This window comes from Octopus bimaculoides, chromosome 18, assembly GCF_046866305.1.
Source record: "Octopus bimaculoides isolate indiv1 chromosome 18, ASM4686630v1, whole genome shotgun sequence".
Taxonomy (NCBI): Eukaryota; Metazoa; Mollusca; class Cephalopoda; order Octopoda; family Octopodidae; genus Octopus; species Octopus bimaculoides.
In genome coordinates this window covers 27,182,555-27,307,554 of record NC_142945.1, presented here as the reverse complement: position 1 = coordinate 27,307,554, position 125,000 = coordinate 27,182,555, and the positions used below count along the sequence as shown (strand labels likewise).

At 36.3% G+C, this 125,000-nt stretch overlaps 2 protein-coding genes across 3 annotated transcripts; both read left to right on the top strand.

Moving 5' to 3' along the window:
• Positions 1–9,521: 9,521 nt before the first annotated feature.
• LOC106872045 (polycomb group RING finger protein 3) lies at positions 9,522–107,815 on the top strand. Of its 2 annotated transcripts, XM_089365926.1 has the most exons (10): positions 9,522–9,633; positions 65,993–66,074; positions 75,651–75,736; positions 82,462–82,596; positions 85,885–85,981; positions 94,699–94,754; positions 99,688–99,753; positions 102,265–102,494; positions 106,534–106,614; positions 107,632–107,815. In XM_089365926.1, the coding sequence occupies exons 3-10, from the start codon at positions 75,667–75,669 to the stop codon at positions 107,674–107,676; spliced, it is 780 nt and encodes a 259-aa protein (XP_089222052.1). In that variant the 5' UTR covers positions 9,522–9,633; positions 65,993–66,074; positions 75,651–75,666; the 3' UTR covers positions 107,677–107,815. The 2 variants fall into 2 exon arrangements, with proteins under 2 accessions (XP_089222052.1, XP_014774369.1); XM_014918883.3 differs by lacking the exon at positions 75,651–75,736.
• A 12,192-nt stretch (positions 107,816–120,007) lies between these two features.
• On the top strand, positions 120,008–121,810 carry LOC106872044 (protein FRG1). The gene has a single exon (XM_014918882.3). The coding sequence runs from the start codon at positions 120,950–120,952 to the stop codon at positions 121,724–121,726; it is 777 nt and encodes a 258-aa protein (XP_014774368.1). The 5' UTR covers positions 120,008–120,949; the 3' UTR covers positions 121,727–121,810.
• The last annotated feature ends 3,190 nt before the right edge of the window (positions 121,811–125,000 follow it).

Below are 125,000 nucleotides of genomic sequence, written 5' to 3'. Positions count from 1 at the left end.
ACTGCATTGGGCTCGGTATGAAGTGGCTGATAACATGCACGCATGCATTAAGGCTGTGGTATTTATTGAGATGCCTGGGCGGGGAACCGGTGTTGAGGGTTGTCTTTTTTTTTTTGAGAGCATCTCCCACATTTCGTTTCTTTCACAGAGCTATAAGTTTTGGGTCAACTGAAGATCAAGTATGAGTTCCTGGCATTTGGAATGTTGAGCAGAGAAATGATAGCATCTGGAGTGTAGGTTGAAGACTGTTAGCTGAAGAGGATTGACCCTTGGTGGTTAGGGTACTCCAAAATCTGTGAGGTTTCTTGATTAGCCTTACGTGACTTCTTCTTCTTCTTCTTCTTCTTCTTCTTCTTCTTCTTCTTCTTCTTCTTCTTCTCAACAGAGTTCTCGTTTAGAAAGTAATTTCTACCCCCTCAGCATACCGAATGAAAAACTGATTTTTGTTCGTTTTATCAATTATGGGCATCGGAATATTTAAATATCCACCCCGTTACATATATTTTAGACATGTTCTAATCGTGTCATTTCAAAATGGTCCCTTCTGTGATAGTGGAAGGAGATGCTACAACAATGGCAACTGTAATCAATAAGCCATTCCACAATTTTTCGAGATACAATGGCAGGTTATAATCTTAGTTCCAGACAACATAACAATTACACAGACACAATTTTGAACAAACATTTGTAGTTACAATATGAAAAAGCACCTTCTTCCAAACAACTTGAACTTAAATGACAAAACATTCTAAACAACAACAAAACATCAAGAATGACTCATCTTTTGCTAGTGTTTCGAGTAAACGTGAGATATTAAATGAGTCAAGTCCTGGAAATACATCCACATTAAGTTGGATATAAAGAGGGTCTTTTGGTATTAGTACTGCTTCTGTCGTTAATGACAACACCAAAACGTAGGATCAGTCCCAACAAGATGATGTAAAGTTATGATTCAGGTTTTATACTTGGTGTTTGGGAACGGTTTTTAAAAGGTTCAAATTCTATTCTACATATCGACATGGTACAGATACATAGTGTGGCAGAGGTGACTTCTTATCCAAAGAAATTTCCCTAAAACGAGCAAGGAGGTAAGTGTATCTCCTTTCTCAAAGAATTTACCGAAGAAAGAGCAAGGAAGGAAATCACACACCTCTTTTTTTCGTTTATTTATTTTTTCTTCAGAAAAATAATGTAGAGAGGGTTCTATAGACTAGCGAAAGAAGAGTCGGTAAACCTTGGTCGATGTGTATTAGGATATGTGCTCCATTGATAAAATAGGGTATAAGGAAGAATGTGTCTGTTATTTGAAACCGAAGATGAGGCAAGAAAACAGACAGAGGTCGTGCGTTATGTACATCTTCAACAATGGGAAACTGCCGCAGTACATGAGCGGGATAAATACAAAGATTACAGCTTGAGATATTGGTATCGATGTGGACCCAGGGCTCGTCGCACTTTTGTTGCACAGCATGAGTAGTTATTGAGTATGGGGTGGCCTGTGCAACATGTGACCAGGTGGGATCTACTAGAAATCTAGAACCTAATATCTCCCTAAGATTACATGATTATATTAGAGTTATACTTCTTTGTGGGAACGGAAAAGTCAGCAGACAAGTGATGCAGAGCAAAAGGCTCAGCTACTGTATATATCATACTAGCTGAAGAGGGGATTATTTCCAGTTCCCGTTACACTGTTTCATGTCCTATCCCATTCCCTGTTCAGTTCCCGTTTAAATTACAAATAGATTTACAAATACTGGCAAGTAATACACTTGAATCATAAAAGTGATTCATTGTAATGCTAAGGTAATATCAAAGTTGGTGGGTGGCTGGAAGGATGAGAGGACTGACGATGTGCGACTATGAAACGATTGATGGTTGATTATTATCAATTTTGCAGAGCCTTTTGATATACATTTTTGGTCTTGCCCTCTGGAGCATAAATAAACAAATGATTTGGATTGACTCTTGAGCATCGTACATACAGTTTGCCATGGGAAGAAACAGGTTCTGCAAGGTTTAGGCCCACTACCTCCAAGGACTGCCCCTGGGCCTTGTTTATGGTCATTGCAAAACTCAGTTTTACAGGAAATGGCAGTCGTTTGAACTCAAATAACATGTCAAAGGGAATCAGCGGAATTCGTGGTATGAAGGCAACCTTACCACTTGCTTTGCCAGTGAGAATGGTCGCCTCTAAGATACTTGGCATCATCTTGTTGATTGTTAGTCCATTGCAAAGCTTAGGTGAGTCCAGGTTTCTTAAAAGCATCACTGGTGCGCCAATCTTGAGGTGCAAGTTGTGAGGTGAGAGGCATGCATTAGGTAAAAATTAAAAAAAACAAAATACTAAAATTCGCTCTTCCCTTCAGTAAGCACATTCTCTATCTCCCGCTCTGTACCTGTCTCTCGTTCCCTCTGTCTGTCTCTCACATTCTCTGTCTCTCTGTCACTTCTCGTCTCCTCTCCTTCCTGATACTGGGGTTTAAAGTTTAATCGATTTTACCTAATCAGAAAACAGGATTTCGAAACTGGTATTTTCTGAATGATAGCTGTCTATCACAAAATGAAAGCAAAATCATTCCGATGAATTAAACAAAGGAAAGCAAAGCATTACAACGACCAAAGTTGTAAGAACTTCTGAAGTTTTAATGAATAAAGTCATTGGAAACGTTTGAACAAACATGTAAATTATTAGAAAAGGAAAAAGATCGTTAAGGAAATTTTTTTGCGAAAAATTGCACAAATATGTCCTGATCAAAAGACCTATCTGTCGAGGAAGGCATGGTCTGACATGGAATAAACCAAAATTATATGACATTCTATTGTAAAAATTGCCCGACAACGACGGCCTATTCATCTATGGAAGAAAATGAAAGACATTATACATAGTGTTATTGCTTCAGTACGTTGGTAAACTTTTAATAAATCTTAATACGGTGATTTGAAAACAAATGTAAAAGCACTTTACCTTTCACTTGTTAGTTTAACATCTGTTGTTGGACATAATGTAAAGGTTTTTACTGAGAATACGATAGTTAATTCACAAAAGCGTAAGCGTTAAGTGATAGGTAAAAACGAAAGAATAAAGTATTAAAATTCACTCTTCCCTTCAGTACACATGTTCTCTCTCTCCCACTCTGTCTCTGTCTCTCGTCTCTGTTTCTCACATTCTCTGTTTCTCACATTCTCTGTCTCTTCCTGTATCTTTCCCTTCCCTGATATCAGCCACCCTCATTATGCCACCACATTTCCCTCAAGGGGTTATTCCTCTATGGAAGAAAATGAAAGACATTATTTTATAGTATTATTGTTTCAGTTCCCTGTGTCTCTGTCTGTTTCTGTCTCCTCCCCTTCCCTGATATCAGCCACCCGCATTATACCACCACATTTCCCTCAACCTAACAGTTTTTGCATTCTTCTCATTTTATCATATAATAGCCCAACTCCCGTAGGGGATCCATTATCGATTTTAATTGAAATCCAATTAGCCTATAATTGAACTGGATGTTAGTTCAACATGTATGCAAAGTTTGGTGAAAATTGGTTCGCTGGTACCGACAGCAAGATGGTAACAGACAGACAAACGGAAATTGTCATTTATATATAAGATTAAAGGCCATTTGAGGGTCTTTTGTGCAGAAGAAAGAAAACGTGAGGGTAGTTGCAGAAAACAGCAGAAGTGGCAGTAACAATAGGCTCTTCGCATAAATATCATGTCTACTGCTGTCTTAGCTTCCACAAATTCGTTAGTGACATTTCTGAGAATAGACCAACAGAAGCAGAAACAAACGGAATTGTCTCAACTTCAGTAACACTAATATCGTTAACCAAATGGTAGGATGCTGAAATGTCAAGGTATTTTTTCTACTAGTACAGTAACATCTAAAGGTTCTGAGTAGCCCGTCTGTAAGGAAGGAAAAGGTGGGAAAAGGCAAAAAATCACTAAGAGCAGCAGTAAGTAAATAAATACATAAAATTATAAAAAATTAAAGAACAAAAGAAAACATAATGAAGCCAAACTAACAGCAATTACTGTGTTGGAAGTCTCTTAGAAAGAGGCACTCAATTAAAAGGAGAAACAATGGGAAATGTGTGACACAAAATATTGGGTAAATGAGTTTCTCCAGGAAAGAGTGAGAAAGAATGTGACATATCTCTGTTTCCTTTATGAGAAACAATAGCAGTGAACTTCCATTGCTCCTTGAAGGAAAACTTAGGAGAAGCTTTGGCCAATGTATGCAGGTTATATGGTGAAGACCAAGGACGAGGTGAGGAGACAAGAAGAGCAGATGTATTGAGCTCCTGGTTACAAACTATAGCATAGGGCAGGGGCGGACCCAAGTGGGGTGGGTCTGAGGGGCATGTGCCCCCTCAAGAAAGGAAGTGCACCCTTCTAAATAATGTTATTATGCCCTTTTCTCCTGGAATTGTATTCCCTGCTGACCTTGTGCCCTCCCTTTGAAAAATTCCTGGGACCAGTTCTGTAGGGGACTCAAAAATAGTAGGATTACGACAAGATATATTAGCATAGACATTGACTCGTATTTTGTAATTACCTTTGTGCAACACTATAAACATGGGATCCAAAAGGTGATTTGCAACAATAGGTAACTGGATGGGTTCTGTATGGACATTCAAATCAGTCCTAATGGATCCTGAAGAGGGTCGTTAGGACCTGGCAATCTCAGAGTTACATTGCATTTAGAGACTGGTAGTGCAGGGTGCAAAGCCAAACTGCTACACATGTGGTTGTAAAGACCTATTATCTGGAAGAAGAGCAAAGGATAGAGAGAGTATTGCAGAGTCGCTATTACAACAGCACCCACCCATTACAGTTTCACAAATGGCCTTGGTGCAAGCAAGATTGTCTCATTCTTAGTGCTATTAGCACCAGAGACCAATAATGGCTAAAAAACCGTGGGATCTCTTCTTCAGCATAGAACTGCCTAGAGACAACCACTAGCAGTACCACCCCACCGCATGACAGTAATGAGGAAATGGAGATTAGAAAAGGGTTGGAAACTACAAAAAAAAAACAAAAAAAAAACAGTGGGAGTGGCTGTGTGGTAAGTAGCTTGCTTACCAACCACATGGTTCCGGGTTCAGTCCCACTGCGTGGCACCTTAGGCAAGTGTCTTCTACTATAGCCTCGGGCCGACCAAAGTCTTGTGAGTGGATTTGGTAGACGGAAACTGGAAGAAGCCTGTTGTATATATGTATATATATGTATGTGTGTGTATATGTTTGCGTGTCTGTGTTTGTCCCCCCAACATCGCTTGACAACCGATGCTGGTGTGTTTACGTCCCCGTAACTTAGCGGCTCGGCAAAAGAGACCGATAGAATAAGTACTAGGCTTACAAAGAATAAGTCCTGGGGTCGATTTGCTCGACTAAAGGTGCTCCAGCATGGCCACAGTCAGATGACTGAAACAAGTAAAAGAGTAGAAGAGTAGTGGACTAAAAAATTGAAGAGCCTAGACAAATGGCAAACAAGAAACAGGAGATCCTTTATGGAGAGTAGTTTATCCCCAACGAGTGCCATAAATTTATGGTAATCTGAAATAAGAAGATTGGCCTGCTTAATCTGATACCAACTCTGGAAGAGAATTAATTGGCAAGAAGATTCAAGCACTTCCTTTGAAGTTCTACATATCAATTGTTGCCAGTCAGCAGTAACATTGATAGCACCTTTAAATTAGTGAATTCCAATGTTCTGACTGTGGCATGGATGTTAAATTTCTTCATATGTATATAAGCAATCTTGAAAACGCCCCAATCTTTAGTACTAGTGTAAGACTGGAATATTATTTTTGATGCACGTTGGAATAATACAGTGCATACCTATAGATGAAAAAGCCTTGTGTAAAAGCCTTTTAAATATGCACTGACAGCTTAGATTATTTGAAGGGGTGCTGAATGTATCAGAGTGGTGGTGGAGTAACTGCACTGAGTCATTCAGATCATGTCTATATAGGTTATTTGTTAGATCAGCAGATAGAGTACTGTGTCCAAAATTCCAACTGGTTGCTTCCATTCAGCACAGATTTATAGACTGCACAATCACCCTAGATAGAATGCGCAGACAAGGAGCAAACAGATTATTGAATTTGTGGGTTGGTAGTGACGGGATGATTAGAGTGAAATTGATAGGATTATGAAAAACAGCAAATAAATAAGAGAAAATAGATAAGAAAATTATAAGATTATTGTAAATTTATAGAAAACTATGACATACTTAAATACTTTTGAAACTGCATTTTTAAAAATAAGTATTTGATTCTTGAGATGGAGTGGTGCAAAGCTTAGGAGAGAACATCTTTGATAACTATAGTCTTTGTTATACACATGTAGCCAGTAATGGAAATGGAAGGGATATATTCCCATCTGCCATGTGGAAATCATACAATGTTTTTTCTATGTGTCCATTCAGCAACCTTGTAATTTTAGGAAATAAAATACAGACATTAACAGATCTCTTAGAAAAGATTTCCAACAATTTTCAAGAATTTTTAACTTTAAAATTTTCAGAGACCAAACTCTTTCAGATGTATATTGTACATCTGCTGGGGAATGGTGATCTACAACTTTTAAACTCATGAAAAAGAGGATGGGCTTTATGGTGCCTGCTTCCATATCCTTGCCAACCTTGGCCACATGGACCTTATATCTCTAGTTCCTAAAAACTTTTTCCACTTCTGTCATCTCTTCTTTTTTTATGAAAGTTATTAACTATCATTTATTCATTAGGGTCAAGATGGTTACCTAAAACAGGAGGGGAAAGCTGTGAATGTTGAGAACTGATATGGTGTTTGGGAGGTAACAGTAGATCTTTTAGGGTGTGAACACCTCTTTCCAATATGAGCAAGGAAAAAGCCTGATATGGCAATCTGATTGAGGAATGTAAGATAGTCGACCTTGTTGAATAAACTGTTCCACATGAGGACAATATCAATGCTGCTCAGGTTAGGAAAGACAAGTGTTATGAGGTGTGACTAGAAGACTGTAAAGATGCTCATTGGAGTGTAGTACACTTACTTGTAGAAGATGGGCATAGAGGCTTTATTGGAACTGGACTTAGACAGTGGCTGCTATCAGTCAGCATCAATCATCATCAAACACCATCTTGAAAGAAATCCAGTCAACAGTTGAAAGAGTCAGCTACTGGATATTGCTGAAAAGGGATGAAACCTGGTTGGAGAGGTATGTGTAGGTGTGAGGCAGGGACCTGTTTGCCTACATTGCAAATCAGTCCTGCATGACTCCATTATTTGAATGTCGTGATGATCCCAAAATGGATTTAGGTTGAATACTAGTCAGTCAGTTCAGTAGGTGGAGCCTCATATCAATGATGGGGTGCCAGTGCACTGTAACACACTGAAAAGAAGGACCCCCAAAAATGTTCATTCTCCCCTGAGGATTTCTAAAAACGTACAAGCATCTGATATCTAGATGTTTTGATTAACAACACCTGCACAAGCAAACTGTTTCCAATGTGGTAAGAAGCTTGCTTCCCAACTGTATGGTTCCTGGTTCAGTTCCATTGTGTGGCACCTCGGCCAAGTGTCTTCTACTATAGCCTTGGGCTGACCAAAGCCTTGTGAGTGGATTTGGTAGATGGAAACAGAAAGAAACTCGTCGTATATATATATATATATATATATATATATATATATATATATATGTATACATTTATGTAAATGTGACTTTGTCTGTGCTTGTCCCCCCACCTTCCCTTGACAACTGATCTTGGTATGTTTACATCCACATAACTTAGCAGTTCGACATGAGAGACCAATAGAATAAGTACTAGGCTTACAAAGAATAAGTTCTGGGGTTGATTTCTTCAACTAAAAAATCTGTTAAGGCGCTGCTCCAGCATGGTTGCAGTCAAATGACTGAAACAAGTAAAAGAATAAAAGAATTATTCTAAGGTAGAACTAATTACATTGGTAGTTGTACCCTCATTAATGACCTTGTTACTGTTTTAGTTGCAGGTTCTCTAATGTATCTATACTCCTACTTCCTTTGTACTCAGACCTCAGTAACACAACCTCACTAGTTCTTGGCAGGTATACTCTTTTACTTGTTTCAGTCATTTGACTGTGGCCATGCTGGAGCACCACCTTTAGTTGAGCAAATTGTCCCCAGGACTTATTCTTTGTAAGCCTAGTACTTATTCTATCGGTCTCTGTTGCCGAACCGCTAAGTCATGGGGATGTAAACACACCAGCATCGGTTGTCAAGCAATGTTGGGGGGACACACACAGGCACACAAACACACATAACATGTACATATATACGACGGGCTTCTTTCAGTTTCCGTCTACCAAATCCACTGACAAGGCTTTGGTCAGCCCGAGGCTATAGTAGAAGACACTTGCCCAAGGTGCCACGCAGTGGGACTGAACCCGGAACCATGTGGTTGGTAAGCAAAGCAAGCTACTTACCACATAGCCATGCACATCTTTCATGAGAAGAAACTGTTAAAACAAAAGTACAATGGAAAGTTGGTAACCTGCTTCTTTCAGTAGAATGAAAAACCCTAACACTTATAACTCCATCATTATTATTTCTCTATAACAAACACTTGAAACTATCACACATCCTGCACAATACTTTACAATATCTGATGACTTTTTAAGGCAAAATACCTCATATACTTCATTGATCTGTATCATTAATATACAATAAATAGTTAAGGTTTGAAATGCTACTGATCCCCATATAAAGTTTGTGAAACACTGCAGTACTGTTCAGACAACTGGCATGCTGAGCCCACATGCCCTTTACTCACCCCTATTTTTTTTGCTGTCTGTCTGTCTCTCTCCTACACACATTCACCTACTCTGGATTGTATCTTGAAAACATCCATCCAGCTATTTGTCAAACTTTTCCTTTCCCTCACAAATAGTTTTCAATTGTACACAATAGTTTGAATTTGTCCTCTCTCTCCAGCCACTGCTTCAGCAATGACCTCTCATCTTCTTATTGACTGTATTATCACTGCTATCTAAACTTAATAGTTTCACTGTTTTCCCATTCTCTTGGCCTTTCTATTATTTTCTTCCTCAGAATCTGATCTTTCTGAAACTAACTTTGTGTATGTTTTTCTTTCAATTACTCCACAGTTCGAGTTCAAAGTAAACATTATCTTTGAGAATGTCACTTAGTTATTCCTCTTCTCATATTAATTTTACCATTTAGACTGATGCAAAGGAAGTAATGCTTCTTCTTTTTAAACTTAACAAAAGTTTTTTTTTTTTACAGTCAACTATCACAAAGAAAGGGATTAGAAAGTACTTTCTCAGTTTACTTCCAATTTGTTCTGCAATAATCAATAAGTAGAAATTATATTTGTAAAGTCTCTTCCATCCATAAACATATTTGAAAGAACATTTTTAGGAAACAGTCAAAATACAAAAATTATGTATCATTTTTAGAGATGGAAAGGGGAGTCTTCTCAAGTTTGAGTTGTCTTATCTTCCTTTACTACCATTATATGTCAGTTTCTCTGATTGGTTGAAATTTTGAGATTTCGTCCAATCAAAATGTCCGACTTTGCCAGCAGTAAAGAACATGGCCGTCAGGTGTTATGGTTTTACCCTCATCCAGTATGTTTTTGATGTTTTCAAGGTAAGTTAGCTGTTAAATGTCGTAATTAAAGTATCAAATCCTTGCTGATTCCTTTCTCAACATTTATAGTTCTTTAGTCTTCGCGATAGGTTCGATCTGATGGTATTATTACAGATAGAATTTGAGGAAATTCCGTCTCTCGCTCTTCTCTCGAATGGCATGCTACTGCTACCACTTCAGTGTTATGTATGTGTACGTATTTATTTATGTATGTGTGTGTGTTAAAGAGATCGGTTTCACGTTAATTTCTGCATATCTGTTGGCCTCGATATCAGAGTGTATTACTTTTTAATTAAAATATTGTCATAAAACAATACCCCCATTCACTAACAATCTGCCCGGAAAAAGCTATTTTTGAGTGATGGGGTTAAATGCAACCCCTTGCTTTGTGAACAGTTCTGCGAGTAGCGTGTATATATGTTGCATGGGGACCTGAGAGCGTTTTCATCGCTACATTATATTTGCTTTACAAACACTGTAATTTTAGTTTAAGTTCGATACAGACTAATTTAATAAAGTCTACAAGACAAAATAACTCAAAATTGATCCATGGGTAAATCTGAATTTTCAGTCAGAGTTCATATACGGTGGAAATATGAAATCAACGATGGGACGGGCTCTCAATTACAAATGATGTGGTGTGCGTGTATACACGTGTGTGTATGTGTGTATTTCTGTTTATATAATTGTATTTACAAAATATGTAATGCATATATATATATATATATATATATATATATAAATACATTCAGATAGAAAGTATTGCCGTATATTTATGCATACGTAACTATATACTCACGCATAAGTATATAGAGCCATACACACACGTACAGTGTGTATATGTGTTTATAATTGTGTTTGCGTGTATATATGTATATACAATTATAGTTGAGTGACTTGTATATATAAACCGATAACTATGCAGCTAAATACACATGCACCTTAAACGGAAATTGATTAAATAATTTCTGCGAAAATTTGTCAAAATTTTATTCTGTTGAACATTAATACCTCAGATTGTTTCTATTTGAAAATGTAACGATCCATTCAATCAGTTAGGGCCGAGAATACATGCACACATATTCATACACACCCAGGCACAGGCGCGGACATACATTTTCATCATGTCTATGTAGTCATTTATACAAACACACATATATACACGCACACAGATATATAGTCATATACACATACTTATGATTATAGACAAATGTATATCCGACGTCTGCAGTCCCTCGGGGTCGATGATTGTTTACCAGATATAATTTCTTTGGACCCACATATACAGTAATACACACACACACACACGCACGTGTGTGTATGTGTGTGTGTGAATATATGTTCCGATAAGTCTCTATATATCTATGACTCGCTCTGCTGAAGTGAAATATTAAAATATATATATACACATTCCGGTAAGTTCCTACATATGTACGACTCTGTGTGTGTGTGTGTGTATATATATATATATATATATATATATATATATGTGTGTGTGTGTGTGTATATTATAGCCATACATTTAGTGAGACTTATCGCATACACATAACTATGTGTTTATATATATTTATGTAATTTAATCATGTTTTTATTCCATCATATGATGCCGTGAAATCTTACATTTGAATTGAAGCAGGTGTTTTGTACGCCTTTTGTAATTCCAGTCTGTAAACAATGAAGTGGAGACTGTACCATTTTTATCAGATGTGGAATTGCATCGGCTAAATATCTTTTCATAAAGCTACCAGTAACTTTTAAACATATGGCCTTGTACTTTGGGGACAACGCCACCGTCTTACCACTAATTTCTATCCATAATCGATGAATGTATGTACATGGATGAACTTTGAAAATGATATTCTCTTTAGTTTAATTGAACAATCTTTCCTTATTTCATACAAGGATAACGTCATTTATTTCCATATTTACTTATAGAATTAGGATTTGTTGAATTGATATATAAGAGTTGTGCTTGTGTTGCACATAACAATTACGATGAGAAATATGATAAATCAAATCATATATTTATATAAATTACTATATTTAAACTTTTGGAATAAACTGTATTGTTATCGCTTTTGTTGGCGTGAATATTTTCATGTATCTTTAGGACGGGCTATTTATAATATTCTATAGAACAGCGAGTAACCATCAGTCTGAGTGTGTATGCGATCTGTATGTGCATACATACACATCCACACACAAGTGTGTTCGTTTATCTTCGTGTTTTATGAGATACTCAGGTAAATAAACACATGTGTAAATAATCTAATGATGCATTATCAGATTTATATTCAGTTGTCAAGTCTGACATCAGGTTATTGTAAACATCTTAATTTAATCAAACCCTAATACTTTATACCAAAACATCCATATGGTCTGTATTCTCTCGAGCAGTCAAGGCTGAATATATCTATCATTGCTTCACCGAAGACTGGGTCTTTGGATTCGCTTGAATCAAATTGCAAACAGTGTTTGTTAATTCTCCTCCTTTAAACTCCCATTTAACTATAGTTAAGTTTCATTGGTTAACTAACACCACAACGCTTTATTAATGCCAGAATATGAAGAAGACTGCAAATGAATGAGGTGCCATCCATCTCAGGAAACCTAAGGGAGTTGTCGCTAGCCCTGTTAAAATAATGGTCATATTTCCTCTCAAATCATACGCTGCCGTTTTCAGAAAGGAAAATGTTCTAGATATGTTTTGATAAACAAAAAGCCATGGTAGGTAGGACTGGAATGCCTTTGTCTCTGTAGATGTACTCGACCAGAGCTTATTTGGGTTTAAACGACAACAAAAATGCTTGCGAGTAAACACGAATAAGTGTTGCTTATATTACAGTTTAATAATGTTGAGCAGTGAATTGATAGGGAAGTTGTCTCGGTTTTGAACTAGTTTGTATGTTTAACTTTATTGTATTATTTCAACACATGACAAGACATACATTGTAGTCGCAATTCACTTAGCTGGTGGTGAATGGAGAAAAGTTAACTGACATTAGTTCATAAAAGCAACATTCAACCATTTGTTAGATTTTTCTGGAAAGAAGAAAAAAAAAATATTGATTCCGAATCACCTCATTGGGGGTTCTTGTATTATTTTAAAGATTACTTTAATAACACATAGCATATAATGTATACAGTTTGCATGCATACACCCATCTATATATACCCTGTGTATATGATTAGTTCACTAATATTATATAATATGGTACATGTCTGAAGTTGTTCTTTGGCCTTTGCGATGAGGATCATTCATGTGTATGCATATATATATATCATTTTCATTTTTCATTTTATCTAGTTTCAGCTCATGAGCTGTGGCCATGCTGGGGCACCGCCATATATATATATATATATATATATATATATATATATATATATATATACACGCATACCTGTATACATACATACGTATATATTAAGACAAAAAACATTTTTATATGGGTCAGTATTAAATATTCGTATTGATTGGGAATTCGTTTTCCGAACCCTTACAAAAAGTTATTTTAATAATACCGACAGTTTTTATTGTGTAGCCCTAGGTCATCACTGATGAAGCAGACCTGTGAACAAAGACTTCTCTGTGAACCACCCTGTCTTTTTCCTGTGCTCAAGGAATCCAGTACCTCATTGCACCTTTTCTAAGACGGTGGTGGTGGGGTGTCATTTGAGTGAGTTTTGGCTGCTATTTCTAGCAGGTTACGCGGCCATATAGAGGCTTCCTTGTTAGCTTGATCCCGACATATTTGCATTCGCTAATTATGTTCTTTAATTGCAACTATTTATCGAAGACTAGTTTGTGATATTGTTACGTTGAAGAACTCAATCAAGAGGGCCCATACAACGAGAAGGAAGGGGCAGATCCGTGCCGTCGAGAATTACAACCTTTCATTTGAGATTTCATAGGTTGAAGGGAGTCTTTTTAAATTTCAATAATTTCTTCTTCAGAATTAGCTTTGTTACGAGTATATATATATATATATATATATATATATATATATATATATATATACATATATATATATATATATATATATATATATATATATATATATATATATATATATATATATATATATATATATATATAACACAATCTCAGATATTTGTATAGTTGTTTGTATCGAACTCAGTGTTCTGAATTTTATCGACCCTGAAAGGATGAGGATGAAAGACTAAGACTGCTAGGGTTCGAACTCGGCGGGATTTCGAAGGATGTAACTATAAACTGAAAGCTTACTTGTTCACCGCTGTACACTTTCTCCTATCTCGACTGCCTTTAAAGTAATAATTTAAAGCATTTACAGTTCTACAGTGCATGTTAATTATCCCCAATCAAATCCGATAAAGGTATCGTTTCATCAGTTTGGCAAGGTACAACGTTGAAGCATTGAATTAAGGCTTCTTCCACAGGTTGCCATAATTTGTTGTATACTTTTGTTTTAATTAACCTAACTACTCGTTTTAGTACTTACAGGGGTTTAGGTTCTAAGTCTCATAGAACAGACAGGGTCTACTCACAAATAGCTACTTCAATTTCGTCGTGGCTGAATTGGACGTTTTGTTCCAGTTCATTTATTTACATATTTAGGAAATGTAGATGCTTGAGATAGGAATATTGTTTGGGATAAAGCTGGCGGCTTATCCGAGAGGTAAGTTATCTTTTACCCCTGGCTAAGTGTGAGGCAGCCCTCTGTTCATTTATTATAAGTACAGGTTGTTACAGATTTTATGCTTCCATTGTGAAGATAAGTGAGAAGGGAATTGATGCTGTCAATAGGAATTGCAAAATAAATATTGGTCATATGAAGCTGTTCTTTTCACAATCCTGTATTGGAATAGTTTTATTTCGATAACCATAAGGCAGCAAGCTGACAGAATCGTTAGCACGCCGGGCAAAATGCTTAGCGGCATTTCGTCCGTCTTTACGTTTTGGGTTCAAATGCCGCCAGGATCGTCTTTGCCTTTGATCCTTTTCAAGGCCGATAAAATAAGTACTAGTTGAGCACTGAGGTCATTTAATCGACTTAGTCCCTCCCTCGAAATTGCTGGCCTTGTGCCACAGTTTGAAACCAGTATTTCAATAACAGTATTGAAGTTGTTGTCTAGCTCCAAATCAACTCTGATCGGTCAAATGCATTCTAGTTGTGACCATCTCGTCTTTTTAGGACTATGCAGGATTATGTTATCTCTCTAATATGTGCTTTCTTTATCTAAGAATGCCGTGGAAGTTTTGGTTGCTGTTTCCCTCAAGTCATTGACCGCATACCGATTTCTTGGAAAGTGTTTTTGAATTAAGTAGTACAGCTATTTAATTCAATATTACACACATGCAATGCTTCACATACACACATAATAGCAAAAACATTCGGTGAGCAGTGACGTGTGGCGGAGAGGGCAGACAAAAGGGAAAATTGATTTCATCGTTTTCTAACGACTTTCATCGCTTTGATTTTATTGAAAGCAAAACTCTGAAAATGTTTTAATAAATCAAGAGACATTTTATTATTATTATTATTATTATTATTATTATTATTATTATTATTATTATTATTTGTGATATGATAAAAAGTCAGCCAACAAGTGAAGAAATTTATAATGTTTGGTTATTGGATTTGCCATATAAAATTATCAGGATTCTTCTCCAATACTGACGTAATGTCGATTGAAGCGATAAAGAAATAAGAACAAGCCTGTCTAAATACGTTTTCTACCTTGAAACCTGTTCTTCACTCCTATGTTTATTGTCTACTGATGACATACGTTAACACAATTACCTATATGCTGTTAGCACCTGTTCCCTAATGTAAATTGTATTGTCAGGCACACGCATACACACGCGCGCTTACAAAGAGCACAGGCGCAAAAAAAAAACTAAAAGAAATAAAATATATGAATAAAATAAAATATAAAAAAAAATAATCGCTCAGAAGTAAATTTTATGTATTAATAAGTCGGAAATAACACAACCTGCTTTTCTGAATGATCCCTGCGCAAATCTGGATATATTTGTTGATGGCGAGGGAGCTGCTTTCTGTTTGTTCAACAGCACGGCACACTGGCGCACGCATAACATACACTTCAGATACATCACACACACACACATACATACACGCACGCACACACACACACACACATGCATATTGTCGTTCGAATGCAGTAGCAGATGGCCACATTCCTTTCCCACCCATTGCAGTTTCCTTAATCAATTACACACACACACACACACGTACATATTACTTTTATTATGTTATAGTCGATTGATTAATTGTTATCTAGAATTTGTAAACACCATTCACAACTAAATTTTTCCATGAGAAGTATGATTCTGTTTGTATCTACAGGTTACATATGTATATGGTCTAGTTTTATACTCCAGTTTATATGTGTACGTTCCTATATATATATATATATATATATATATATATATATATAAAATCACAATTTTAATTCAGTATAGTTCCGACTGCCCTACGAAAGACAACGTGAAACTCTGAGTAACAGTTTGTGAAGATTTTCGCAGCTTTAATAAAAGCATATTACTCTACCTTGGGTATTTGGGTACTACTTGTTTTGCATTTGTGTTTACTGGTGTGTGTATACACATATGTATGTATATATGATCATACTACTACTACTACTACTACTGCTACTACTGCTGCTGCTGCTACTACTACTACTACTACTACTACTACTACTCTTTATTGGCCACAGAAAATGATGATACACAAGATGATGATAAACAAACATGTTGGGGTGTATATAAACAATAAGCGCAAAAGGGGCAAAGTGCATTGTACCATAAGAAAAAACAGATTAAGAATTCATCGTTTAGAATGTAAACAAAGATACCACACCAAAAGGATGGAGTGCCGTCAGCTAAGGGGGACGAGGAAGACCCTGATCACCTTCCCGGCTGGGCACTTGCCCTCTTCTAGCTGTCATCATTTCCAGAGAGAATTGAAGTCGTGAGTAATAAACAACATCGTTTGAAAATATGCTAGTGAATTTAGGCAATAGTATATAAATGATTGCATTCAGAAACGCATACACACAAACACACACGCTATGTAGGGACATAAGCATAAGGTGCCAGATTTGCATTCACTTCCTGTCGGAACACGTAAACAAAAGCGTACTTGCACGGTCTAATCAATTAGTGCTAATTACTGAATGGCATGCTTGTTTCCTATCAACAGTGTTGGTGTTTGAGTATTTACAGAAACAGAGCAGTTGCTAATGGGGCAGAGAGCCTGTTCTGTCGATTCTACATATAATTGACATCACTGTGTGTATCTCTCTGTTAGCTACAATTTCATAACATACGCACATGCACACACACACAAAATCTCCTCTTAAAGGAGTTTTCAGGTTTTCAAAAGAACTCCAGTTGTATGTAGAAATATCTATCTGTCTGTCTACCTACACTCACACAAACACACACATCAAATGTGAAATGCAGACAAGTGTAGTGTTATGTTATATGATATTCTTGTTTAGTCTCAAGACGATCCTGACCCAGCTGTGACCAAGCAATCCATTTTAAGACATTGTGTATCTTGGAGTACATTACACAATTTGTCCTACCTTTTTTTAAGATAGTGGGAAATGTTTTTTTTTTTGCTATTGCTAGCAAAGTGCACAACTATGTTTGCTTAGGTTATGTTGTGCAATGAAGACCTCTATTATGTAGTAGAAACAGATAACTAGATGTGTAATACAGAAAGGTGTGTTGTGTTAGAAAGGCAGATGGATTGTGTAGTGTAAATGCATCATCTAGGTGTGTTATGTAAACAATGATAAATTTCAATTTATGACATGTGATAAAACTAGGTGCTCAGTGTAATTAGTGATAAAAGAAGGCGTTGGATTAAATCAGTGGTTCTCAACTATTTTTTATCTATGGACCCCTTTGATTCCTATTTTACTCTGGTTGGACCCCCGTCGCTACTTGGAGTTGAAAAACTATTTTTATAGATACTTTCAAAATTCTTATGTTGCCTTTCACATATTAACTGGTGTAGATTGAACCATGTAAAATGTTAGAGAAAGTAACAGCTGTTTCTTGCAATAAATACATCTAAAGCAGAATTTTTTCATGGACCCTTAATATACTACTATGGGTATCCAATTATTTTGCTTGCATGGCCCCCCCCCAATTGAGAATCACTGTGTTAAATAATGTGGGGTGTAGATGCAGCAGTAGATGTCTATTCACAATGCAAAGCTGGTGGTGTAAAGGGTCTGTCCACACAACTAAATCTCACCTTTTACATATTATACAATATTGAATGTGGTGTATCATTATGTTATAGTTGTATATTATTATTATCGTTTTGACATCTGCTTTTCCATGCTTGCATGAGTTGGATTGAATTTGTCAAGCCAGATTTTCTACAGCAGGATACCCTCCCTGTTGTCAACCCTTATCTGTTTCCAAGTATGGCAATATTTCCCCATGGCCAGACATGTTTTCATAGAAAATTGAAAACAAAAGACACTGCTTGCATCATGAAAGTGACACACATTTACATCACATGAAGTTAAAGCAAGGAGACAGTAACACTCACTCATACATACGTACACATACAGGGCTTCTTTCAGTTTCTCTCTACCAAATTCACAGGGCTTTGCCTGTGGTGCCATGCAATGAGACTGAACTAGAGTCTATATGGTTGGGAAGCAAACTTCTTACAATGCAGCACCTATGTAGTGTATGATAAAATCTGCACCTATACAATGTATGATAAAACAATGTTTTAATCTAATTACACAAGGTGTGTTATGTAATGCACAGTAAAAACAGAGCGCAAGTATAGTCCAGTGATTGAGTTGTTTCTCAGGTATCCCATTGTATGTCATCATTGGACGAGGATTTTCTATGTTGGGTTGACTTAGCTTTGTGAAATTAGGTTTATGGAAACTGACAGAAGACCTTTAGACAAACTGTGCCTGTCATTTGAAGGGTCAGCTTCATCACTCATAGTGCTGTTGCATTTCTGCCTTAGAATTATATCAAGGATACAAGTGTCTGGAATACTCAGTCACTTACAATGCAATGAATAGGTATTTCTATATGGTTTATGCTGTCATTATTTCAGAGTGTCATGGTTGTCTTGTTCTACTGGCAAGTTGTTTTTTTTTTTAATAGTATAGGCGTGGCTGTGTGGTAAGAAGCTTGCTTCCCAACCATATTGTTCTGGGGTCAGTCCCACTGCATGGTACCTTAGGCAAGTGTCTTCTACTATAGCTTCAGGCCAACTAAATCCTTGTGAGTGCATTTGGTAGACTGAAACTGAAACAAGTCTGTCGTATATATGTGTGTGTGTGCATGCATGTGTTTTTGTGTGTTTGTCCCCTACCACCACTTGGCAACCAGTATTGGTGTGTTTACATCCACATAACTTAGCAGTTCAGCAAAGAGACTGATAGAATAAGTACCAGGCTTTAAAAAAAATTAGTAGTGGGGTTGATTCATTTGACTAAAACTTCTTCAAGGTGGTGCCCTGGCATGGTCGCAGTCTAATGACTGAAACAAGTAAAAGATAAAGATAAAAGGTAGCATTCACTGAATGTTACATGTGTCTTTATGGGACTGAACCCATGACTGTTCCATGTGAATTAGTTGAAGTGTTTTTTGTTTTTTAATTTTTATTTTGTTCTGTCTTTCAATGATTTGGTTTAGAGGAAGAGATGATAGCTGTTGCCTCCACAGGTCCCTGAGATGAGGAAAATTGATGCAAACGATGTTCTTCTTGACAACTGTTAAGTTAATGATTACAAGGAAAATATTGGCAAAGAAGAAAATCCAAGAGATAATCGTCTGGTAGATCTGGACATTGGGATGAGTGTAGGATGTGGGGATGAGATAGTAACTGTACAAGGGATGAGAGAAGTAGAAATAAGTGAGTGGCTGAATGGAGCTGATAGGAGGCAGGGTCAAACAAACCAACTGTGAGGAGTTTAGCAGTTAAACCAGTCATGTCCAGTCCAAATCTTTTACTTGTTTTATGTTCAAACTAGCCACTTCTTTCCTCTCGCACTGACACCACAATGTCATTGCAAAAATAAACAATTGCATCATCAACATTTCAAAGCTATGAGACAATGCATGATTAATTCCAAATGGTGTGAATAGATAAGCATTACATTAGACTGAATAATCTGAAAACTAAAGAGTTAAGGTAACAAACTCACAGACTGCATATGTATTGGGCAGTTTACTGATGTTGGGTAAGACAGGGAAATACAATTGATGAAGGGGGATGTAGTGACTTTTCTGCTGAAACAACTGAGTTTATAAGTTCAAGAAATAATTCTTTGAGAAGTGGAATTTTGTTGTTAAAAAATAAAACCAGCAACAGCCGATGCCACCATTATTATTATTATTTTAGTTATTATTATTATTATTATTATTATTAAGGCAGTGAACTGGTAGAATTGTTAGCACACCAGGCAAAATGCTTAGTGGCATTATATCTGTCTTTATGTTCTGAGTTCAAATTCCGACTAAGTCGACTTTGCCTGTCATCTTATTGGGGTTGATGATTAAGTACCAGTGAAACACTGGGGTCAATGTATTCAACTAGTCCTCTCCCCGCAAATTTCAGGCCTTGTGTCTTTAGTAGAAAGGATTATTATTTAACTGAAGAAGGCAGCGAGCTGACAAAATCATTAGCACGCTGGGCATGCCCATTTTTATGTTTTGATGTGAGTGACACACCCTCAACATAATCCCAAACAGATTCAACTTGACACAGTGTTTGACAAAGTCGAGCCTTTGAATTACAGGTACAATCTATCTCTGACTGGCTTCAACACAGTTTCCATCTACTCACAAGTTTTGAGTGAACCTGAATCTATAGTAAAAGACACTTGTGCATGACTGCTATGCTCTTCTGATTGTGAAGATATCTGTATAGGCACAGGCATGGCTGTGTGGTAAGGAGCTTGCTTCCCAACCACATGGTGTGGGACCTTGAGCAAGTGTCTTCTACTTTAGACTTGGGCTGACCAAAGCCGTGTGAGTGGATTTGGTAGACAGAAACTGAAAGAAACCCCCATATATATATACATATACATATATATATATGTATATATCATCATCATCATCATCATCGTTTAACGTCCGCTTTCCATGCTAGCATGGGTTGGACGATTTGACTGAGGACTGGTGAAACCGGATGGCAACACCAGGCTCCAATCTAAATTTGGCAAAGTTTCTACAGCTGGATGCCCTTCCTAACGCCAACCACTCAGAGAGTGTAGTAGGTGCTTTTACGTGTCACCTGCACGAAGGCCAGTCAGGCGATACTGGCAACGGCCACGCTCGAAATGGTGTCTTTTATGTGCCACCCGCACAAGCCAGTCCAGGGGCACTGGCAACGATCTTACTTGGCTTGCCGGGTCTTCTCACGCACAGCACACTTCCAAAGGTCTCGGTCAGTAGTCATCGCCTCGGTGAGGCCCAATGTACGAAGGTCTTGCCTCACCACCTCAGCCCAGGTCTTCCTGGGCCTACCTCTTCCACGGGTTCCCTCAACTGTTAGGGTGTGGCACTTTTTCAGGCAGCTATCCTCATCCATTCTCACCACATGACCATACCAGTGCAATCGTATCTCTTGCACACCACATCTGATGCTTCTAATGTTCAGCTTTTCTCTCAAGATACTTACACTCTGACGGGTATTCACATTGACATTACACATCCAACAGAGCATACTGGCTTCATTCCTTGCGAGCTTACGTATGTCCTCAGCAGTTACAGCCCATGTTTCACTGCCATGTAGCATGGCTGTTCGTACACATGCGTCATACAGTCTGCCTTTTACTCTGAGTGACAGTCCCTTTGTCGCCAGCAGGGGTAAGAGCTCTCTAAACTTTGCCCAGGATATTCTTATTCTAGCAGCTACACTTTCAGCGCACCCACCCCCACTACTAACTTGGTCGCCCAGATAGCGGAAGCTATCGACTACCTCTAGTTTTTCACCCTGGAATGAGATAGAAGTTGTTTCCTGTTTGTTTACAGTGTTTATTGCACCTGAACATCTGCCACAAACAAAAACTAACTTCCTAGTTAACCTGCCTTTGATGTTGCTGCACCTCTTATGTGTCCATAGCTTGCACCGGGTACATCTTATATATATATATATATATATAAGTTCAAAAAAACAATAACAAAAAAACAACAAAGTGAGGACGTGATACGGATAGTATATATATATATGCTAATGATTCTGTATGTGTGTCTATGTGTTTCTGTATCTGCTTGTCCCATGCCACTGCTTGACAACTGCTGTTTGTGTGTTTATGTCCCCTTAGTGATTTGGCAAAGTGACTCATAGAATAAGTACCATGCTTTGCAACAAAAAATACTTGGCTTCATTTGTTTGACTAAAATTCTTGAAGACAGTAATCTAAAGACTGAAACAAATAAAAGATAAAAGATGTCTATATATTTATATGAATTTAACTATTCAGGCATATACATGCATAAAGATAGTTTTCATAACACATTTTTTCAAAATGGAAAAGAAAAGGTCACTGTGCTGATGTTCATACTCATGAGATGATGTAAGAAACCTTTTTTTTTTCTCATGTAAACTCAGATTTTTTTCATATAAATGAATGGAACAACTGTTTTAGTGTTTAACTTTGGATTGAGAGTACACCTGTTGTACTTGTTGAACCTCATGTCAGCTTGTGTTGAAGCAGACTATAGATGAGAGCAACTATGTTTTTAGAGATACTGACTGAGGTAGATGATGATATATCTTACTTTTGAGCTCATCACAGTGGACTTTAGAAGGTGGCAAACTTCTCCTGACACTTGTAGCCAATGGTGTAACGTTTTAGTCTCTGTTTGTGTGGAAACAGAAACTGTTATTTTGTCTCTTATTTTGTGATACCTTTGAACTTCTGAAAATGGTTGTTTATAATGCTCTCTCTCTCTCTCTCTGCTATCATAACAAATTGTCACCTCATAGGAAATGCTATTATGTCAAGAAACGGCATGAGCATGGCTGTACATAAGAAGTTATAATCCCAGTGATGTGGATTTGGGTTCTGTCCCCACTGCATGGTACCTTGAGCAAGTGTCATCTATTATAGCTCTAGACTGACAAAAGCCTTGTGAGTGAATTTGGTAGAAAGAAACTGAAAGAAGCACATCATCCATTCACGATGTATCTAGGACTACACCATCCAGTATGCATTTCTTTACTTAAAGGATTATTATTGTTGTTGTTATTATTTATTGCCTTTGCATAGCTTCTAACGCTGGAGATGTACTACAGTGTCAGCTGTTCACTACCAGTGAACTAAAGCAATTAAGACAGTAGGGCATGATTTGAGAGATTTGACTGCTATTTCTAGCAGATCAAGAGACCACATAGAGGCTCTTTTCTTGTCTTGATAGGCATAAGTTGTAAAAATTAGAAACAAGACTTTATTTTCTAGTGTGGCCACATCATAGGTTTTAAACTCACCTTTTTTAGTTCCAGGTTATTCTTGATTGAACAAGCCTTCTTTTTGAATAAAGAAAGGCATTTTGTGATGGGATGGTGGCTATGAAATGTCACCATCTACCTCCTACCTTTGTGTTCTCATTTCCGAAATAATGAGAATTACGAAAGGTTTAGTGGAATGATTCACATGATAAAAGATAATTCATTACATATTGAAATCTCATTTCCTTTCATGTAATTTCAGGCAAAGATTTTTCTGGTGGGTTGGTTATTGAATACACTAATGAGAAAACACATATGAAGGATGTGTGGTCTCTCTCTCTCTCTCTCTGGGTCCAATGATGTGGAGACATGAAGAATGTGACTTAATTTTGTGCCATTTTAGTGTGCAAACTACTTGATCTTTTACACTTTGGAGTACAGTTTAATCCTAACCTAGATCAGGTCATTCCACAGCATAGCCTATGGGTACTGTGGGGAACCACACACTGAAGCAGTACCCTTAATTCATTTCATCTTCATTTAATGTCCGTTTTCCATGCTGGCATGGGTTAGACAGTTTGATCAGAGCTGGTAAGATGGAGAGCTGCACCAGGTTCCAGTTGTCTGTTTTAGCTTGGTTTCTCCAGCTGGATGCCTTTCCTAATGCCAGCCACTCCTCAGAGTGTGCTGGGTGTCTTTTACATGTCCTATGTTCCAGTGTTCAGACGTTGCTAGGGTTAATATCACCTTTCACTTCTCCAAATTAGAAAATTAAAATACTAGCAATATACTGGAGGTAAAAATTACTGTGGGCTATCTGTTTCTTTTACAAAATATGATTGTACCTGCACGTGGGAAGCATTAGTTTCCTGTTTTTTAATGGCCATCTAAAGTGGACAAGGCACATATTTCCACCTAAACATACCCATGTATGGATATAAGTATACACACCTGTCTCTATATAGTGTTCTTAGTATATTTAAATATTGGTTTATAACACTACTCTTGTACCATTTTATATCTATGTATGCCTGTATATTTATGTTATGCCTTTACATGTTTTACAACTACAAGTCTTGAGTTAGATAAACTCTGATACTGGTATCTCTGTTGTATATGTTTGCGTGCGCCTGTTATTGAGTTTTTCACCAGAACCAAAAATGTAAGGTGAAAAATGTTGCTTCACAACCCATCAAACAGCACCTCGGACAAGTTGTCTTCTACCAGAGTCTTAGGTGGGCAATACCTTGTGAGTAGAATTTGATAGATAGCAAACAGACTTTTTGCTATCGGATAAAATCAGTATTGTCCGTTTTGCCCCTTTATGAGCCATAATCAGCAGTTTGACAAACAGAACTGATAAAATAAGTACTGTAGTTGGCTTATATATATATATATATATATATATATATATATATATATATATATAAACACACATATAAATATACACGCACACATACATCTATATACATGCATATATAGATACACAAACGCAAAAACACATTTATATATACAAATAGGACGAGCTTTCGAACTTTGTACGTATATGACGAAGTGAAATAACCTGCTTGGTACAGCTTATATATATAACCTCGTGGGCATCGGTACCATTTTCCTCTTTCTCCGTTCTTCCATTCTCCGAACTTTCCATCTTTCCTACGAAGGGCTACGCCCGAAACGTCATACAGTCTCTTTCCTTTCCTGAGCGTCCAATAATACTATCCATATCACGTCCTCACTTTGTTTTTTTGTTTTTTTTAACTATATATATATATATATATATATATATATATATATATATATATATATATATATATATATAAGAGTGTATGTGTGTGTATGTAAGCATTGTATGTTTGTATGGCCTTATGCATTACATGTTAGTATCCGGCATAACTACATTCCAGTTAAATTATTAAAAACAATGAAAATATATGAATAAACCACATTTTACGAATTGCTGCGTTTATTGTCGATTACTGCCCTATCGAATTGTTCCGATTAATTAGCGATTGTTTGTTTATTCTTTATTTGGAATTGGTACAGTTTGTGTTTCACTTTTTGGCCGTCTTAATATGTACAGAGTTCAAATGATCACCATGTGTGTGTGATGTATAAGCTCAGAATACAAACCAACGACCGTCAGCTATGTCATGAAACCATGTGGTTCTCCATATTCTTCACATGTAGCTCCATTATTTGCTGGTTTGTCTGATATCTCTTTATATATATATATTTGTAAGTATATATACATATGTATATTGTGTGTGTGTATATATATATATATATATATATATATATATATATATATGCATTTATATACATGTATATGTATATATTGTGTATGTGTGTTTGTGCACACATATATGGTGTTTGTGTATTCAGTGTTATTTTCCTTTGCTTACGAATATAAATCTGTGTAAATAACAAAAACAGAATGATAGAGAGATGTTTGCAAATGAGTGTATTGTTAGGAGCTATCTGTGTGTTACGATATGTCGTCCGAGCGTTACGGTGAATGTCCAGTCTAAACACTACACTGCGTGCGTGAATGTGAGTCTATGACAGAGAATGTCTGTGTATGAGTGAGTGTATGTATTCTGTTGTCAACACTTCATCATACAGCTGGCTGGCTGATTACTTTGCTGGCCTGCTTTTACTTGTGCTGGCTGACTGGCTGTTACAAAAGCTAAGCTGACTGCTTCCAAATTCGTTGTTTGTAGTTCTTAAAGGTGCCCGCGCTCTCGAAATTGTTTTTAAATCTTTCTTCCCTTCTTTTACAGCTGTCAGCCCACAGCAACTTGCTGCTACTGCTGACTGGCAGGTTACTCCCCTGTCCCCGCTCCTATACAAGGGGTTTGAGACAAGGTCTTAGCTTGACCGGGTACCCCCTTAAACCCACAACCTTTCTCCCTACTCCTTTTCTCGCCATCAGTACATTTATATATTCACCATCCAGTGTTTGACGTCGATCCAAAGCAATGAAGATCCTTCTCTATGTGGCCGTTCGACTTGCTAGAAATAACAGCTAAAGCATTCTTAAAACACGAAATCAAATCTTGCTTAAAAAAAAGAGAAGAACGCATCGGGTTATTGTTTTCCTCGGTACACAGTGTCTTTCCCCCTTTTACTTCCTTCAGTCATTAGACTGCGACCATGCTGGGGCACCGCTTGAAGGATTTAGTCGAACAAATCGACCCCAGTACTTTTATAAGAAACTGGTGCTTATTCTGTCGGGATATTTTGCCGAGCTGCTAGATTACGACTTGCATCGGTTGTCATGCCGCCGCTGTAGGGGACACACATACATATGATAGGCTTCTTTCAGTTTCCGTCTACCTAATCCTCTCACAAGGCTTTGGTCGGCCCCGGGCTACAACAGAAGACATTTGCCCAAGGTTCCACGCTGTGGAACTAAATCCAGAACCAAGTGGTTTGGAAGTAAACTCCTTACCATACAACCACGCCTTGGGTCTATGAAAAAGAAAAAAAAAACTGAACGTGATGGTTACGACTGGCCCCTTTATTAATTTAATGCAAAACAACAATCACAGTTGTTCGTCAGCACAAACGAATCCAACCTACACCGTCACGTCCCTATCTTCACACTTCCGAAACATAACAACATATTAATTTAGTCATCATTACTGCATCACACAGTATTGTTGAATAATGTGAAACGTAAGACATACGTATCATATTTTATAGGAGTTTAGCCTTGCTGTGAAAAGTAAACAAGAAGTCGTTACACCATAATTTTTATTTCTCCGAGGATGGAAAAATAGGGATCGATTTGATTGGTTCAAGGAGTATCAGACCCGTCTGGCTTTATGGGTTGAGGTGGAAGCATAAACTAGATCTCACGGGATGGATAGGGACAGTTATTCATTAGAAAAAAAAATCTATTCATAATGTAGGTCGGTGTAGGTCAGCGTAAATGGATAAAAGGGTCGATATACACTATAACAAGTTTATTAATAATAAAGAAAAGAAAATATATGAGGTGTTGGCAAAGCTTGTATACAGAGATGTGTGGGGGAAAAACTCAAAAGCATGGTGTGTATATATATATAGTGGCTGTGTGGTAAGAAGCTTGATTCCCAACCACATGGTTCCGGGTTCAGTCCCACTGCGTGACACCTTGGGCAAGTGTCTTCTTATAGCTTGGGTCGACCAAACTTTGCGAGTGGATTTAGTAGACAGAAACTAAAAGAAGCCCGTAGTATGTATATGTGTATATATATATATATATATATATATATATATATATATATATATATATATATAAACACATATAAGTATATACATATATGTGTGTGTGTGTCCGTCCTGCTATCGCTTGACAACCGATGCTGCTGAGTTTATGTCACCTAACTTAGCGGTTCGGAAAGAGAGACCGATAAAATAAGTCCTGGGATTGATTTCTTCGACTAAAATCCCCAATGCGGTGCTCCAGCACGGCTGCATTCATGATTTATATATGTATATGCAGGTGTTGTTGTATGGTAAGTTTACTTCTCAACCACATGGTTCCATGTTCAGTTCCATTGCATGTCTTCTGATATAACCTTGTATATAGATTTGGTAGACGGAAACTGAACGAAGCCCATCGCATATATATATATATATATATATATATATATACCAGAGTAAGCACAAACTCTCTCACACACACAAACACACACGCAGCCCACCCGCAAATACGCAGAGCTTATACGTCAAGTGGTCGAGCGCTGCTTTTGTTTCATATTTGAATATATATATATATATATATATACACCAGAGTAAGCACAAACTCTCTCTCTCTCACACACACACACACACACACACACACACACACACACACACATATATATATATATATATACACACACACACACCAGGGTAAGCACACACTCACATATACTCTTTAGTCGAGGAAATCGACCCCAGGACTTATTCTTTGTAAGCCTAGTACTTATTATATCGGTCTGTTTTGCCAAACAGCTAAGTTACGGGGACGTAAACACACCAGCATCGGTTGTCAAGCGATGTTGGGAGGGGGGGCGACAACCACACACACACATATATATATACATATGCATATATACAACGGGCTTCTTTCAGTTTCCGTCTACCAAATCCACTCACGAGGTTTTGGTCGGCTCGAGGTTATAGTAGAAGGTGCCACGCAGTGGGACTGAACCCGGAACCATGTGGTTGGTGGAAAAAAATAGTACTCGAATACCAGAGGTAGAGTAATATGCTTTATTGATAAAGCTGCTAAAACATCGCAAACACTGAATTCCACATTCCCGTTCATCAGTTTTGGTTGAGAATGGAATGCAGCTTTATGAATAAAGTATATATATATATATATATATATATATATATATATATAAATATAGATAGATGTGTGTCTGTGTTTGTCAACTGGTGTTGGTTTGCTTACACCCCTGTTACTTAACATTTCAGCAAAAGAGACAGATTAAGTATCAGACTTAGAAGTACTGGGGTTGATTTCTTTGACTAAACCCATCATGGTGTCCAATGACTGGAACAAATAAAAGATAAGACTTGCATGGAAAAGTGAATGTAAAAACAATGATGACAACTTCTATGTTAAAAATCTAAACTAGAATCACGGACCATTGTGTTTCTTGTTATTTTGCTGTATTAAGTTCTGTGGTTTGGGTCGTCAACCCTGTTTCACTTCTAGCTTGGAACTATTTAACACCCTCTAAAGTGTTGCTAATGAAGGATCAGTCTCTTGGCTCAGATATTATACACCCCCTCGAAAAAATGCTCCACAGTATTCAGTCTTTTGGTCTGCCATGTCAATAAGAAAAAAAAACAAAAAAAAACAAAACACCTTTCAGAGTAAAATAACTACCGGTCAAATGTTATATTTTTTTCTTTTTACTTGTTTTTGTTATCAGACTGCGGCCATACTGGAGTACTGCCTTGAAAAATTTTAGTCAATTGAACTGACCCGAGTGCTTATTTTTTTTTAAGGCTGCTACTTATTCTATCAGTCTCTTTTGCTAAACTGCTAAGTTATGTGGATGTAAACACACCAACACCAGTTGTCAAGTGGTAGTGGGGGGGGGGACAAACACACACACACGTCAGGCTTCTTTCAGTTTCCATTTACCAAATCTACTCAAAGCTTTGGTTGGCCCAAGGTTATAGTAGAAAATACTTGCCTAAGAAGCTACACAGGGGGACTGAACCTGGAACCATGTCGTTGGGAAGCAAACTTCTTACCACACAGCCATGCCTTTGCCTATTAATAATTTTTGTTATTATTTTCGAAGCAGTGCCCCAGCATGGCTGCAGTCTAATGACTGAAACAAGTAAAAGATAGGTCCAGGCAAGGCTGTGTGGTTAAGGAGCTTGTTTTGTATTCATGTGGTTTCAAGTTCAATCACACTCTGTGGCACCTGAGGCAAGCATATTCTATCATATAGCACTGGCCTTGTCGGTAAATTTAATAGATAGAAATTGTGAAAGCCTGTTGTATACATACATACATCATCATCATCATCCTTTAATGCCCGCTTTCCAGCTAGAGAGCTGCACCAAGTTCCAGTCTGATTTGGTTTGGTTTCTATAATTGGATGCCCTTCCTAATGCCAACCACTTTACAGTGTGTGCTGGGTGCTTTTGATGTGGCACCAGCACATGCATATATATACTTATATATATATATACATACACATATATATGTATGCATGCATGTGTGTGTGTGGATAGGGAGGGAGTTGTGTTGTCTGCGTTTGTCCCCTCCTTACTGCTTGTCAACTAGTGTTTACATTTTATAGCTTAGCAGTTTGGCAAAAGAGATAAAATGAGTACCATGAATTAATATTTGGTTCAATTTGTTTGACTAGAACCCTTCAAAGCTGTACCCCAGCATGGCTGTAGCCCAGTGACTGAAATAAGTAAAAGAGGATAAAAGAAGATTAAAAAAAAATTATTTAAAACATGGAATTTCTATTCCCTTGGTTTGGCAGAATCTTAAGAGTATTTGACAAACTGCCTTCCCCATATACGTTCAGAGATCAAATTGCTCTGAGATAAACTCTGTCATAATAAAATTATCATTGAAGTATTGGGGTCAATATAATCAACTGTTCCCCTCTTCTCCTTGTGCCTATGTTTGAAATTGATTTAAAATTTTGGTGGGGATGGTAAGTCAATTATATTGACCCCAGTGTTCAATTGGTACTTGATTTGTTGACCCTGAAAAGATGAAAGGTAAAGTTGACCTCACTGGAATTTGAAGTCAATGTAAAGATGAACAAAATGCCACTAAGCATTTTGCCCAGCATGGTAATGACTCTGCCAGCTCACCTGTGCTAGAAATTAAGGGCATTGGATTTGCAAAATCAGTAGAGTCTTGCAGCAGTATTTTCTTCTGGCTCTATATGTTCTGAGTTCAAATCCTGCTCTGGTCGACTTTGCCTTTCATCCTTTCAGAGTTGATAAAATAAATACCAGTTGAACACTGGGGTCGATGAAATTGACTGATCCCCTCCCCCAAAATGCTGCCCTTGTGGCAAAATCTGAAACCTTTATTACCTCCGCCTTACTAAAGGCGGAGGTTTTGTTTCCAGTTATGTTTGTTTGTTTGTGGACAAGATATCTCAAGAACCACTGATGAAACTTTCAGGGATACTTGACCTCGTGACTGGCATGAACTGATTAGATTTTGGGATCAATCCGATGGAGCAACAGAAAACAAAACATTTTGTGATTTGATATTTAGTTACATCTGTTTATGAACTGCATTCAAATTCCACTGGTGTGGATCTTAGGAAGAGCATCTACTTAAATGAATAACTATTTAATTTTGTCTGTTTTGAGTTGAAATCATACAGGATTTTACTTTGACTTTTATTTCTCTGGAGTTGATAAAAGAAGTACTAGTAACATAGTTAACATTCAAGGACAGTTACCCCCCCCCCCCCCACCACACACTGTCTAAGTGAAAATAGAATGAAAGAAAACTCTGAAGGTTGAGTAACATTAAGGAATGCACAGGAAGATGGAGCAGATGAGGTTGGATGATGATGCAAGGAGAAGTTGGAGGCAGTTACATCACTTTCTGTGTACCTATGGCCACTTTAAGTTAAGGATTTTAATTAATTATCATTAGGTAAAAAACTTTTATATTTCAGGCACATTTATTTTTTTGCTCCACCAACTTTCTGCATTATTGGAAGCTTTCTTTATTTCTCTTTTCTTTTTCTACTTTTGTACTACAATGTTTCAATTGAACTGCAACACTCTTATAATTAGGTCAGTTTAACTGGCTGCATCCTACCCCCAACCTTTGTGTCTTAGTTAAAGAAATCAATATCATCCTGACAAGTGGCAGTGGATGGCTGAATCTTGGCATATTTGAGTACATTGAGAACTGAAGAATTCAAATCTCTGTGGAATTGAATTTACTTCTATCTTTCTTTGGTCAATGAAATAAGTACAATGACACAAGGTGTGGCTGTGTGATAAGAAGCTTGTTTCCCAACCACATGGTTCTGGGTTGAATCCCACTGTGTGACACCTTGGGCAAGTGTCTTCTACTATAGCCTCAGGCTGACCAAAGACTAGTGGTAGACAAAAACTGAAAGAAGCTTTGATTGGCCTGTGGGACTGAACCTGGAGCTGTGTGGTTTGGAAGCAAGCTTCTTACGACATAGCCATGCCTCTACTTATAGCTGTCTTAAATTGATATCCATTACTGGTCTTAGTTTGTTTCCTCACTTCTCTCTGCAAATGTGTGGTCTTGTGCTTGTGTTAGAACTTAGATGTCCTGGCACATGTTTATTGGTGGTAGTAGAAAAGTGGACAAATGGGAGAATGTTCAGTTTTGTGACCTGAAGATTGGTAGTTCAAAAGGACCTCAATGATGAGCTTGGGCTCAAAATCCTGCTGCATGTTGATTAAGAGGGTGTGATACAAACTTTGTTTTTGTAGAGTTTTGATCAGCTGGAATTAATCAAAAGGTTTTGAATAGGTCAACCATTGTTGCAGTCAGTTTTGATTCTCACTACAATCGGTTTTGGTCCTGTTTTCAGAGACCCATTTCTTTGAGGTACACTGGCATCTGCTTGGTGGTCAGACTAAACGGCTATCAGAATTATTTTGAATCACATGCTTCAACTATCAGAGATGACTTCTCTCATCTCTTCTCTATGTACCAACTCTTGGAGTCAGTGTATTTGTGTACAATGAATACTATTATTATTTTTTTAATCAACAAATTTCTTTGTAAACATCACATGTTTTGTAATCTGTCCCTGTAGTGCCTTCCTTGTTTGATACCCTTGTAGAAATAAATGAAAAGACTGTTATTGCTGTCATTATTACAATGAGATTGCAGAAAATAGAGCCAGTGTAGATATGTTATCATACCTAGTTCAACCTTTTGCTGATCTGAATTAAAACCACACTAACCCATTTTGCTTTTTATTGTTACAGGATCACTAAAATAAATATTAGTAATATACTGAGTTTATTGGTAAGGATTTTTTGTAAAGTTGAGTTGAGTCAGTGATGCAGACTTTATTCCATATGAGCCATTTTTACTTAATTGTTCCTTATATTGTGACAAGCCAACAAGGAAGCTTCTATATGGTGACTCATCCTGCTTGAATAGCTGTCACATATCAAATCACTCCAAACAGTAGAAAAAAAAAAAGAAAAGAAAAGGAAATGGCATTGGGTGATGTATATACATTATGTCTGAGAAAAAAATGGGATGGTCATAACTAAAATCCCTTTGATCAGAGCATAATAGGAACCAGACAGCAACAGCATCTGTGATTTAAAGCAGGATATACTGGCCTTGATAACAATAGGCTATAACAGGCCTGTTTTATTTGTGAAACACTGCAGCAGTGATTCTCAACTGGAGACCACGTGACCTTTGGTGGGGTGGGGGAATGTCCATATGAGATTTTGTTGTGAAAATTAGATGCAATAAATTAGTTATACTTCTACAATACACAAATTATTTTAACAATTTTTTTTATACATTTCCTAATAATATTTAATTACAAAAATATAATAGGATTTTTTTAAACATTGAATAGCTATGAATGACTATGAGGGTCTTAAGTAAAAAAGAAATCAAAGAGGTCCTTAGGAAAAAAATGGTTGTGAACCACTGCCCTCTAGAAAGAGGGAAATCTTCAGTGTTTACCCAGTAATTCTTTCAGCCTCAGGGAATGTTTCTTTTGTGCCCCTCTCCCCACCCATCCTGGAAAGAACTGATTTGTCATTTACCTATTTTTTTTTTACACTGTTCATCTTTGTAAAAGAGCTTCTTAGTAAATTGCTCCGCCTGCTAGTAATAGCAGCCAAAAACTTCCCTCAAACTTACTCTTTTAACCTTTAAGCATTTAAACTGGCTATATCTGTCCAAAATATTCTACTTGTTTTATGTTCAAACTGGCCAGATCTGGTTTCTCAAACCTACCCTAAAATGTCTTTCTAAAAATATACAATCATCGAAATCTCAAAGCTATGAAATGATGCATGATTAATTAAAAACAATGTGAATAAATAAGCATTACATTTGACAATAATCTGAAGATAAAAAGTTAAATAAAGAAAGGACACATTGGTTAAAATAGTCCGAGGCTAATGCAGTTTCACACCTTCCTTGAAAAACAGCCCCTAGTACAGCCATGTAAGTGGTGGAAAAGAGTGAAATTATGGTTGTGATGGATGCAAGCATGGATGTGTGGTTAAGAAGTTTGTTTTGCAATGATGTTGTTCTGGGTTTGATCCCATTACATAGCACTATGGGCAAGTTCTTCTGTAGCCTCATGGTTGACCAATATGGATGGAATTTGAGAGAAAGAAACTGTGTGCTTGCACACATACACACACACATAACTTGATTTTATTTTACTTTCAAATATTCTCTCATTACTCTCAATCTGATTTATTTTCAATTTTATTGAGCTCTTTGCTAAATGCTTTACTCTTTTACTCTTTTACTTGTTTCAGTCATTTGACTGCGGCCATGCTGGAGCACCGCCTTTAGTTGAGCAAATCGACCCCAGGGCTTATTCTTTGGATGCCTAGTACTTATTCTATTGGTCTCTTTTGCCGAACCGCTAAGTTACGGGGACCTAAACACACCACCATCGGTTATCAAGCAATGTTGGGGGGGGGGGGCAAACACAGACACACAAACATATACACACATATACACATATATATATATATACATATATACGACGGGCTTCTTTCAGTTTCCGTCTACCAAATCCACTCACAAGGCTTTGGTCAGTCTGAGGTTATAGTAGAAGACACTTACGCAAGGTGCCACGCAGTGGGAATGAACCCGGAACCATGTGGTTAGTAAGCAAGCTACTTACCACACACCCACTCCTGCGCCTATGTCCAGAAAAAATATTTTCATAATGATTGCTAGGTTTTTTTTTTATCCAGCAGTTACTAAAGCAGTTCATTTCTATAAATTAATTTTACTCTTAATTTTGGTAATTCAAGTTCACATTGTAAAGTATTTTAACTATTTTGCAAACAAATTAAGTGTTTTTGTGATCTTGATGTTTAATACCAGTAATAAAATTCTCTCACAACACTCTTTGTTATTTCCACTGTAGATATATCATCAGACAGCAAGATATTTTATAATCCATTTACTCTCAGAAACCCATTTTTGTTTTCAAGTATCTCTTCAGCTTGGGTGTAATTATATGCCATTTTAAATCCTTCTCTTTCTCTCTCTCTCTTTATATATATTTATATATATATATATATGTGGCTCTGTGGTAAGTAGCTTGCTTATGAACCACATAGTTCTGGGTTCAGTCCCACTGCATGGCACCTTGGGCAAGTGTCTTCTACTATAGCCTCGGGGCGACCAAAGCCTTGTGAGTGGATTTGGTAGACAGAAACTGAAAGAAGCCTACCGTATATATGTGTATATATATATATATATATGTGTGTGTGTGTGTGTGTGTGTGTATAAGTTTGTGTGTCTGTGTTTGTCCCCCCCAACAACGCTTGACAACCGACGCTGGTGTGTTTACGTCTCCGTAACTTAGCCGTTCGGCAAAAGAGACCGATAGAATAAGTATTAGGTTTACACAGAATACGTCCTGGGATTGATTTGCTCAACTAAAGGTGGTGCTCCAGCATGACCACAGTCAAATGACTGAAACAAGTAAAAGAGTAAAAGAAAATATGTAGTACACACACACACACACACCATCGTCATCATCATCATCGTCATCATCATCATCGTCATCATCGTCATCATCATCATCATCATCATCGTATGCCTGCATAAGTCTGATGTAATTCAATGAGGCAAATCTTCCATAGCCACATGCTCTTCTTGTCACCAACCCTCAGCTGTTTCCATAGCCAGGCATTTTTTTTTTCTGTAGAAGATTGGAAACAAATAACACTCATTTACAACCATTATGTGATGTCAAGACAAGAACACACACATACACACACACACACACACATGCACACACACATACGCATATGTAAATATATAGATACAGTGATTGTTAATAAGATATATATATATAAGAATAGTATAAAAGCATTGCCTCATATAGAAAAATGCTTATTATTATATTGCTTTTTAAAAGCCAAAGTAGGTGCAATGTATACAAAAAATAAAATGGGTTGATAGTTTTGCCTGCTGGCTATTTGTGATATCAGTGACTGAAAAAAACATTGATATTCTGCGGTCACTGGATACCTGCTACTGAAGAAGGGCAGTAATCTAGCAGTTCTGGCACCCATTCCGGATGATTCTCATCTGCTGCAATATATGTCGTCTGTGTTTTTATGCACCATGAGTCTATGCCTGACAACCTCTCAAGGCGAATATCGCAGTAATTATTGTTCTAACAAGATACCTACATTAAGTTGAATATAAAATTGCTTTTTGATATTTATACTACTTCTGTCAGTAATATTGGTTATATATATATATATATATACAGGGGTTGGACAAAATAATGGAAGCACCTTAAAATTTCAAACAAATAATTGCAGCTTGGATTCTATGAGGTATGGACTTGTACAAAGTTTGAATTGTTTCTAAAGGAATTTTCTCCATTCTTCAGCTAAAACAGTCTCCAGTTCTTGTAGTGATGATGGTGGAAGATATTGACTCCTTACTTGTTTTTCTAAAATGCATCATAAATGTTCAATAATATTGAGATCTGGAGGCTGCGGTGGCCAGATAAGATGTTCAACTTCACTACACTGTTCCTCGTGCCATTCAGTAACAACTTTAGCTGTGTGAATTGGTGCATTGTCATCCTGAAAGATTGCATTTCCCTCCAGAAACAGTTCTGCAACCATAGGATGAATTATGATCAGATAAAATGCTTAAATAGCCTTGACTATTAATTCTGCCATGAAGGGAAACCATTGGGATGGCAGATTTCCAAGATATAGCTCCCCAGATCATCACAGATTCTCCTCCATGTTTAACAGTTGGAAGAAGGCAATCAAATGCTTCTTTTGGCAGTCTCCACACATATACTTGGCCAGTGGTTGGAAATAAGATAAAGGATGACTCATCTGAGAAAATAACATACTTCCACTGCTCTAGGAACAAATTCTGGAGGTTTTTACTCCACTTTAAACGCTTTGCAACATTTGTTTTTGAAAGTAGTGGTTTACTTATTGCAGCCTTCCTGTGAAATCCAGCTTTGTGCAGCACCTGGCAAACAGGTTTTGTGGAAGCTGGGTTCTCGAGGTGGTCATTAAGCTCTACAGTAATTTTGGGAGCTGTACTTTTGTGACCCTTTCTAACAATTCGTGTAAGAGTTGGACGGTCCCTATCTGAAAGTTTTGGTTTTCCTCTAGAGTTTCGTTTTGACGAGGAGGTTTTTCCCTCTTTCTCAAAGGCTGTCATTATTTCCAAGACAGTACTTCTTGATTCACCAAACATTTTGGCTGTTTTCGTTATGCTAGCGCCTGCCATACAAGCACCAACAATTCGACCTCTTTGAAAGTCTGATAGATCTGTCATTTTAATGAATTTTAATTACCTTTTCCTGATGATATCTGATAAGGAACAGCAATTTTAACAAAACATATTAAGCAACATTAATAATAAATCAAAAAACATAAAAAATAAACACGCTTTTGATGGTTTTATAGATATTTAAAAATTTTGATACTAGGTGTTTCCGTTATTTTGTTCAAACTCTGTGTACATATAACTTATATCTATATACATATGAGGGTTCTGTTGAAAGTATTGCAAAAGTGGGCCTAACTTTTGTATAAACTAACATAAGTCATTCAAATTTTCCATTTTCATTAAGTAATTCTTCCTCTATACAAACATACGTCTCATCATAATCCCTCCATCAGAAACAATGTGCTTGTACCATCATGAGACCTAATTCTTGAACTCTCTTTGAAAAAAATTCAGGTGTGAACTACTCTATCCATTTCTTCAAAGCCATTTTCACCTCATCTGTTGTCAGCAAATAATTGTCCTTGAAGACTGTCTTTCATTGGACTGAACAGGTGAAAATCAGAGGATAGCAGATTGATTTGGGTATTACACAAATAACAAGTGGTGCAACATGGAAGCTGAACATTGAATATATCAGCTGGATGGTGTTTGAGAAGGAGAGAACAGATGGCTGTTTGTCCAGATTGATTTAAAAACTACAAAAAGAACACTCAAAGCGATAATATCTATTATTATTAAGGTGGCAAGCTGACAGAATTGTTAGCTTGCCGAGCAAAATGCGTAACAGCATTTTGTCCATCTTCATGTTCTGAGTTCAAATTCTGCTGAGGCCGACTTTGTGTTTCATCCTTTTGGGGTTGATAAATTAAGTACCTGTGAAACACTGGTGTTGATGTAATTGACTAGTCCCCTCCCTTAAAATTTCAGGCCTTGTGCCTATAGTAGATGTCGCACAGTGTACAATATCGTGAGGTTGTTGATTGAAGATATTGTGTCTACAGGGGGGTTGTATTGTTTGTCAAGTCACAAGAAGGACCTCAGACAGTACTTTACGCAATATGTGTGCAATTCCAAGTAATGCTGACTTTTGCAATATACCTAGATTGTAGGGTATTTCTAAAGTTTTCCAATGTTTTTTCAGATTGGGTGGTGTTGAACCCAATGCTCCGATGACAATAGGGATAGCCTTTATGTTTGACTCTCCTAGCTGCCACATCTTAGCAACCTCAATTTTCAGGTCTCCATATTTATCAACCTCTTCTCTTTCTTTAATGATGATATGTTGATCTCCTGGCACTGTCATGTCAATTATTATTATTATTATTATTAAGGTGGTGAGCTGGCAGAATTGTTAGCATGCCGGGCAAAATACTTAGCTGCATTTTGTCTGTCTTCGTGTTCTGAGTTCAAATTCTGCTAAGGTTGGCTTTGAGTTTCATCCTTTCAGAGTCTTTAAAATAAATACCAGTTGAGTACTGGGGTTGATGTAGTCAACTATTCCCCTTCTGTCAAACTTTAGGCCTTGTGCTGATAGTAGTAGTAGAAAGGATTATTATTATTATTATTATTATTATTATTATTATTATCTCTCATCCCAAAGGTTCCTTTAATACATATTATCAGTTTTCATACGATGCCTATATGTTTGAATTAAATTTTGAAATATATGTAAACAGGCTTAGGAGTGGCTGTGTGGTAAGTAGCTTGCTTACGAACCACATGGTTCCGGGTTCATTCCCACTGCGTGGCACCTTGGGCAAGTGTCTTTTACAATAACCTCGGGGCAACCAAAGCTTTGTGAGTGGATTTGGTAGACAGAAACTGAAAGAAGCCCGTCGTATATATATGTATATATATATATATATGTATGTGTGTGTATATGTTTGTGTGTCTGTGTTTGTCCCCGCAACATCGCTTGACAAATGATGCTGGAGTGTTTACGTCCCCGTAACTTAGTGGTTCGGCAAAAGAGACCGATAGAATAAGTACTTGGCTTACAAAGAATAAGTCCTGGGGTCGATTTGCTCGCCTAAAGGCGGTGCTCCAGCATGGCCACAGTTAAATGACTGAAATAATTAAAAGAGTAAAAGCGGTACTGTTTATATTTTATAAGCTATTGCTCCTGCAAATGATCTCCTCTGCTTTTAGGATGACACTCACTTCTATCCCTAGGTGTGTATACATAGCTACATACACAGGTGAAGTTATATCTATACTTACAAATATGTTTCTATATACACATGCACAGTTACACCAATAGCTGAGTTACTCACCCCCACCCCAAATACACACACACAAACATATCTTCTACCTTTGTTGCTCATACACATATGCAAGTATGTACTTTGTCCTCTGAATGCATGTACTCCATTACGCATAAACATATACTCACACTCAAGAATAAAAAATAAGAAACCCCAAACAATACATACTTTAGTACCGACAACACACTGTCTCTGCCTCTCAAACCTGAAGTGGTTGGCTTATCTGGGCTTTAGTGGTATCCACCCTGCTGGAAGCGTTTAAGCCAGTCTTCTGTTTGGGGGGTAACTTCCTTCCTCATACTAGTTATAAAGGTACCAAACGGTGTGGGCCCTTCTCTTCTCATGTAAAATTAAAAAAAAATAATAATGAATAAATAATGGAAATGTGTATTCTCTCAAATACACCTGCAACTACTATTACAGATGTTCGTTTTCTCATGCACTCTACTCACACATATAGTCATCTCACAAGCATATGCATACTGTCTCGCATATGCAAATTCTTTTATACATGTACATGTACACTACCTGCCATTCTTCAGTCCAATGACCTGTCACTAACGCCCCTGCCCCTCATTACCCACCCATCAAATTAGATCCCTACTGCATTAATCCACCTTTTTTCTCATCCATCATAGATTATATTTTTTTGTATAGGCATTGAAACATATTTTAAAGCTTTTTATTTATTTATTTTTATATTTATAGGAGTGGCTGTGTGGTAAGTAGCTTGCTTACGAACCACATGGTTCTGGGTTCAGTCCCACTGCGTGGCACCTTGGGCAAGTGTCTTTTACTATAGCCTTGGGCCGACTAAAACCTTGTCACTGGATTTGGTAGATGGAAACTGAAAAAAGCCCATCGTATATATGTATATATATATGTATGTGTGTGTATATGTTTGTGTGTCTGTGTTTGTCCCTCCAACATTGCTTAACAACTGATGCTGGTGTGTTTACATCCCTGTAACTTAGCGGTTTGGCAGAAGAGACCGATATAATAAGTACTAGGCTTACAAAGAATAAGTCCTGGGGTCGATTTGTTCGACTAAAGGTGGTGCTCCAGCATGGTCGCAGTCAAATGACTGAAACAAGTAAAAGGGTAAAAGGGATAGACGCAATCGTGACTGTTGTAAGAAACTTGCTTCCCCAACCACATGGTTCTGGGTTCACTCCTACTGCATGGCACCTTGGGCAAATGTCTTCTATTATAGCCTTGGGCCAACCAAAGCGTTGTGAGTGGATTTGGTCGACGGAAACTGAAAGAAGCCCGTTGTATATGTGTGTGTGTGTCTCTTTGTATTTGTCCCCCACCACTGCTTGATAGCCAGTGTTGGTGTGTTTATGTCCTTGTAACTTAGCATTTCAGCAAAACAGGCTGTTGGAATAAGTACCCGGCTTAAAAAAAAACGAACAAGTACTGGCATCAATTTGTTTGACCAAAATAATTGAAGGTGGTGCTCCAGCATAGTCTAATGACTCAAAACAAGTTTAAAATAAACTTTAACAGTTTCCTTCACTCAAATGCCATCCCCATAAAAAGAAACAAAAAAGCCACTCTACTCCTTCTTATTATCAGCATCATCCTCATCAATGTTGTTGATGTTCTTATATTAAATACCCATCCAACCTCTTGCAATTTGAATTTTCAGCATGTTCTGCAAACTTACGATTTTAAAGAGATAAGAACCAGAAACAGTGGTTATAATTCTTTAAAATATATCAGTGTATGTGTGTTAATTATATGCTGGATATTCACCTATTGGAAGCAGAATCAATCCTTATCCCAATACTCAAGGTAAAACACAGAAGGTCTTTGAATTCTAAACATTCTTTTGTCACTTTCACCATTTGAAATGCCGGAAGCACTGACTGTCCTTAATGGACAACTTGAAATAATGGTGTTATAATTGAAAAATTCTGATATATTTTTAAAAACCCTTTACGTATTCCAATCATAGGAATGTGGCCATGCTAGGGCACTACCTTGAAGGATTTTGTCGAACCTTGAAGAGTTTAGGGGCACCACCTTGAAGGGTTTTGCTGACCTCAGTACTTCTTTTTAAAGTCTGGTACATATTCTGCTGGTCACTTCTGTCAAACTGCTAAGTTATGAGGATGTAAACAAACTAACACTGGTTGTCAAATGGTGAGAGAACAGACAAGGCACACTAACACATATATGCATACACACACACATATTTATACTTACACACACATATAAACAATGAGTTTTCACAATTTCCATCTACCAGTTTCACTCACAAGGCATTGGTCAGCCTAGGGTCATAGTAGTAGGTGTTGTGCAGTGGGACTGAACCCAAGACTGCAAAGTTTCAAAGTGAGCTTCTTAAGCTCACGGCCATGAAAATAAATAAAAATAAATAATCTGATCCACTTTTTTTTCTCTCAGAAATCTTAATAAATTGGATGTGAAGGGAGAGAGAAAGAGAGAGAGAGAGAGAGAGAGAGAGAGAGAGAGAGAGAGAGAGAGAGAAAGAAAGAAAGAGGTGAAGATTTCTTATCTACTTTGACCACCTCTACCTCCACTACAGACTATTGCCTACTTTCTCCAGCTGTATTCATGTTTCTAATGGTCTAGCCCCTTTGATACCAACCCATCTCAGATGTCTTTGGTTTTATGAGACAAACTTCCTCCTTCAGAATGATCTTAAAAACCTTCCTTCAAAATTTAATGTTGTAGTGAAAATGGTACTCCCCTTCCCACGTAACAAAGTGGTATGTGTTGGCCTCTATAAAGTCAGACAGTTAGTCATTGTAGGAAGTGAGTAGTAGTAGTAGTAGTAGTAGAGTCATTGTATGAGTTCTCTGTTGGAGTCCAATTACATGATATATATGAGTTTGAGTTACTGTCAAGTCAGACAGTTTCAAAGTCATTGTCTTGTGGAGCTATCAGCAATAGCATGATAGACAAGTCAAAGATAGTAAGATGTGGAATACCTCCACACAACATAATAGTGGCGACAAGAATATTACAGTGCCGACAATAACATACAAGTGGATGAGAATCCACATTATAACAACAAGCTTAATAATCCTTTCTACTAAATGCACAAGGCCTGAAATGTTGGGAGTGGAGGCTCATCAGTTACATTGACCTCAGTATGCAACTAGTACTTAATTTATCAACCCTGAAAAGATGAAAGGCAAAGTTGACCTCGGCAGAATTTGAACTCAGAACGAACAGAGTACTGCCATAATAATGACAGTTATTTTACTAAATTCTTCATTATTTTCAAAATTAATTGAAACAAAGACAGTGTATGTCAACAGAAACATTGATGGTAACAAAAGGGTTGGCAGGGTACTAACATCAACAGAGTATTCTTCTCAATTCCATGTATACACATGCACCTACACATACATGTATCTACACATATACATGCATACATTAAGGCGGCGAGCTGGCAGAAACGTTAGCACGCCGGGCAAAATGCTTAGCGGTATTTCATCTGCCGTTACGTTCTGAGTTCAAATTCCGCCGACTTTGCCTTTCATCCTTTTGGGGTAGATAAATTAAAGTACTAGTTGCACACTGGGGTTGATACAATCGACTTAGTCCCTTTGTCTGTCCTTGTTTGTCCTCTCTATGTGTAGCCCCTTGAGGGCACTAAAGAATTACATATACATACATACACCCACCTACCCCAATAGCAGTATTGTACAAATAAGCCTCTATGTGGTCACATGACCTAGAAATAGCAATCAAATGTGTCTCAATAGCTCTGATGGTATTACACAATATTACGTAAGCAGAAGTAAACCTTAATTTTAGGAAGCTGAGTTTTATATCAAAGAAGTTACAGTCACACATATACACATACACTCTCTCCCCCCTCTTCAATACACACCTACACCATCTTTTTGTCTTACATAGTTTATCACAAACAGACCCATCCTTTCTCTCTCATCTCCCACATACTCTATCTTACTGTATCACAGATAAAACACCTTTTTTCACATACATACACACACTCTGCCACATAGACTTTTTGTGTTGCATTTTCGGATCTAGTTCAAAACGGGGGCACCAGTTTTCATTTATGTTTTATGTAGTGTTTTTGGTTCCGAAAGACTTTCAAACTTCGTATACTTATCTATTTTGTGTTATAGAACAGAAAAAAATTTTTGTATTCAAATTTATTTCATGTAAAAAATTGTCTTATTTCGATAATTTCAACCAATCACTGACAAGTATTCAGCTGTTTACAGTTACTCCTTTGGCAGTTTAAGCGATGTAAAGCGTATTTAATCTCCAAGGGTTAGGGTTAGTCCTAGAAATAGCAGCCAAATATTCCTCAAATCACGGTACATAGAAAATTAGCGAAAAGTTGTTGAACAGAAAATAAGTACAAACACAGATACGCACAGCGTATATAACTGACTTGCTCCTTCCCTCAAAAACCAGGCCTTGTGCCTATAATAGAAAGGTTTATTAGCTCCTGCCAATATGCTTCAGCCATCTTTTGACAAGGAAATAATGATTTTATCACCGCCAGAATCGTTTGAGAATCGTTTGTTTACGTAGTCAGCACTTACTGTATAAGACTGAATGGACGTCAGTCATTGGTTGAAATTACAGAAATACGACAACTTTAACATGAAATAACTTGCGATGTACGTTTTTTTTGTTAAGAAGACTAAGAGAAAAAGATGTTTTATATGACACATTCTACCAGTGTCCCAAGTTTCAAAGTGTTTCGTTAAGAAAATACTGGTGCCCCCGTTTTGAACTAGATCCGCATTTTCTATCACGTATATATGCACTTCCTATACTTTACACACCCACACATAATCTCTCTCCTTTACCTGTTCTGTCATGCACACACACACACACACACACACACACACACACACACACACACACACTTGTGTCTGTGTGTACATATATACTTGTATATAGAAGCCAGTATGCTCCGTTGGATGTGTAATGTCAATGTGAATACCCGTCAGAGTGTAAGTATCTTGAGAGAAAAGCTGAACATTAGAAGCATCAGTTGTGGCGTGCAAGAGAGACGATTGCGCTGGTATGGACATGTGGTGAGAATGGAGGAGGATAGCTGCGTGAAAAAGTGCCACACCCTAACAGTTGAGGGAACCCGTGGAAGAGGTAGGCCCAGGAAGACCTGGGCTGAGGTGGTGAGGCAAGACCTTCGTACATTGGGCCTCACCGAGGCGATGACTACGGACCGAGACCTTTGGAAATGGGCTGTGCGTGAGAAGACCCGGCAAGCCAAGTAAGATCGTTGCCAGTGCCCCTGGACTGGTTCTTGTGCGGGTGGCACATGAGATGCACCATTTTGAGCGTGGCCGTTGCCAGTACCGCCTGACTGGCTCCTGTAGGATTTTCGAGCGAGATCGTTGCCAGTGCCCCTGGACTGGCTTGTGCGGGTGGCACATAAAAGACACCATTTCGAGCGTGGCCGTTTTCGTGCGGGTGACACGTAAAAGCACCCACTACACTCTCTGAGTGGTTGGCGTTAGGAAGGGCATCCAGCTGTAGAAACTCTGCCAAATCAGACTGGAGCCTGGTGTTGCCATCCGGTTTCACCAGTCCTCAGTCAAATCGTCCAACCCATGCTAGCATGGAAAGCGGACGTTAAACGATGATGATGATGATGATGATATATATATATCACTTTGTGTCTCTCACATGTGAACATAGGCATACACATTTTGTTCCTCATTATCCCACTCATATACACCCTACCCTTCACAGAATATAATACCTTTATTCATCCATTTCTACTTCATTCACACACAGATACACACAACTACACACACAACTCTCTCTCCTACATTCAATCTCATTTAATAACCATGTCTTCCTGTTTTTTGGTTTTTTAAAATTTTTATCTGCTATCCTCCACATGTTTTCATCTTCATCTTCCTATCAACACTGACTGAGGGAAATACCTGAGGGAAAATTCTACATACTAGACACACACACAGTAAAGTCTCACATCAGTGATATTGTCAGATAAAAGACTTCGATTTACTGCAATTATCCATACATTTAGTAGACAAAATCTCCCCCCAGAGGGTTTAGACCCTAAAGGTACAAAAAGTGAGATAACACCAATAAAGACAACTAATTGAAATTTTTGGATACTAAAGATAGGAGTGGATCTTGTCTTTAAAGTCAACACTCTTTCTTATTTACACACATTGCTTTGTATAGGTTCTTATAAAAACATGGTGTGTTTATTTTACATACATAGGCATACACATCATTTTCCCTCCTTTCCTTAAACATACAACCTCCTCACTCCTTCACATGTCCTGTAATTATAGATGGAGAACACTAAGCATAGTGTGTGGAATGTGCTGAAGACACAAAAAAATCCTCCATTTCTGTGATGAAAAGATTATGTTAAAATCCCTTGAGGCTTTCTCTTAGCCCCAGGGATAATATCTCACTTGACAGAGAATTAAAGCTAGATGTGGTTCAAAGAATACAATAGTGATGTTTTAAAGCTGAACTCTGCTATGACATACACCCTTGGGAACTATTTATATCCCCATCCTCCACACTGTCTTTTTTATCAGTTCCTTTTTCTTTTCCTTCTTTTATATACAGTTATGTATTTTATAAATATATTGGCCCTGATTTGTTACTACTTGTTAACCCCATTGTGCACACCCCACTCCATGGAAACTCCATCTCTACCCCCCCCCCCACGCACCACCACCACCACCACCATCTTAAAGAGTAAATTGGATTATCAGTTCTTGATATACATTTAAAAAGATGTGATGGTCATGGCTAGAATCCTTTACTTTATGGTCTGCTTCATGAACAGCAACAACACCTAAGGAAGCTCTATGTTAGGGGTTGGAAAACTGGGGTAAGTTACCCCAAGTGGGGTAAAAATGAAATTCTTGGAGGTAATGAAGACTCATTAGACATATATAAAATTATATAAAAAAATGTGTTCCCTGTTATCTCTGATTTTCTTCCATTTGAATCAAGGGGATAATGTTGGTGTAAATAAATATATTTTGGGGTAATTGGTTAAAAAAGTTCCCCCGATCCCTGCTCTATGTGGTCATTTGATTTCTAGAAATAGCAACCAAATTCACCCTCAAATCACTCTTCATACTAAAAGACTTGACAGTCAAGGCTGAAATGCCTTTAATCATAGGTCTGTCTATTCTATCACAACTAAATAATTTAATAAGGTGGCCTGTATGTGATCTCTTACTTTTCTAGAAATAATAATCAAAATAATTTTAACCCTTTGTTATCAGTTACCACATTTCTATTAAAATACACTGCTTTTGTTTAAATTAATTTTGAAAATAATGAAGAATTTAGTAAAATAAACTTTATCATTATTAAGTTGGTGTTTGAAGCATAAAATCAGGAAAAAGTTTGGTGAAAGGTTTTAATTTAGAGCATGTCTGCATATAAGGGTAGTTGGTCATGGTTGAATAGTTTTTATTATAAGTTTCCAACAGAGTTGATCTTGTTCAACAACAAAGAATGTATCAGACACTTCTTGCTCATCTTTTCCTAATTCTTAGTTTTGACATTCTAATCACTAAATTCTGTTAGTCCATCTTCTGCTATCACAGCTAAAAATACTCCCCCCCCCTTTTTTAAATGAAAGAGCTGTTGTCTGTTTCTTTAGCTGTCTACCCCTGTTTTATTAACTGTCTATCTCTACTTTTGTATCATTAGCTAACTTCCTCTATATACTGTTTCATTAACTTTCTATCTTTGTTTTTTGCTGTCTCATTAATTCTGCCTCTGTCTCCTTTGGTCTCATTAGCTGTCTACCTCTGTCTCTTGTCTCATTAACTGTCTGCTTTTTCTCATTAAATATCTCCCTGTCTCTTGTCTTATTACCTCTTAAGTATTCCTCTCTCTTTTCTGTCTTATTAACTGCCTATCTCCACTTCCTGTCTCATTGACTGTCTACTTCTGTTTTCTCTCTTCTTAATTGTATACCTCTAGATTTTACTCATTAACAATTTACCTGCCTTGTCTGTCATTGACCATCTATCTCTTTCTCCACTCGTTAACTACCTGTCTTTTGTCTCTTTACTGTTCTATCTCTGCTTCCAGTCTCGTTATATCTACTATCTTCTACCTTGTTAATTGTGTACCTCTAGATCTTTCATATTAAAAGTCTACCTCTGTCTCATCTTTCATTAACTATCTACTTTTATCTCCTCTCATCAACTGCCCACTTCTTTCTCTTTTCTCAGTTAAATATCTACCTATATCTCCTATTTCATTATCTACCTCTATTTCCTGACCCATCAGCTGTCTGTTGTCTGTATTGTTAACTGCTCAACTCTTTCTCATTTAACTGTTTACAATATCTCTGTCTTTCTCATCTCATCAGCGGTCACCTAGTCCTGTCTCATTAACTGTCTACTTGCATCCGTCTCATTAACAGTCTAGTGTATTCTTTGTCACGAACGGCATACTTTTGAACTGAATTGCTGTTTCTGTTTGCTAACATAAGTAATGCTATTATAGAGATATACAGAGGTGCTGGAGGTTAGACAGTTATTGAAACAGAAAGTAGAGGTAGACAGCTGTTTAGACAAGAGTTATAAGACAATTGATGAAATAGGATATATATGGGTAGGCAGCGAATGAGATGAGATGCAGGTACACAGACAATGAGAGAAATACGTGTAGACCACACACAGCTAGCAAGTGACCATATGTTACACTCACACACTCTATATTACTATTTCACTCAATATTTATGCTACACGCCCCATACTGTCTTTTTCTCTGTTTCTTCCTTTTCTGTAGTATCAGTAAGAAAGTAACCATTATATATATGTTTGTGTCAGTGTAGGCATGTACTTATATCTCTCCTCTTCCTAACATCTATTTTCCGTGCTTGCTTGGGTCAGACAAAATTTGTTGTCCCTAGTCAGATTCTCTTCCTGATACTAATTTCCACCTGTTTCCATGCAAGGGAATATTTCCTCTAGCCCTTTGAACACAAATGTTTCATGGAAGATTGTAGAGCTTTGTTAACTAACAATCAGTGCATGATGTGAAGACAAAGAAACAAAAACACACACGTATGAGTATAGATCACACACACACACACACACACACACACATATATATATATATATATATATATATATATATGAATGCAGTAACCCAGTGGGCACAAAAAAAAACAAAAAAAAAACAAATGCAGCTGAACAAAGAAAAGTTTGAGCTCATCCACTTTGGAAAAGAGGGCACACTCAAACCATATACACTACTGTCCGGAGACCTTGAACCTTCGGATAATATCAGAGACTTAAGTGTAATTGTTGACGGCAACCTTAGCTGGAGTGTGCACATCAACAAAAAAGTCAATGTTGCCCAAGAATGTGCTCATGGATCTCAGAACTTTTCAATCTAGGGATTATGAAACCATCATCCTTCTCTTTTCTGCATTTGCCTGGCCCCATCTCGAATACTGCTGCTCATTGTGGTTCCCCTACAAAAAAACCAGACATAATGAGGATCAAAGCACCACAAAGATCAATCACTAAAAAAATAAATGGCATGACAGGACTTGATTATTGGGCTCGACTTAAACAGCTGAAACTCTATTTTCTGCAACACTGCCATGAGCAATACATTATTTGCACAATGTGCAAAATATTCCACCAGTATTATCCAAATGATAATTTCTTCACTGCAAATAGTCCTGCTCTTTTCAATGTTATCCTGAAAGAAATTAAAGTAGAAAAAGACCCCACAAACTTTCAAATGATGCCTAGACAAATCCCTCCAGGAAATACCGGATAAATCATCTACACTTGGATACGTCTCAGCCAACAACAACTCTCTGCTTGGGTGGTCCATGGTGTCCCAAAATAATTAGCTAAAAGACTTTTCCAGGTGGTGCTATTGAGTTAGTCATGGCCTGGGCCGATAATGGCTGAAACCAATGTAAGTTACACACACACACACACACACACACACACATTATCATTTCATACCTAGATTACCATGCTTGCAGACATATTTTTCATGAAGGACTGGAAACAAACAACATTACTTGCACGATAGTACCATTACTACTACAACCAAGGGCGTGCACGCACTCACACACACACACACACACATACGTGCGCACGTAAGTAAATATGCAACAGGTTTCTTTCAGTTTCTGCCTACCAAATCCACTCCCAAGGCTTTCGTTAGCTCTGGGATATAGTAGAAGATACTTGTCTGTAACAACCAGGCAGTCAAACTTGCATCTATAATATATATATGTATCTTTCTGTCCGTCTTTGTGTGTGTGTGTGTGTTTTGAAGTTGAGAAGCATTATTTTACTCTACCTTTGATATTCAAATACTATTTTCTCCATTTTGTTTTGCACCTAATGCTCACGTGTGTGTGTGTCGTATACTTAAATGGATATATATATATATATATATATATATATATATATATATATATATATATATATATATATATATTATATAATGTGCATTTGTACAATAATCTTTTCTACTATAGGCACAAGGCCTGAAATTTCAGGGAAGGGGTGTGCCAGTCAATTATATCGACCCCAGTGCTTGACTGGTACTTATTTTAACCCCCCCCCCCACCAGGATGAAAGGTAAAGCCGATCTTGGTGGAATTTGAACTCCGAATGTAAAGATGGATGAAATGTCATTAAGCATTTTGCCTGGCATGCTAATGGCTCTGTCAGCTTGCTGCCTTAGCACATGTGTATAACAATAATAATAATACACAAACATATACACGCATGCACAAAAGTTATAATGGTGCTTCATATATCCAACTGCCTAGTGTGTTCTGAACTTGCACACATCTGCACATAATGCACTGTTGAAGACCTGAATGAATTCAGTGTATGAAATGGATGAGCACTCCATAAGCTCTTTTGCCCCTAATGAACATACCCACTCTATCCAACATGTGTATTGAATCCTTATTTGAACTATAAGTCTCCCCAGCTCTATACTGGGCTTATCACACACACACACACACACACACACACACACACACACACACACACACACACACACACACACACACACACACACACACACACACACACACACACACACACACACACACACACACACACACACACACACACACACACACACACACACACACACACACACACACACACACACACACACACACACACACACACACACACACACACACACACACACACACACACACACACACACACACACACACACACACACACACACACACACACACACACACACACACACACACACACACACACACACACACACACACACACACACACACACACACACACACACACACACACACACACACACACACACACACACACACACTCTCTCTCTCTCTCTCTCTCTCTCTCTCTCTCTCTCACACACATGCATGCAGACATACATACACACCCACACCACATACTTATACATATATATATATTCTCCCATACATACATACACATGAATGGATCTCCAGTGATTTCAATGAAGTGTATTCAGTTGTTCAGTCAACTATGTGAATGAGCATTCCACAGATGTGTACCCACTGATGCAGTTCTCCAGCAGAATCAGCATGACACTCCATGATAAAGTTGTATCTTTGAATTAAAGATATAAAACCTTCCAAAGAGCTTCTATACAGTTTCTGTCTACCCAGTTTAATTCATAGAAGCTATTGAAAATTTCACTTGTAGAGGTTATAGAAAATGACGTTTGCCCAAGATGCCACACATTGGGATTGAACCCAAGTCCTTATGCTTGTGAAGCAAATTTCTTAATTATTCAGCCATACAGTTATAGTCTTGGTTTAATCCTGATGTGTGGCTTCTTCTTGGGCACACTCAAGTCTCTAGAATGGTGGCAGTGACAGAGAGGTATAATATATTTACATATATAATATATATATATATATATCCTTGTGTGTGTGTGTGTGTGTGTGTGTGTGTGTGTGTGTGTGCATGCATGGATGCTTATGTATATATATGTATATATATATTCAAATTTATCAGAATATTGGGCTGAAGAGTCGGAATAGAGTAATTTCATACTCTTAACCGTGAAACGTCGTATCCAATTAACTAAAGGCAGGTTTGTTTTTGCTTTTCCCTTCGTTTTTTTGTTCTATGTGTGCCATAAATATCGCCATCCGTTTAGAGAAAATATATATATATATATATATATGTCAGCTAGTTGGTTATTATTGCTGGTTCTCTTATACTTTGTCACCTCATCCTGATGTCTTCCACTTTCCTGTGACCCTTATCTCTATTGCTCACCCCTCTGTTGTTCTACTATCACTGACTCATCTGCATCTCTGCTGTCTCCCACTTTTCTGACATCCTTATCCATCCTCATCACTTGATTTCCCCTGTTCAGTATACTCTCATTTCTCCTCTACTCATTTCCTTGTCGCTCTTATCCCTTCATTGGTATGATTCCCACTTATTTCCTATTCCCCTTCCAATGTCCTCACCATTTGTCATCCTTGTCCCTAAGAAACCTCACCACACTGGATCTATTGCACCTGGTGCACTGTACTCTCACTCTTATTCTCCCCTCTTGTCCTGCCAGCCATCTCTTTGTTCATTCTGCATTACACTTTTGCTCCTTTTCACCCATACCTTCTGGCACTCCCTCTGTCCTCCCTCTATCGCCTGGGTCACATTGTTAATGTTCTATTCTTTTGCTCACATTGCCTCAATTGCACATACTTATCTCAAAATGTTGAGTGTCGTTATCATTTCTCTCTCTTATAACTTAGCAATATTCATGTCTCTATCTATCTTATCCTTTGTACCTTGCACATTGTAAAGAGGTTGGTGAGTGAGCAGACATGGAGTCAAGAGGCCCCTTTAGTCTTGTTGTGGATACACCTCTAAAGTATTGATACCAAAAACAAAAAAAAAAAAAAGCACCAAGTACACTTTGAGAGGATTCTTTGTTGAGGATATGACATCTCCCTAGTAATGGTGTCATGAAAAAAGAAACCGGTAAACTCTGTAAAGGGGTTGGAAGTAGGAAGGGTTTCCAGCCATAGAAACTGAGGGACAAATGAAACTCGAGAGTAGACTGCTGTTTCCTTATTTCTCTAGGTCAGGGGTCACCAAACTCTGACCCATGAGATCAATTCATTCAGCACGCCACCGCACTGTACCTTTTGCGTAAGTACCTGCAATGAGAATTCATTTGCCTCTGGTATGGCATCAGTGTTTGGAACAACTTATGTCTGTGAGCAAACATTTTCAATAATGAAGTATATGAAGTCAGCACATCGAATGAAGTTGACTGACGATCATTTGAAAGCAATTCTCTTGGTTAGATGCAGCAATTCCAAAGTAAATATTGATGATGTCTTAAAGGTTAAACGTCAGTTTCACAAATCTCACTAACCTTTTTTGCTACTTAGTTTGTGAGATTTGGATATGTGCGTACTAGGTGTGATATAACTATCTTGTTGCTAACGTCACCTTCTTTGGTAACTTTTTGGTAAACAAATATGTTGGTTGTCTTTATTTTTGTGGATTCACTGTATTATATTGAACAAAATGGTTATGTGCCATCAGATAATATTTGCACTCATGGTGTATATTTTACATTATGATGTGTGTGTGCGTTTGTGTAAAGGAAGGGGAGGGAGTCATATTGAAACTTTGTTATTGGTTTCAAATTTTGGCCCAGGACCAGCAAGTTCAAGGGATGGGGTAAGTCAATTACATTGACCCCAGTGTTCAACTGGTACTTATTTTATCACCTTCTGCCTCCAAAGGATGAAAGGCAAAGTTGACCTCAGCGGAATTTGAACTCAGAATGTAAAGACAGGTGAAATACCACGAAGCATTTTACCCAGCATAGTAACGATTCTGCCAGTTCGCTGCCTTGAAAATAAAAAAAAAGGAAGGAAAAGCTTTGTGCTGTTGATATGTTCTATCTGACATGCCTTGCTGATCTCTCTCTCCTTATGTCAGTAGCTGAATCTAAGGGCATTTATCCACTCTCAGCATGCAGAAACAACTAAGTAACCATAGTGTGGCTGTTTGCTTTGCTGGAAGTAGCATCCTAATTCCCTCAAATTCACTTCCTTGCTATCTTAACATAATAGATAATTCAGCAGTAGTTGCACCTAAAAAAGGATGGGATTGTCAAACTGAACCAGGGCTGACAGGGTAGGTGGTGGCTAAACAACAATAGTGAACTTTGATTATTATGGTGGAAAATCTTTTTTATCTTTTACTTGTTTCAGTCCTTAGACTGCAGCCATGCTGGGGCATTGCCTTGAAGAATTTTAGTTAAATGAATCAGCACCAGTATGTATTTTCTAAAGTACTGGTACTTATCCTATCAGCCTCTTTTGCTGAACCACAAAGTTATGGAGATGTTAACATACCAACACCAGTTGTCAAGCAGTGGGTGGGTGGACAAACAGACACAAACACACACATGTACGATGAGTATTTTTCAGTTTCTCTTTACAAATCCACTCACAAGGCTTTGGTTGGCCCAAGGCTATAGTAGAAGACACTTTCCCAATGCAGTGGGATTGAATCCAGAACCATGTGGTTGGGAAGCAAACTTCTTACCACATGGTGGTGCAGCTGTTTAGTAATTTATTGTTCTGTGTTGAAATAAACACCAGCAATGTATTAGGGATGTGTACAAAACTAAAACTGGATTTGAGACTGGCTGTGTCATAGAGAATCTCAACTCTCTTCATAACCATATCCACTGCATACTTCTATTGCAACTTTTATTAACATTAAAAAATAACAAGGATAAAAATGTGATACAATAGTAAAATGGCTAGTGCATAAGTCTTTATAAGAAAATATTATTTAGTGGAAATCATTAAATGTTTTTTTTCTCTGATTCAATATGAATTGTGTCATCAACTTTCTTATGACTTATCTTTTACTTGTTGAATATATGACAATAGACAATTTTCCTCTTGGTAACCTCACTAGTGCAGGTGGCAAAGTGGTTGGCATTAGGAAGGGCATCCAACTATAGAAACCATGCGTTAATCTGACATTGGAGCTTGATGTAACCCTGCTGCTTGGTGGATCCTGTTAAACCATCCAACTCATGCCAGCATAGAAAACAGGCATTAAATGGTGATGAGGATGTAGTATGAAAAAATTACTCCTGCTCCTTCTCCTCCATCCCACAAAAATACAAGAGTGAGCTAAAGGAAATAACTCAACTTAGCCAATAGCATGACTTAAAGTATGGTAGATGGTGATGTACTGAATGATATTTGTCAAAATTGCAGAATTAAGTGAAATTTACCTGTTAAGTTTTTGCTCTCTTCCAGTACATTGAGAATCTTGCTGAGTAGGTCATTCAGTACATCATCACTTGCCTGACTTGTAGCATTAGTTGGTCAACTCTTGTGATGAACTAAAGCTTAATATCTAGTTTGGATGACCTTGGTATGAGTAAGTAAAATGCCTTGTTTGACAGCTCATTGTTGTCGGCCTGTTGCCAGAATCTAACTTGTTGATGTGTAAGCTACATGTTAATACCAGTTGGGCAGAGCAATGATCAAAAATATTCCATTCATGATCATCTGTTTTTTCTTTTCCTTCTTACAACATTTATGAAATGTCTTCATACATGTCCTTTTAAGACAGTAATGCGTGATTTAAGGTAGAGTTAGCTGATGTTTCTAAAAGGTTGAGTGACCATATAGAGGTTTTTTTGTTGGTTGTTGTTTTGCCCCAGTTTAGTCATGATCAAATAATCCCATGATCAAAGGCATTTCAACCATGACCAAACTGTCTTTTTAGGAGAAAAATCTAGGACCACCTTGTCTGATGGGTGGTAGATGGTGATATGAGTTGAAATACATTGTTATTTCTTGCAAGTTGACTGATTATGTAGAACAGAGGTTCACAATCATTTTTTGCCAATGGACCCCTTTGATTTCTATTTTACTCAAGGGTGAGTCTCTCAAAGCCACTCAATGTATAAAAACTATTATATTTATGATTAAATATCATTAGGAATTCTGTGAAAAATGCTTAAATTGTTTGTGTATTGTAGAAATATAACCAGTTTACAACACATAAATTTTAACAAAATTTTATAGGAACTTTAAAGGTCCATATGGACCCTGGTTGAAAACTACTGATGTAGAGGCTCCCTCATTGCTAACATTAAAATGGTGGCATTTACAATAATTCATTTAAGAATTTCACTGCAGAGAAATAAATATAAAATAATAAATAGTAAAACCTTAAGAAACTACATGTAAAATAGGCCTTTCCTTCTTTGTGATGTATATCATCGAAAGATATACACACTGGTAAGGAAACAGATTAACTGGCGCTTTTGAATTAAAATACCTTGTTGAATTTCAGAAGGTATAATTTACCCTATATTCATCTAGTATTTCAGGCTGAACTGATTACAACACCCCAGGTACCTTGGCTCTGGGGTGCAAAACTAGGAGTATTGCAGTGCAGACAGTAGCACAGAGTGTGACAGCAGAGGGATCTCAAAGAAATATGATTGGGATGTAGCTTTGCTCCCTTAGTGTAAGGAGTTAAGGGCCAAAACACTTGCACGAGGAGTGTGGTGGGGTGGGGGATGCTGTTTAACTCACCTTAGAATTTCTTATTACTTTGTGTTATTTGTTTAGTGTTGTTTTGAAAAGTATAAATTTGGTGCTGAAAGCACTGATTGATTGCTAATATTTTCCTTTATATCTACACCCACCCAGTGTACCATTTCCTTCAACCTACCTTCTGCTGCTTAATATGATACCTTGAAGACAGCTGCATCAAGAAGTGCCGATCTTTAATTGTGGAGGGAAGTGATGAGAAAGGATCCTCAGACGTTGGGCCTCAGTGAGGAGATGACAAGGGACTGAGACTTCTAGTGGTTTGCTGTGCATGAGAAGACATATTAAACTAAGTAAAACTGTAGTTGTCCATGAATTGTAGTTGCACATCCTCTGCAACTCACTTGCACCTGAGAGACCCCTAGTGTTGCAGGCGTGTGGGTACTGGTGCTTTTAGCATCTGTGCCAGTGCCATGTAAAAGCATCTAGTACACTCTGTAAGATGGTTGGCATCCAGTCATAGAAACCAGGCCAAAACAGACTAATGAAGCCTGGCCAGCTCTTGTCAAGCCGTCTGACCCATGCCAGCATGGAGAACGGATGCTAAATGATTATTATTATTATGATGATGACTGACAGTCATTCCTATTTTCATGATGGAAATCAGGACCAACAAACAAAAAGGGTAGATGTGTTGAATAAGCATCTCACCCCTTTTCATTTTCTTTTCTTTTTTTTTTTCATAATTCTGCCTGAAAAATACCTTCCCAGTGATTTCCTCTACTACCCCACCCCAACACTCCAGAAGTTATGAAATTTGTTTGTTCATTTGCTCTTGTGTAAGTGAATTTTGAATGACAACATGAAGGAGGCCTCAGTGTGTATGCTTGACATGCTAGAAATATCAGCTAGTAGCCTCCCCCTTCTTCAAACCACACACACCTTTTACATCTTATAAAATGAAAACAAACATTGGATAGTCTGTGGCCCTAAACTTTAAATAGTTAGGGTTACACTTAAGCTTTAGGATTGACTATTAGGGTTTATGGTTTAGGATTAGATTTTAGGGTTAAAATTTAGGATTAGGGTTTAAGGTTAATGTGAGAGGTTAAGATTAGAATTCAGGTTTAGGGTTAGGATTTAGCTGTAATCAGTGTATTTTTCAACATGGAATTCCCCCTTAACTTTTGAAAAACATCAAAAACAAAAGAGATGGTGCTGGAGTAGGAGTGAAATTGTTTTGATAAAATTGAAAATTGAAATCTCTGTTGAAAACCTGAAGAAATTATTTTAAAATATCAAAAGAAAAGTGGGTGTGTGATGTTTGAAGGAGATTTGGTTGTTATTTCTAATGTGTTAAGCAATTATATTCAGGTTTCCTCAATGGTGTGTGCTGGTTCAATGGGTATCAATACATGGCACAAATGAACAGACATGTTTAAAAACATCTGGATGGCTGTGTCACATGGATGTGAAAGCCAGGAGGGTGGGAATAAAACGTAATTAAACAAATTTTTTTTCAGACTCGTAATTTTCATATGATTTTTTACATAGAAAAAAAAAAAAAAAAAAATCTTGAAAAAGTTAAAAACAAAAACATTGGTTGGGAGTAAATTGAAATTTTGAAATTCTGTTTTTGGGCAAAATCAAAATTTCTGTTATTGAAAAAAAGTTTGGATGTGAATTTCACTTGTTCACCCCAAGAATGACTTTATATATGACTTGGTGTTTTATAATATTAATTATTTGCAGTGGTAGGAGGATTGGTAAAGCACAGGACAACATATCTTATGGTATTTGGTTATATTCCTTTACGTTCCAAGTTCAGATTCTGCTAGGGTCAAGTGGCCTTTCAGTAATCTGGGGGTAGGAGAGTAACACCTTTTAAGATTTAGTAATCTTTATTGAAGTTGTGTTTTGATATACAATCACCCTTCAAATTGCACATGAATTCTGCTTATAGAACCCAAGGGCCATGTGTTGATGTTCAAGTGGATGAGGGGTTAAATTTGCCACCCAAGAACAGGAACACTCCTGATGCACTTCTATATAGTTTCCATCCACTAAACTTCACTAACAAGGCTGTAGCTGACCCAAGGATGTTGAAGAAGCCATCTACCCAAGATGCCATGCAGTGTGACAGTAGGATTGAACAGGAAATTATGTAGTTGGCACAGGCATGGGTCTGTGGTTAAGAAACTTGCTTTGCAACCACAAGGTTTCAGGTTCAGTCCCACTGTGCAGCACTTTAAATAAGTGCCTTCTGTTAAAGCCCCAGACCAACCAATGTCTTGTAAGTGAATCTGGTACATGGAAACTTTAAGGAAGCTCATTGTATATATATATGTATATATGTGTGTTATGGTGTGTTTGTCCCCCCTCCCCCACTTGACAACTGGTGTTAGTTTACGTCCCCATAATTTAGTGGTTTGACAAAACAGACTGATAGAATAAGTACCAGACTTTAAAAAAGTAAATACTGGGGGCAATTTTGTTAACTACACCCTTCGAGGTAGTGCCCCAGCATGGCCACTATGAAATGACTAAAACAAGTAAAATAAAAGGTAAAATATATGCCGTGACCTTCTTAACCAAATAACCACACCTGTGCCCATGATACATGTAATAGACTAGCATCCAGAAGATTTGTTTTGCGTATGCTTTATGTTAACGAAACTGAAACCATTTATATCAAGGGTTCTCAACCAGCGTCCATATGGCCCCTGAGGGTCCATATAAGATTTGGAGTGGGTGGGGGTGGGGGTTCATGCAACAGAATAGTAAATTGGGGATCCATAATAGTATTTTAAGGGCCTCTGAAAAAAGTTTGCTTTAGATGTATGTATTGGTATGTATTGCAAGAAATTTCTATCTCTAACATTTTATATAGTTCAACCTATACAAGTTAATGAGTGAAAAACAAAACAGGAAATTTGAAAGAAGTCTCAATGAAACTAGTTTTTAAACATTGAATGGCTATTGGGGGTCCACCAGAATGAAATAGTAATCAAAGAGGTCCATAGATGAAAAATGGTTGAGAACCCCTGATTTACATTAAGACTTTACATAGCTCATATTACAATCCCAGACCCACAAGCATATTACCACATTTCTCTGTCTTTTCTATCATGACTACATTTGCTTATGCTCCCCTGAACTAGCTGGTTACATGTTACCTTTATCCAACACACCTGTCTCTCCTACTCTCATTGCCCCTACAGTTTAATTCCCTATCCTTACTCTCAAACCCTCTGGAGTTTCCACTCATCCCACAGTTTTCCAGCAAATGTCAACTTTTTTCTTATTTTTTCAGGGAAGAGGGACTGTGGCTATGGCTTTTACAGACCCCCTGAGATCAGTTAATTTTCCTTTTGAACAGTTGCAGGACATGTACAGAAACAGAATTTGAGAGGGGTGACAACAATTACTAACCAGTAACAAGCCTGCTTAATGAAAAATCATAATATTTGAGAAACCCAATCAAATTCTTAAAGATCTATAAGCATTAACCTTTCTGCATTCATATTTTTAACAAGAATATATCTCTCCATAAGTGTTTGAATTAAATTTCAAAATAAGAATCTTTTATCTTTTACTTGTTTCAGTCATTTGACTGTGGCCATGCTGGGGCTTAGTTTTTTAAGCCTGGTTACTTATTCTATCATCTCCGTTTGCCAAACTGCTAAGTTACCAGGATAAAAACATACCAACACTGGTAGTCAAATGGTTGTCACACACATACACTTCTTTCATTTCCTGTCTACCAAATCCATTCACAAGGCTTTTGTTGGTCCGAGACTATAGTAGAAGACACTAGCTCCAGTTGCCATGCAGTGTATTTCAACCCAGAAACCTGGTTGAGAAGCAAACTTCTTACCATACAGCCATGCCTGCATCAATAAATAAATATTTGAAAATAAATTTTCAAGGTGATTTGCTTGATGGTTAAGTAATGCAAATTTGAATTAAGTGTTCTGCCCTAGGAACACAGAAAAGCACTTGCCATGGGTTTGAACTTGTGATTCATGGGCAGGCGGTGTAATAATTTTCCTAGTTGGCTACTTCAGTTTTACTGTCTCTGTTTCATTTGTGCCTAACGTCTGAATGACAAAAACTGTGCAGTAAATCAGTGCAGGATTGCAGTGTTGAAACTCAGCACAGTAAATGATCCTAATTTTCCATGTATTAAGATTGTTGGAGGCTGTATGTGTGTGCATGAAGGAGAGAGAGAGAGAGATAGTAAGTGAGGGATGAGAGAGAGAGAGATGGGAAGTGAGGGATGAGAGAATCATGTATATAGAGAAGTGTCTGCTGGAGGTTGGAACTGGCATACATCACACAGTAAGACTGATGCTATAATAAAGGAGAGCAGATGAAACAGCCTGCCCAGCTGGAAAAGAAAATAGGGATTACACTGGGATGGAATGATTCAATGTGAATCATGAATGGAACTCATTGGAAACCACTCTCTTTCTCTCTCTTCCCTTCTTTCTCCTACTTCCATCTTCTTTATTACTCTCTTCTACTTCCTTTCTCCTCCCCACCTTTCAATAATTCTAAGGCTTGGATAGGAGGACAGTGTGTGTGTGTGTGTGTTGTAGGGGAGCAGGGGTTTGTGGGAAGAGGAAATGTTGAACAAAGTAAAGGAGTGGTAGCTGAAAGAAAGAAAAACTGATACCAGCTGATGTGTGTGTGTGTGTTTGTGTGTATGTGATATGCTTTATCCCATTAGTTTGGTTGCTGCTGTTAATGTGTGTATTTTCATCCCCTTTCTTTTTACTATTAGTGTTTTCTCTCCCTCCCTTCTCAACCCAGTAAATTCACCCAGTTCCAATCTCCTCTGGTCAGCTCTTACAGTTCCTATCCCCACCTTTTCTCACCTCTATTCATTGCTATTGGTATCATTTCAGTATTGACTATTATTCAATATAAGTGGATTATATATAGACACATATATGTATGTGTGCTTGGAAGGTGTGTGTGTGTAGAGGGGGAGGTACTCCCCCCACCACTGCCTTCCCCCTTTTGTTTCCATGTTTTTTCCTGTTTGCATTACATCTCAGGAGTCTGTACCCCCACTCCTCTGTGCAATCCTAATTCCACCGCATTTTCTTGATGATTATGTGATATCTGTATGTTTCCTGATCAAATCTCCTAGTGAACCCTACTAAATGGCTGTCATTTCTGGATTGTCAAACTAAAGCTGAAGTTCCCCTTGTTCTTAATTATTACTTGTTATTTCCTTCATTCACCTTTGTCTTCTTCGTCTCTGACCTCTCCCCCCCACACCAAAATTGTGGCTTTGATAGCTTTAACTTCCTTCTCTACCACACTACCACCATCTCCACCTCCACTACACCACACCACCGTCGCCGTCGCCGCCACCCCTCGTGATTCAAATAAAGGTTAAGTTGCAATAGTTTGTTTATTTTCATCTTTGTAGAGTTTTAATGACAAGTGAGGTCATGCCAAAGTTGTTTAGTCCCAGATCAACATCATCATCACCGTTTAACGTCCGCTTTCCATGCTGGCATGGGTTGGACGGTTTGACTGAAGGCTGGAGAGCCAGAAGGCTGCATCAGGCTCGAATCTGATCAACCTTGATCATAATCAAAATCATTCCAGTCATGACGATTCCATCTTTTTCTTTTTTTTACCATACATCATATTGTTAGAACTACATTATATATTATCCCCATGGTAATACTCTACCATCTTAAAGAAAACAATAAAGAACATCATCATCATCATCATCATCGTCGTTTAAACGTCCGCTTTCCATGCTAGCATGGGTTGGACGATTTGACTTTCACCAGTCCTCAGTCAAATTGTCCAACCCATGCTAGCATGGAAAGCGGACGTTTAAACGACGATGATGATGATGATGATGATGTTCTTTATTGTTTTCTTTAAGATGGTAGAGTATTACCATGGGGAGATTTGGCTGCTATTTCTAGTGGTTCAGACACAATGTTGAAGCTTCCTTCTTGTCACCACTACACTCAGGCTTTAGATTTTCTTGTCTTTTGTAATGAACTTTTACTACTTATGTGCTTGCAGGGATAGCAGATTGGTAGAAATATTAGTGTTAGACAAAATGATACCTATACCAGCTCTTTAAGAGCTGAGTTTAGATTTTATTGAAGTCAACTTTGCCTCTTATTCTTTTGGACCAAAAAAAACCCAGTGAAGTTCTGAGGTTGGTTTAATCAGCTCTTTCTTCTCATAGCATTTCTGACCTTGTGTCTATATAAGAAATTTTACTCATATACTTATAGTGAAACTACATCAGGTACAATGAATAGTTGAAAAACTATGCAAGCAAATTTATTTTATCTTAAAAATTCTGTTAGAGATATCAGTTCCATAGCAATTGATTTTAACCCTTTAGCATTTAAATCAGCCATACCAGGCTCAAATATTCTACATGCTCAAGCTGGTCAGATCTGGTCTCTCACACCTGCCCTACACTGTCATTCTGAAGAATAAACAATTACATCATTGAAATCTGAAAGTTACAAGATAATGCATGATTAATTCAAAGCAATATAAATAAATGAGCATAACATTTGATAAAGTAATGGGTACTAATGGGTTAAACTGGGGTCATTGGTTCAAATAGAATTCCATGAAGAAATAATTAGTTTTAAGAAGAATTGTCTGTCTGTATCGGCACTTTATGTTACTGTTATTGATACATAATTCCCTGTGCTGCAGTGAAGTAACCCTAGAATGAAGAGCAGTCTATAACAATAGGTTGAGATCTGAACTTATAATCTAAAGAGTTCTAAGTAAATATTTCAAGGCTTGACAGTTGCTAAAACTCCACATTGACCACCACTCCCCAGTGTTCAACTAGTACTTATTTATGCAATACTAGTTAGTGGTTCTCATGGCTTCTGATCTTAACTCATTGGAAGTGTTATCATGTACATGTTTTGTCTTGGTGTATAAGATGTACTACAGCAAATATTCTGCTCAATATCACAGATTTGCTTATCAGTTGTTTGACCTAAACTGTTTGAGATGACCTTAAGGAGCTGACGATATGTGCATCTTTGATCATGAGTAGAAGTAGTAAGGAAGCATTATAGCCATGTGTTGAGAGGAATTCTTTGGATGAAACATGGGTGTTTTGTTCATCATCCTCAAAACGAACCTTATTCAGGGACCTTTTGAGCAGAATGGGCTACTCGACCTGAAGAAAATTCTCACTAGGCCTCACCTGCAAGGTCATGCATTGTTTATCTTGATATGAGATCACTATGTCGCACACATATGGTTGTGATGCATGTGCCTGGCATACCTTTATCAGATGGGTAGTCATGATGGGTATATTGGGCTTCGTATATTTATACCCAATGTTACCCTGATGGCATGCGCTTCTCTCTCATTCAATAATAATAATAATAATAATAATAATAATAATAATAATAATTTTTGCCACAAGGGCAGCTTGGGGGAGGGGATAATAATAATAATGCTTTCTCTATTCACTACTAAGGGTTCACAAAAATGTTGGGGACAGTACAGAACTATACAATGTAAGGTTACATAAAAAAGCGAGTAAAAAGTAGAAAGACAGTAACAATGTAAATTTTAATGATGAATAACCCCCCCCCCCCCAACAGGAGATTTTCTAGAGCAGCTTGTGGAAACTCCACAAAACCACAGTTGCCCTGACCTCTCAGGCAGGTACCCTCTCCATATTATCTTCCTTCAATCTATAGGTGCATGCTTAGAGTAGGCCGGTTCACTCAGACCATTCTTGCCACATTCATCCACTTTTCAACAAAATTACTGGAAAGGTGGCACTTCCTTCTCTACTCTCACTTTCCTTTTCAAGTGAAACTTGAAAAAAGTTGATGAAGGCTTGACCAAAGAGGAAAGTATCTGTCTTTAGCCCTTTCACACAACATCTTTTGCTAAAGCTACCAAACAAATAAATAGTAATAATAATAATAATAATAATAATAATAATCCTTTCTATTATTGGCACAAGGCATGAAATTGTATGTATGTGTGGTGGGGTGGAGTGGGGTGTAAGTCAATTACATCAACCCCACTACTCAACTGGTACTTATTTTATTGACCCTCAAAAGGATGAAAGGCAAAGTTGACCTGGTGGAATTGAAACTCAGAACATAAAGACAAATCAAATGCCACTAAGCTTTTTGCCTGGTGTGCTAACGGTTCTGTCAGCTCACTATAATAATAATAATAATAATAATAATAATAATAATCCTTTTTACAATAAGTGCAAGGCCTGGAATTTCTGGGGAGGGAAATAGTCAATTACTCAACTCCAGTGCTCAACTGGCACCTAGTAAAGTCGACTCTGGTGGAATTTGAAGCCATTAAGTATTTTGCCTGGTGTGCTAATGATTCTGCCAGCTTGCCACCTTAATAGTAATGATGGTGATGATGATGATAATAATGATAATAATAATAATAATAATAATAATAAAGATAATAATAAAAATAGTAATGGTTTCAAATTCTGGCTCAGAGCCAGCAAGTTTGGTGGAGAGTATAAGTTTTTTCACTATGAGTTGGTATTTTGCAAATATTTTAACATGATTTCTTTTTATAGAAGGTTTTAATTTAACCATTTAACATTTAAACTGACCATATCTGACCCAGTTATTCTTCTCTTACATTCAAACCAACCAGATTTGGCTTCTCCCATCTACCCTACAATGTCATTCTAAAAATAAACAATTACCTCATCAATATCTTGAAGTTACATGATAATGCATGATTAATTAAGAAAAAAAACAAAACAACATGAACACTTTAGCATTGAAGCCAGCCAAAGTATTCTACCTGTTTTATGTTCAAACTGGCCAGATCTGGCCTCCTGCACCTACTCTACAATGTCATTCTAGAAATAAACAATCCCTCATTTAAATCTCGAAGGTATGAGATTATGTATAATTAATTGAAAACAATGTGAATAAATAAGCATTACATTTGATTGAATAATCTGAATGTTAATGGCTTAAATAAAAATTAAAGCCTTTTTCCCATGGGACCAGGAGCTGCTGTCACAGAAGGGCTGATACCAAAAATGTTAAAACATATATGGTTCTATTTATATTTGTTGTAAAATGATGCCTGGGGTGTTGTGTGGTAATGATAAATGAATATATTGATAAACATTTATAGCTGTCAACCAGTTTGATATTGTTAAAATGGTTTTTGTGAAAGATAGCACCAAGAAACTCTCCCCACCCTTGTGTCATTCTTTGCAAAGGATATTATCACAAACTTCTGCAAACAAATCATAGTTTTTCTCCTTTCTTCAACTATGATGGCTTACATGTATTCTATACACAAAGGCCATCACTTCTACTTAACACTTTGTTTCTTATTCAACACTATATTTATTCAATTTCTCATTGAATTCTTTCTATACTCTTTACAGTATACAACCAGCTTTTTTATTCCAATGAATTTCTAGGTACAATTTTGACTGCTGTGCTTTTGTTTACATTGAAAACTAGCAGTCAGATCATGTATATTTATCTAAAAATTGAAAATGATCAGTTATCTATTTTATCAATATTATTTTTGTAATAAAAATTCAGAATTTTGTACAGAAATGACAGTATTTCATTCATAATACCTTAAAGAGGAACGTGTTGTAAACAAGTGTTGATTTAAATCTATGGTCACCTTGCTTTTTCTAACAGAGGAAAATTATTTTTTTAAAGGAACACTTTTCAGTAATTAAGTACAGGCTAACATATTTAGTGTAAGAGAGCCAAAAATAATTTTTAGACTGTTTATATTAAACCCATAACAAGAAGAAAAGTCATTAGTACTAAAGACAATATCTTTTTCGTGGGAGACAAGAAGTTGAACTCCAAAGATTAAATTACTTAAATGTTAAATGGGTGGAGTTTCTTCATGCAACAAATGACAATAACAAATAATCCATATGAATTTATTGAACTTGATGATAAAAAAAACAAAAAAGACATGAAATATATATTTACATAATTTCATTTCAGTTAATATTGTAATATGATTGTTTTGAAAAGCTAATTATCTCTTTGTTTCAATCTTATTTTAGGATTCAGTCCATTAAGGAAGAATCTCAGCTGGAGACTCTGGGTATATTTTCCAAAGTATTTGATCAACATTTTTCTATGAAGGTAATCATCAATTCTTTTTCTCTAGTTTGTACATTTAAAAGCTTTAACAAGCATCTCTGTCTTCCTACTCTCTTCTTGTCTCTCACCTGTTGAAGGTAGATTAGATATGCCTTCTTTTGACACATCAGCAGATCTTATCTATTGTGTTTTACTTATATAGACATATTGTAATCACTTTCCTGGCAGATGTGGCAAAATATCTGATGAAATATTATAGTGTTTTTTTCTGTGCTACATCGGGGATTTCAAATCTCACTGGATTCATTCTGTTCTTTCATCTGTAAGATTGAATAAAACAAGGTATAGTCATGTACTAGAGTCACTTCATTTCACTATCCCTGCCCTAACAAATTTGTACTCTTGTAAATGAGAAAAGACAATAACAAAACCCTTGTAAATGCTGTAAGTAGGGGTTCCCAACCTTTTTCATTCCCCTGGTATATCATTTTAAAAATAAATTTACACCCTACTTTGTTTTTTTTTGCAATTTGAGTTTTGGTCTTTTACCATTTATCTCTTACTTGTTTCAGTCATTAGACTGTGGCCATGCTGGGGCATCGCCTTGTGGAATTTTATTTGAACTAATTGACCCCAATATTTATTTCCTTTTTAAGCCTGGTACTTATTCTATTGGTTTCTTTTGCTGAACTACTAAGCTATGGGGATGTAACCACACCAACACTGGTTGTCAAGCAGTGGTGGGGGACAAACACAGACACACACACACACACATATATATGACAGGCTTCTTCCAGTTTTCACCTATCAAATCCACTCACAAGGCTTTGGTCAGCCTGAGGCTATAGTAGAAGACATTTCCCCAAGTTGGCATGCAATGGGAGTGAACCTGGAACAATGTGGTTGGGAAGCAAACTTCTTACCTCACAGCCACACCTGCACCAGTTCAAAGTTTTGTTTCTTAATTTGAATTTAAAGTTTTTTTTTTTGCAATTTTAGTTTGTAATTAGAATTTCTATGATAATAAAATAACTGATAAAGATAAAATTGAAATACTCATTCTAAACATTATTATTACTGAAATAAAAATAACAATAAAAGCAGTAGATACCTGTGTTATTCCACTTATGAATTAATGATAAACAAATATTAGAATTAAAGTCTTCCAAATTGGACTATTTCATTAACAACACAATAATTAATAAGTTTACAATGTAGATTGTGAAATCCACAGTAGTAGAAAGAAAACAATCAGTATTTTTTTGCAAAATAAGCCTATTTGAAATTTTTTCTCAACTTCAGACTTTAAAAATTATTTTTGAAAAGAAGTTGTCCAAATCTTGAATCATCAAATTTACTTTCTGGATAGGTGAACTCAAAGGGGTAAATTGATCCTAGTTTGAGAAATCCTGCTGTAGAGGTTAATCCTTTTATTAGCTGGGAGTATCCTTTTATACTTTTACTGGTTTCAGTCACTAGTCTATGGCCATTCTGGGACACTCTCCCTCCACCAGTACTTACTTTTATTGACTGGTGGCATGTAAAAAGCACCCAGCATGCTCTTAAGTGGTTGGCTTTAAGAAGGGCAGCCAGCCATAAAAATTATGCCTTAAAAGGTAGCTGGAGTCTGGACAGCTCCATGTGAAACTGGCCAACCCATGCCAGTATGGAAAGTAAACATTAAACGATGATGATGATGATGGTACTTATTTTACCAACCTTAGAAAGATGAAATGCAGTGAACTTACAAATAGAAATATGTATATATATATATATATATATATATATATATATATACATATGTATACATATATATATATATATATATATATACATATATATATATATATATATATATATATATATATATATATATATCATCATCATTTAACATCCGCTTTCCATGCTAGCATGGGTTGGACGATTTGACTGAGGACTGGTGAAACCAGATGGCTAAACCAGGCTCCAATCTGATTTGGCAGAATTTCTACAGCTGGATGCCCTTCCTAATGCCAACCACATATATATATGTGTGTGCATATATATATATATATATATATATATATATATATATATATATATATATATATATATATATATATATATTATATATATACAAATGTGTATGAATATATATATGTGTGTGTCTGTATGTGTATGTATATATAATATATATATATATATATATATATACACACACACACAAATATGTATATATATATATATATATATATATATATATACATATATACAAAGATATATACATATATATATATATATATACACACACACACATGCACATATATACAAACATATATATATATACAAACATATATATATATACATAGTGAAGCTATTAAAAGTGAAACCATATAAAAGTGAAACTCTTCTATCACATTACAATAGAGATGTTATTGTTTCATTTTTTACATGTTATACCATTATACCGAAATAGTCTAAGAGATCTTTTGGGACTTGCATTAGGCAAGAAGTTGAAAATGTTTTTGGCCCATAACACTCCATGGATCCTAAGTAATGCATGTGTAAAACTTGAATGAAATTGGTTGGGTAGTTCTTGAGTTTTAGTGATGCACACACATATAGACACACACACACACTCACACACATAGATACAGACAGACACACATTCTCGGTTTTATATATATAGATTACCTTAGTTTTGATTTAATTCACATATGTCTCTTTATCTCTATAATTGGAAGTATGGTACTACTATTAAAAGGTAAAAACAACAAAAGTTTTATTTCTAAAAAAATGATGGTGAGCTCAAGTAGGTCCTGTTACAAATCATTCTAGTTCATGAAACCAGTTGGATAGATGATAGATAATCTGAACAATAATGCAGTTAACTTACCTTAGAAAACTCTTAGTGCTTGGTCTCCAGGTCACTGGGTCCAAGTGTAGATATTTAGAATAGTTTTGTTGCTCAGTGACACAATTAGATATATACAGTGCATGAGTATGATGTTTATCATAATACTTACAATTCATGAGCTATCAAGCTGACATGTTATCTACTCAGCTACTTTGATTTATGAGCTCAGTAAAGAGATATTATTGATTTTCAGATGGAATCAGATATTCCTGCAAGCTTCAATTGAGGAAAGAAATATGTGGATAATCTTTATTTTTATTTTCTTGTATATTATTAGTTTCAAATTTTGGCACAAGACCAGCAATTTTGGGTGAGGAGGTAAGTCGATTATACTGACCCCAGTACTCAACTGGTACTTATTTTATTGACTCCAAAAGGATGAAAGGCAAAGTTGACTGTTGGCATTTGAACTCAGAATGTAGAGTTAGAAGAAATGCTGCTATGCATCTTTTCCAATGCCGTAACAATTCTGCCAGCTTACTGCCTTCTTGTGTAATATTAACACCTTAGTAATCCTTATTACAAAAATGCTGCATGCTGGGTAAATAGCTTAGTGACATTTTGCTGAGGTCAACTTTGCCTTTCATTCTTTTGGAGTTGATAAAGTAAGTACCAGTCAAGTACTGAGGTCCTACCCCCGAAATTGCTGGCCTTGTGCCAAAATTTGAAATCAGTATTAACACCTTCAGAAAATACTTATAAAATTTGAAATTTGAAATTCTCAATGAGATAAATACCAGTAATATTCTGGTTTTGGATTAATCAACTTTCTCCTCTCTAAGGTATTGAGTTATAGCATAGCAAATCATTATTAATAGCTTGAAAGCAATTGAAACAGTAGAAATCTGGATTGGTTGTTTTATTGGTCTCTATTTCAGTACATTAATGTTGCCTGTTTAAATCCTGATGGAAGCAATTTTGCCTTTTATCCCTTTGGTGTTGATAATTGAATATACTCTATCCCTTTGCAATAATGGACAAGAGGCAAAGGAGTGTAATGATCTGAATAGTAAGCACAGTGGTACACAATGTAGCGATTACAGCAAGCATTAGCTTATAACTCTGGTTGCTGTGGCTGCTATTGCTCCTGCTGTCAGCCTTCAATTCATGAACTTAACCTTCAACCCATCCCTCTCACTATGGAGTTGACACAGCTGCTGCTTGTAAGAATCTTGTTGCAAATGGGAAAGGGAGTATGCTTGAAATAATGACAAGCAATCCATACAAGAGTTGATGTACCCTGCTGTTGCACATCCCTCTTTACCAATTGCATTGCATTTTTATATCTAACTTTTGTGTCAAGTAAACATTCTATGTTGATTTGAGAAAATATTATTTTGTGGTTATTTTGATATTATTTGAGATGGTTACTTGTAATCACAGGAAATATTTAGCAAGGAATGATAGTAAATTTATAACACTTGATGAAATAGTGAAACAGAGAGCCATTTATGCTAATCTGTGTGTGTGAGGCAACAAGGCAAGTTTCTTACTGCTTTTCTGATGGCTAATTTTTGTTGGTTTTCCTTCAAGCTAGATGCTAATAATACAATGAAAAATACCAAATTTAGGATTCTTACTCTGTTTTGTTCAGTGGGGAATAAGAGATGATCTTCCTGACTGCTGTTCTTAGATTAATATCTGCTATGGTTGGCTTCTACAGTTCTGAAGGGGAATAATGGACTAGATGTCAAAACTTATCATCTTTTCCATCACTTTTATCAAAGTCACCATTCATCTGTTTCATTGTCAGCAACAGGGAATTTAGTAACTGTTCTAAAAAATAACAATAACAGGTCTATATACGTATGTTGCTCTGTTCTCCTTGTAGTAGTGTTGCAGTTAACACAGTGTCTGGCACTGTGGCTATAACTGCTAAGTTATGAGGATATAAACAAACCATAGGTGCAGGAGTGGCTGTGTGGTAAGTAGTTGCTTACCAACCACATGGTTCTGGGTTCAGTCCCACTGTGTAGCACCTTGGGCAAGTGTCTCCTACTATAGCCTCGGGCCGACCAAAGCCTTGTGAGTGGATTTGGTAGACGGAAACTGAAAGAAGCCCGTCATATATATATATGTGTGTGTGTGTGTGTGTGTGTGTGTGTGTGTGTGTGTGTGTGTGTATGTTTGTGTGTCTGCTCCCCCATATCACTTGACAACTGATGCTGGTGTGTTTACGTCCCCATCTTCTAGCGGTTCAGCAAGAGGGACCGATTGAATAAGTACTAGGCTTACAGAGAATAAGTCCTTGGGTCGATTTGCTTGACTAAAGGTGGTGCTCCAGCATGGCCACAGTCAAATGACTGAAACAAATAAAAGAATAAACCAACACCAGTTGTCAAACAGTGGTGGGGTACAAACAAACAACAAAGACACACAAACACACACATGGCAAACTTCTTTCAGTTTTCATCTATCAAATCCACTCACAAAGTTTTGTTTGGCTTCGGGTTTTTGTAGGAGACACTTGCCCAAGATGTGCAGCACATTGGGACTGAACCCAAGACCACATGGTTGGGAGGAAACAAGCTTCTTAATTACACAGCCACACCCATGTCAATAAAGGCAATAACAACTTTTTGAGGAATTTGGAAAATGATATATTTCATTAAGGACCCCAGTCGGTGTGTGGTAAGAAGCTTGCCTTCCAACCACATGTTTTCAGGTTTGGTCCCACTGCATGGCACCTTGGGCAGGTGTCTTTTATTATTTTGGGTTGGCCAAAGCATTGTGAGTGGATATGGTAGACAGAAACTGAAAGAAGCCTGTCATATATATGTGTATGTGTGTCTGTGTTTGTTGACTATTGATGTTGGTGTTGACTACTGATTTTAGTGGTTTAGCAAAAGAGTCTGATAGAATAAGTAACCAAGCTTTAAAAGAAAATAAGTACTGGGGTTGATTCATCCTTCTAAAAATTCTTCAAAGCAGTGTCCCAGCATGGAGACAGTTTCACAACTGAAACAAGTAAAAGATTTCCTCTAATAGACTAGATGATATTTTTTAGTTTCTTTTTAGAAGTAGGAATTTTAAGGTCTTTAAATAGAAGCAGCTTTTTAGGATCAGCAGCTTTTTTTTTTGTGGCTGTGATTGCAATATCCAAAGAATGTCATGCTTGTTTTGTCTGGAATGCATTTTTATTGGACAAATACAGAGCTGCATGTATATGGCTAAGAAGTTCACTTTGCAGCCACATGGTTTTAGGTTTAGTCTGATGTGTGGCACCTTGAGCAAGTGTCTTCTGCTCCACAAAGGGAACCTTGTTTCGTGATACTGTTATCCCAAGGCTTCAAAAGCAATGTAAGGACAGTCTTTAATTGTCAGTGGCAGTTGATAATATGCATATTTCATGTCAGTCTTGCTAAAATATGAATATTGCAATATAGTATGTGTTGTTTCATCAATGATAGGTACTAGAAAAACATGGAGAAGTATTTGATGTGAAGGTGCATGGCTTACTGGTTAGGGCATTTGGTTCATGATTGTATAATCTTGAATTCAATTTCTAGTGGTACTTTGTGTCTTTGAACAAGACATTTTATTTTATGCTGCTCCTGTCCACTCAGCTGGCAAAAATGAATTGTACATGTAATTCAAGTGACTAGCCTGTTCACATTGTGTCATGTTGAATCTTCACATGTTAAGAATACATGTATCTCTGGAGTGCTCATCCACTTGTATGATAATTTCACTAGCAGGCTGTTTCATTGATCAGATCAATTGGAAACCTCATCATTGTGACTGATGGAATGTCAGTTAAAAATATATGAATATTGATAGTGGTAGAGAAATCAATGATAAGGCATCATTTGTGATTTTTTTTTTTTTTACTATAACTTGATCTCTTTACTGTGATCTAATGGTTCACTGCTGCCTTCTTTGACTAGATACTTTTTTTGCCTTATGAATTTGAAGTCTTCCACATAATAGCTTCAAGTGGGTATAACAATAGGTTTTTCATTTGGAGTTAAATTAGTGAAGCAAAATCTAACAACATTAGAGAAGCTTTTGAAGTATTAAATTTTAATGCTATTAAGGAATGTTGGGATATGAAACTCCCTACCTGAAGCAGATCTGAGCAGAAACTGTATATAACTAATAGTGAATGCCCTTTGTACAATTTTTCCACTTATCTATTCTAATTACAACTTTATATCTCTTTGATTCTAGAACTAACTGATGCCATCACAATGTTCTTGCCTCTTGAGATTAGTTTAATGACTAAATCATTCTGCTTTAGTAATATCACCTTAGATAAATTGTCAGTTCTTTCACTGTTAATCAAAGCGTATGTTAATTTGTGTTAATTGTAACATTAAAAAGTGTATTGACTCAAAAGATACTCCTATAAAGCAGAAGAACAACCTACAATTCAAGATATTATGTTGGAAAAAGGTCTACCTGGTTTATACTGGCCTTCTGAATGTTTAATATGTTATTTACACATTCCTGTTTGGTGTCATCTTGTAATAGTATTAATGTTTAAAAACACATCCTGATTATTGATGCTGGAATATTTTAGTGTTAAGTTAAAGCTCTGGTTTATGAAACTGCTATTCTAAAATCTATTCTCAAGTTCTTTGAGCCACATTTCTGTTGATGGTTTTCCAGAAATAAAACTGTCCACTATTGATTTTTTTTTTTTTTGTATATACTCCCAATGACATTGTTTTAAAGTTCTATTCTTTAACTAGTAGTTTCAAGGCTTGAAGAAATTGATCCACAAATTCAGTTGGTTGTTGTTTGTGAATGGCAAGCTGGAGTCTTGTATGTATTATATCATGGTTTGGCTTGAAGGTGACAAGCTGGTAGAATTGTTAGCATGCTTATCAAAATGCTTAGTGGTGTTTCATCCGTCTTTGTGTTCTGAGTTCTGATTTCACCAAGGTTAACTTTGGTTTTCATCCTTTTGGGATCAATAAGATAAGTACCAGCTGAGCACTGGGGTTAATGTAATCAATTTGCCTTTTCCCTTGAAATTGCTGGCCTTGTGCCAAAATTTGAAACCATTATATTTTGGTTAGGTATAGATGTCCATTAGCTAAGTTTAGCATGTCCTTGCAATTCTGTCAATCAATGATGAATTCAACTACTTTGTGAGGTCTGAAATTTATGAAAGTGGAAAGTCTGTTGATATGAGAAAGAATGTTGAGAAAATTTTTGTGCATACATAACTAGTGTTTCCATTCCAAGAAGAATGATACTGATCGAGAAAATTTGTGTTAAACCTTATGGAATGTATAAGCTTGTCTTTATTAGAGTTGTTGAAAAAACTGTTATAAGAAGTTTTTATACTGTAAAATTATGATAAAAGTCTGCATACTTCAGACTATTCAACAATAAATGATACAGTTCAACTTCCAACTAAAGCCAGGAAAAAAAAACTTGTCTACCATATTTTCAATGTGTTCACCATTCCCTGTAATCACTTCTGTCCTCATCTCTATTCATCTGCCACTCTGCTTTCGCACTCTCACAAACCCACTCACCCTGTCCAGTTCTCTGTACCACTTCTCTTATATTCACCTTCCTCTAATTTGAGGTTATGCCCTGAAACATCTTCACTGTCTTCTCTCTTTTCCAACTGGGGTAGCCATGTATCTTTTCTGCAATAAGATACCTGTTCCTATACCATTTTTATATTTTAACCTTTCATCACCTGGCATAAAACCTCATCCTTCGATACAAAATCCCACCTCAGTTGAGGGGAGTGGGGGTCATGTCTTGTGAGTTACTTGGTGACCTCACTAATGCTGGTGTCATGTAAAATGGTTGGCACTAGGAAGAGCACCCAGCCATAGAAATCATGCCAAAGTAAGTATTGGAGCTTGGTGCAGTTCTTTGGCTCACTGGCCCCTGGCAATCTGTCCAACCCATACCAGTGTGAAAAATGAACATTAAATGGTAATGATGACGGATATCTCAATAGTAACCAATATATCTTATTTTACACAAGTAATTTCATTGCTTTCCACAGTCACTACCTAACTGCCTACTGTTGGTCTGATGTCAGCATATGTCAGCATGAAGATAGATTTGCTTCAGAAAACCTCTGAATCAGGATCTTTGGAGTTTAGAAGGTGCATTTAAGGTGTAGTTTCTGTTTGACCAAATTGTTTAGCAAACTTATATTTCAAATGTAATTTTAGAGCTCTAGATTTCATTAGTTTCAATGTAATTGCAACACATTCATTGTTTTAAGAATTTCTACCCAGTTGATATTTTCCAAAGTTACCACTCCTGGATCTTTAACTTGGGCTTTTCCCCTGGCACATTGGATACTATAAAAGACAAGACATTTAATAAAAAAAAAATGTTTAATTTAATTAATAAAGTGAATTCCACCAGTGCTCCTCAAATATTAGCCCTTGGGTCTGTATAGATATAAGTCTATTGATCCTGGTATATGGTCATGTATATTTGATCATATATAAACTGTACTGAAGAGTCTATACCTGGCACACATAGTCTATCTGGGAAACATTCTGAAATTTCTCAAGCCCTGTTGCCTTGATGTGGGTATTAAGGGGTGTTCTGCAATCCATTATTTCTGAAAATGTGTTCACACAGGCATCAGTAAGCCTGCACAATATCAATGCTTAGTTATCTGCAGTTGTAAAGTTAGGATTAGGGTTTTGTAAAGTTGTGTGTTGCTAATGCTATTTGATCATTTAATATTGGGAAGGAAGTTTAACTTTTTCTCTTTCTTTTATTGATTTCAGTCATTAGACTGCAGTGATGCTGGGGCACCACCTGGAAGAATTTTATTTGAATGAATCAACCCCAGTACTTTTTTTTTTACAGTCTGGTACTTATTCTATTGATCAATTATGTTGAACTGCTAAGTTATGGGGATGTAAACACATCAACACTGGTTGTCAAGTGGTGGTGGGAGACAAACAGACACAAAGATGTGCGCGTGCGCACACACACACACACATACACACGTGCGCATGTGTGCATGCGACAGGGTTCTTTCAGTTTCCACCTACCAAATCCACTAACAAGGCTTTGGTCGGCCTGAGGCTATAGTAGAAGACACTTGCCCAAGGTATCATGTGGTTGGGAAACAAGTTTCTTACCACAGCCACACCTGCACCTGGATCTTTGATGGAACATAGCACATTGTGCCCAGAGTGGGAATTTATAATTTTTGGAAGTTTCCCCCAGATGTTTAAAATGCTTATTTTCTGCTTCTCTAAACTTAAAAGATTATAAGGCAAAAAATCTAAGTTTAAAATATTTTTATAGCTCTTTAAAGTTGGCTAATTTAATGAAATTTACGTTTTTTTTTTTTTTGAGTATCATAAGATTGAACATATTTTCTTTTACAAAAAAAAATTTTAATCTCTGTTTGAACTTATTTAGAAGCATGTTTTATTGTCTTTCCGTCAAGCTACAGACTAGAGTGCATAGGCCAACATAAATTTGAGAAATTTGAGAAAATCGGGGATGCATGAAAAATATCCAAATTTTTAGTAAAAACCCCTCAAACTTGATAATTTTAAAAAAGATGACAAATTTTGACATGTTAATGGCTAACATATTTGACATCCTCAACTTTTTATGTAAACTGTAGAAAAAAATCAGTTCAAAGGGGTTAAAAGGCTACACAGAAAATATAATTCCATTTTGGGTACCAAACATCAAAACCGACCAAGATTGGGTAAAATCAGTAGTTATTGACCCCTAATGTGATTAAACAAGTATAAAAACAGGAAACATAAAATGGACTCAAAACCTAATAAATTTCTTGAAATAATTGATCTTAAATACATTTTTTTGGTATTTAGCCTATTTTATGGGGTAAAAATCTGATTAGGAAGATCAGATTCCGGCTTGGAGGATTTTGCCTTGCTTACGCCGAAATTGAAGAAGAACCAAAACATGAAATAGCAAAAAGAAAATATTCCCAACAAATCCCTGGATTGAAACTTTACCATAGTCTACCCCCCCACCCTCACCGCAAAAAGGAAAAAATACAATGAAAACCGCTACCCCCTATGATTCACAAAAAAAATCAGAATCATTTGCACTAAATTGTGAAAACTGATCACTTATTATTCACAACAAATCTTGAAACAACAATGCCAAGCAATAACTATGCATGACATGGACCAGTCAGTAATATAGTGATTCGATTCTTGATTGTCCTTCTGTCAAAGCAGACACCTTATGTTTTGAAGAATGAGCTTTATGACCAACTTCATACACACAGAACAACTCGGGGTAGGACGTTTCAAAACAGTTGCTGGATGTGACATGATGGACATTCTTCTGGAGGTGTCATAGATGTTATCCTTGATTGAAAGCTGGTGAGATCTTGCAGATGATCATTTTTAACTGCAATACACTGTTAAGGTAATTTTGGTCGATATGCCCTGATTTGGTTGTTTGAACTCAGACCCCCATAAACAAAGAAAAAACAAATAACTTTGGTTCCAGCTGATAGCCCTTAAAATTGTGGTTCAAACAAGCCCTCAACCACTATCAGGTGATTATTTTAACCTGAAATATGATTTTGTTTTTCCTAAATTAGCCAATCTGGCACATAATTTATAGAGTTGTATTGTAGAGGCACAACTGAACATTATGTCAATTTGAATGCAGCTTCTGCCTGCATTTCTTTTCTCTTTATATTCATCATCACTAAAAACCCCCCGAATATTTTAATAATGAAGATGTTGAAGACATGAAGATGTATTGAGTATTAATAGTACATTGAGTCAAGTGGTTAAATGTAGTCAGTGATAAAAATGATACTGTTCTTCTAGCTATGCAGAGAAGTTCACCTCAGCTCTATCTAATTACTAAACACTCAATTAATTTAACATTAATTATGTGTTGTTTTCTTAGAAGCTTTCCACTTCATTATTAAAAGTTAACTATTTTGTTGATTAGTCGGCTTCAAGTGACTTTTGAATATTGTTTGATGATAACAATTTAATGTTTTCTGTATTAATAGTTGTTGAATTATAGTTTCTCTGCTTTTCTTTTATTTCCATGAAAAGCAAAAAAATTAGTTAAAATTCTTTGACTTAAGAAAAAGGAAACTTTTGAGAATATCTTTCAGTCAGTAGTAGTTTTTGCACAAGATATGAAGAGTTAGTGTTCTCTTAACCTTAGATTATTTTTTTAAAATGGGAATCTGTGTCTAATACATTAATAAGTCTTTGTCTGACATTTTATGGCTTAAAGACAATATGGTTTGGAGTTGTAAATAAATAATCCCAGAGACTTCGGGAGTATTTATTTATAACTGGAAGAAAACAATCAATGTAGTAGTAAATGGTAGTTAACTTTTGGTGTATTTGCAAATTGTTGTGGGCAACTACAATAATAATAATAATAATAATAATAATAATAATAATAATAATAATAATAATAATAATGGTTTCAAATTTTGGCACAAGGCCAGCAATTTCGAGGGAGGAGATAAGTCAATTACATTGACTCCAGTGCTCAACTGCTACCTATGAAAGGTAAAGTTAACCATGGCAGCGTTTGAACTCAGACCATAAATATAGATGAAATGCTGCTAAGCATTTTGCTCAACGGGCTAATGATTCTGCCTGGTAAGATGGTATAGGAACACTCAAGAAAAAGGTCACAAAAAAAAAAATGAGAAAGCAACCATACTCTGAGATATGCCAATACACATAGATAGAGAAATCAAAGCTAATAGGCTGGATATAGTTGTCAGAGATCACTAAGAAACAAAATGCTTTCTAATTGATGTTTCAATACCAACAGGTGACAACATTTCTCTAAAAGAAACAGAGAAACTTTCAAAATACAAAGATCTGGAAATAGAAGTAACTCGAATGTGGAGCCTAAAGACAGAAACAATTCCTCTTATAGTAGGCACATTAGATATAAGAAAGCATTTAGACAAATACATAACAAAAACACTAGGACTACAAGTATATATAACATACAGAAAATAGCACTACCAGGCACCACACACATCCTATGTAAAACACTTTCAATACAGTGAAAATAAGAACACTACAACAAACTACAGCACATACTCAAGGCACACAGAGCTGTGCTTGGTAGTGCAGTGAAAGCATGTGATAAGAATAAGACTACTGAATAATAATAATAATAATAATAATAATAATAATAATAACAACAATGGGCTCTCCCATAAGAGATGATGTATGAGTGTTCAGTTTTTGCTGAATGACCTGCACAAATGATTTGTTTATAGTGATCACATGTATGCACTGTATATTAGCTTGCTCTCTCCATCAAATCGACATTACCTGAACAGGTGCATGGTGTACCACACGTCAGGTGGTGATTGCAGAGCACATGAGATGAACACTATGCACTACTCAATCAAGAACACTATGCACCACCCAGTCCAGCAATTGAAACCACAATCTCACAATCATGAGTGCAACACCCTAACCACTAGGCCATACATCCCCACCTAATAATAATAATAATAATAATAGTAGTAGTAGTAGTAGTAGTAGTAGTAATAATAGTAGTAGTAATAGTAGTAGTAGTAGTAGTAGTAGTAGTAGTAGTAGTAATAATAATAATAATAGTAGTAGTAATAATAGTAGTAGTAATAATAGTAGTAGTAATAATAGTAGTAGTAATAATAGTAGTAGTAGTAGTAGTAGTAATAATAGTAGTAATAATAGTAGTAGTAATAGTAGTAGTAGTAGTAGTAGTTGTAGTAGTAGTAGAAATAATAATAATAATAATAATTCTTTCTACTTTAGACACAAGACCTGAAAGTTTAGGGAAAGGGGCTAGTCCATGTAATTGACCCTGAAAGGATGAAAGGTAAAGTTAGCAGACAAACCCCAGCAGAATTTGAACTCAGAATGTAAAGACAGCTGAAATGCCAATCAGCACTCTGTGTGACATGCTAATGATTCTGCCAGCTTGGTACCTTAATAATAATAATGATGATGATGACGATGGCGACGGCGATGACGACGGACAAATTTTGTGGAGGAGGGGGATGAGTCAATTACATCGACCTAGTACTCTATTGGTACTTGATTTATCGAACTTGAAAGGATGAAAGGCAAAGTTGACCCTGGTGGAATTTGAACTCAGAATGTAAGGACGGGTGAAATGCCACTAAGCATTTTGCCCAGCCCACTAATGAGTCTGCCAGCTCGCCACCTTAATAATAATAATAATAATAATAATAATAATAATAATAATAACAATGATACTAATGATGATGTTAGTTTCTGACAGCTAAAAGATTGGTGATATAATGTGATAATTTTGTTGTAGACACTCATCCTTTTCTGTTCCTTAATTACAATTTCTTTTCTCAAATTATTATATGACTTATTATAAATATAATTAACAGTGATTGGAAATAGATTAATATCTATTTTTTATTAATATAGTTTATTGAAAAATATCAGCTAAATTGTTGGAAGTGTAGTTTGAAATGTATTATTGATTATGTGGTTGTTCTGAAAAGTTTCTTTGATGGTAATAAAGAACACTATTAGAAGAGGTTGTAGTCATCTTTTGAACCAATATTACCAAATAAAAAAACCCCAACAAACAGAATAAATAAATACTTAATGATATACTGTGGATTGTAATTAAATTAGAAAGAGCAAGGTTAGGCTAACAAGTTTCACTTTACTAGCATAATTTAATCTGAATAGCTATTGTTACTTTTATGTTTGATTATAATCAGAACAACGGGATGAGTTCAAATAGGAAAACATTATACCAAAAGTTTTACGGCGTTTAGTCTGTGGTCTCCTGCATTTGCGTTCAAATCCTACCATACTTCACTTTGATTGTAATTCTTCTTGTGTCAATGAAATAAGTATCTGTTATATTACTTGATTGATTTTACCATCTTATCTAAACAATTTGGCCTTATACTTTGTCAAAAGAAAAACAAATAAACTATTTTATAGTTATTTGATATTTAACCCTTAAGAGACAACACGACTGATTTAACAGCTGAACAGTCGAATGACGAAGAAGATAGTATTAGTTCATTCAATTTCTTACAAGAATATATATAGTTTTATGTATGAAAAGTAATTACTTTATTTTTTATTATTTTGTTGAAAAATAAGTGCATGCTTGTGAAAAGAGCTCCGTCTTCTTGGCGCTTAAACTCCAAATGAGGCTGTCTCCAAAGGGTTAATTTCAAATTTGATTAGAATATTTCAGTACAAAGAAGCAGGAAAGAAGAGGGATAAGGAAAAAAAAGAAAGAAAAAGAAAAAAAAAGTGGGGGGGGGGTGAAGCAGTAGAAGATGGAGGTGGTGGGGGCAATGGCCTACATATCCTAGAATAAATGGTGTGCTCAGGCAAGCTCTGTGGTAATGACTGTGATGGTGTCGCCACAAAGAATGGCCAGTGATACTCGCTGTAGCAGCCACTCCACCTCGTGGGGCACATTTCTCCGATGGGCTGCCATTATCCCTATTTTGCTGAAAAAATCAGTAGTTATGGGGTCCTAGAATACCTGACATTTTTGAATGGCAACTGGCACAAACTGGTAGCAGCCAGCTAGGCCCTGGTGTTTATAGATTTTCCTCTTCTTCACGTTATGGGTGGGGACACCCAGGTTTGCAGCCGATGCTGCAAGGTTGGAGCTGGAGGACTGAACTTTGAATGTTATGATCTGACAAAATTAGAACTCACAAAGTAATTGGATGAAAGTAAATATTGAGAGGTTAGGTCTCTGAGTTTCATTAGAAAAGAAAAACTCTAAATGACTGTGCACTTAGTCCTTATATGTCATGGAATTGAATAGTCCAAAAGTGAAATAGTCTTTGACACTGTAGGTGTGATAAAGAAAACTACCTGGAAGCAGAAGTGGTGTTTACATGATAAAGGAAAGAATGTCTTCCAACTATTAGAAAGCTTAATTTATAACTGAGCATTTGTAGTAAGTACAAAAGTGCAAATAAGTGTGCTAATAAGAAGTGTGTATATTCTAAGTAAAAAGAAAAAACTCTCTATATGAGAAGGAAAGAAAATGTGCAGAAATCTGTATGCATGCACACATACACACACACACACACACACACACACACACACACACACACACAGAGGTGTGGCTGTGTGGTAAGAAGTTTGCTTCCCACCACATGGTTCTGAGTTCAGTCCCACTGCTTGAGGCACCTTGAGCCTCAGGCTAATCAAAGCATTGTGATTGAATTTTTTAAATGGAAACTAAAAGAAGCCCACCGTACATATATGTGTGTATTTATGTCCCTGTAACTTAGCGTTTGGTAAAAGATGGTAAGAGAAGTACCAAGTTTAAAAAAAAACAACTAAGTACTGGGGTCAATTAGTTCAACTAAAATTCCTCAAGGCAGTGCCCCAGCATGACTGCAGTCTAATGACTGAAACAGATAAACAGTAGAAGATAAAAGAGACATATATATATATATATATATATATATATATATATATATATATATATATATATAAATGTACAAATATATATACTTAAATATACATATGTATATACATACATGCACTATCTTTGATGCACATTTTGTTTCTATTTCAGATGAGGATGTCAGTTCTTCTGACACCATGATGGAGCGGAGAATTCGTTTGAAGTCAGTCAATGTTCACATTACATGCACACTGTGTTCTGGCTACCTCATTGATGCGACCACCATCACAGAATGTCTGCACACATGTAAGTGAAGTTCTTTGTTTTATTGTACAACTATTCTCAGCATTTGCCAATTAGATTGTCTTCATTTGTTTATTTTAATTCTTTGATACCTTCTTTATTTTTCTTGTCTTGAGTAATGTTTTCAGCAATTTCTGGTTTGCAAATGCTTTTGCAGTTATACTTCAGCCCTCTTAGTCACAACATTAGGCTTAGCAATAACAGTCTATCTAAGTGGTGGATAGCTATCTTTGTTGTTTAGCCCAAAGGTTCTGATTAAGCAAATCTATAATCAAAAGTGGTTCAGTTGTGACTATTTTCTTTTTATTTTCCAGACATAGTTTATTATTTTTTAAGATGGCAAAATATGATTTAAGATGGTAAAGTATGATTTAAGGAAGATTTAGCTGCTACTTTTAGTAAATCAAGCACACACATAGAGACTCTCTTGCTGGCTCTTGCCAGTTGTTGGTTTATAATACCTATGACATTCTAAATGCAGTTCTTTAGTTTTTTCAGCTCTGAGTAGATTTTTATTTTGCAAGTAAATTTGGCAAAGCTAAAAATGATCAACATAGAGAGACAAAGATAATATAATGAAACCGATTAGGAATATCAACAGAATAGCTCATGAAAAACACCTTAGGAGTATTTTGTATACTAAATATACATATTGGTTGGGTTTCATACTTATAATGTAGAACTGGAAAACTTCGATCAGCTTATGCAATCAGTTACCAGATAAAAATCACCCCAGAAGTATTTAATATCTAAATCAACAAGCAAGGAGAATAATCCAAGTAGGATTAGTTGGTTGTCAGTACGGATACTATAGAACAGGAGTATAGTATCCCTGCTTGTTGTAAGGGTCAGCTAAAAAGGTTGGCAATGAGAAGGGTATCTAGCTGTCAAACACTGCTTGAAAAAGTGTGCAATGATGAATATGATTTAGGCTGTAAAGGGGCCTGCAAAGCTAGCCCCACCATAACAGGGAAAATGGTCTTAAAACACGAGTTGTTAGTGGGGATGGATGATGCAGATTGTAGTGATTCTGATCTAGTAAACCTAAAATGTGTTTACTGTTCACCTATGGAAATTATAGACCAGATCCACTCTAGTATGTGTTGTCTATATTATTTAAAAGCCACCAGTCAATTGATTTTATTGGCAATGTCTCCTTTGCTTCTTGGTCAATTTTAAACATTGTTTTAGAAGATTTTGTCTACCATTTGCTTGTATAATCTCTGTTTTTCAACTCACTATATTACATACATACTGTTTGTAGAACTGGATTCCTGTCCTTACAGCTTATACATACAAGCAGTGGGAGTACTCTAAAATAGATGGATATTTTGTTACCTTGTAGTGCTGAGTTCAAATCTTTCTGTGGGTATTATTAGCAAGAAGGTGGTGTTTTAACTATAAATAATTTTCCTTAGCACAACCGTAAGGTCGTGAGTTCAGTTCCTGGCAATGCATTGTGTCCTTGAGCATGACACTTTATTTCGTGTTGCTCCAGTCCACTCAGCTGGCAAAAATAAGTAGCACCTGTATTTTAAAGGGCCTGCCTTGTCACACTCTGTATGATGTTGAATCTCTCTGAGAACTACGTTAAGGGTACACGTGTCTGTGGAGTGCTCAGCCACTTACATCTTAATTTCACGAGCAAGCTGTTCCATTGATTGGATCAACTGGAACCCTCATTGTCGTAACCAATAGAGTGCCAATTTTCCTTAGATACTTTGTGTATAGATGTACCTTTCAGTACTGTCATTATAGCCCAGTTAGCTATAGTAGCACAATTTGTGTATAAAATCTCCGTCACTAGGTGTTTCATCAAATAAGGTACTAGAATAAGATCAGTCAATTGAAATTTTGGGGCAAGATAGAATAGTTGCACTATATCCCTGTTTTCTTTTTGAAGAGGCAACAGGAAAGGGATCTGGCTATAAAACTCTGCCTTCAAAAGGATCCTTAATGAGTACTCTTAACTCTGTTCTGAGGCTCACAAGGCTAACCTCAAAGAATGATGATAGACAATACAAAGTAGAATGAATCTAGTCTAGATTAAATCATGTCCATTTTGCTTTTACCATTTGACGTTAAAGACTTTAAGTTTCCATCTACCAAATCCACTCATAAGGTTTTGGTTGGCACAGGGCTATTGTAGAAGACATTTACTTGCCCAAGGAACCACCCATGTAGACAGAAACTGAAACCACATGGTTGGAAAGTGAACATCTTAACCATACAGCCATAGATACACCTGTGTATGTGTGTGTCTTTTACCAATGTGTCTCAGAGAAGGTGTAAAGATTGGCATGAAAATTGTAGAAGTAGTACTTTTCAAACCAACTGTTTTCTAGTATTTGTTCTGTACTGAGTTACTGATATTTCTTTCAGATCACCCTAAAAAATACATTAGGGATTAACTTGTTAGAAACTTGTAATCAATATAATTGAATAACACAGAATACAAATGTCTAAATTTGCTGACTCATCTACTCTATAAAATCAAAATACTGCACATGTACCTCATACAGCAAACAAAAATAGAAGAAATCATCTGCAACACTTTTATGTTCATGTCATATAGAAAAAATTAAATTAAGTGGTGTACAAAGACATTAAGATCATTCACAACACATTTGGCAAACCTGAAGAAACAATATATAATGTCCAAATAATTTATCAGAACCATCATATATTGTTCCAATCTTGCCTGGGTATTAATCTCTTTGTAACAAATGGTACACACACACAAACAAACACACACACATGAAAGTCTATGCGGATTAGTTAATACAGTGTACACACACACACACACACACACACACACACACACACAGAGGGTGCGATGGGTAAATTATTGCCATTTTGTATTTTTGATTTCACACATGCACATTGTTTGTTTTTGATTTTGTTGACTACACAGTGTAGGAGGATCAGTTGGGCACTGTCTGTGAGAAAACAGCACTATGATGCAATTCACTTTATATATATAATGCATTCATGTATGTATGTATTTGTATGTATGTATGTATTTGTGTTGGAGCACTAAAAGAAATAATTAAAAAAGAAAATTGCACATTATGTGTTCAATCCATTCCTCACTAAGTGGTGATGGATAAATCTACAGATCCCAACTGTTCACTCCTGCCTACCTATATAACTCATGTCTAGTTGGTTTGGACTAGCTGGAGCAACACATCACGAAAAACAACACAAATGTATTGAACAGTCTAAATTTTTCATTAGATATAAACATTGTTACTGGTGATTATTAAATGGTTTCATACTTTTATCTTATAGTCTGCAAAAGCTGTTTGGTTCAGTACCTGGATGACAATAACACTTGCCCTACTTGTGAAATTGTGATTCATCAGAGTCACCCACTTAATTACATCAGGTGAGTGGTTCTCTTCTAATTTCAGCCACTATTATTTGTGCCACTGTTAGAAGTCATTGTATAATGTCATTATGCATCCTTTCATTTTTATATAACTATCCATCCCTAATATGTATGGTAACCTCTCTTGATAACATTTTTCTTGTACAAAGGGGTGTGGGTAGCAGTGATAAAGGAAAAAAAAATTATTATTATTGGTGGAGGTGTGAAAGTATCAGATACAATGCATTGTAATATTTAATTGCAGCCCTTTATGTTTCGAGTTCAAACCCCACTGAAGTCAGCTTTGCTTTTCATTCAGTTGATGCTGATGAAATAAAGTATCAGTAAAATACTGGGGTCGGTGGTATCAACTTCTCTTCCCTAAAAATTGCTGGTCGTGCACCTTAATCAGAAACCATCATCAAAACATGGCAAGCTGGTGGAATTGTTAGAGCGTCCGACAAAATGCCCCAAGATATTTTTTTCCTCTTTATGGTCAGAGTTCACATCCCACCAAAATCAACTTTGCCTTTCATTCTTCCTGGGTTGATAGAATTAAAATACCGGTTAAGTATTGGGGAATGGTGGTATTCATTAACTCTTTCCCTCAAAATCATGGCCTCATGCCAAAATTAAAAAAACATTATTAAGTAGTAGTTATGTACTGGGGTCAATGTAGTTGACTTGACCCCCTCCTATATTGCTGGTCTAGTGCCAAAATTTGAAACTATTGTTGTTGTTATTATTATTATTATTATTCAGTAGTCTCTTATAACATGCTTTCACTACACAGTTCTGTGTGCCTTGGGTATGTGCTGTTGTTTGTTGTGATGCTCTTATAGTTATAGTATTGAAAATGTTTTACGTAGGATGTGTGCAGTGCCTAGTAGTGCTATTTTCTGTATGTTATATATATTTGTTAGTCCTGGTGTTTTTGTTATGTATTTGTCTGAATATTTTTTATCATACCTAATGTGCCCACTATGATAGGAGTTGTTTCTGTTTTTAGATTCCACATTCGAGTTACCTCCATTTCCAGGTCTTTATATTTTGAAAGTTTCTCCATTTCTTTTGGAGAAACATTGTCACCTGTTGGTATTAATACATCAATTAGAAAGCATTTTTTCTTCATAGTCTCTGACAACTATATCTGGCCTATTGGCCTTAATTTCTCTATCTGTGTGTATTGGCATATCCCATAATGTTGCTTTCTTATTTTTTGTGAACTTGTTTGGTGTGTGCCTATACCATCTTTTTTCTGTTGTTATTCCATAGTGCTGGCATAGCTTCCAGTGTATGTAGGTCCCAACTCTGTCATGTCCGTGAATATATTCCTTCTTAACCAGGACCGGGCAGCCAAAGACAATATGATTTATTGTTTCTTGTCCATCGCCACATATATTCTGCAGTTACCTGTTATGTTTCTTTTCATTATATGTTTTTGGTAATTTCTGGTGGGAAAGCTTTGATCTTGTACTGCAATTAAAAATCCTTCAGTCTCTGCTTTGAGTCCTGAGCTTCTCAACCATTGCTGGGATTTTTCTCTGTCTATTTCTTTTGCATTTAGTTTAGCCCAGTATTTGCCATGAAGGGGCTTTTGTTGCCATTGTTTTATCATGGTCCATTGCTGTTCTAGTTTTAGTTTGGATTTCATTTGTTTTACAGCTTTTGTTGTTTCTTCTTCTTCTTCGTATTTGTTAGGTAGTATGACTTCTAGTTTGTATTTCTCAGCTTCCTAAAAGACTGAAAACAGTTTTTTTGTTTTGTTAATGTTTTGTGGCTATTTGTATTAGTTTTCCTTGCTTCTGAAGTAGATATTCCTGTAGTCCTATGGTGGTTATTTTGTAATAATTTTCTACCATCTTCTAAACGTTGTATATATAACCTTTCTATGTCAGGTTTTGGGTGGTACATCCTAAATCCTGTCATTATTTTTCTTGTTTCCCTATCTATTTTGATTAGTTCATTTAGTGTCCAGTTAAGGATATTGTAACTGTAACTTATAACTGGGATGGCTAAAGTGTTGATACCCATTATCTTGTTTTTCGCATTAAGATCTGTTTTCAGTATTAATTTAACTTGTCTACAGTATTCTTTTTTATTTTCTCGTTCATTTGTGTGTGTTGTATTGTATCTAGTTCATTGATTCCTAAATATTTGTATGTCTGGCTTTGGTCTAATTCTCTTATTTCATTTGCTTTATCTAGTGTGATGTTACTACTCTTAACTAGTTTTCATCTTTACAGAGTTGCTTTGGCACATTTTTCTAATCCAAATTTCGTATCTATTTCTTTGGTAAATCCATGTACTGTCTTTAGTAGTGTTTCCAGCTGTTTATTATTTGTAGATCAGTTTTAGATCATCCACATATAAGAGGTGGCTGATTGTTTTACCATAACAGTTGTATCCATATCCAGTTCTACTTAACATGTCAGATAAAGGTGTCAATGCCAAGCAGAAAAGAGTGGAGAGAGTGTGTCTCCCTGGAATATTCCTCTTCTAATGGGGATGGCTTTGGTTTTTATGAGTCACTCTTTTGTTTGGAGCTGTAGCACTGTCTGCCATTTATTCATGGAATGTGTTATATATTTTATGATTGTTGGTGCTACCTTGTTCATGGTTAGTGTTTCTAGGATCCATGTGTGGGGAATTCTATTGAAAGTCTTTCAGTAATCGGTCCAGGCCATACGCAGATCCTTCTTTCTGTGGCTGTCTTCAGTTATGGCTTTATTGATCATTAGTTGATCTTTACAGCTGTATGAGCCCTTGCAACATCCCTTCTGCTCTTCTAGAAACAGGTTGTTTTCTTCCAGATGCTTGCTCATTCTGTGCGATATTGCAGAAAAGCTTTGTAAATTGTAGGGAAACAAGTTATTGGTCTGTAATTTTATGGGTTTGCCATTTCAGTGGATTTGGGAATTAGGATAGTTTTCCCTTCCATGACCCATTCAAACATTGTCTCTGGCTCTGCTAGTATGTCATTAATTTTCTCAGCCAGCTTTTTTATGTGTTCCTGTCAGATATTTTAAACAGAAGTTGAGGATCTTATCTTGCCCGGATGCCTTCCAGTTGCTTAGTTGTTGTTGTGTCTGGGTGACCTCTCCAGTTGTTATAGGGGTCCAGAGTTGTTCAGGTGCTGAGTTTGTTGTTTTGATAGACCTTTTCTGAGGTTGTTCCTTCACCGACCATATTTCTTTCCAAAATTCTTCCACTTTTGCTGTTGGTGCTGCATTGATGTCTATTTTAGTAGAATCTTTTGGGGTTGGAGCTGAACTGTTTGTTTTGTTTAAAGAATCGTTGGTGTTTCTCATACCAGCGGATTCTTTGTGCTTTGGTAAGGATATCTTGCTTTAGCTGTTCTTTTACCTCAGGTAAACCTTTATCTGTAATTTTGTATTTCCACAGTATTTTTGTTCTCTTCTTGTTCCATAGTAGTGTTGATTGTCTACTAGTTTCGTTAAGGAATGACAGACCTTTTCTCTTGTTTTCTATTTATTTGCATTTTCCTAGTCAAATTCTGGACCTTTTCTTGACTGCTATATCCATGTCTGCAGATATAGCCACATCTGTGATGAAGCACTCTTTTTTCACTCCTTGTCTGATTGATAATATCTGGTTGCTTGGCATGAAGTTCATTATCGGTCTGTAAATTAAGATCCTGTAAGACCTTCTCTATTACACTCTCTGGTTGTTGTTGGTGTCATTTTCTGCCTACTTCAAATCTTTGCTCTAATATGTCCCAGTGTAATGCCTTGGCTACACAATTGTGCCTATGTCTATACTCCTTCTGTGCCTAAGGACTATGTAAACTTATGTACACAATGGATTTCTCTTTCTCATTACATACTCTGTACTTAGGACTATTCATGGTTTGTCTATTTTTGCCTTAATGACATTCATCTGAAATGACTGGCTTTTAACACTTATGAATCCTCCTGTTTCTTTCTTAAGTTCTCCATTCTTTAGCCATAGACAAAATTCATCTGCTGTGACATCCTGCGTTTGTCTGAGATGCTGATTGTGTAGTTCTTTTCTCCAGTTGTTTCTTTCTTCTTTCTTTCTTCTTTCCTTGTATTCCATTGTAGTCTCCACAACTTCTTTCTCCCCTCTGGCAACTGAAATCAGTCTTTCTGTGTTATTTCTCACATACTCTTCTATATCACATTCTCCCGTCTCTTATGCAATCTTCTGTTATTATCAGTCCTCTCCCTCTCTCCTTCCATGGTAGGTATAACCTATCAACACTGTGTCTAGGATGTAACAACCTATATGTGGATGTTGTCCTTCTAGTTTTACAGTCTATGTGTCTTAGTTCTTCCATCGGCCAGTTCAGGAAAGTAGTAGAATATCATCAGAAATTTTGCCCCTGTGTTTACTGCTCATATTAGAGACAATGCTCATGTGTTTACTGCAGTAGTTAATAGTCCTGGGTATGGCGTTCAACGGCATCAGGCTGTGGAATCTTGATATGGGAATAATGAGGTTACGCTTAACCATAACTACCTCCAGGTCACTCTTGGGCTAAGTGTAGTACTTGTAAGCTCACCCCAAGACCATGAGATACTTGGTTGGCATCTGGCAGGGTTAAGTCTGTCTCATTGGGTGGGGGTGGAGGTGGACTCTTTAACCTTGTTTGGCAACTTCTCAAGAAGAGGTGTCTCAATAAAAACACTGGTGGTTGTGTCACCATATCACCAAAATGTCAAGTACAAATGTATTGAACAATGGCATGAATGAGGTTGAAACTGATAATGGTAAAGGTCACTTTCCTGGCAGGTAGCTTACTGCACAGTAGAGTCGGGGCTGTTATCATCTACTGCAGTATGAAAGAAAGGAGGAAAGACCAACTGAGCAGATTGAATGCACCTGTGATGTATTATTGTTGTTGTTGTTGCTGTTGCTGCTGTTGTTGTTAAGGTGGCGAGTTGGCAGAATCATTAGCGTGACGGGCAAAATGCTTAGTGATATTTTGTTTGTCGCTTCGTTCTGAGTTCAAATTCTGCCAAGGTCAACTTTGCCTTTCATCCGTTCGGAGTCAATGAAATAAGTACCAGTTACACACTGGGGTTGATGTAATCGATTAGTCTACTCTCCCCAAATTTCAGGCCTTATGCCTATAGTAGAAAGGATTATTATTACCTCTGCCTTAGTGAAGGCGGAGGTGTTGTTTTTTGTTTCTTTGTTTGTTTGTCCATGGACAAGATATCTCAAGAACTGCTGGATGGATTTGGATGAAACTTTCAGGAATGTTTGACTTCATGACAGGCATGAACTGATAAGATTTTGGGATCAATTCAGTACTGGACAAGGATTCTGGATTATTTTTCCTGTTTTTTTACTTAATTTTTGAGAGCGGTTGGGTTCATTTTTAGTATTCACGTTTGTAAGAGCAGGCGAGTTTATTTCAGGTATTCTCACTTTAAAAAATCATCTCTGGCTAATTGTTGGTGTTGCCTTGGTAGAGGTTTGCTCTTGTTATTATTATTATTATCATCATCCTATTTTTTTTCTCTCTGGACTGTTCTAACACGTGTAAGTATGTATGTATTTTATGTTTTTACAGTTATTTATAGATGTAAAAGTGTGTAATTATGTGACAGGAACTAATGGCCTGAATTTTTTCATCTTTTTCATTCATGAAATGATTCCTTTTAGTTAAGATTTTGTAGCTAACTGGTTTTTTTTATGTAAATTGTAATGGAACTGCAATTATTAAACTACTGTTGACTTTGATAGTTTGAATGTGACCCAATACTTCTAGTAGAGTTAAATTTATTATATGTATTTGGTTGACAAAGCCTTCAAATTTCACCTCTTGCAGCTTATTCAATCAGGAGATGTGTGGTGGTGGTGGTGGTGACTGGTGTGGCTGCTGCTACTGTTTTGCATCCACTTTCCATGCTGGCATTTGTCGGGCAGGTCACCACACCCCAAGCCCTTTCTTATTGAGAGCTGCTACTACTCATAGACTAGGGCTCATTCATATCATTTTGGCTTGATTTTGATGGCTTGATGCCCTACCTATTGCCAACTATTTTACAGAATGTATTGGGTGCATTTTCTTGTCGCACCAGCACTGGAGAAGTTGATAAGTTCTTGGTGTGATAGGACTAAAAGGAACTCACAGTCCCACTTTATTGCTAACTACCCCAGACCTCTTGTGTAATAATTCGCTTCCTTTATTATACAAAAAATAAGGTGTGAATGAAATAAAATTGACAAGGATTCTAGGAATTGCAGCCAGGCAACATGTTAGAAGAGAGTAAGTTAAAAAAAAAAACAAAGAAGAAAAATACTGACGTGAAGTAGAGAAGACTAATAAATCTAACTAAAGACAACTTTTCTTATACTGATAACACAATAACATACACCCAGTCCGTTCAGTATCAGGACAAAATTCTCCGAGGACAAAATCCCTCTGGATAAAATTTTACACAAAAATATCAACTAATAAATATTAAAAATTTTTTTAATAAAATTTCTCTTTCCTAAGATATTTTTATTATAAAGAAAGAACAATATCCTGGGGAATATTGACTACCAGGGGATTTTGTCCAGTGAGATTTTGTCCTAGTACCGTCCTTTCTGTGATGTCGTTAATAATAAGTAGGGGATTCAGTTATCAAAGAAAAACTGGTGCAGATGTACAGAAACCAAAAGACAGGTGAAGGAAAACATGCAGATATATTAGTTTGATACTTGGGGAAGATGGAAAAGTCTTTGACATTTTGAACTTATGCTCTTCAATAGAAAGGGATGAGAGAGAAAAAATGTTGGTATTAACGGTTCCGCATGTTGCAAAAAACTATGCAGGAAAAAAGAAAACAGATTTTACTAACTTCATGCAGGAAATCCATCCAACAAGAGCAATAATCTTTATCTTGTTGTATACAATCTCTTGTGTGGGTGACACGATAAATTGGTTGGTCATATGGTCATCCAACTGTAAAATGTATATCACAAAAGGAAGTAGATGAATGGCTTATGAGAGCTGTACAAGTTATATAATGTCAGCAAGGTGAGAGTGAGCAGTGAGTTCACTAAAAAAAGCAGTTTGCAGACACGAATCCATCAGTTTGGTTCTGCATTCCATCCTGTTCATTGTAGTTTACCAGGCTATAAAGATGGGTTCAAGACTGACTATGAGAACTCCTGTATGCCAATGACTTAGTTCACATAGCTGAAGCTGTTTAAAGTTTAGGGAAAAATTTGCAAATGTAGAAGTAAAACCTAGAATCAAGAGGCCTCAAAGGAAATCTAACAAAGACAAAAATTTATTTAGGACTCTAATAGGACTCTCCTGCTATTTGGAAAGTAGTCATACTCGATATGCAAACAAAGAGCAGATGGGAATTCTATACAGTATATCCATTGTAAACTGTAGTTGCATAAGAGTTGGATGTGACTCGAGAAAGAATTTGTCTGTAAAAGGAATAGATAGCAGTAAAAACACCAATGAAATAGATTCTTTCAAACTCTCAGAAGATTCCTTGTAACAGCTGATAGCTTCTGTTATTTAGGTGGCTTAATAACCAGTGAGGGTAGGTGTTCCGAAAGCATAGTATGAACAAGCTAGTAAGTGTTCATGGAGCTGTTACTTCTGTTGGCAACAAAGGGAATTCCTTTCTGAATGAAGGGCAGAGTATATTATGCTTATGTAGGAAGTGCAGTATTATGGGATAGTGAATATGGGTCTTGAATGCAGAGGATACACTAAGGCAAGAAAGAAATTAACTGAGTATGCTCACTGGATGTGTGATATTAGATATGTATGGATGATGGTGCACCAAATATATTTACAAATAAAGTCATTATAAAAGATATCTACCATATTGTGCAAGAAAAGAGACCATACTGACAGATGTGTAATGCACATGAAGGATGGCAGTTGGGTAAAGAAATGCCAAACAATCCAAGCAGGAGGAACATGTAGAAAAGGAACACATAGAAAAAGTGGTCAAGACTGATAACAGGTGGTGCAACTTTGTGTTGGAGAAAGCCCATCCAGTCCTTGCAAACATAGAAAAAATGATGATGATGATGATGATGATGATGATGAGAACATCTGCATCAGTGGTATTGTCATCGTTGTTGCTATGTGTTTGGCTAGCTGTTTATCTCTGTGTTCTTAACTCTTACTAAAAGTATTACCCCAACCTCAAAAATTGGGTGACACTCGCTCATATTTTTCATTGAGAATTTCAATTAAGACTTTTACTGATGTATAATGCACCAGCCAATGAGTTATCCTGCTCACACTATAGTCAATACTTTCAGCTCTTTTCTCCACTCCTCCTAATTTTCTGATGCTTTTATTCATTGTTGCATTTTCAATCCTGACATCTCCGTGATGTTATCAATCCAGTTTCTTCCAGATCATCCTCTTGATGTTTTTTCTGAGGGCTTTTCCTCTGCACAACAATTTTTGTTGGTCATCTGCTCTTATGATATAATCTAAATATCTGTTATTCATCCAGTTCTTTTACAAGGCTCCATTCAACCTAACTAGTTCTCCTAAAACCCTATGCTGGGAATCTTTCTGTTGTTTCTCTATAAGCTTTTTTATGGGTGCATGGAACATTGTTATTTTTATTATTATAAGACAGTATTGTCTGTAAATATTTTTAATATTTAGAATATCAACCTGTATATAAACTACATCATGTTTAATGTTATTGTGTGTCATTCATGTCAGTTTATATTTAGTGCTAACATGTAACTAATATGTGTTGCAGCCATGACCGGACCATGCAGGACATTGTGTACAAACTGGTGCCAGAATTACAAGAAAGTAAGTATTGAAACAAACACTTGGCGGAATGTAGTTAAGTCTCATGTTAGCCTTGCAAAAATTCCATTGCCCTAAAGACACTGCAGAGGGATTTGAAGGAGATTCATCTGCTATTTCTAGTAGGTTAAGGACTAACTAGACCAGTGGTTCTCAATTGAAGACCATATAACCTTTGGGTGTCCACATAAGTATTTTTTGTTAAACTTTAGCTGCAATAAATTGGTTATATTTCTACAATACACAAAATATTTTAACAATTTTTTTTAATACAGTTCATAATCTTCATAATAATATTTAATTATAAAAATATAATAGAATTAAAAAAAATATTGAATGGGTATGAGGATCCACCTGAGTATAATAGGAATCAAATGGAGTCCATCGGCAAACAATGGTTGAGAAGCACTGAGCTAGACACTCCCTTATTTGCTTGATAATTATATGGTCTCTGTGTAAATCAAATGATTTAGTTACTTCAACAGTTGTATTTGTTAATTAGTCTACATACAATGGAAACTATATGTAGAAAATACTTTATTTACAGGATGAATTTCTGTTTTTATATACCTCTGTCTTCAGCAGGCTTTTACTAGCAAGAGATTGCAGTAAAGTATATTATTATTGATACACAGATGACTTGGAGCAAATCAGAAGTGGTCAACAACAATTGGTATTTAACAAATTGCTTGTACTGAACAAATCATTGTTTTTGGCATAGAAAGTTAATTCCATAATATATACATGTGTGTGTGTGTGTGTGTGTGTGTATGCACACACACACACACACACACACACACACACACACACACACACACACACACACACACACACACACACACACACACACACACACACACACACACGCAGCAGCAGCAGCAGCAGCAGCAGCAGCCGCCGCCGCCAAACTTGCATGTTGAAGATTGGTCTTCATAGTAATTTCAGAAGTTGCTCTTCATCTACCTCCTTCATAGTCATTCTCCATAGTTGGCAATACAAACAGATGCCACCCATCTGCATATATATATATATATATATATATATATATATATATATGATCAATGTAACTATATATATATATATATATATATATATATATATATATATATATATATATATATATATATATATATATATAGTTACATTGATCAAACAACTGAAATAGACATCACTGAAACTAACTGAAGATCCATTTACTGATTATTAGCAAAATTATCTCTTCTATAATATAATATACTTTCATCACCTTGATTTCAGTAAACATTTTGCTAAGTATATTCATAAAATAATTATAAAATCAATTCATTAGCATTTTGAAATATAACGAAATGAAAGAGAGAATATAACTAAGTTATTAATATCTGAGCCATTCTCATGAAAGTTAACCCATTACTTTGTCAAATATGCTGCTTATTTATTCACATTGTTTTGAATTAATCATGCATTATCTTGTAGCTTCAAGATTTCTATGATGTGTTTATATATTTTTTGAATTACGTTGTAGGGTAGGTGTGAAAGGCTGGTTCTGGCCAGTTTGAACATAAAACAGAATATTTCGGAAGATATAGTTGGTTAAATGCTAAAGGGTTAAACCAGAGCAGGTTTTATAAAGATTTTAGAATACCCCCCCCCCCCCCCCCCATAAAAAAAAAACTTTATATATCTATAAAAGTATGTTGAAATGGTTCATTTTCAACCAGATATCCATATTGAGACCATTTCTTCCAGATCTACCCTATATGGGACATACATAGAAAATGCTTATCTTGAAAATGTTGCAATCAATTTTTGTCATGCATGTCACACTAGGTAAATGAGAATTGTGACCATTGACATTGTTGTTTAGCAAACTAATTAGCAGTTTTTGGGATTTAAATAAACATCATGAGACTCTGTTTGTTGCTCTGGAGACATTCAGAGGAATTAGTTAATACTTTCAGATGATGCCACATAAATCACATAAATCACATTTAATCCTTTCCAAACAATTCAACAAACATTCTGCTTACATAGGTGCAGGTGTAGCTGTGTGACAAGAAGCTTGCTTCTGAACCATATGGTTCTGGGTTGATTCAACCTTCTATCAACCTCCCAATTCAACCTTCCATCACTTCCCCTCATGCATCTTCCTTCCTCAACATCTCTTCCGTCATTTTTCATTGATTTACTAAACTTCAACACTCTATCTGGGTTCTCATCCAGCCTGCTCAACCTCTCCACAGCCTCCTTCCTCATAGATCTCACAACCACCTTCTTTGCATGATTCTTCATGTTATCATACCTGGCTTTCATTTGCTCAGTCCTATTATTACATAAAGCTTTGTGCGCTTCCTTCTACCTTGCAATCACATCCCTTACCGTCTTGTTCCACCACCATGTATTTCCTCGATCTCTCCTACCCTTCATCCTTCCACACACTTTGTCACATGCCTTGAGTACCCCTTCTTTAAAAGACTTCCATAAATCCGGTGTATCAATGCTTACCAACTCCCCAACTTTCTCCTCAAAGCTTGCTCTTGTTTCTTTTTCTTTCAGTTTCCACACCTTTCTCCTCGCAACTGTTCCTTTTCTCACATGCTTTTTAACTCTCCTCTTATCCAAGTCAGCAACCACCAACCTGTGCTGCAACTGCCCCGATACTGTCTTCACATCTCTCAGATATTTTCTGTTTTTCCTGCCAACTAACACAAAATCAATCTCTGTCTCATTCCCTCTGGCGCTGAAAGTCACCTTCCTTCTCTGTTTTCCTAAACCATGTATTTGTCACATACAACTCTTTCTCATCACAAAACTCCAACAGTATCCTTCCTTCCAAATTTCTCTCCCCAATTCCATTTCCCCCATGCACACCCTCAAAGCCCTGGATCCATTTCCCAACATGTCCATTAAAATCACTGATGCCCAAAACCAATTCATCTACCTTTTCTAAGTCCCACTCATTCATCATTACATCGAAGAACTGCTCTTTCTCAGCGATCCCTCTTCCACTTTGCGAACCATACCCACAAATCACCTTCACCACTTCTTCTTCAAATGCTAACACTACTGCCATCGCTCTGTCACTCTTTCTCCTGACCTCCACCACCTTCTCACAGATTTTTTTCTTCACCAAAACTCCCACACCTCCAGTCCCCCTACTATTTCCCCAACCACCACAACTTGTACCTTCTTCCCTTGACCCCCACAAATCTTGCACCTTGGCCCCTCCACCTAACCTCCTGCACACAGCACACATCCACCCTCCTCTTCCTCAATTCCTTGCACACCTCAGTTCCCCTTCCACACAGACTGCCCACATTCCAACTTCTCAACCCCCAAACTTCTCCTCAGGCCGTCAGCCGTCATAAAGCAAGTCATGCTTGTGCAACCCAGGATGAGGGTTTGCACCTTCTGTTTTCAAGTAGGCAGATGTAGCCCACCCCAACCTTTGGGCTGACTGGTGCCCATTCTTCTTTGCTATTATCATGAGGCTTGTTTTGTAGCTGGATTTTCTATGGGGAGCATGCCCATGCTTACCCACCAACCTCAGTTCCTAGATATGAGTGGTCCTGAGACCAAGGCCTCTACCACGATTTTTAAGAAATGTGGTGGAAAACTAGCTCAAAACATTTGAATTTTACCTGTTGTGACTCTAATTGAAACTCAATGATTATAAACACTTTAATGTATTCACTATAGTTGTCTCTGTCTCTCTGTCATACTCTAATCTTTCCTCATCTGATACAAGGTCTCCTCCCTCAATGCCCTTCTCTCAAAATTCTTTGTCTTGCAAGTCACTTGGTGACACTGCTGGTGGTGGTACCACATAGAAAGCATTCAGTCCACACTGCGAAGTGGTTGACGTTTGGAAGGGCATCCAGGTATAAAAGCCATACCAAAACTGACCTTGCCTGTGCTGGTGCCTCATAAAAAGCACTCAGTCCACTCTATGGAACGGTTGGTGTTAGGAAGGGCATCCAACTGTAAAAACCATGCCAAAACAGGGTCAGTAGCATGGTGTAGTCTTTTACCTCGCTGGCTCCAGTCAAACCATCCAACCTATGCCAGCATGGAAGACAGATGTTAAATGATGATGATGTAGTTTAAGATGGATTAAATATTAGATTTCATGATATATACTGTTACTGTATTTTCTATGGTGTTAACTAGAGCTATAAAACATTGTTGTATATAAACTAGTGTTGTAACACATTGTTACTGTAGTGTTTGATGTATCAACTAGACCTGTAAGACTCTTTTACCGTAGTGTGTGTAAACTATAAACTGTTTTATATTGTGCTGTAGACTACAATGTTTTGTTTTTATTTATGATGTCACACTTCATCATTGTCATGTCTGACATTAGTTATAGTCATGATAAGGCTCAATCATCATCATCATCGTTTTATGCCTGCTTTCCATGCTGGCATGGGTGGGACGGTTCGACTGGGGTCTGGGAAGCCAGGAGGCTGCACCAGGCCCCAATCTGATCTGGCAGTGTTTCTACAGCTGGATGCCCTTCCTAACTCCAACCACTCCGAGAGTGTAGTGGGTGCTTTCTACGTGCCACCAGCACAAGGAGCCAGAAGAGTTGGTATTGACCATGATTGGATGGTTACATTATTTTCTGACAAATACTCTATATCTGCAAGGTGCGTGCACACACACACTCACACATACACACATGCACGTGCACAATAATTTTGTGATTAAAACTTATTTTAGGCTATTTCCAGCCAGGTGAGTGGTGAGCAGATAAGAGCTGCAGATGTCTTCACTTGTAATAAAATAAATATCATGTAACTGAACATATAGTATATTGTATTTTCGATTAAACAACTTTACATATGATATCTTGTTATGTTGTCCTAATACATAATATTTCATAACTGCATATGGAGGGTATATCTTGTTGGTTTGTGTGTGGTATCCTAATGGGTCTGCTGTATTATTTCAGATGAACTACGGCGGCAGCAACAGTTTTATAAGAGCAGAGGTGTTCCATTTCCAAAATCCATTGGAGGTCAGTATCTCTTTGTTTTACTTTGATTTTCCTGTTTATTCTACATTGAGAAAATAGTGCATCGTATGTGGAAATAACAGGTTTCTCCTACTTTTATTGGCTGTAATACTGAACTGCAAACTTCCCTTCTATTTTTCTCTCTATTTTACTGAATATTGATGCTATGATTTGGGGTCATGAAGCTGAATTTCATATGACTGAAAAATCAGAATATCAAATGCTATAACGTCAAAAGATCAAAACTTTAAATTTTGAAATATTTTAGGGAAAAATAATAAGAAATGCAATCTTAAAAGATATTTATTCGCAATTAACCTTCATGTGTATGGTCTTATGATCAGCACCCTTTGTTAATTAGTTCCAGATAAGCTCTGATTGAACAGTCTGATGATCAGAGGTGTTCTAACTGTGACCATCTCCTCTTTTTCATGCATTGTGTATCTAGGACTACATTATTCAAAATATCTTTCCTTTACAAGATCAAAGCAGAAACAAATTATAGCATGCAATTTGAGGACTTACACTATAGTGTGGTCCATAATGGAATTTTCTGGCAACTAGGAAGTTTTGGTCCTTCTGTGACATTGTTTATTTTGTTTCCATGTCTCAAATTAGTACTTATGATATCTAATATCATTTACACTAGATCTTTGCTCATAATTATTATTATTCTTGCTGTAGAAAAGAGTATCTAATTGCATCTTGTATGATTTTAATTTTTGATTGCCATTGTTGTCTGATGTTTCATGGCCATTTTTCTTTGTACCATTAAGTACAGTAACGTACATTCATTGACTGAATACAGTAACATATATTTAGAATGCTCTAGCTGTACAACATACACTCACTAAATTCAAGAAGATAAGACAAATTTATTTATTCCTAGTAGCTTATCTATTGCACTTTATTATAATGGTTTGTCACACAATATACTAACATTTAAGCTGTTATAGCTAACTTTGAGTCACTTTTATCTCTATTATATGACACATTTTAAGCCAAGATAAAAATATAAAAGCCAACTTAGGATAGGATTATTGCTTTTTTTGTTAGTTAAATGTTTTTGATTTGGATCATTCTTGAGCTTAAATTTTTTTTACATTTCTCTGTCCTTGTAAATGCATTTTATTCTGTCATGTCACTGTACTTCGTTAACAGTGTTTAATTTGTCAAACCATGTGGTATTTGATATATGAAATCATCATGTAGTTTTCTAGCACATCCTGTTTCAATTAACCTCAGAATAATACTTTTTGCGTATATTTTTAAAAACCTGTTCGTTATTGAATCCAAGTTTTTACAATATTTCAGTTTTGACAAGGATTCTTTGGTTGGGGGCCTACTCTAATGCCAACCACTCAACCGATGCTCTAATTGATACTCACATAGAATGATTGTTCTTTTAAGAAAACAAATTACAGGAATAGTATATATTTACATAAATAAATATTCCTTTGTCCTAACACTTCTAACATAGCAAACAATGTCTACAATGTTTACGTTTCAGTGTCAAATTACATTTTAAACATTTTGTTTAATTTTCCTTCAGAACTGCATTTGCTGCAATCTTTTGCTTAGTCATCACTTACAGATATTTGCACAGAACATTAATTTCATTAACCTTATCCACTCATTCTTATGTTCCATTCTAGAAGGGCTGAAAATGTCCATTTCTATAGGTCTCAACCATTTTTTATCTATAAACCCCTTTGGTTACTGTTTTATTCTGGTGGACCCCCATAGCCATTCAATGTTTAAAAAGTAGTTTTATAGATACTCCTTTTAAAATTCCTATTTTGCTTTTCACACATTAACTCATATAGGTTGAATTATGTAAAATGTTTGAGAAAGAAATCTACCTGTTTCTTGCATTAAATACATCTAGAGCAAACATTTTTCATGGACCTTTAATATACTATTATGGGTCCCTAATTTGATTTTGCTTGCATGGACCCCACCAAAATCTTATATTGACTCTGGTTGAGAACCACTGCTTTAGATTAATAAATAAAATGAAATACAGTGGTTGGTCTGAAACCTCTGTCCATAAAACACTGCTTCAATTATAGTGTTTTTTCCAGTTGCAAAGAGTGAAGGAATTCCTACCATACACTCTTATGTGTATTGAATTGTGCTGCTAAAATTGCTGCTCCTGTTCCTTAGCACATTCTGTCACAAGTGATATGACTATCATCTTAGTCCTTTTAATACAAACTCACTGGAGACTGCTTCTGGTTTTGTTATATAAACTATTTTAAAGAGTTCATATTTAAACTAAAACTTTGCCTCATTGAACTTTTTGTTATATTTCCAAGACTAGTTTAATAAAAGTAGTTATGTCACTAGATCTCTTCAAATCATTGATTATTTTCAAAATTAACTGAAACAGAGTAATTAATTAAAAATATGGTTGTGAAAGAGTTAACACAGTTCATGTCTCTGTTTTTTCTTTTCCATTGTGTTTTGATCATGTTCAATTTGTTAATGATCTTTGACATGTTTTATTTCCAGCTAATGAAGAGTGTGTGGAAACTGAACGGACACACACGCAACCACCAGATTCTGACACCCAAGACTATCATCGCAGCGATGAACAAGTTAACATCTGTCTAGAAGGTCGAGGTGTATCGATGCGCAATTTGAAACGTAAATTCATTCGATGCTCTTCACAAGCTACCATAATGCAACTGAAAAAGTTTGTTGCTTTGAAAGTATTCAACAGTTCAGCTAAGCATACAGATGTAAGTCTACCATATTTTCCATTATTTTAGTACAAATCTGAGTCTATTTGGCAGTAAATGTTTTGTAACATGAGGTGGAAAGTTCTCAGTATGTCTGTGTAGACATAACTAAGTTTAGCTATTTTCTGTGTTTAATATTTCTGTTTTTAATATTGCAAGTATATTCATAGTAATAGGCAGTTATTTTAATTGGTATTCATTCATAAATAAATACTACAGTAAATATATAATTGTTTATTTCTGCTTTTAATGCCCTTTCTTAATTCTTTCTCTCTTTTGTCTTTCACCCACCTCTTTCTTGCAATCTCTTTATTGCTCTCTCTCTCTCTCTTATTTGAAAATATTGGAATATTGCAATACTTTAGAAAGTATAAAAGTACAGAAGTCTAAAATGCTGCAATATTTTCCTGAATGATTTATGTTCAGAGAAAAGCTAAAGGCATTTTACTCTATTTATGTTAACCTAGCTATCTAAAAAATAGGTATGGTCCTAAATTCTTTGACTCAGGAAGGGCATACTTTTATAAAAGACCTGTTTCAAGAACATGGTCAAATATACAAATTTTTCGCGTTCATGTAAGCAGTCATATTAAACATGCAAATTTATGTGTTTTATTGACTTTTGTTGGCAGTCTTTATAACCAGAAAGTCCTGTATATATAAGATATACAAATACACAATATCTCACAGATGCATTCATATCATTTAAATATTTTATAGTACTTGTTAAAGTTAGCAAATTTGTTGTGGGGACACATCATCATCATTATCATCATTTAACGTCTGTTCTCCATGCTGGCATGTATTGGATGATTTGACAGGCATTTGTCAGCTTGAGGGCTGTCCAGGCTCCATTTGTCTGTTTTGGTTTGGTTTCTATGGCTTGATGCCTTTCCTAATGCCAACCACTTTACAGAGTGTACTTGGTGCTTTTATGAGGTTCCGGCATGGGTGCTTTTACATGCATACTGACATTATTAGCAAAGCGTTTTGTTGCAGAAAACTGGGTTCTGTTTATTTGTGTTTTTAGAACCAGATTTGCCTAAAAATGGAGTACTGCTCACACTATTAAGCAACTTCTTCCAAACAGGTTTTGTCCTCTTTTGTTAGAATACTGAATCAAAATCATAGTCCAGATGACCTCTTGTCATCACTTCAACTGTTCTATCATTGACAAAACATGCAAGTTGGCTGCTTTCCTGCCATTACTTCCATGTAAGATGTTCAGATGAGCTTTCTCTGGTTTCATCCTTTTGAGGATTTTTCATCAGAACTTGGTTTGTTAAATTTTGCAGATTGCATCTGTGTTTCTTAGTTCCCTCTCCCCACACATGCACACACACTCGTACACATACACACATACAAAATTCCATACATATAGCTTTTTCCCCCAGAATGGCTGAGTTGTGGAATAAGTTCTCCCTATTCTTTTCCTTCTGAATATGTCTTTCATCTGTTTGAATCTAGGGTTAATAAGTACCTTACCTAACGTTTCCTTCAATGGAATGCTTTTTATCAGTTGTTTTTTATGACCATCTTATATTATTTCGTTTTACTATCCCTTCATTGTCATCTCATTTATTGTATTTTATAACCATTAGTTCTTTTATTACCATCTCATTGTATGCCATTTAAATCTCTTATCAATAGTTTTATTGCTACCCTTTACATATTGTCTTAGATATGCATGTACTAATATTATATTGTTTTAATGTTCATTTTCTAAGATTGCATGGGTTACACAAGTGTTGTTGAGCCATATTTTCTATGGCCAGATAATCATCCTACTGCCAACTCTTGCCTCTTTCCAAGCAATGTAATGTTCCCCTCTGTGGCTGGATATGTCTTCACAGAAGACTGGAAATCAGGGACACCATTTATATGACATTGATATCCAGTTATAGCCATTCTCTCTCTCTCTCTCTCTCCCCCCCCACTTCCCTCCCCCCACACACTCTGAGCTTCTTCCGTTTCTGTTAACCAAATCCAATCACAAGGCTTTGGTTGACCAAAGACTGTAGTTGAAGGCACTTTCCCATGGTGTCACACACACTGAGGTCGAACCTGAAACCACATGCTTAGGATGTAAACTTCTTGATACTCGCACCTTGTGTATAAGGATTTTGTGGCAGTGATGGCATTCCCTATTTTTACCTGCTTGCAGTGATTTTGAGTAAAAGGAAAAGTGACTCATTTCTTTGCTGTTCGTTAGATAAACATCAGCTCTCTCTCCCTTTTCTCCAGTTGTGTGGCAATTGTCTGATGTGAGCTAACAAGATGATATGTCAGTCACAGTCATTATCAGCTGGAATTCTGTAACCAAACCATTGTACATATTTATTTCTTTGAACGACACCCAGTAAAAAAAAATTTAACTGAAATTTACAAACTGTGCAAAATTTCTCCAATATTCAATAATGATTGAAAACAAAAAAATAAGCATTTAAAAAAAATTTTAATGTGTCTATTGTTTCTTAGATATAGATTTGTTTCCTAAACTATTTTGTGTATGGAATTTTGTTTCATTTCACACTTTCTACTGAGGAAAATATTCATTGATTATTTCTTCACAAGGAATTCTTTTCCATTCCAACATCTCCCAAGTTAATCCAGTTTTGTTCTTTCAAAAGTAAGAGATAATTGGTGTAAATATTCTCGTTAAGTTTTGTCTTCAAAATATGTATAACAGAAACTTGCTGCAAGGTGAGCACACAACAGGAGAGATCTTCAGAGGAAGAACTCCCATTCAACAAGTGTTTTGACCCTTATATCCGACACTCTATGGAAGCCAGGCCCACCCGGGTCATGACTCCTTGGTGTCCTCCTGCTGTTTTCCAAAATCCTGTCTCCAGGATTTGAACCTGTGTTGTTCTTTTGTTCCCAGGTCTGTGTTTCAGCCCACCAGGCTGACTGACAAAGGAACCAACTCTCTTCTTGCTTCTATTCCAGTAAATAACCAATGAAATCCTTAACTAGGTCCATTGGTCATTCCTCTTTGCTCATATCCACAATGAGCTCTTTTCAGCAACATCAGACAAGCATTCAATTGTGGAAGTTCTTCTGTGGCCTTTGATACCTAACTGCCTGAGTAGCTGATAGGTTGATGTAGCCATGAATCCTTGCGATCCAGCTTCAACTGGCTTCACAGTACAGTGGTAGCCCACACTCCCTAGCTGCTTTGCCACTTCACCATATTTTCTCATCTTAAAGATGTGTTACTCTTCTATGTGGTTCTCGTATGGTACTGATAATTCAATAAGAATCACTTTGGCACCCTATTCAGACCTTAAGACAATGTCTGGTTGTAAGCCATTCTTGGTGATAAACTCTGGGTAGTTCTTGCACTTCTCACCAATGTCTGCAGATATTTTCCAAGAATCCTCATGTCCAAGTAGGTTCTCTCCTGCTACAAATTCATATCTACTTATCTTCTTCGCTCCAACCCTTTTCTTTCTTTCTTTGGTTATGAAGGCCACTTTTGATTTGGTTGTGTCCCACTGCATTTGGTGCCAGATTGAAGTGGTCAGTTCTCCTAGCACTCTGTTGTGTCTCTATGTGTACTTGCCATCAGTGAGAGCAGTCTTGCAGGAATTCAGGACATGGTCTATTGACTGGGGTTTGCCCTTGCACAGGGGACATATTGACATGTCTTCCATGCCCCACTTTACAAGGTTGGTATTTGATGGAAGCAAGTCATAAGTTATTCTTATTATGAAACTCAATCTAAGTGGTGCCATGTGCCATACGTCATTCCATGTGAGAGATTTCTGCATTGTAGCATCCCAGGTCGTCCATTACCCCTACTAAGATTGTTGGATAGCTTTCACATACATGTTTCATTCCTCTTCACTCCTAACTTCCTGAATCACAAGATCCCTTTGGACTTCACCTGTTGCTTTTGACCACCACAGCACATTGATATTTCCCAATCCTTACCTTCCTGTCTGGGTAACCCCCAATATCTCTTTATATTAAAGTGGAAGATGGTTGATATTTTACAAATTAATCTGTGTTTTTCATTGTTTCTTTTAATTTATAGATTGATATTCTCTGTAATGATGCCATCCTAGGAAAAGATCATACGCTGAAATTTATTTCAGTCACAAGTTGGCAAGCCAAAGTAAGTTGACATGTTTCCTGTAATTTTACCTGATTAACAATTGAGGACGTTCTGCTTAAATGTTTTATAAATTTCTCCCATGTTAGTGACCACGATATTTGGTTCATGATTGTAAGGCCATGAGTTTAATTCCTAGCAGTGCATTGTGACCTTGAGAAAGACACTTTATTTATCATTGCTCCAGTTCATTCACCTGGCAAAAATGACTTGTACCTGTAGTATACAAAACCAGCCTTGTCACACTCCATGTTATGCTGAATTTCTCTGAGAATTACGTTAAAGGTGCACATGTCTATGGAATGCTCAACACTTGCATATTAATTTCACAAGCAGGCTGTTCTTTTGATTGATCGACTGGATCCTTTAAAACTGACAGAGAGCCAGGCTATCACATGTCCATGTTCTATGCTGGCATGGATTGAATAGTTTGACTGGATCTGATGCGTTCAGGGACTGTATCATGCTTTGGTGTCTATTTGGCATGATTTTTGCAGCTAGTTACCCTTCCTGATGCCAACCACTTTACAGTGTATACTGAGTGCTTTTTTTTTTGTGCCACCAGCATCAGTGTTGTTGCTCTGTAGCCTGCAAGACTATGAGCATAAAATGGAGTTTGGAGAACTTTATGCTAGGGGAGTAAAGAGTAGAAATGGGTAAAGTATAAGAGAAAAGGGTTGGAGCCTAGCAGGTTTCTTGTTACATGACTACTCCTATTTTAGAAGAAAGGGTTGGGGTGGAAGTGAGGATGGAACTGGAAATTGGTGATAAGTTGTCAGAGCGGACCTTCAAGGAATGAGTGGGGAAGAGGTGCCAGGAGTAAGTAGGAGGGTAGGGGATGTTTTGTGTGTGGCAGGGAGCAGAATAGAGATGATGATAGAGGGGGGGGGGTGATGGAAGAGAAATGATTATTCAAAATATTTAAATCCTTATTAATATTCATATATTTGACTATTGTGTACTCCCCTGTTTTAATTACATAATAATGCTTGTTTTTCTTTTTCTTTCTTTTCCTTTCAGGACACACCATTAATGTTACATTATCGACAGAGGGTTGACTTGTGAAGGGTTGTACCCTCTTCTGCTCTTTTCTTTCTACATACATGCAGAGACTAATAGACATATAAAATTCACATGTGCACACAATGCGTGCACTATATACATACATACATACATGTGCGTGTGTCTGTGTACACACGCACACACACATATATACACATATATATATATATTTATGTGTATATATATTTATGTACATATATATATATATATATATATATATATATTTATATATATATTTATGTATATATATATATATATATATATATATATATATATATATATAGATATATATATTTATGTGCATATATGTATCTGTGTATATCTACATATGGATCTGTTATCATTTCTGCTGTCGCCATTGGTATACATAGAACAAATCAACAAAGTGTTGTACATTTCTGCTTGATGAGGATGTTTACTGACATCTGTCGATGACTGAAATGGAGAAAGATAACGTCCTGTGTATTTCTTGTACATATCCCTTGGATAGCTATGACGTCTGTGTTACCGGAGCAGTTCTTCGACTCTTGTTCTGTCTCCTTTCTGTTGCTTCAACCATGCTAATATTTCCTTACTACCATCAACACAACAGACTGCACTACTTGGATGGTGGAATAACATGAAGTAGTTAACCTCGCCAACAAAATAGTGTGGCAATTGGCAAAATTGTCTCCCTCCCCCTCCCTCCCCCTCTCTCTCTTTCTCTCTCTCTCTTTCTCTCTCTCTCTTTCTCTCTCTCTCTTTCTCTCTCTCTCTTTCTCTCTCTCTCTCTCTCTCTCTCTCTCTCTCTCTTTTTTTTTTCCCACCTCTTCTAATTTCCCCACCCGTAAAATCTATGTATGTGATAACAGTGGTCAGAATATGGTTACAGTGTCGTTGTTGTTGTTGTTGTTGTTGTTGCTACCTCTCATTCTTCAATTTCTTCAATGATCTACAACTCTTGGTCAACTATTCCACCTCTCTCAACAACAACAAAAAGAAAAAAAAAACCTTTCATTTTGAAAAGCATAGTAAAGAATCTGTGTAGCTGACTTACATGTTTATGAGTGTCTGTGTATATATATATATATATATATATATATATATATGTGTGTGCACATGATTGTATGTGTGAATATTTGCATGTATATGTATGAAACGCACTTGGTCATACATGTGTGTGTGTGTGTGTATAAATATATGTATATGTGTGTATGTGTATATTTATATATGTATGTATATGTGTAATACACACACATACATGCATATATATGTGTGTGTGTGTGTGTGTGTGTGTAACATGCATGTACATGCATAAATGTTTAGTTATATGTATTTAGGTTACCTTACAGTCTTTTTGGACTGTCTAAAAACCTTATTCGATTTTAACTTCTTTTTCATAAGCCGTTTGACTTCTAGAGCTTCATGTTGAATTGTGTTGTTTTGAGATAGCTTCTCCTGAAAAATAAGAATGATGTGACCAAACATTGGATGGTGCAGGTGGCAGGGGATGGTGGAGGTCACTGTCATTTGTGGAAGTCTAACTTTGTCTAGTTTAAAGAGTTTCAAAAGCAGGGAAGTAAATTGGTTGGTTCAAACCTTCAAATTTAACCAATTGGCTAGCAGAAACTTTTTTTTTAATAATTTTTTTTTTTATAGCGTTTTAGTTTTTTTTCCCCTTTGTCCCTTATGCTTGGTCTTCCTTGCTCAGTATCTTCTAAATCGACTCCTCTTCAATTTTCACTATGTGTTTGTCTCTGTCTTCCTTTCTCTGGTTATCCTCTTGTTTGATGCATCCAGCTCTTCTTGTTTTGTCTCTCTGTTACTCAGTTCCCTTCCAACTTCTCTTGGATGCTGATCATTTGAATGTGCCAACTTTGTGTATGTTATATCCGTGATGAAGCATATGTTCTTCACAACCAGGTGTGACACAATATACCAGTGAAAACAATAGTGATTACAACAAGAAAGGTTGATCTAAGCTTTTCTGGATTGGAACAATGAAAGCAACAACAAGGAAAACAGTTATGCCACACACACACACACACCAAAAAAAATGGTTAATGGAATCACGATAATGATTATAACTGCCAGAATTTTAACTGTTATGTATCAAAAATAAGATTTATCAAAGCTAATGTGTGTGTGTGTGCATGCATGCGCATGTGTGTGTGTGCGTGCATTGTGTGTGTGTGTATATATATATATATATATATATATATATATATATATATTATGTATGTATATATGTTAGTGTACCTGTATATATTACACAGCTTATATTGAGATATATAGTATATATGCACACTCACACACATAAGCATACATGCAGAGTGAGGTAAGAGCATTTATGACAAAATCTTTTTCTTTTAGGATTCTGTCTGTTTGTATATTCTTAGTATGTATGGAACTGCAATTGATTTTAAAGCCTCCACATAAAAGGTGTTATATATTTTCCCCCTGTGAAACAGCATGTATGTACACATATGTCCCTCGTCTGTTGTTTTGTACGCTACAAATTAAATCAGCTTTACAATTGCATGGCTTTAGTGTTAAAGCAAAAAGTCATTCAGTTTAGACTATAAAGCAACAGTGTATGTAGTGGAAGGGTCTCACAAAAGAAGATATTGCAAGGAAAGGAAAATATTACTTGATAACCAAAAACTTTTTAGAAGTTACAAGCATTAATTGTTATTTCTGTTCATGCTATCAACTTAGAGAGCAAAAGTTAGTGGTCACAGTTTTTCCTCTGGAATTATTGCACTGTTCTTTACAGTTGAAGATGTAGCACATGTATTGCAGAGAACAGTCCCCATGTTCTTATCATGTTTAATGTTATGCTAGTAAACTTCCAAAATGACTGGATGTATGTTTGTATGTACTTATGTATACATGTTATCTTTCTTTGTTAACTGCTTGAATTTTTTCTATAATGAAGGATCTGGTTTCAAACAGAATCAAAGATCTATCATGGGAATTTAGATAACAGTAATTGTTTTGAGCTACTTGTGGAACTTAAGAAAAGTTTTGCTTATTTTTACTGAAATGCCTACAGATTGTATTAGTAAAGTGTTTATTAGCTGGTCACTTCCATTGCCTGGAAATCTCAACTTTTTTGAGCATTTAGGCATTTACCAACATGCAGCTTTTTCCCTACTAACTATTTATTAGAAATAAAAAACGAATTTTTCAGACAGATATGTAGGTTTTGATATTGTGTGTGTGTTTGTGCATGTGCGTGCGTGTAGATAGAGGTATGGTCAATTAGTTAAAAATTTTACTTTGCAGTAATGAGGTTTCAGATTTGATCCTGCTGTTTGACATCTTGGGTGAGCCTTGGATCAATCTAAACCTTTGTGAATGAAATTTAGTGTATGGAAACTATGGAAGCCCGTCAGATGGTTTATACTGTACATGTAATTGAACGTGCCATCCTTAATCCATACTATCATAATGATTCTGCTTGAAGATTATGTTAAGGATATTAGTTTCTGTGGAATCTGAATCACAATGGTACATTGAACTGGTAGTTCAGTTGATTGAATGACTAGAATACTCATTGTTGGAACCAGTAGAGTATTTGTTATGTATGCAGTTGTACTTACCTTACCGGATTATTCAACACTGCAATCTGCATACAAGTTAATAATGTAATTTTGAAAACAGTATTTGGCGTTTATGGCTACATGTATGTGCACATATACACCTACAATTATTAATTAAACCATTCATACATATGAAATGTGTTTCTAATATAGTAATCTAGCAATTTCGAATTCTTACCATTTTATTGCTGCTGATTTAGTCATCTTCAAAAGTGGTTTTCTGTTGATAATGGTTTTAAAACTCCAGAAAAGTAAGATACAAACCAGATTAGTTGCATTAGCATTCTTTCAAGCAAAAGAGTTTAATACTTTGTTAATTCTCATAGATGTTGCTCACTAAACTATTTTTGAATCCCACCTCTTGCTAGTTTTATTAAATCTCATCTCATTATCAAGTAAATATTTTAAAGCTGTTTTGTGAAAACAAAGTGTTGGAACATTCTTTCAGAAATTATACCCTGCTATTGTTTTTTTCTTTCTTTCACCTCACCCATTAAGAAAAGAACAAAAAAAAGAAAGCTTAAGAAACTTATTCTCTAAAATGAACGACATCCTTGCTTAGAATTCATCTGATGTAATAGAAATTTATAAAAAAGAAATCAACATGGAAAATAAGTTCAATATTTTATAAACCAGTTGACAGGAAGTAAAAAGTGCAACATTTTTATATAAAAACTTTTATTATTAAAAGAGATTTCAAAACTAAAATGCGAGAATAAGAAACAATAGAACTGTCCAGTGATTGTTACGTTTTGTTTCTGCAGATTAAGATATTTACCTATTGTTTTTGGTGTTTGTGTTAAAGCTAGAGTAGAATTTCTTGTTTAAACTCCAAACATTCTTTATGTAAAACTGTTATTGATGGATATCTGGACGCTTGGAACCAATGAATATTGAAGTGTTCTTCAAAAGTATTTTAACTAGGCATTTGCTTCCCCTCTCTCGCAAAAAAAAAAACAAAAAAACAAAACAAAAAAAAACAAAACCCCAAAAATAAAACAAAAAATAAAAACATACCTGCATATCTGCACATTTTCATTTCCCATTGTGTAATGTGTGTGTGTGTGTGTGTGTGTGTGTGCATGTGTGCAGGCATGTGCACGTGTGTAACCAATGATTCCATATTGCAGGTTTGGGGATTTCCTATGCTGTGTGTGTGTGTATACAAATATATGTGTGATCTAACCATTTTATGTTCTTCAGCTTCATGTTTCATGTTTCTTCCCAATGAATGAGGGAGGCAGCTCAGAAACTCACTATCCCATTTCTCTCTTTTAAAAGAAATACTTCTACATACTCTAGACTGGAATAAATCAGTAGTTTATTTAGTAAAAGTTGCTATGTTTAAAAATTAAACATAGTTTGAAATTTAACCATGCTTCTAATCTTCCGGATTCTATAAATCTTAGATTTAACATTTCTTATTTCTTTACTGCCCACAAGGGGATAAACATAGAGGGGACAAACAAGGGATTAAGTCAATTACATCAACCCCAGTGTGTAACTGATATTTAGTTTATCGAGCCCGAAAGGACGAAAGGCAAAGTCGACCTCGGGGGAATTTGAACTCAGAATGTAGTAGCAGATGAAATACCGCTAAGCATTTCGCCCGGCGTGCTAACGTTTCTGCCAGCTCGACGCCTTTCTAGCATTTCGCCCGGCGTGCTAACGTTTGTTTGCAAATTCATTGTATTAGATTTAACATTTCTATTTATGAAATATCACAAGGTTTTCATCTTTAACCCTTTTGTTATCGAATTTCTATTGAAACACTGCCTTCATTTCAAGTAATTTTGAACATTATAATGAATTTAGTAAACTAGCTTTGTCATTTTTAAGTTGGTGTTACGAGCACAAATTAAAATAAGATTTTGATTGAAGTTTTCAGTTGAGATCATTTTGAAGCTGGGAGTTTGTATCATAGAACCAAGGGCAGTCTTGGGTGGCTTGGTATCAAAAGGGAGTAAAGTTTCTTTAATCCTTACTTTAATTCTCTCTCTTTGGGGCTTAATTCTAAGAGAACACTAACTAGAAACTTTGAAAATATATTACAAGCTAAGTTTATGGTCAATTAAGATGCATATTGTTATTCACAGTTAATCTTGTATAACTACATATTTTGTAAAAATATATTGCTAGAAAAATTACATGACTTAGATCTGTCCTCAGTCTGAGTAACTTTTGATAGATGTGCTTTGTATTTCTTGGAAAAATAGCTGTTCCCTTTAGCAAAAATGTTTTCTGATCCTTTTGATTTTCCTGGTCTTCTCTTGTTTCCCTGATGTTATTCATAAATCCCCTGAAATCCTTTTGCTGAAGTCAGTTTTGTGGAAATATGTGACTCAAGGACTGCATGCAAAGATATTTTAAAAGTCTTCCATGTTGTTAGATATTGATATAGCACTTTTATTTCACATGTTATAATATAAATAGTCTTTGTTGTTTAGCCCTAGGTCAGCCCTGATTAAGTAGACTTATGATCAAAAGTGTTTCAGCCATAACCATTCCTTTTATTCAAGCATTGTACATCCATCCAATGCTGCATCATTCGGTGTAGTCATAGCTGTCAGCTTATTTAAGATGATGGTGTGGGATTTAAGGGAATTTGGCTGCTATTTCTAGCAGGTCAAGCAACCATGTAGTGGCACCTTTGATGAATGCATTGTAGTTGAGTAGTTAAAGTCTTATGATATTGTGTTTGCGAGATTAGAACTTCAAACTTTGCTATGATTGAGTTGTTATAATGCTATAATTCAGTATAGCATCTTGTATTGTATCTGTTTTACCAAAATATTTTAGAATTGCCATCAAGGAAGTCCTCCAGTTTCCAGTAGTTTCTTATACAGGAAATGACAGACACAAAAACAAGAGATTCACTCATTCTGTTGAATAGTTTGTATGAGAACAAACTGAAGGGGTTGCTGGTTTTCAACTCCTTTTTTTCTGTAGGGAGTGATATTAAGTTGACACTAAGAAATAGTGTTTGTCAATCCCATTGTTAGACTGGTTTGATCTTCTTGATTTGGACTAATATTGTTTTTGCTATTTATTGCCGATACGAAAAATAATTCTGAAAAATGAGACAATTTCTTGTCTGCTGCTGTTATTTCTCTTTTCTAAGCATTAAATGTCTGTGAGATGCTTTCTCAGGACAGATACCACAGTATTACAACATTCTTACAATACATCCACAATAAATAGGATATAGAGACTTAAATTTAGAGAGCTTATTCTCTTTTTTCAACTTTTAAACAGTTGTTATGCTTTTCTGCCACATCATATAATATCAAATAAATACAGAGCAAGTCTCTCTTTCTCTTCTCTAATTTATGCACTCTTAGGCTAGCACTATTATGAAGAAAATTTGTTTGCAGATTCATTGTATTTAATTCAGTAATCTGTTTAATACAAAAGAACATTTTAAACATATACTCCTGAATAGTCTGTGAGGTTTCTTAAACATGGATTTACCCAAAATGACATTGTGAATGGTATTAAACCTTAATGTTGCATTGTTCATTTTCCTTTTTTTTTTTTTTTTTGTCACTCCATCTTCCACCATTAACCATTGTGACATCTGTATTCCTGGCCATTCCCCAAACCCATAATCCTTTAATAGTAGAGACACTACCGAATTTTTCTCTATCAGAATCACCTTGGAAACAATATATTTTACTTTGTTCTTTCAGATTTGAAAATTGACACTGTATGTACATTGTTTAGTTTTATTTCCGCTTATATCTGACACTTCTCTCCATGAGAGGGGAAATCAGCTTCACTATACTTAAAAACTTTAAAAAAAAAACAACAAAAAACAAACAAGCAAAAAAAAAACAAACAAACCCCCCCCTGCTCCTTCTTGTATTTTTCTGTTATATATATATATATATATATATATATATATATCATATCATATTGTGTATTTGTTGGTGTTTTGTGATGGAAAATAGTTTGGCTATTATCTCTCTCTCTTTCTCTTTCCCTCCCCCCTCTTTCTAACTCACTAACTTTCATTATACAAAGATTGTTACAGATTCTCCTTGTTGTTGCTTACAAAAATTGGTTTTTAAATTGAGTGAACAACCAGTTACTTAAGCAAGTGCAACACTATTTTTGTTGGAGATAAAACGAGGTGAGGTCATTATTACAACCTGCATCAAATGAGATGAAGTCATTATTACAACCTGCATCATATTAAATCAGTTTTATTTATTTTTTTCTTTAATCAGAGGTGAAAATTTACCACACGGGTTGGACAAAGGTAAAGAATTAAGAAATTAGAGCCTGATCTCAGTTGGCCTTCTCCCCATACCTTTACCTCCATATACACTCTCACACGCTTATACACATTCATAGTTATAAACACTCACTTATTATTACACACACACACACATGTTCACACATGCATACATCTACATGCAAACATTTACACTGCCTTTTAAAATCCATCTGTAAAATACACATAGACCCATACAGATACCTATAATAATAGTAATAATAATAATAATAATAATAATAATAATAATAATAATAATAATATGTCCTTTAAATTTATATGCATGGGAACATATATATTCATACGACCACCTATTTCCCAGCCCCTCCCCCCAACTCAATCACAAACAGTTATACAGTCACCTTAAATTTACACTTACTGATACAGAAACACAATCCTGTACAAAAGAGACTTCTATATGCTGAGATATAAAGCAGGACTCAGTTAGCCTTACCTTACTGAGGCACTCAGTCTATTGACTATTACACAGCTAACAGTCACACGGTGCTGCTGTAGCTGATAATTCTCAAAATATTTATAATAAAAGAAAGATTTCAATTTTTTTGACTTGTTGTTTTTAATTTAATTTAGTTCAATTTTTGTTTAGATATATTTCTCTACAATGTCTTGACAGAAGTAAATTTAATTCAATGTTTTATATTTTTGTGTATATCTTTATATATGTATTGCTATGTTTAGTTCACCCTACAGGAAAAAGATGAACCACATGGTTCCGGGTTCATTCCCACTGCATGGCACCTTGGGTAAGTGTCTTCTCCTATAGCCTTGGGCTGACCTTGTGATCTGGTAGGTGGAAATTGAAAGAAGCCTGTCGTATGTATGTATATATATATATATATATATATATATATATATATATATATATATATGTATATGTATAATTTGTGTTTGTGTTTGTCCCCCCACCATCGCTTGACAACCAATGTTGGTATGTTTATGGCCCCCATAACTTAGCAGTTCAGCAAAAAGACAGTGATAGAATAAGTATTAGGCTTACAAGGAATAAATCCTGGGGTTGATTTCTTCGACTAAAGGCAGTGCTCCAGCATGGCTGCAGTCAAATGGCTGAAACATAAAAAAAGGTTTGTTACGGCTGCTGATTGAAATCATCATCATCATCATTATTTAATGTCCACTTTTCTGTGTTTGTCTGGGATGGACAAAATTTGCTGAGGTAGGTTTTTATGGCCAGATGCCCTTCCTTTTGTCAACCACCACCTGTTCCCAAGAAAGGTAATATTTCTCCATGACCAGACTTGTCTTTCCATGGAAGGCCAGAAATGAACACTATCACTTATATGATGGTATGGTGATGCTCATTTACAATCACTATGTAAAGTCAAAACAAGGCTACACACAAACACCCATATATATACGTATCATTTTTTAAGGTTTTTTTCTATGGATTTTTTTAATAAAAATTCTATCCAGCACTGATTTGTTATGATGTTTTGTACCCAAATACATCTAATATAAAAAATGCGATTGAAGATGGAAAAATAGGTAGTGGGTGTATATGCATATTTCAGGAGTTTTTGATCCTTCTTCAGGACCACATCCAACCCATTAACCATTCATAAACTCATTACTTGAATAGCTACTAAACATAGCAATGTAAAACTATCGGATATATCAATTTTACATATTAAACACATTCCTGACAGCTTATACTTACATATCAATTACTTGTAGGGACACCATATTTCGTAATGCAACCCTAATATATGCCAAAGAATATTAAACGCTTTATAATATATACATGTATGTGTGTCTGTATATACGTGTTGAGCTTCTTCTGGTTTGTGCCTACCAAATTCATCCATGAAACTTTGGTTGGCCCAAGTCTATATATAGTAGAAGATACTTGTCCAAGGTACCACTGTGTGGCCCCTTCAGTATAAGGGATGAAAGACAAAGTTAACTCCACTGACTGTTGAACTCAGAACATTTGTCTTGCTGCAAAAATAAATGAGATTATAGCCATTTTGCTCTTTGCTCCTGCTATCCTAACAATATGTCTCAAATGTGTCATCAATTTTCAATGGCATCAACACTTTTGGTTTTTCTTATTCAACAATTTTTTTTTGCTTAATTCTTCTGCAGGAGATAATTGAAGAAGGTCCAAGTGATTATGAGGAAAAAGTATTTGAAATAACCTACCCCTAATTATCTTTTTTGTCTTTTACCTTTTACTCGTTTCTGTCATCAGACTGCGGCCATGCTGGGGCACTATCTCGAAGAATTTTAGTCAAAATCGTTGACCTCTGTACTTATTATTTTTTTGTAAAGTCTGGTACTTATTCTATTGGTTGTCAAGCCCTGATGGAGGAGAAAGTCATGCACAAAGACCTACATACATATATATATATTCTGGGATTCTCTCAGTTTTCATCTACTAAATCCATTTACAAGGCTTTGGTCAGCCCAAGGATATAGTAGAAGACACTTGTCCAAGATGCAACGCAGTGGGACTGAACCTGGAACCATGTAGTTAGGAACCAAACTTCTTACCACACAACCATACCTAATTACTTGAAAATTTTATTTCAATCCAGATTTCAGAATTATTTTTTTTTTTTAGTATTTTTACTCACTCCAAACCAATTTGCCTATTTTATCATGTACAGCTTACCAGAACACTGATATCACTCTTAGGTTGGATTGAAAATTTGATCACTCAAGTGAAATAGTGATTAAGCTTCTATCTGATCCAAGAGTTTCATTATAATGATCAACCATTTATATAACTCTTGTGATACTAGCCTGCTTGAGACCACTCTAAATAACTAAATAAAAATTTCATATGAATTTATATCCCAAACTCTAGCTTAATAATGATAATTTTACAAGAGTTTGGTTTCAATGGTTGCTGTGTGTAAAGTGGGACTTCGAACTGGTTGATCACTCTCACTATTCTCCAGATTTGGCTTCATCTGGTTATCACCTGTTCCTCTGATATGAAAAAGCATTTGGCTGGGAATCAGAATCACAGTGATGACATCATATCTACTGTTGATGACTTTTTTTCAACAACAGGATGAAAGCTTTTTCGATGGGATTCAAGCATTGCAGCACCAAGAAGTGTGTGGAGTGCAAGAGGAACTATGTTTAAAAATAAAATCTCATTTGGTCACATTCCATGAGTGTATCTTGGTGACTTTTCAACCAGTCCTCGTATATTGCAGTGTTTTCTTTTATCTTCCATGTTTTAGTTGTTTTAGTCATTCGACTGTGGCCATGCTAGGGCACTGCCTTGAGGAATTTTAGTCAAATGGATCAACCCCAGTACTTATTTTTTTTCTCTTTAAACCTGGTACATATTCTATCAGTCTCTTTAGCTGAACCACTAGGTTACATGGACATAAAGATCTCACAGAATTTCCAACCATAAATTTTTAGTTGTTTGAACTGCTCATTGAATTAGTGGTTGAGTATTCCATAGACATGTATTTCCTTCATGTATACTCAGCATGAGATAATGTTGAGTTTGTGAATTATATGTACAATTCATTTGATCTGTTTGCACACAGTTCCTGTTTACTCTATTTCACTTACAGGTTTTGCATTGTCTTTGGACTAATAAGTAAAAAGCAATTCTCAAAATGGCATGCCACAGGATCAAACCTAGGTTGTGATTACACTGTGAACTTCTTAATCTTTTGTTCACTACACTGCGCTGATCTTGGAGTACATTTGGTCTATTAATAGGGTCCCTCTTTCTTTTAAGATGACAGTATGATTTGAGAGGATTTGGGTGATATTTCCAGCAGACTGAGCAGTCATGTAGAGTCTCATCTTGGGATTTTGTTAAATTTCTTCCAAACACTCGAAGTTTTAAAATTCTTACCAGAACATTTTCAAAAAATGTGCTTCTAATGTATCCCTTTAATTACACCACAATGTCTAAAAGGAAAAAAAAAAAAAAAAAAAAGAAACTAAAACAAAATACATTGTACCAGATCTAAATTTAAGTCAATCTCTCCAGATGTAACCTTTTATCGAACTCATGTCTCTTAAAATAACATTGGGTCCTACAGACTGATATTAAATGTTCTTTCTCATTTCCTATGATAAAACTGGAAATGAGGTTTAAAAGAAAAATGCTTGGCAGTGGTGGTGGAGGAGAAAGAATTGGTAACCAATGGCTACGTGGTAATAAGCTTGCTTCCCAACCATTTGCGTGGCACCTTGGGCAAGTGTCTTCTACTATGGCCTTGGGCCGACCAAAAAACCTTGTAAGTAGATTTGGTTGACAGAAACTGAAAGAACCACGTTGTATAAATGTGTGTGGGTGTGTATCTGTGTTTGTCCCTCCCTCCCTCCACCGCTTGATAACCTGTGTTGGTGTGTTTACACCCCCGTAATTTAGTGGTTTGGTGAAAGACACCGATAGAATAAGTACCAGGCTTTAAAAATAAGTACCAGAGTCGATTCATTCGCCTAAAATTCCTTAAGGCGGTGCCTCAACATTGCCGCAACCTACTGATAAGAGATAAAAGAATGATGTTATTGTTTGAAGTGTAATGTTGATGATGATGATGATGGTATTCTTTCTCCACCTTCAAAGCTTGTAAAACAATTTTACTATAAGAAAAGAAAGTGAGGCCCAGTGAGCGTTTGAAGGGTCGATAAAAGGTTACGTCCGTGGAGACTGACTTTAATTTGTATGTTATTAATACTTCACAAATGGAAATTACTTGGGCCTGTCTCAAACAAGGAAATAGGCAATGTTGTGACACAACGTGTCCTTTTTATTTTTGTAGACTTTATGGCATCTGTTTAAAGAAGATTTGGCTGTTATTTCTAGCAGGTCGAGAAGGTTGCGTGTGTGCTGTTCCCATGGGGACGAATGTCACGGCTTCCGGTATATATTCGGCAATCGAAGCTTCGATTTGTTAAAATGATCTAATTTTAAATGCTGTTTTACTATTAATTTCTCGGAAAAAATAAACGCGATTTTCGTCATCGTCAAGCGCAAGTACGTTACTACTACATTTTTTGAAAATAATCTGGTAAAAATTTGAAAATCTTCAAGTAGTTGGCAGAAGTCTTAATAAGATCCCATCTAGATATTTAATTATATTTGTCAGTTGTTTATATGTTTCTTATTATATTTCGTTACTGTAACAATAGTATTAAGAATTATTAAAAGACATTGTCAGAGTTCAAGTTTTACGGAAGTGAACTTCTACCCAGAGTTCCATCAAGAACAAACTTCCTGTTTGAAACATAAACACTTGGATTCCTCGAAACCATGCGAATATTTGTGCTTTAATTTTTAAAAATTTCTATTAATTCAGTCTTTTTCACATTTTATGGACACTTAAGAAATACAGATCATCAATTTATATTTATAATATTTTCTGTATCAGTTGAAAAACAGCTTCAATATAGTATGGCTGATTCATATTCATTTGTGAAAGGTGGACGGTTAAAAGTGAAGGGTCAAAAGAAACACAAAAAACATAAAAAAAGAACACATGATGCTATTTCTGGTCCCGAAGAAAGTAAGCTTGTAGATACTGATCACAGTGGATGGTGGAGTGTATCGTCTATTGATGATTTAACCGGACCCATTGCTGTCGAAATGAAGCCGTTACATTATATTAATAGCTTGGACAACGGGCTTTTTGAACTGGGACCCGAACACGCTGAACAGGAACCACCCGACCCCACGGAGATTATTACAGCTATTAAAGTGAATGAAACGAAAATCGCGCTTAAATCCGGGTATGGAAAATATATAAGCGTGGAAAAGTCTGGTGAAGTGGTGGGTCGGTCAGATGCTATTGGTGAACGAGAACAATGGGAACCAGTTTTTCAAGACGGGAAAACTGCAATATGTGGGCCTAATGGTTGTTTTCTCTCCTCCGATGAGGATGGTAACATTACTTGTATTAAATCAAAAGCTGGCCCAAACGAAATGGTTTGCCTGAAATCTTGCACTGATAATACTCCAGACCCCAAAGCTGATATACCCATTGAAGAACGTGCTTCTGTTAGACAAGCCGAAATCAACTACGTGAAGAAGTTTCAAAGTTTCCAAGACCGAAGACTACGAGTGAATAAAGATGATGTTAAAGTACTAAAGAAAGCTAAAAAAGAGGGAACTTTGCATGGAAATCTATTGGACCGACGCGAAAAAATGAAATCAGATCGGTATTGTAAATAAATAGTTTTGTCATTTTTATTTGATTAAAAAAAAAAAAAAAACCCCAGAAAACTCATTAAACAAAATTTGTTGTCACAATAGAAACTTTGTCTTTTTTATTTCTTATATTACATGTGTATTTGAAACGATGTAATATTGATTGATATCAGGCTGGTATCATGCATACAGTTTAAAAGCTATAAACTTAGGGCGATCTTTCGGCGCTTTCTCTATCTCTTTCGCGTCCTTTCCCACTTCCCTAACACAACATTTTTTACGGAGACTGCCGAATTGATGTAAATAAAGAGATGACAGAAAAAGGATTAGTATCGAAAGATCGCCAAACTTAGTATTGGATTATATATATACACACACACACACACACGTAGAAATTCAAATATTAATATTACATATCTTCATCTACTCATTGTTGCTTTAGCAGAGTTCACTTTGTTGCAGGCATTCGAATTGGACCTTGCTTTCTTCTCCACCCATGTTTTTCTTACAGAGTAAACATTCAAACTAAACATCAGCTGCATCAAAGTCATCAATCTGGGAGAGTCAAGCACTGTCCCTCTTCCTAACATATAAAAGTGACAATCAATGTTTGTATGCATTTTATGTGTGTGTGTCTGTGTATAAGTAAAATGTGTGTATGTATGTGTATTTTATTTGAGAGGAATAGCAGAGCAGTGATCTGCAAACTGCAGACTAGAGAATGCTTTATTATGAATATGGCATATGATAGAAAGCTGAGAGTGAACAATAAATCCTGAACCAGTAACAAAAAGAAATTGTTGGGTGGTTGTAGTGTCACTGATTTATTTAGGAAGGTGGTTGTGTAGAAGGAAAAATATGCTATGATGTGAGTCAAATTTAGCTATTCTGTTAGCATCAGTGCTATTTGGCATTGCAGGAGTAAATGATACAGTCAGAAGGTGCTGAAATTGTAATATCAAAGTCAACATCTGATGAAAGGGATATTCCATAGTGCAGGCTGTGCCTAAAATGAAACACATTTGTAGTACATGGCTGTGTGGTTAAGAAGCGCATTTCCCAACCATGGGTTCAGTCTCATTGTGTGGTACTTTGGGTTAGTATCCTCTATTCCCTAGGCTGACCAAAGCTTTGTGAGTTGATCTGGTAGACAGAAACTGAACATTCATGTAACAAAAAAAAATTCTTCACCACCTGACCTCAAACCTCCGACTATTCCAAGTTATATTGAAATCATCCTAGACAGACCCTTTTACAAGAGAGTGGTCTATCCAGAATACATGATTTTACAGGAAAAATAACATCATCACCATCATCATCTCTTAATGTCTGCTGTCCATGTTGGCATGGGTGGACAGTTTGACTAGGGCTTGTAAGCTGAGGAGCTGCACTAGACTCCAAATATATCATTGTTATCTTCTCAACATCGAAAATCTTACATTTGAAAATAGATGCTTCACACAGAAAATGAACTTTGCATACATGTTTCAAACAATTGACATTTTTAAATTGATAGAAATGACATTACTAGAAATACAGGCTTTTAAAATTAAAACTAACATAAGAACACATATTCTTTCTGATAATGACACAAGGCCTGAAATTTTATAGAGAAGCGCTAGGTGATTAGGTCGTTCCCAGTGCTCTTATTTTAAGATGCAAAATGAACTTTGGCGACATTTGAACTCGGAATGTAAAGCCAGAAAAATGCTGCCAAGCATTTTATCCAGTATGCTAATGATTCAGCAGCTTACTGACTTTATTATATATTTTTAATTATTTGCAAAGAGAAAGGAGTAAGCAAGTTGTTTTGTTGCATAGGTTTACAATTGTTGAGCAAATGGATTTTATACGTAACTCTGAAGAGTGGACAATTGATTGTATGAGTATAATGAAACTTCAGAAATCAATAGTTGCATGTACTATATGATAATATAGCAACACTCTTGAGATCAAATCTAAGTTTATGTAATGAAATGATCTGCTCACTCTATTCACCTTGTGAATAATTATATAAGCTCTATGGATATTTATGGATTTTCAGAAATATGGTCTATAAAACAGTTGGTCTTTGATATAAGGTCATATCTGATAGCTTGTACTCATTGATCAGCTTAATGAAATTGATACATTTGTATATATGTGTGAGGGTGTCCATCACTGAGCAGGTAAAGCTCTCTGGTTAAGCACTTTGCTTCATAACCATAGTTTTGAGTTCAGTCCCGTTGCATGACACTTTGGGCTGATACTTTGTGAGTGGAATTGGGAGATGAAAAGTGTATGAAAGCCTATTGTATATGTAAATAAATGTATACATGTGTGTACATAGGAGTAATGTGGGTGAGTATTTAAGACATTTGCATTGCAATTATTGTGTCCTAGTTTTGATTCTGCTGCACAGTATCTTGGTTAAGTATAATTTTTTCATTACCCTCTGGTCAATTCATACCTTGTAAGTGAAATTGGATTGGAGTCTTGAATGGATTGTGTTTATAATTCAAAGGTCCAGCCTTGACATAACGTCACACTGATTCCATCAGAGTATTACATTGAATGTATATATCTGTGAAGCATTCTGCTACCTACAGAACTAATTCAATGTTTATCAGACAACTGAATAGTTATGGTCAGAAATTCTGACTGAGATCCATTTAAGTGTGTGTGTGTGTGCCTCCTGTGGCTTTACTTGTTACTGCCTTAGTGACAGTGATATAAGTTGAACTTACAACTGGTCCTTGTACTTTTCCAAAGACCTTTGGAATATGAAATCTTATACTTAAAAAGCAGGTAGGGGTTGCCAATAGAAAATGCATCTGATTGAATAATGCTGCCTCAAATATGTCTTAGTTCAACTCATGCTAGCACGAAAAAGCTTGTCAAACAAAAGAACAAATTAATACACCACTACCATTCTCACAGTTTCACCAAGTTACACTTTTCAACTGCAGCACAAGCACCTTCGGTGAAGTAGATTTGAATATGTGCAACTGGTTTTCAAATAACAAGAGGCTGCATATCTTCACCAAAACTTTGTGTCTTTATATTTGAAACAATCCACACCAGTACATGCTTACCTCATTAAACCAACTATTCAGCTCTTCCTTGTGCATTACCTTCTGCTCTACAACAACATGGCAAACAACTGCCTCTCCAACTTTGGACTACCTACCAGTTATAACAACACATTTCTTTATTAATGGAAAAAGTAAAATAAACACTTTTATTATTTATTATCCAGTCATGCTGCTTGCAATGATTCTCGTGACTGCCATCACCCAATTCTATTTGAATTGGAAAC

Bases quoted from the DNA above. Each gene is read 5' to 3' on its own strand.
- LOC106872045 (XM_089365926.1), top strand. From the start codon at position 75,667: ATGCTGGGGCACCACCTGGAAGAATTTTATTTGAATGAATCAACCCCA. The intron at 75,737-82,461 runs GTACTTATTCTA...TTTCTATTTCAG, and splicing joins ACTTTTTTTTTTACAGTCTG to ATGAGGATGTCAGTTCTTCT. The intron at 102,495-106,533 runs GTAAGTCTACCA...TTTAATTTATAG, and splicing joins GTTCAGCTAAGCATACAGAT to ATTGATATTCTCTGTAATGA.
- LOC106872044 (XM_014918882.3), top strand. From the start codon at position 120,950: ATGGCTGATTCATATTCATTTGTGAAAGGTGGACGGTTAAAAGTGAAG.